The sequence below is a fragment of the Rhinolophus hipposideros genome, assembly GCF_964194185.1.
Source record: "Rhinolophus hipposideros genome assembly, chromosome: 13".
In the NCBI taxonomy this organism is placed as follows: domain Eukaryota; kingdom Metazoa; phylum Chordata; class Mammalia; order Chiroptera; family Rhinolophidae; genus Rhinolophus; species Rhinolophus hipposideros.
Genome location: NC_138059.1, coordinates 35,925,605 through 36,069,783, shown reverse-complemented (window position 1 = coordinate 36,069,783; position 144,179 = coordinate 35,925,605). Strand labels below are relative to the sequence as shown.

At 38.7% G+C, this 144,179-nt stretch overlaps 3 protein-coding genes across 5 annotated transcripts; 1 reads left to right on the top strand and 2 right to left on the bottom strand.

Annotated features, from left to right (window-relative positions):
- Positions 1–32,129: 32,129 nt before the first annotated feature.
- On the bottom strand, positions 32,130–37,111 carry UQCRB (ubiquinol-cytochrome c reductase binding protein). Its single transcript, XM_081070951.1, has 4 exons — positions 36,991–37,111; positions 34,750–34,821; positions 33,460–33,626; positions 32,130–32,339 (listed from the first exon to the last, which is right to left on the bottom strand). The coding sequence occupies exons 1-4, from the start codon at positions 37,007–37,009 to the stop codon at positions 32,262–32,264; spliced, it is 336 nt and encodes a 111-aa protein (XP_080927077.1). The 5' UTR covers positions 37,010–37,111; the 3' UTR covers positions 32,130–32,261.
- Positions 37,112–40,397: 3,286 nt separating this feature from the next.
- Positions 40,398–65,269, bottom strand: MTERF3 (mitochondrial transcription termination factor 3). 2 transcript variants are annotated; one of them, XM_081071147.1, is made up of 8 exons: positions 65,130–65,269; positions 54,486–54,837; positions 53,091–53,243; positions 49,988–50,177; positions 46,105–46,252; positions 45,666–45,737; positions 44,318–44,479; positions 40,398–40,680 (listed from the first exon to the last, which is right to left on the bottom strand). In XM_081071147.1, the coding sequence occupies exons 2-8, from the start codon at positions 54,820–54,822 to the stop codon at positions 40,486–40,488; spliced, it is 1,257 nt and encodes a 418-aa protein (XP_080927273.1). In that variant the 5' UTR covers positions 54,823–54,837; positions 65,130–65,269; the 3' UTR covers positions 40,398–40,485. The 2 variants fall into 2 exon arrangements, with proteins under 2 accessions (XP_080927273.1, XP_080927274.1); XM_081071148.1 differs by lacking the exon at positions 40,398–40,680 and adding an exon at positions 42,522–43,431 and having other exon boundaries at positions 44,246–44,479.
- A 260-nt stretch (positions 65,270–65,529) lies between these two features.
- On the top strand, positions 65,530–136,937 carry PTDSS1 (phosphatidylserine synthase 1). 2 transcript variants are annotated; one of them, XM_081071145.1, is made up of 13 exons: positions 65,530–65,847; positions 80,085–80,176; positions 89,697–89,741; positions 92,588–92,712; positions 97,662–97,820; positions 100,943–101,094; positions 104,104–104,245; positions 106,190–106,302; positions 109,252–109,317; positions 123,293–123,392; positions 131,277–131,345; positions 132,075–132,144; positions 134,070–136,937. In XM_081071145.1, exons 1-13 carry the CDS (start codon positions 65,669–65,671, stop codon positions 134,177–134,179), a joined length of 1,422 nt encoding a protein of 473 aa, XP_080927271.1. In that variant the 5' UTR covers positions 65,530–65,668; the 3' UTR covers positions 134,180–136,937. The 2 variants fall into 2 exon arrangements, with proteins under 2 accessions (XP_080927271.1, XP_080927272.1); XM_081071146.1 differs by having other exon boundaries at positions 65,534–65,847; positions 132,075–132,135; positions 134,070–135,145.
- The last annotated feature ends 7,242 nt before the right edge of the window (positions 136,938–144,179 follow it).

Below are 144,179 nucleotides of genomic sequence, written 5' to 3'. Positions count from 1 at the left end.
TACCCACCCAGAGCTCACCCCGCCCCCACCTGCCTGGTGCTAGAAGACAAACTGTAGCAATGTCAGTTCAAAAGAACAGGATATTTGCTGTTCTGAGAACTGTGGACCACAGGCACAGATTTGCAGCCCAACTAGTTCCGGCAAAGGGGAGGGAGCTGTGGGCGCAGGACCAGCTGTGGTGGTGGTTCCCGCCATTGCTCTGGGCCACCTCTCACAATTCACCCGCCCCTGGCCCCATCTATGTGGCGGATCCCTGCAGTAGTAAAGAGAACTGCTGAAACATACAGACTCTGAATCGGATGCAGAAAGATTTTTGGAAATTCAAAAGCTCTCCGCACCCCCACAGGGAGGTGGCGCCCTATTACCCAAGTGAACTGTTAACAGAAGAGAGGTCCGTCTCCCAGGAAATCCCCCCATTGTGTGAGAAGCTAGAATAATGCAGAGAAAACATAGCACTACTGTGTCAGAGAGAAAAAAAAGGCTGCAGTTGGAGAGAAAATAAAACATTCTACCAACAACTATTGGAAAACAAAAGAAAGACCTCTTCCTATCAACCTGTTGCAGAAGCCACTCATGTAGATATCTAGGAAGAGAAATAATAAATCAATAATTGCCATGAATAACCAAGGCAACAAGACAGCTCACAAAAAAAGTGAAAAGTCTCCAAAAAAGGAACTTAAAGATATGGAAATATGTGACTTAAATGATAGAGAATTCAAGATTGCAGTTCTGAAAAAACTCAATAAGATGCAAGAAAACACAGAAAGGCAGTTTAATGAACTCAGAAATGCAATCAAAGAACAACATGAGCATTTTACGAAAGAGATTGAAATTTTAAAAAAGAACCAAATGTAATTTCTGGAGATTAAGAACTCAATAGAAGAAATTAAGAATGAAATAACAAGCTTAGGTAGTAGAGTTGACCAGATGGAGAAAAAAATCAGTGACATCGAAGATAGAAACCTGGAAATTACACAGATGGAAGAAGAAAGAGACTTGAGACTTAAAAGAAATGAAAGAACTCTACAAACTTTCTAACTCTATCAGAAAGAGCAATATAAGAATAATGGGCATACCAGAAGGAGAAGAAAAAGAGAAGGGAACAGAGAATATATTCAAAAAAATTGTTAATGAGAACTTCCCAAATTTGTGGACAGAACTGGATCCTCCAATCTAAGAAGAAAATAGAACACCTAATTACCTGAATCCCAACAGGCCTTCTCCAAGGCACATTGTATTGAAGCTGTCTAAAATTAACACCAAAGAAAGAATCCTCAAGGAAGCCAGGGAAAAGAACACGGTAACCTACAAAGGAAAGCCCATTAGATTATCATCAGATTTTTCAGCAGAAACTCTATAAGCCAGGAGGGAGTGGAACCGAATATTCAAACTATTGAAAGAGAGAAATCATGAGCAAAGAATAATATATCCAGCAAAGATATCCTTTAGATACGAAGGAGGAATAAATACCTTTCCAGACATACAGAAGCTGAGGGAATTTTCTAATATACGACCTGAACTACAAGAAATACTAAAGGAGGCTATTCGACCACCATCAACAGGGACAATTTGTGGCAACCAAAACATAAAAAGGCGGAGAATGAAGGCCTGAACCGGAATATGGGAATGGAGAAAGTAAGTGTGCTGAAGAAAATGGAACACTCTAAATATCAAACTTTCTTTTACATAATCTTAAACGTAACCACTCAAATAAACCAGAACTGAAATATGTACTGTAATAAAAGAAGAAACAGAGGGAAACATCATAGAATACTACACAGAAATAATAGACAACAACAAAAAGGCAAAGAAACAATGGAGACACAGCCTTACCAGAAAACTAAAGACAGAATGACAGGAAATCCTCACGTATCAATAATCACCCTAAATGCAAATGGACTGAACTCACCAATAAAAAGGCACAGAGTGGCAGATTGGATAAAAAAACTGAACCCAACCATATGATGTCTCCGAGAGACACATCTCAGCTACAAGGACAAGCATAGACTCAAAGTGAAAGGGTGGAAATTGACACTCCAAGCAAATGGTACCCAGAGAAAATCGGGTGTAGCCATAATGATTTCCGATGAAACAGACTTCAGGGTGAAAAAGATAACAAGAGACAAAGATGGACATTTCATAATGGTAAAAGGGACTATACAACAAGAAGACATAACAGTCATCAATATTTATGCCCCCAATCAGGGAGCACAGAAAAATACCAAGCAACTACTAACAGAACTAAAGGGAGAAATTGACCAAAACACAATTATACTAGGGGACTTAAATACATCATTGACAGCTATGGATACGTCATCCAAACAGAAAATAAATAACGAAATAGCGGCCCTAAATGACACATTAGATTAAATGGACATCATTGACATATTTAGAGCACTTCATCCTAAAACATCAGATTATACATTCTTTTCGAGTGTACATGGAACATTCTCAAGAATAGACCATATATTGAGATATAAAAGCAGCGTCAGCAAATTTAAGAAGATTGAAATCATACCAAGCATATTCTCTGATCACAAGGCTTTGAAATTGGATATCAACTGCGAAAAGAAAGCAAAAAGAAACACAAATACATGGAGAATAAACAACATACTTTTAAAGAACGACTGGGTCAAAGAAGAAACTAGAGGAGAAATCAAAAGATACAAAGAAACAAATGACAATGAAAATACATCCTACCAAAATTTTTGGGATGCCGCGAAAGCAGTTTTAAGATGGAAATTTATATCATTACAGGCCTATCTCAAGAAACAAGAAAAATCCCAAATAAATAACCTCATGTTACACCTTAAAGAACTAGAAAAAGAAGAACAAGTGAAACCCAAGGTCAGCAGAAGAAAGCAAATAACAAAAATCAGAGCAGAGCTCAATGAAATAGAGAACAAAAAGACAATAGAAAAAATTAATGTGACAAAGAGCTGGCTCTTTGAAACAATTAATAAAATCGAGAAACCCTTGGCTAGACTCACTAAGATAAAAAGAGGGAAGACACTAATTAACAAAATCAGAAATGAAAATGGGGAAGTTATCATGGACACCACAGAAATACAAGGGATCATGCAAGAATCCTATAAAGGAGTATATGCCACCAAATTCAATAACCTAGAAGAAATGGACAAGTTCTTAGAAACATATAGCCTTCCAAGGCTGAACCATGAAGAACTGGAAAATCTAAACAGACAGATCACCTGTAAATAAATTGAATCAGTCATCCGAAACCTTCCCAAAAGCAAAAGTACAGGACCAGATGGCTTCACTAGTGAATTCTACCAAACCTTCAAACAGGATCTAATACCAATCCTGCTCACTCTTCCAGAAAATTGAAGAAGAGACAGTACTCCCTAATTCATTTTATGAGGCCAACATTACCCTGATACCAAAACCTGGTAAGGACAACACACAAAAAAGAAAACTACAGACCTATATCTCTGATGAATACTGATGCAAAAATCTTAAACAAAATTTAGCAAAACGAATACAACAATGCATTAAAAAGATTATTCATCACGACCAAGTGGGGTTCATCCCTGTGGCTCAAGAATGGTTCAACATCCACAATTCCATCAATGTGATACATGACAGAAACAAAATAAAGGACAAAAATCATATGATTATATCAATTGATGCAGAAAAAGCATTTGACAAGATACAACATCCGTTTATGATTAAGACACTTAATTAATAGGTATAGAAGGAAAATACCTTAACCTAATAAAGGCCATCTATGACAAGCCCTCTGCTAATCTCATAATTAATGGTGAAAAACTGAAGCCCTTTGCTCTATGTTCAGGAACACAACAGGGCTGTCCCCTATCACCTCTGCTTTTCAACATAGTGTTGGAAGTCCTTCCTAGAGCAATCAGGCAACAGAAAGAAATAAAAGGCATCCAAATTGGGAATGAAAGTTAAAATATCACTCTTTGCAGACCTCATGATGCTATATATAGAAAACACAAAAGACTCCACCAAAAAGCTGTTAGAAACAATCAACGAATACAGTAAAGTTGCTGGCTGCAAAATCAACGTACAAAAGTCCATTGCATTCCTATATAGTAACAATGAAATCTCAGAAAAAGAAACACAAAAAACAATTCCCTTTAAAATTGCAGCCAAAAGAATAAAATACCTAGGAATAAACTTAACCAAGGATGTGAAGGATATATATGCTGAAAACTATAAGACATTTTTGAAAGAAATTGAAGATGACACAAAGAAATGGAAAGACATTACATGCTCATGGATTGAAAGAATCAGCGTAGTTAAAATGGCCATATTATCCAAAGCTATATACAGATTTAATGCCATCTCCATCAAAATCACAATGGCATTTTTTATTTTATTTTATGTTATTTTATTTTATTTTATTTTATTTTATTTTTTATTTATTAGTTTCAGGTGTACAAGACAAGGTAATACTTAGACGTTCATCATTTATATCCCTCACACTGTGAATCCCCCTCCCCCCATCCACTATCCCTCCGACCTCACACTGAACCATCACATTATATATATAAAATTATAGTTGGCATTCATTAATGTTTAGCTTCTGGTGTACAATGCACAATGGCATTTTTTAAAGAAATAGAACAAAAAATAATCAGATATGTTTGGAACCACAAAAGTCCCCGAATAGCCAAAGCAATCTTAAGAAACAAGAACAATACTGGAGGTATCACATTCCCTGACTTTAGCTTGTACTACAGGGCTACAATAATCAAAACAGCATGGTATTGTAAGAAAAACAGACACGTAGAGCAATGGAATAGAAGTGAGAACCCAGAAATACAACCACATAAATATGAAGAGATAATATTTGACAAAGAAGCTAAAAACATACAATGGAGGAATGACAGCCTCTTCAATAAATGGTGCTGGGAGAATTGGATAGCCAAGTGAAAAGAATGAAACTGGACTGCTATCTGTCACCACGTACCAAAATTAATTAAAAATGGATCAAAGACTTAAGCATAAGTCCTGACAGAGTACACTGCATAGAAGAAAACATAGGTACTAAACTTATGGACCTTGGGTTAAAGAGCATTTTATGAATTTGACTCCAAGGGCAATGGAAGTAAAAGCTAAAATAAACAAATGGGATTATATGAAACTTAAAAGTTTCTGCACAGCAAAAGAAACCATCGAGAAAATAAAGAGGCAACTGAATGGGAGAAGATTTTTGCAAACAGTGCCTCCGATAAGGGTCTAATATCCAAAATATACAAGGAACTCATGACACTTAACAACAAAAATACAAACAACCCAATTGAAAAATGGTCAGAGGACTTGAAGAGACATTTCTCCAAAGAGGACTTACAAATCTCAAATAGACATATGAAAAAATGCTCAACATCACTCATCATCAGAGAAATGCAAATAAAAACCACAATGATATATCACCTCACCCCAGTCAGAATGGCTATCATCAACAAGACAAATAGTAACAAGTGTTGGAGAGGCTGTGGAGAAAAAGGAACCCTCATACACTGTTGGTGGGAATGCAGACTGGTGCAACCACTATGGAAGGCAGTGTGGAGGTTCCTCAAAAAATTACAAATAGAATTACCATATGACCCAGCAATCCCTCTCCTGAGTATCTACTCAAAGAATTTGAAATCCTTTATACATAAAGACATGTGTGTTCCAATATTCATTGCAGCTTTGTTTACGGTGGCCAAGACAAGGAAACAACCAAAATGTTCTTTGATAGATGAATGGATAAAGAAGTTGTGGTATATATACACAATGGAATACTATTCGGCGTTAAGGAAAGATGATATAGGAACATTTGTGACAACATGGATGGATCTTGAGAGTATAATGCTAAGTGAAATGTCAGACAGAAAAAGCAGAGAACCCTATGATTTCACTGATATGTGGTATATAAACCAAAACAACAAAAGAACAAGACAAACAAATGAGAAACAAAAACTCACAGAAACAGACAATAGTTTAGTGGTTACCAGAGGGTAAGGGGGGTGGGGGGAGGGCCTTGAGTGTAAGGGGGATCAAATATATGGTGATGGAAGAAGAACTGACTCTGGGTGGTGAACACACAATGGTATTTATAGATGATGTAATACAGAATTGTACACCTGAAATTATGTAATTTCCTTAATAATTGTCACTTCAATAAATTAAAAAGAAAAGAGGGAGGCAGGAGGGTCAAAGAAAAGAGAAGGCCATGTGCTGATAGCAGCAGAGATTGGAGTGATGCTGGCAGCTTCTAGAAGCTGGAAGAGTAAAGGAACAGATTCTACTGTAGAGCCTTCAGAAGGAACTAGCTGTGAGGAATTTAGCTCAGGAGACTTATTACAGATTGCTGACCTCTAGATGTGTAAGACAATACATATGTGTTGGTTTAAGCTAAGTATGTGGTGATTTGTTACAGCAGCAATAGGAAGCTAATATACCTTTCATTGATTCCACGATATTCTCCCAATACAAATGTCTGGTAATTTAGCCACAGTCTATTTCTGTTGCTTATCAGCAACTGAATGTCACCCACCTCCAGCCCTCACTCCGGTGTTCGTTGGGTCCTATCCTCCATGTTTCTGCATCATCTCCTGCTTTTCATGAAGAAGCCCTGCTTACCCCGGGTTGTGATTCTACTTACTGGAATCTCCTCCAACTGCAAACTCAACAAGGACAACGAATGAATGTGACTCATTTCTGGACCCTAGTACCTAGCACAATCTATAAATAAATAGTAGTTGAAAAGACAAATAAAATCTTATTTGTACACAAATGTGCAAACAAGGTAGAAATACCTTAAGAAATTAAAGAAAGTCCTTTTGAATAGATGGAGAAACATTCATATTATTCTCCTTTTCTGTAGACAATAAAATTTTTTGAAAATAGTATACTTATCTATCTAAAAGAAAAATTATGTTTTGATTTATGACAGGATTTTTAAAAGCTGACTGTTATGTAAATATAAAATATTAAACACACAATATGTTAGCTAAATCACTTGGACATAACTGAAAGCAGAGCAAATGTAATCAATTTATGATTTTATTAAAACCTAAGGGGAAATGAAATGTCCGTTTCAGTAATGCTGGGTGTGTCTGTGTTTCTCACACTTCACTATTATTGTGGGACACTCCAGTGGTTGGTTGCAAAATCTTGATGGTCTGCTAAACCTGGCTTTATCCAGGCTGGTGTGGGACACGCATCTGAGACTCTGGCTTTTAAGAGATCTCTCCCTTCCATGGCAGGGATTTTTAAAAGATTTTCTCCCCTCCCCACAAACCATGTTCTCTGTCTAAATTCTTTAAGCCTTTGGACTCTGTCCTACAAAAATGCGAAAGCACAAGTGCACAAGGATTTTTCACTGCAGCTCTATTTGTTCTAGCGTTCCATTGGAAGCAACCCAAATGTCAATCAACAGGAAAGTGGTTGAGTAAATTATGAGACATCCATAGTCTAGAGGGTTATGCTTTCCTTAAAAAGAATGAGAAAGTTTTATACATAGTACTCCCTTTAAAAATCATAGTTCATTGCTCTGCTTAAAACCCTCCAGGTCTTCCAGTTGCATTTATGTAAAACCCAAACCCCTTCCTCTGGCCCTCCACCTTGTGTGGGAGGGTTGTGGGGTGGGGGTGGGGGTGTTGTGTCTGCTTTTCTGATCCCAGGGTTTGAACTCTCCCCATCTCCATTAAAAACAAGTGTCTAATCGTACCCATCTTAGAGAATATTTTTTAAGGAATAACAAGACCACGAATGGCATTTGTGAACACTAGGTAAATAGTATTAGCTACTGTTAATTAACAAATGATTGGTTGAAGCAGTAAGTGCTTCAGAAATTCAAAGAAAATGGATATGTCAAGTGTCTGGGTATCAGCAAGACCTTCTCTGAATAGGTAGGATTTTAGTTTTGTCTTAAAATAAAGCTAGAACTTGGGCAAGTGGAGAAAATGATGAGGTTGCTAGTGACACCACAAGAGATAGGGAAGAGGAGGGACAGATGTTGGATGTAAAATTTTGCAGTGTGTTTGGAGAAGAGGGAGTTAAATAGGAGGAAAGAGCTTGCCCAGAAAGATAACACAGCAGTATGTCAGGATGGGTGAACTTTCTGTTTTCTGTCATACAGCATCTTTTTGGCACTGGCATTTCCCTGAATTAAATTGAGTAGAGAGTAAGTCTCTGATTGGAAGCAGATTCATCAGATGAAAAGGCAGAGAGGTGGGGAGGTAGGAGATGGGCTTTGGAAGCCCATTCTCTTTAACAGGAATTAATGTGGTCTCTTGAAGGCTGACTCTGGGCCATGAGTTGGCCAATCTCAAAGAATAAAGCTTGTAAGGTTTCCTGGGGACAGACTACAAATCAGTTCCACATGGCATCACCTGGTGCTCCTATGGCAAAACACAACTACTCTTGGGGGGATCTCGCTCTGTCTGTGTGAGTCAGGATCCTGGTAGGACACAATCAGGTAACTGAGAAATGTCCAATGAAGGGACTCTTAACAAAGGGCAGGCAGGGTTAAGAGGAACCTACAGGGATGCAAGTGGGGAGAGAGAGCTGTAGGAATGCTGAGAGGGACTGCCTAACAGAAAAGTGGCTGTCTGCAGAGGAACACAGTCACTGCCAACCCATGGTCCAGCAGGGGTGGGATGGGAAATAAATACCACTGTCTCTCTCTTCTTGTCTGCCCTCTCCTGAAAGTGACTTTCCATTGGCCAAACCCAAGCCAGAAACCAGAAGGCAAGGCTATTTATTGATTCAGTTCATAGAGTGTCCAGAGGTGCAGAGCAGGGTGAACTGTAGAGAGTGGTTCTGGAATATCCAGCACAACGAACAATCTTACAGAATGACAAGCCCAAAGAAGGAGCTGATTAGCAGCCTGCACCCCCCTTAAGAGATCCCCCTTCGTGGATCCCCTGCATGCTTCCCTCTCTACCCTGACCCCCACCCCCTGCACAAGTCATTGATCATCCAGCCTTGCCAATGGGACCTTCTAGTATCTCTCAAAAATATGCTCTGCTCACACCATATACCTAAAGTCTATAGGGAATAAAGATTTATAGTTTTATTTCTTATAGCTAAAAGTACTGAATGAAAACCTTGCTGGATATTTATATAACCTTGGAGTAAAGGGAGAACTTCTCAAAGCATGCCCTTAAATGTAAAACCACAGTGGAGAAGACTGATAGATTGTACTACATAAAAATTGAAAACTTCCATTTGACAAAAACCACCATGAACAAAGCTGAAAATAACCAAAAAATAACCAAAACAAATTTCAAACTATGAAATAAGAAAATATAATTTCAGCAACTGTAAGTAAAAGGAGTACCGTCCAAATATATAAAGGTCTCAAATAGATAAGAAATGACCCAAATTTGGCATGGTGGACACTAAGAAAAAAACTAAAAAATGAACAAAAAGCTATGAAAAAAAAATAGATGCATGGGCAAAGGACATGAACACGATTGATTAGGAGGGAAAACAACTTGATAACAGCATATAGAAAAATGTTTAACTACTCAATCCAAAAAATGCAAATTTAAACAAGAAACACTCCAACCAAATTAAAAAAGATTCTTTTTTAAAATTTTTTAAAAATTTATTGGGGTGATAATTGTTAGTAAAATTACATAGATTTCAGGTGTAGAATTCTGTATTACATCATCTATATATCTTGTGTGTTCACCACCCAGAGTCAGTTCTCCTTCCATCACCATATATTTGATCCCCCTTACCCTCATCTCCCACCCTCCACCCCACTTACCCTCTGGTAACCACTAAACTATTGTCTGTGTTATGAGTTTTTGTTTCTCATTTGTTTGTCTTGTTCTTTTGTTGTTTTTGGTTTATATACCACATATCTGTGAAATCATATGGTTTTCTGCTTTTTCTGTCTGACTTATTTCGCTTAGCATCATACTCACAAGATCCATCCATGTTGTGACAAATGTTCCTATATCATCTTTTCTTACCTCTGAATAGTAGTCCATTGTGTATATACATACCACAACTTCTTTGTCCATTCATCTATCGAAGGACGTTTTAGTGTTTCCATGTCTTGGCTACCGTAAAAAAAGCTGCACTGAACATTGGCGCACACGTATCTTTACGGATAAATGTTTTCAGATTTTTTGGGTAGATACCCAGGAGAGGAATTGCTGGGTCATATGGTAATTCTATTCGTAATTTTTTGAGGAACCTCCACACTGCATTCCATAGCGGCTGCACCAGTCTGCATTCCCACCAACAGTGTATGAGGGTTCCTTTTTCTCCACAACCTCTCCAATGTTTTTTATTATTTGTCTTGTTGATGAAAGCCATTCTGACTAAGGTGAGGTGATAACTCATTGTGGTTTTTATTGCATTCCCCTGATGATTAGTGATATTGAGCATTTTTTCATAAGTCTATTTGCCATTTGTATGTCCTCTTTGGAGAAATGTCTCTTCAGGTCCTCTGCCCATTTTTCAATTGGGTTGTTTGTTTTTTTGTTGTTGAGTTGCATGAGTTCCTTGTATATTTTGGATATTAGCCTTTTATCGGAGGCAGTGTTTGCAAAAATCTTCTCCCATTCAGTTCGTCGCCTCTTTATTTTGTCGATGGTTTCTTTTGCTGTGCAGAAGTTTTTAAGTTTCATATAGTCCCATTCGTTTATTTTAGCTTTTATTGCCCTTGCCTTTGCAGTCAAATTCATAAAATGCTCTTTGAACTCTATGTCCATAAGTTTAGTACCTGTGTTTTATTCTATGCAGTTTACTGTGTCATGTCTTATGCTTAAGTCTTTGATCCATTTTGAATTAATCTTGGTACATGGTGACAAATAGCAGTCCAGTTTCATTCTTTTGCACGTGGATATCCAATTTTCCCAGCACCACTTATTGAAGAGGCTATCTTTCCTCCATTGTATGTTTTTAGCTTCTTTGTCAAAAATTATCTGTCCATATTTATGTGGTTTTATTTCTGGGTTCTCAATTCTATTCCATTGCTCTGTGTGTCTGTTTTTCTGACAATACCATGCTGTTTTGATTATTGTAGCCCTGTAGCACAAGCTAAAGTCAGGGAGTGTGATACCTCCAGCATTGTTCTTGTTTCTTAAGATTGTTTTGGCTATTCGGGGTCTTTTGAGGTTCCAAACAAATCTGATGATTTTTTTGGTCTACTTCTTCAAAAACCTCCATTGTGATTTTGATGTGATTGCATTAAACTGTATATTGCTTTGGGTAATATGGCCATTTTAACTATGTTGATTCTTCCAATCCATGAGCACGGAATGTCTTTCCGTTTCTTTGTGTCTTCTTCAATTTCTTTTAAAAACGTCTTATCGTTTTCAGCATATAGTTCTTTCACATCTTTGGTTAAGTTTATTCCTAGGTATTTTATTCTTTTTGCTGCAATTACAAAAGGAATCGGTCTTGTATTTCTTTTTCTGAGATTTCATTGTTAGTATATAGGAATGCAAAGGACTTTTGTATGTTGATTTTGTAGCAGGCAACTTTACTGTATTCGTTGGTTGTTTCTAATAGGTTTTTGATGAAGGCTTTAGGGTTTTCTATATGTAGCATCATATCATCTGCAAAGAGTGACAATTTAACTTCTTCCTTCCTAATTTGGATGCCTTTTATTTCTTTCTCTTGCCTGATGGCTCTGGCAAGGACTTCCAACACTATGTTGAAAAGCAGAGTTGATAGGGGACAGCCCTGTCACGTTCCTGAACGTAGAGCAAAGAGCATCAGTTTTTCACCATTGATCATGAGATTAGCGGAGGGTTTGTCGTATATGGTCTTTATTATGTTAAGGTATTTTCCTTCTATACCTATTTTATTAAGTGTTTTAAACATAAATTGATGTTGTATCTTGTCAAATGCTTTTTCTGCATCAATTGATATAATCATATGATTTTTGTCCTTTATTCTGTTTATGTGATGTATCACATTGATAGATTTGCGGATGTTGAACCATTCTTGTGCCCCAGGGATGAACCCCACTTGGTCATGATGAATAATCCTTTTAATGCATTGTTGTATTCGATTTGCTAGAATTTTTTTTAGGATTTTCGCGTCTGTATTCATCAGAAATATTGGTCTGAATTTTTCTTTTTGTGTGTTCTCCTTACCAGGTTTCTGTATTAGGGTAATGTTGGCCTCATAAAATGAGGTAGGGAGTACTGTCTCTTATTCAATTTTTTGGAAGAGTTTGTGCAGAATTGGTATTAGATCCTGTTTGAAGGTTTGGTAGAATTCACTAGTGAAGACATCTGATCCCGGACTTTTGCTTTTGGGAAGGTTTTGGATGACTGATTCAATTTTGTTACTGGTGATCGGTCTGTTTAGATTTTCCAGTTCTTCATGGTTCAACCTAGGAAGGCTATATGTTTCTAAGAACTTGTCCATTTCTTTAGGTTATTGAATTTGGTGGCATATAGTCCTTTATAGTATTCATGGATGATCCTTTGTATTACTGTGGTGTCTGTGAAAACTTCCCCTATTTCATTTCTGATTTTGTTAATAAGTGTCTTCTCTCTTTTTATTTTAGTGAGTCTAGACAAGTGCTTGTCAGTTTTCTTAATCTTTCCATATAACCAGCTCTTTGTCACATTAATTTTTTCTATTGTCTTTTTGTTCTCTATTTCATTTAGTTCTGCTCTGATTTTTGTTATTTGCTTTCTTCTGCTGACCTTGGGTTTCACTTGTTCTTCTTTTTCTAGTTCTTTAAGGTGTAACATGAGGTTATTTATTTGGGATTTTTCTTGTTTCTTGAGATAGGCCTGTAATGATATAAATTTCCATCTTAAAACTGCTTTCGCGGCATCCCAAAAATTTTGGTAGGATGTATTTTCATTGTCATTTGTTTCTATGTATCTTTTGAGCTCTCCTCTAATTTCTTCTTTGACCCAGTCGTTCTTTAAAAGTATGTTGTTTAATCTCCATGTATTTGTGTTTTTTCCTGCTTTCTTTTTGCAGTTGATATCCATTTTCAAAGCTTTGTGATCAGAGAATATGCTTGGTATGATTTCAATCTTCTTAAATTTGCTGAGGCTGATTTTATGTCCCAATATATGGTCTATCCTTGAGAATGTTCCATGTACACTAGAAAAGAATGTATAGTCTGATGTTTTAGGATGAAGTGCTCTATATATGTCAATTATGTCCATTTCATGTAATGTGTCATTTAGGCCTGCTATTTCGTTATTTATCTTCTGTTTGGATGATCTATCCATAGCTGTCAATGATGTATTTAAGTCCCCTAGTATAATTGTGTTTTGGTCAATTTCTCCCTTTAGTTCTGTTAGTAGTTGCTTGGTATATTTCAGTCCTCCCTGATTGGGGGCATAAATATTGATAACTGTTATGCCTTCTTGTTGGATAGTCCACTTTACCATTATGAAATGTCCATCTTTGTCTCTTGTTATCTTTTTCACCCTGAAGTCTGTTTCATCGGAAATCATTATGGCTACACCTGATTTTCTCTGGGTACCATTTGCTTGGAGTGTCAATTTCCACCCTCTCACTTTGAGTCTATGCTTGTCTTGTGGCTAAGATGTGTCTCTCGGAGTCAGCATATGGTTGGGTTCAGTTTTTTGATCCAATCTGCTACTCTGTGCCTTTTTATTGGTGAGTTCAGTCCATTTACATTTAGGGTGATTATTGATATGAAAGGTTTTCTTGTCATTCTATCTTTAGTTTTCTGGTAAGTCTGTGTCTCCATTGTTTCTTTGCCTTTTTGTTGTTGTCTATTATTTCTGTGTGGTGGTATTCTATGATGTTTCCCTATGTTTCTTCTTTTATTACAGCATCTATTTCAGTTCTGGATGATTTTTGAGTGGTTACCCTTAAGTTTATGTAAAGGAAAGTTTGATATTTAGAATATTCCATTTTCTTCAGCATGCTTACTTTCTCCATTCCCATATTACGGTTCAGGCCTTTACTCTCCGCCTTTTTATGTTTTGGTTGCCACAAATTGTCCCTGTTGATGGTGGTCCAATAGCCTCCTTTAGTATTTGTTATAGTGCAAGTCGTGTGTTAGAAAATTCCCTCATCTTCTGTGTGCCCTGAAAGGTCTCTATTCCTCCTTCATATTTAAAGGATATCTTTGCTGGATATATTATTCTTGGCTCATAATTTCTCTTTCAATAGTTTGAATATTTGGTTCCACTCCCTCCTCGCTTGTAGGGTTTCTGCTGAAAAATCTGATGATAATCTAATGGGCTTTCCTTTGTAAATTACCGTCTTCTTTTCCCTGGCTGCCTTGAGGATTCTTTCTTTGTCATTGATTTTGGACAGCTTCAATACAATGTGCCTTGGTGAAGGCCTGTTGGGATTGAGGTAATTAGGTGTTCTCTTTGCTTCTTGGATTCCAGGATCCAGTTCTTGCCACAAGTTTGGGAAGTTCTCATCGACGATTTGTTTGAATATATTCTCTGTTCCCTTCCCTCTTTCTTCTCCTTCTGGTATGCCCATTATTCTCATATTGCTCTTTCTGATGGAGTCAGAAAATTTTGTAGATTTCTTTCATTTCTTTTAAGTCTCAAGTCTCTTTCTTCTTCCATCCATGCCATTTCCGGGTTTCTATCTTTGATGGCACTGATTCTTTCCTCCATCTGGTCAACTCTACTACCTAAGCTGCTTATTTCATTCTTAATTTCTTTTATTGAGTTCTTAATCTCCAGAAATTCTATTTGGTTCTTTTTAAAAATTTCTATGGCTTTTGTAAAATGCTCATGTTGTTCTTTGGTTGTGTTTCTGAGTTCATTATACTTCCTTTCTGTGTTTTCTTGCATCTCGTTGTGTTTTTTTCAGAACTGCAATCTTGAATTCTCTGTCATTTAAGTCACATATTTCCATAACTTTAGGTTTCTTTTCTGGAGACTTTTCACTTTCTTTCTGAGTGGTTTGTTGCCTTGGTTATTCATGGCAATTACTGATTTATTATTTCTCTTCCTAGACATCTACAGGAGTGGCTTCTGCAACAGGTTGATAGGAAGAGGTCTTTCTTTTGTTTTCCAATACTTGTTGTCAGAATGTTTTATTTTCTCTCCGACTGCAGCCTTTTTTTTTTCTCTCTGACTCCGTAGTGCTATGTTTTCTTTGCAGTATTCCAGCTTCTCTCACAATGGGGCGATTTCCTAGGAGACGTGCCTCTCCTCTGTTAACAGTTCACCTGGGTCATAGGGCGCCACGTCCCTGTGGGGTTGCGGAGAGCTTTTGAAGTTCCAAAGTTCTTCCTGCACCAGTTTCAGAGCCTGTATATTTCAGCATTTCTGTTTACTCCTGCAGGGACCCGCCCAGATAAGTGGGGCCAGGGGCAAGGTGAGTTGTGAGAGGTGGCCCAGAGCAATGGCGGCGACCACCACCACAGCTGGTTCTGCTTCCACAGCTCCCTCTCCTTTGTCGGAACTAGTTGGGCTGCGAATCTGTGTCTGCAGTCCACAGTTCTCAGAACAGCAAATACCCTGTCCTTTTGATCTGACACTGCTACTGTTCCACTTCTGGCACCAGGCAGGTGGGGAGGGGTGAGCTGTGGGAGGGTAGGGAGGGGGTTGCTAGTCTCAGTGACTAAGGCTTCCATTCTTCTTGGCAGTGAGGTCTTCAACCACCATCTTGAGACTCCTTCCCTCAGTCTTTTTTTTGAGATCTCTGCCATGAGCGTTGGGTTCAGACATGTTATATGCCGTCCCCTCAGCCCTGTCGGCCATAAGTGGAGCCCTAGCAGTCCGAGGTGTTCCTTCTCCTGCAGCTGTAGTTCCGGGATGCAGCGAGCTCGGAGCACTGAGCTAGTTCTGCGTCCTGCACCCCAGCTGCTCCATCTTCGCACTTCACCCCTTCTCCCCCGCTTGTGCGATTCACCCACGTTTAGGTGAATTCAGCAGTGGACCTCTTCATCTTGCCTGTCTGCTGTGCAGGGAGTCCCTTGTGGAGGTATAGTTGTTTGATTAGTTGTAAATTCCAGGGGTGATTTACAGAGGCTCACTTCATGCTGCCATTTTGATGACGTCTCCAGAAAGATTTTTCTTAATGGGAGCCCTCAGTGCAGGCAGGGGTGCAAGGAAAAGGCCCTCATGAATTGCTTAGAGCATAAATTACTACAAAAGTTTAAAAAGCAAATTGTCTGTTGATAAATTTAAAAATTCATCCCCCTTAACCCAAATTGAAAATTCTGGGAATTTCACTTCCCAGAATTTACCCAAACACTTTCCTACTCACAAAGTCCAAACATCTCAATATGGCATATACCTTCCAAGTTTCATCTCCCACATGACATATGCCACTCCATCAATTTGAAACTGCTTGTTCTTCCCTAGGCATAAACCTGCACTTCCGTGCCTCTGAGTGTTTCCTGTTTATTTTCCTCTTCTTGTAAAGGTCTCCACCAGCTTTTTGGTTTGGATGACTTGCTTACTCTTGGGGAATCAGCTAATTTGTCAGAGGGTCTTCTCTGATCACTCTCCAAGTTGAGTTAGTTTCCCTTCTCCAAGTTTCCATAACACCTGGTGTATATTTTGTATAGATAATTTACACATTTATTTGCATATCTATATCTATCTATCTATCTATCTATCTATCTATCTATCTATCTATATATATATATATATATATATATATATATATATATGTCTCCACCACCTTGGTTTCTCTCTTTATATTCCCCATAGTATGGTTTTCAGCTAGGGAGCAATTCTGTCCCCCAAGGGACATTTGGAATGTCTGCTGACATTTTTTGTTTGTTACAACTTGGAAGAAAGCAGGGATGCTGCTACGGATCTTACCTTACAGGAAAGTCCCCACAACAAAAAATTTGTCAGCCTCAAATGTCAATAGTGCCAATGTTGAGAAATCCTGTCCTACACCTACCTTCCACCTAGCAAGGCACATAAAATGCACACATACACACACACACACACATAAACTATAAGTAAGGGTAAAATGATTTTAACTATAATTTCTTCTTCCATATAATGGGTGTAATATCTATGGCGAAATTTTGCAGGGAAGATTAAAAGAGACAACATATGAGCAATGTCTGGTACAAAGCTGATACTGTGTCAATATTAGTTCATCCTAACAGTAAAGTGCAGAAATTAAATTACAGACCCCAGAATGTTTTGGTGTTGAAATGAATCTTAAGGACTTTGTTGTCAAACCCCTTTATTTTATAGCTGAGGAGCCCCAATCTATATAAATGCTAACGATTTCTAAATCATTGGTATCATATGAGTTTCCAGTTTAATGGCAAACCACATTTAAAAAGCATGCTTAAGAAAGGAATTATAAACTGACTCTTGTAAAATAAACAATTAATCTTTGGGGAGTTTGGCTTGTAAATACAATTTTCATATGTATGTATAAAATTTTCTTTAAAATAGTTAGAATACTAACAGAACAATGATTCAGTTGAATAATATTACCAGCAGTTTCACAGAGATTTATTTAAATATTATATTTTTGGCATTTATACTACAATAGGCAAATGTATTAAAATACAAAGTTAAACAAATAATACATTATTTCAACTATAGGAGAGATACAGTCAGAATCCAGAATAACTTAAATAGTTTGTCATAATACATAAGCCCCTCAAATATTAACAGCCTTTCTAGAATCTATCCTAAAAATTAACTACCTTGTAATGATTCAGTTTGTCTTGCCGGCTCAACTGCTAATCCATACAATGGAATTCCTTAGCAAAATATAATTCAGAGGCACCATCCAATCTGAGATCTCAAATTATAACATGTTATGGCTTTTAATATGAACACCAGTATAATCAGAATTTAAACAAATTATGGCAAATAAAACATTTATATTTTAACATCTATAGATTTTATTAGGTGTTCCTTATATAGTCATCTGGTATGTTTAAAGAGTGAGCAATCAAATAAAAGGAAATATGGTCATAACTGAAGTAATAAAATCCTGAAACTAAATAACATCTCATAATTCATTGCACAGCGTATATTAGATTTCATTACATCAGTATATAGCTTAGTAGTAAATTTTCCTGATGGCCATAAACCTCAAAGGTGTTGTCATCCTGAAAAATGAAGGGGAGGGAGTTGGTGTGGCTACAGAATGGATAAATCTTTAATAGAGCCTTGTGGTGTACCTTTAAATTGTAAAGTTGTAGTTCGTTGCCACCTAGTGGCAGAATTTTGTACCTTATTCTAATAAAAGGACTTTTCCCTTATATTTCCTAGTTATGTCTCATTCACTCTTTAAATATATTCATCTCTGATACTGTACTTCCTAATATTTATGTCACCCAAATAGTTAAACCCCATTCATTTGCACTTCAACCACCAGGCTGTCAAGTATTTGTTTAGTATAGTTTTTATATTCATCTAGCTTTTAAATTCTAAATACTTTGGTTTTTAAATTCTAGCTTTTAAATTCTAAATACTTTGGTTATTTTCAAAGTCACACTTAGTCTGTTAAGAAACACCATCCTGTTTATGAATGGCTATAGAAACTTTGGGCTTTGGCCTAGTTTTTATTCTTATTACTGAATCTTTTAGGAAGTCAGAACAATACTTATTGTGCGCCAGGAACTGTTGTTCTAAGGGCTTAATGTATAATGTAGGCAGTTAATATTCAAAACAATCCTATAGATTCTTTCATTAGCTTCATTTTAGGGCTGAGGAAACTGAGGCAGAGAAGTTAAACCATATTTCTAGAGTTACCCAATAAGTAAGCGGATTCAGATCTGGGCAGTCTAACCTAGAAGTGACTCTGAATCACTCCATCATTCTGTCTACAGGATGATGAGCCAAATGGGTTATATGAATATATCACCAATCAGCAATGTATGAGATTCAAATTTATTTGAAAAGTTCTAAGAAAAGAAACTGAAACACTGGGTAGTGCTTGGTTATCTGAAAATTTATGTTACCGAGTTAAGTCTAATGGGGAGGCATATTGACACACAAATATTTACTAATCAATTGACCCTTATACATGTAGTCCCTCATTAAAATGTCCCTTAACATTAGCGTCTACCAACATTACTTATCAGTTTCTTTGTGATTTGCAATACTGCTACAACAATAAAATTAAAACTAATTGCCAGTCAAATCATGTATCTTACAAAATACTAAACATATTAAAGAACTGCTTTCATCATGACCAAAACCTTCATCAAATGACGATCTAGGCAACTTGGACCAGACAAAAACAAAAAATGACATGAACGATTTCAGAATAGGTGTTTCAGAAAACAATCTGAATATCAGAGAAGGGAGGCTCTTAGGAAATTTAATGAAGCTTTCTAACATTTTAGCAAAATTTTAAGACAGTATGTCCATGTGGTCAAAGTCAAACATAAATGTGTGTCAACATCACATCTTATTTTGTGAAAAACTACCTATACACAAAATGTGCACACATACTTTTATTGTTTTTGAAATTTTAACTATAACACAAAACTTGTTTTTCACACTCTGTTGTTTTGTTCAATCCCAGACATTCCCACCACACACACCAGTGGCTTATGAAACACTGTGTAAGCTGCAAGTTCCACACAGTTCCTTCCCCACTCACTGTGGTTCCATGCTCTTTCTTCTAACAAACATTTTATAATTCAGGTGTTGTGAATGATGTCATTACCTAATGGTCCTAATTTATATGTTAAAAAATTAGCCTATAGCCTTAAAACTTTTAACTATTATTAGTATCCAAATCTTACAATACACTTTGTAATAATCATTTCCAAAGTGGAACAGTCACTGGGATATGGGAGAAAGTATAATTTGTCTTTATATTTTTCCCTATTTTTCTAATGTCTATTTTGTTTTGTTTTGTAATACACAGGAGCACATATATGTGATTTATACAGACCCATATTGGGGTTGTATACATAATTTTCAAAATATGCAAACAATTATGTTTGGAGAGCAGTAGTTGAAGAGAGCTGTTTCCCGATCCTACCAAACTAGGGGGTGAATCCTCTCTCCTTTCATTAACTTTTGAAGTCTGAGAGCCAGTCTGTTTGCTTCAGATAAAATGAAGTCACTAGTGCTTGTTTCTTGCTCCATTCTATCCCGACAAGTTAGGACGTGATGGGGCTTCTAAGTATCTCCCTAATCTACAAAGGCAATATAAAGGTGACTATTCTACTTGGAAGAATGACATACCTTCTGTAAATTAAGAAGTTATCTAATCAGTGAAGAAAACTGATTAAAGTGGCTTCTCTAAGCATCAGTAGGCAGTTAAATACTATCTGAAAAATATCTTACAAGTTTGGAAAGAACTGAACAGATAAGTGAATTCAGTAGTTATTTATGAATAAAATTTAGGACTCACTTCTGGTGAAGATGGCAGAGTAAGTAAATGCTCTGCTCGCAACCTCCCACAACCACATCAAAATTACAACTATAGAACAACCACTCCTGAGAATTACTTGGAGACTAGGTGAACAGAACTCCTATAACTCAGGATATAAAGAAGCCACACTGAAACTGAAAAGAGGGGCAAACTTGAAATGGGCTGGTCTCACACCCACGTGTGGCAGTTAAGAATCTGGAGGGATATCTTGGCTGTGGAGTTCCCCCCTGAGGAGAGGTCCCAGACCCACATTGGGCTCCCCATTACAAACCACCGGTGCCGGTAAGAGGAGTCTCTACATCTGGCTGTGAAAATCAGCAAGGAGTCTGTTCAAGTGAGGGCAGCTGGAATCCCAGGCTTTCCTCTTAAAGGGCCCACCTATGGACTTACTCACTGATGGACTCACTTGCGATGGACTTAGTTGCTCTGAACTCCAGCACTGAGGCGGCAGCTGGAAAAGCATCAGGGACACATGGGAGACACTGAATTGTCTGGCTTCAGGGCAAGGCTGAGAGGGGCAGTTCAGGCCAGGAGAGAAGTGCTGGCTCAAGGTGCATGCTGGCACCAAACCTGAGTTTCTATCAAACAGGCTAACACTGCTTGCCTCATCCTTGTTATTCCGAGAACCAGCCCCCCAACTTGCACAGGCCCAAACCTACTTCAGAAATTGTACCTCAGAAGCGGTTGGCTTTAGCCCACGCTGCAGACTTACTTAAAAATCTCTGAAAGGTCCACAAATCCCAAACAAACAGCAGTGTGCCCCGTAGCTATTGCTAAGTGCCTCACAGAACAGCACTAGTGGCAGCTAGCCTCAGTCGGCAGCACAGCCTTTCCCAGGTGCCTGCAAACCCAATACAGGTAGCTACCAACCACAGATTATTTGGTAGATCTCACCAGGTGGCCCAGCACACAGCACAGGCACAGGTGAATTTGGCCTGTATGAGAGCCCCTCCCAAGAGGCCGCAGAAGCAACACACCCAGTGGCTGGTTTCAGACCACACCAGAGCACTATCCTATTAGCTACACTGAAATGGGGGACTTATCAGGCACCAGAGCCACACAACAAATCCAACTCTGTGAGGTCAGCCCCCATACAATAGCTTGTCCACAGTAGTCACGGCCAGTCTTTACACCCAGTCACCCTGAGGGTCAATCCCATCCATTGACATGCCAACAGCAATCAAGGGTCATCTACAACAAAAGGGCACACACGCAGATTAGATGGAGAAGATGAATCAGCAATTTGGAAGACAAGGTAGCAGAAAACACCCAATTAGAACAGCAAAAAGAAAAAAAAAAAATTGGGATAGTTTAAGGGACATCTGGGACAACATCAAACGTAACAACATTCACATTATAGGGGTACCAGGAGAGAGCAAGGGATTGAAAACCTATTTGAAAAAATAATGACGGAAAACTTCCCTAACCTGGCAAAGGAAATAGACACACAAGGAAGTGTAGAGTCCAGGAAGCGCAGAGAGTCCCAAACAAGATGAGTCCAAACAGGTGCACATAAAGACACGTCATAATTAAAATGGCAAAGGTTATAGACAGAGAGAATCTTAAAAGCAGCACGAGAAAGGCAGTTACTTACCTACAGGGGAGCTCCCATAAGACTGTCAACTCATTGCTCAACAGAAACTTTGCAGGCCAGAAGGGAATGGTACAAAATATTCTAAATGATGAAAAGCAAGGACCTATGACCAAGATTACTCCACACAGCAAGGCAATCATTTAAAATCGAAGGACAGAGAAAGAGCTTCCCAGACAAGAAAGAGCTGAAGGAGTTCATCACCACCAAACCAGTAATACAAGTTAAAGTGATTTCTTTAAGAAAAAAAATTAATAAATAAAAAATATGAATAACATGGTGAATAACTACATATCTGTCAATAATCACTTTACATGTTAAGGGATGATATGCACTAATCAAAAGACACAGGGTGGCTGAATGATAAGACAAGATGCATACATATGTAGCGTACAAGAGATCCACTTCAGATCAAGACACACACAGACTGAAAATAAAGGGATGGAAAAAAGGTATTTTATGCATATAGAAATGAAAAAAAAAAGCTGAAGTAGCAATACTTACATCAGACAAAACAGTTTAAAACAAAGGCTATAATAAAAAGACAAAGGACATTACATAATGGTAAAAGAATCAATCCAACAAGGATATAAACCTTGTAAACATTTACACACCCAATGCAGGAGCACCTAAATATATAAAGCAAATATTGATGAACATAAAAGGAAAGATCAACAAGAATAAAATCATAGTAGGGGACTTTACCATCCCATTAACATCAATGGATAGATATTCCAGACAGAAAATCAACAAGGTAACAGCAGCTTTAAATGACACATTAGGTTAGATAGATTTAATTAATATTTTTAGAACATTTCATCCCAAAGCGAGATATACATTCCTTTCAAGCACACAGGGAATATTTTTCAGCAGAGACCACATTAGGCCACAAAACAAGTCTCAATAAATGTAAAAAGACTGAAATCATACCAAGCATCTTTTCTGATCACAATGGTATAAAACTAAAAATCACTTATGAGAAGAAAATTGAAAAACAAATGCACACAAGGAGGATAAATAACATGCTACTAAACAATGAGTGGGTTAACAACCAGATCAAAGAAGTCAAAAGATACCTTGAGAAAAATGATAATGAAAACACAAGGACCCAAAGTCTATGGGACACAGCCAAAGCAGTTCTAAAACAGAAATTCATAGCAATACAGGTCTACCTCAAGAAATGAGAAAAGTCTCAAACAATCTAACTTATACTTAAAGGAACTAGAAAAAGAGCAAAGCCCAATGTGAGGAGAAGGAAAGAAATAATAAAGATCAGAACAGAAATAAATGAGAGTCTAAGAAAACAATACAAAAGATCAATGAAACCAAGAGCTGGTTCTTTAAAAAGCTCAACAAAATTGATAAATATTTAACCAGACTCATCAAAAAAGAGAAAGAATCCAAATAAAATCAGAAATGAAAGAGAATTAACAATGAATACAAAAATACAAAGGATTACAAGAAAATACTATAAATGTATGCCAACATATTGGAAAACCTGGAATAAATGGATAAATTCCAAGAAACATACAATCTTCCGAGATTGTATCAAAGAGAAACAGAAAACTTGAACAGACTGATTTGATTACTAACAAAATCGAATCAGTAATCAAAATACTCCCAATAAAAGTTCTGGACCAGATGGCGTCACAGGTGAATTTTACCAATAATTCAAAGAAGAATAAACACATATCCTTCTCAAACTATTCCAAAAAACTGAAAAGCAGGGAAGGCTCCCAAGCTCTGTTTATATGGCCAGCATTACCCATTCCAAAGTGAAAGACATTACAAAAAAGAGAAAATTGACAGACGTTATCAAAATGGCGACATGAGGTGAGCCTCTGTAAATTTCCCCTGGAATTTGCAAATAATCGAACAACTATAAGTCCACAAAGGACACCTGGCACAGCAGACAGGCAAGACCAAGAGGCCCACTACTGAATTCACCAAAAGGTGGGAGAATTGCGCGAGCTGGGAAGGAGGGAAAGGAGAATTGCGGAGATGGTGCCGCGTGGTCGAAGGACGCAGACCTAGCTCAGTGCTCCGAGCTCGCTGTATACCGAAACTACCGGAGCTGTGGGAGAGGGAAGAACTATGACTGCTAGGGCACCATTTATGGCCCACAGGGCTGAGGGGAACACATATAACACGGCTCAGCCCAACACTCATGGCAGAGACCTCGGAGAAAAGACTGAGGGAAGAAGACAGAAATCAATGGCTTAAGCCCTCACTGCCAGGCAGAGAACAGAAGCCTTAGGCACTGAGATTAGCTGTCCCCTACCTACCTACCCAGAGCTCGCCCCGCCCCCACCCTTCCGATGCTAGAAGCAGAAGAGTAGCAGTGTAAGATTACAAGAACAGAATACTTGCTGTTCTGAGAACTGTAAACCACAGACACAGATTCACAGCCCAACTAGTTCCGGAAAAAGGGAGGGAGCTGTGGAAGCAGGACGGACTGTGGTGGTGGTAGCTGCCATTGCTCTGGGCTACCTCTCACAACTCACCCCATACCTGGCCCCACCTATCTGGGCAGATCCCTGCAGGAGTAAACAGAAATGCTGAAGAATACAGGCTCTGAATCTGGTGCAGGAAGAGCTTTGGAACTTCAAAAGCTCTCCGCATACCCACACGGACACTGTGCGCTGTGACCCAGGCGAACTATTAACAGAGGAAAAGCCTGTCTCCCAGGGAATCCCCCCATTCTGTGAGAAACTGGAAGAGTGCAGAGAAAACACAGCACTACCGTGTGAGAAAGAAAAAAAGGCTGCAGTCAGAGAGAAAATAAAACATTCTACCAACTAGTACTGGAAAACAAAAGAAAGACCTCTTCTTATCAACCTGTTACAGAAGCCACTCCTGTAGATGTCTAGGAAGAGAAATAATAAATCAGTAATTGCCATGAATTATCAAGGCAACAAGATAACTCAGAAAGAAAGTGAAAAGTCTCCAGAAAAGGAACTTAAAGATATTGAAACATGTGACTTAAATGACAGAGAATTCAAGATTGCAGTTCTGAAAAAAACTCAACGTTCTTGCAACTAATCGAGATACAAGAAAACACAGAGAGGCAGTTTAATGAACTCGGAAACAATCAAAGAACAACATGAACATTTTACTAAAGAGATTGAAATTAAAAAAAAAACCCACAAATAGACAATTTGTGACAACCAAAACATTAAAAGGGGGAGAGTAAAGGCCCGAAACAGAATATGTGAATGGAGAAAGTAACTGTGCTGAAGAAAATGGAATACTTTAAATATCAAACTTTCTTTTACATAAACTTAAGGGTAACCACTCGAAAAAAATCCAGAACTGAAATATATACTGTAATAAAAGAAGAAACAGAGGGAAATATCATAGAATACCAACACACAGAAATAATAGACAACAACACAAAGGCAAAGAAACAATGGAGACACAGCCTTACTAGAAAACTAAAGATACGGAGGGGGAAAAATGGCAGTGTGAGGTAAGCCTCTGTAGTGCTCCCCTGGAATTTTACAACGTCTGTAGCGCTCCCCTGGAATTTACAACGAATCGAACAACAATAACTCCACATAGGACTCCATGCACAGCAGCAGACAGGCAAGACAAAGAGGCACACTACTGAATTCACCTCCAGGTGGGTGAATCGCGCTAGCGATGAAAAGAGGGAGAGGAGAAGTGCGGACACAAAGCTGCGTGGGCGCAGGACACAGACATAGCTCAGTGCTCGTGCTCACTGCATCCGGAACTATCGCAGCTGCAGCTGCGGGAGAGGGAAAGACGTGGACTGCTAGGGCTCCGCTTACGGCACACGGGGTTGAGGGGGCAGCATACAAAACGGCTGAACCTAATGCGAGCTCACTCACTCACGGCAGATCTCAAAGCAAAGGCTGAGGATAGAGGGCTGAAATCGGTGGTTTAAGCCCTCAATGCCAAACGGAGAACTGAAGCCTTAGGCACAAAGACTAGCCGCCCCTCTCTACCCTCCCAGAGCTCGCCCCGCCCCCACCTGCACGGTGCTAGAAGCGATAAAGTAGCAGTGTCAGATCAAAGGACAGAATATTTGCTGCTCTGAGAACTGTTGACCACAGACACAGATTCGCAGCTCAACTAGTTCTGGCAAAGGGGAGGGAGCTGTGGAAGCAGGACTGGCTGTGGTGGTGGTTGCCACCATTGCTCTGGGCCACCTGTCACAACTCACCCCGCCCCTGGCCCCACCTATCTGGGCGGATCCCTGCAGGAGTAAACAGAACTGTTGAAACATATGGGCTCTGAATCTGGTGCAGAAAGAGCTTTGGAACTTCAAAAGCCCTTCGCATACCTATCAACCTGTTGCAGAAGCCACTCCTGTAGATGTCTAGGAAGAGAAATAGTAAATTAGTGATTGCCATGAATAACCAAGGCAACAAGATAGCTCAGAAAGAAAGTGAAAAGTCTCCAGAAAAGAAACTTAGAGATATGGAAATATGTGATTTAAATGACAGAGAATTCAAGTTTGCAATTCTGAAAAAACTGAACGAGATGCAAGAAAACACAGAAAGGCAGTTTAATGAACTAAGAAACACAATCAAAGAACACCATGAGCATTTTACAAAAGAGATTAAAATTTTGAAAAAGAACCAAATAGAATTTCTGGAGATTAAGAACTCAATAGAAGAAATTAACAATAAAATATCCAGCCTAGGTAGTAGAGTTGACCAGATGGAGGAAAGAATCAGTGACATCGAAGATAGGAACCTGGAATTTACACAGATGGAAGAAGAAAGAGACTTGAGACTTAAAAGAAATGAAAGAACTCTACAAGAACTATCTGACTCCATCAGAAAGAGCAATATAAGAATAATGGGCATACCAGAAGGAGAAGAAAGAGGGACGGGAACAGAGAATATATTCAAACAAATCGTCGATGAGAACTTCCCAAACTTGTGGCAAGAACTGGATCCTGGAATCCAAGAAGCAAATAGAACACCTAATTACCTCAATCCCAACAGGCCTTCACCAAGACACATTGTATTGAAGCTGTCTAAAATCAATGACAAAGAAAGAATCCTCAAGGCAGCCAGGGAAAAGAAGACGGTAATTTACAAAGGAAAGCCCATTAGATTATCATCAGATTTTTCAGCAGAAAATCTACAAGCTAGGAGGGAATGGAACCAAATATTCAAACTATTGAAAGAGAGAAATTATGAGCCAAGAATAATATATCCAGCAGAGATCTCCTTTAGATATGACGGAGGAATAAAGACCTTTCCAGACATCCAGAAGCTGAGGGAATTTTCTGATACACGACCTGCACTACAAGAAATACTAAAGGAGGCTATTAGACCACCATCAACAGGGACAACTTGTGGCAACCGAGACATAAAAAGGGGGAGCGTAACGGCCTGAACTGGAATATGGGAATAGAGAAAGTAAGCGTACTGAAGAAACTGGAATACTCTAAATATCAAACTTTCTTTTACATAAAGTTAAGGGTAACCACTCAAAAATCATTCAGAACTGAAATATATACTGTAATAAAAGAAGAAACATAGGGAAACATCATAGAATACCACCACACAGAAATAATAGACAACAACAAAAAGGCAAAGAAACAATGGAGACACAGACTTACCAGAAAACTAACGATAGAATGACAGGAAATCCTCACATATCAATAATCACCCTAAATGTAAATGGACTGAACTCACCAACAAAGAGACACAGAGTAGCAGATTGGATCAAAAAACTAAACCCAACCATATGCTGACTCCGAGAGACACATCTCAGCCACAAGGACAAGCATAGACTCAAAGTGAGAGGGTGGAAATTGACACTCCAAGCAAATGGTACCCAGAGAAAATCAGGTGTAGCCATAATGATTTCCGATGAAACAGACTTCAGGGTGAAAAAGATAACAAGAGACAAAGATGGACATTTCATAATGGTAAAGGGGACTATCCAACAAGAAGGCATAACAGTTATCAATATTTATGCCCCCAATCAGGGAGGACCGAAATATACCAAGCAACTACTAACAGAACTAAAGGGAGAAATTGACCAAAACACAATTATACTAGGGGACTTAAATACATCATTGACAGCTATGGATAGATCATCCAAACAGAAGATAAATAACGAAATAGCAGCCCTAAATGACACATAAGATGAATTGGACATAATTGACATATATAGAGCACTTCATCCTAAAACATCAGACTATACATTCTTTTCTAGTGTACATGGAACATTCTCAAGGATAGACCATATATTGGGACATAAAATCAGCCTCAGCAAATTTAAGAAGATTGAAATCATACCAAGCATATTCTCTGATCACAAAGCTTTGAAAATGGATATCAACTGCAAAAAGAAAGCAGGAAAAAACACAAATACATGGAGATTAAACAACATACTTTTAAAGAACGACTGGGTCAAAGAAGAAATTAGAGGAGAGCTCAAAAGATACATAGAAACAAATGACAATGAAAATACATCCTACCAAAATTTTTGGGATGCCGCGAAAGCAGTTTTAAGATGGAAATTTATATCATTACAGGCCTATCTCAAGAAACAAGAAAAATCCCAAATAAATAACCTCATGTTACACCTTAAAGAACTAGAAAAAGAAGAATAAGCGAAACCCAGGGTCAGCAGAAGAAAGGAAATAACAAAAATCAGAGCAGAACTAAGTGAAATAGAGAACAAAAAGACAATAGAAAAAAATTAATGTGACAAAGAGCTGGTTCTTTGAAAAGATTAACAAAACTGACAAACCCTTGGCTAGACTCACTAAGATAAAAAGAGAGAAGACACTAAATAACAAAATCAGAAATGAAAAAGGGGAACTTATCAGGGACACCACAGAAATACAAAGGATTATCCAAGAATACTATGAAGGACTATATGCCACCAAATTTAATAACTTAGAAGAAATGGACAAGTTCTTAGAAACATAGCCTTCCAAGGCTGAATTATGAAGAACTGGAAAATCTAAACAGACCGATCACCAGTAACGAAATTGAATCAGTCATCCAAAACCTTCCGAAAATCAAAAGTCCTGGACCAGATGACTTCAGCAGTGAATGCTACCAAACCTTCAAAGAGGATCTAATACCAATCCTGCTCAAACTCTTCCAAAAAAGTGAAGAAGAGTCAGTACTCCCTAACTCATTTTATGAGGCCAACATTACCCTGATACCAAAACCTGGTAAGGACAACACAAAAAAAGAAAACTACAGACCAATATTTCTGAAGAATACAGATGCAAAAATCCTAAACAAAATTCTAGCAAATCGAATACAACAATGCATTAAAAAGATTATTCATCACGACCAAGTGGGGTTCATCCCGGGGCACAAGGATGGTTCAACATTCGCAAATCCATCAATGTGATACATCACATAAACAAAATAAAAGACAAAAATCATATGATTCTATCAATTGATGCAGAAAAAGCATTTGATAAGATACAACATCCATTTATGATTAAAACACTTACTAAAATTGGTATAGAAGGAAAATACCTCAACATAATAAAGGCCATATACGACAAGCCCTCAGCTAATCTCATAATTAATGGTGAAAAGCTGAAGCCCTTTGCTCTACGTTCAGGAACATGACAAGGTTGTCCCCTATCACCTCTGCTTTTCAACATAGTGTTGGAAGTCCTCGCCAGAGCTAACAGGCAAGAGAAAGAAATAAAAGGTATCCAAATTGGGAATGAAGAAGTTAAACTGTCACTCTTTGCAGATGACATGATGCTATATATAGAAAACCCTAAAGACTCCACCAAAAAGCTATTAGAAACAATCAATGAATACAGTCAAGTTGCTGGCTACAAAATCAACGTACAAAAGTCCATTGCTTTCCTATATACGAACAATGAAATCTCAGAAAAAGAGATAGAAAAAACAATTCCTTTTGCAATTGCAGCAAAAAGAATAAAATACCTAGGAATAAACTTAACCAAGGATGGGAAGGATTTATATGCTGAAAACTAATAAGACCTTTTTGAAAGAAATTGAAGAAGACACAAAGACATGGAAAGACATTCCATTCGCATGGATTGGAAGAATCAACATAGTTAAAATGGCCATATTACCCAAAGCAATATACAGATTTAATGCAATCCCTATCAAAATCCCAATGGCATTTTTCAAAGAATGGCATTTTTTAAAGACCAAAATATCATCAGATTTGTTCGGAACCACAAAAGACCCCGAAGAGCCAAAGCAATCCTAAGAAACAAGAACAACACTAAAGGTATCACACTCCCTGACTTTAGCTTGTACTACAGGGCTACAATAATGAAAACAGCATGGTATTGGCAGAAAAACAGACACATAGACCAATGGAATAGAACTGAAAACCTACAAATAAAACCACATAAATGTGGACAGAAATTTTTGACAAAGAAGCAAAAAAAAAAATGCAATGGAGAAAAGACAGCCTCTTCAATAAATTGTGCTGGCAGAATTGGATAGCCATGTGCAAAAGAATGAAACTGGACTGCTATCTGTCACCATGTACCAAAATTAATTCAAAATGGATCAAAGATTTAGGCATAACACCTGAAACAATAAACTGCATAGAAAAAAGCAGAGGTACTAAACTTATGGATCTTGCGTTCAAAGAGCATTGTATGAATTTGACTCCAAAGGCAGGGAAGTAAAAGTAAAATAAACGAATGGGAGTATGTGAAACTTAAAAGCTTCTGCACAGGAAAAGAAACCATCGACAAAATAAAGAGACAACCAACTGAATGGGAGATTTTTGCAAACAGTGCCTCCGATAAAGGTCTAATATCCAAAGTATACAAGGAACTCATACAACTCAACAACAAAAAAACAACCCAATTGAAAATGGGCAGAGGACCTGAAGAGACATTTCTCCAAAAGGACATATAAATGGCAAACAGACATATGAAAAAATGCTCAACATCACTAATCATCAGAGAAATGCAAATAAAAACCACAATGAGATATCACTTCACCCCAGTCAGAATGGCTATCATCAACAAGACAAATAACAAGTGTTGGAGAGGCTGTGGAGAAAAAGGAACCCTCATACACTGTTGGTGGGAATGGAGACTGGTGCAGCCGCTATCAAAGGCAGTGTGGAGGTTCCTCAAAAAATTACGAATAGAATTACCATATGACCCAGCTATCCCTCTCTTGGGTATCTACCCAAAAAATCTGAAAACATTTATCCATAAAGACACGTGTGCTCCAATGTTCATTGTAGCTTTTGATACAACTAAAATATCTTTCGATAGATGGATAAAGAAGTTGTGGTATATATACATAATTGAATACTATTCAGCAATAAGAAAATATGATATAAGACCATTGGTGACAACATGGATGGATCTTGAGAGTATAATGCTAAGCTAAATAAGCCAGACAGAAAAAGTAGAGAACCGTATGATTTCACTGATATGTGGTATATAAACCAAAAACAACAAAAGAACAGGACAAACAAATGAGAACCAAAAACTTAGACACATACAATAATTTAATGATTACCAGAGGGTAAGGGGGTATGGGGGAGGGAGATGAGGGTAAGGGGGGTCAAATACATGGTGATGGAAGGAGAACTGACTCTGGGTGGTGAACACCCAATGGGATTTATAGATGATGGAATACAGAATTGTAAACCTGAAATCTATGTAATTTTACTAACAAATGTCACCCCAATAAACCTAAAAAAAAAAAAAAAGGTTTTCCAACTACTCCAAAAACAAAAATAAAGAGAAAATTATAGTCAATACCCTGGTGAATGCAGGTGCAAAAACCCTAAAAAATATCAGCAAATGGAATTCAGAAATACATTAAAAAGATCAGATACCATGATCATGTGGGATTTATTGCTGGGAGGAAGGTTGGTTCAGTATCTACAAATCAATTAATGGGATACATCACATAAACAAAGTAAAAGAGAAAAATAGTATGATCGTGTCAAGATGCAGAAAAAGCATTTGACAAAATCCAGCATCCATTTATGATAAAACCTGTCAGCACAGTGGGAAAAGAGGGAACATACCTCAATATAATAAATGTTGAGTACAGCGTAAGGAATATAGTCAACAATATTGTAATAACTATATATGGTGTCAGGTGGGTACTAGACTTATGGGGAAATCACTTAAGTTATATGAATGTCTAACCACTACGCTGTACACCTGAAAGTAATATAACATTGAATGTCAACTGTAATTTAAAAATGAAAAAGAAAATTAGAAAAGAATAAGGTTTAGAATTAAAAAACTCCAACAAAAATTATAATAGACATTTATTTAAAGTAATGCATTTGCAGCCCATGTAATTCTAAATTGTACATTTCAGAGTTACACAACATCATAAAAATACTTTGAGGATAGCTGCATCCAAACATTTCCATTACATGATTATTTCTTTGCCCATTCTTCTCTCTCTTTTCTTTCCCGAATAACCTCTTTCAGATAGGGTTCAAGGTAGAATTTATCCTAAAGAACGAATAAAAGGAAAATATCACATGCCACCATCATATACTGATATATCTTACATACTCAATAGGTCTTAAACATCAGAAATGCATCAAAACTAATTTCCAGGGCTGGCCTGGTGGCTCAGGTGGTTGGAGTGCCATGCTCCTAACGCCGAGGTCGCTGGTTCGATTCCCTCATGGGCCAGTGAACTGTGCCCTTTACAGCTAAGATTGTGAACAACAGCTCTCCCTGGCGCTGAGCTGACATGAGCATCCGGAGGTTGGCATGAGCTGCTGTGAGTTGTTGCAGACTGCTGTGTGCTGCCGTGTGCTGCCATGAGTGGCCGGTGGCCAGCGTGAGTGGGCAGCAGCCATGGTGAGCAGCCAGCAGCCAGTGAGAGCTGCCGTGAGCTGCTGTGAGCTGCCGACTGACTACAGACGACCGACTGCCTCAGCCGGGGGAAGCGCAAGGCTCATAATGCCAGCATGGGCCAGGGATCTGTGTCCTACACAACTAGACTGAGAAACAACGGCTTGAATTGGAGTGAGGCAGGGAGGCGAAAGAAAGGGGGAAAAATATTTAATTTCTAACTTAAGAAAAAATATTCTCAAGCAAAGAACTATCTGCCTTTCTAAAATGTAAAAACCCATAAATTGGTTGCTTTGATAGGTTATTATGAGAGGAAAGTCTGACAGAAAAAGAGAGTCTACAAGCTTTTGCCTAGTTTCAATGCAGTTCAAGGGGCAGGGTTTGCTTCACAGAATCCTTCCTGGGAGCTAGAGGGCCACTTAATGCGCTGATTACATGAACACCACCATTTTTTCACCTGAACAGGAAGCAGAGTGTAGAGGGAGAACAACAATAGCCTGGGAGGCAGAAGACCCAGATTCTAGTCCCTGGATCTCTATATTAGAGACTTGTTTAGTAATTTTGGAACAGTCTCTTCACCTTTAAATCTCAATGTGTCTGTCTCTAAATTGGAAGTGGCATTTGCTGTATTAACCTCACCATATTAATGTAAGAATATTATTTGCTGCAGCTTTACGAACTCTAAAGTGCCACACAAACGAATGTCTTTCTGTTTGTAATACTCAATCCTTAATAGCCAACATTATTAGATACAAAGAATCTGTTCTACCTCCTCATATTTTGTCCACTGCTCTTTAGGCAAGATCTGCTGCCTCATGGTAAGGTCCAATGCTCTCTTGATTCGAAACACCCTGTCATTATACAAGTTCTCAGGAAGCCTTCTTATTGCTTCTTTTACATCTTCATCCACATGTATTGTGTCATCGCGCATTAACCCTGTGATAGAAAACCAGAGAGTTTGGGGTGGCCAGATGGCTCAGTTGGTTAGAGCAAGAAATCTTCACAACAAGGTTGCTGGTTCAATTCCCACATTGGATAGTGGGCTGCGCCCCCTGCAACTAAAGATTGAAAACGGTGACTGGACTTGAAGCTAAGCTGCGCCCTCCACAACTAGACTGAAGGACAACGACTTGACTTGGAGCTGATGAGCCCTGGCAGAACACACTGTTCCTCAACACTCCCCAATAAAATAAAATAAGAGAAAATAAAAACAAAATACAAGAGACTTGTACCAAGTATGTATCTCAAAAATCAGGAATTAAAAAAAAAATAAGTAAAATACCTTTATGATTTATAAATTTAAGATGGGTGAATATCAAAAGTTAGGTATGATGAAATTCAATGTATTTCATACATAATAATGTGTTACTTTAATAGATTCTTTCTAAAATGGTACTGTGGAAACAATGTATGAGCTTTTTAAAGTCCACTGCCACAAAATTCACTTTATCTAAAACAATTTTTAAAATATTTAAAATGTTTACCTTGTTTTTAAACACACATCAATAAACCACATCTCTACTGTCTTATACTTCAAATCTGAAATCAAGGTATTAAAGAAACTTAAAATAATATTGTACTAAGGAACCAGTAACATTTAATGATGCTTCCATCAAGCTTCAGTAACAAAAAATAAAATTCATGGCAAATTATAAAGTTCTAAAAAAGTTCAGGCATCAGATGACTGTAAAGATGTCAGACAATTTAAATATTTGAAAAAATCTCTACTTTCAAAGTTCATATAACCTAAATTTTAAAATACTAAGTGGAGGAGTTGGGAGAGGGAGTATATAATAAGAATCATGTCCAGTTATCATATTTCAAGAACATAAATTATTTCTATCTCAAACATTTGAGAAGATAGCATCCCTCTTCTCAAAATAATAAAAAGAAAATGGCTGTGATTTAACATAACAATTAAAATGTGACCGAATTTTAAAATCTTCTAAAGTACACAAGTACAATTAGTTAAAGTTACTTTTATAGACACAATAACTCTTGCAAAAGCACTATTCTCAGAAAAAGCAAAAAGAAAAACCAGAAGAAAGGAGATACTCACCCAGTTTATTGAACCCTGCGGCATTGTAATACCATTTTCGAATACCCTCTAGCCACCGGCTTGATGCTGCAACTGATATTGTCACACTGTTAGTTGCTACAATTCACTTATATTTAAAATGAAAACATTGATAGGCAAGTAACCACTACTCTTATAGTTACTCTGTTAGAGAATGCAAACATAGGACGGAATTTCCTTTGAAAAGCATATACTCTATATATTGTAGATAAAAATTTCTTACTTTATCTATGAGCAAAAGTGACTGCACATAAAAACTTGGGTAAGTCATGGAAAAAAAGAGTAAACTGAAACATCTAATGGACAGGTACAATTATTGCCACTCAAGCCTCTCAAATTCAAGCATGCCATCCTTTTATGACCCCCACCACTAACAAATTAAAGGGGTAGAGTTGGGGAAAGGAACTTGGAACTTCTCCATCATTCATTGTTTCAGAAGTAGATTACAGGAAATAGTGTAAACTTTTCTTTTCAAGGGAGTAGAGCTGTATGAAAATAAAATTTCAGGAAAAGGATTTCAGGATAGGCTGGCGGGTCTAAAAGACCCTCACCCTCCAAAATTTTTATTCTGCATTACCTGTTTTACACTTGGCTATAATCTGTATATGTTATTTCTGGGAGGATTTTGATGCCATTGGTTAGTCATTTAACATTAATATGAAATAGCAAAAGAACTCTATTTCCCTCCTCCCAAGCAGCAAACTTTCCACCAGGGGAATACATATTTGAAAATGGATGAGAAGAAATAGGTAATGTTAAAATTCTTTAGAGCATAGGACTGAACCTGATAGGGTAGCCCAGTAGTTGCTACAGCATAATGACTAATTTTTAAAGGAGAGATGTATTACAGAAGGGGAGGTAGACCAAGTTTAAAATTTCCTTTAAATTTTTGTCTAGGAATAGCCCCTTACAGAGGAAAGAAAAAGCAAACAGTTCCCCTCACCCCTACTCCTTAGTACATCACAGATTACAAGACTTTGATAAATATCCTCTGAAATTAAGCACCACATATAATATTGCTTCTAGCAAAACAAGTATCAAAATACCCGAGTCTACAAACATACTTGTAGATGGCAAATTAATTGTAAATATATTTACCAATGATGATAATAATATTCACTGAATACTTATTTTATGCCAAGCACTATCCTATTTGCTTTGCTCACATTAGCTCGGTTTACTTACAGCACACCTGTCCTTGCGGCGGGGAACAAGGCTTACAGAGGTCATCCCAGCCAAGATCAAAGTCAGCTAGTGATAGAGAATTGAGACCAGGCCTACCTAGTTCCAAACACTGCATAGAGGCAGAGTGCCTTCAATATTTGTAAAGTTAATTAAATAATGAATTCTTAAGAGTCTCCCCCACCCCAAAAAGTCCAATGTCATTTAAGTTAATGAATTTTTCTGGCAATCTGCTGTTTCTTAATAGCTTCACAATTGCTAGGGGCAGAGAGAAAGGGTTTAAAAAGCTACTCCAATTTATACCGACAGAGGGCAGAGATTGGCAAAAAAGAGGGGGGTAAAATTCTATTTGATGCTCACGTTCTGTTTGAAATATTCCAGCAATTTCTGCATTCTATTCAATAATATCTGTTCTAGTGCCTACAAAAAAATACAAATTTCTCCAAGTCTACAAATCAATCTGACGTTCCAGATAAGGTTAACTTGAAGATCTGCTGTAACCCTTGCTCAGCTACCCCTAATTCCCAGTTTGAGAAGCGCCTAGGGATGGAATGAAGTTTCCAATCCTATATTCGCCGGTTACTTTGCCTCCTCATCAGCGTAAAAGGTAAACTAATATCCCCCTCGTCGAGCTGGCAGAATTTATCGCGTTAATGCACATGACAGCGCTCGGCTCACAGTAAGCACCCAGTTCGTTTTTGCTGAAAGTCATCCACCAATTACGTATCTCCTTGTGCCCTTGAACTCTTTCTAAGGCCGAGCGGAAGGACTGCCGGACACAGGCAGCTGGAACGCCAGGGCTGTCGGAGCCACCACCCGCACGTTTACCAACAGTAGGTCCACATCCCAACCCCTAGGCGAGCCTGGCGTGGGGAGAGCAAGGGGGAGCGGGAAAGGGGTCCTTTAGGCTGGACCGAAACCACCGCCTTCCGTTACGCCGCAAAGCTGGGCAAAGAGGGAGCAGAGGAAGAGAACCAAGTAGCTGCGAAAATAAAAGGTTGAGCGCAGCACTGCCCACCAAATAGGACATCAGTTACTTACCAGCAGGCCTGCTCGCCATTTTGGCCCGTGAACGAAGCGTTGCTTACCGGGTAAGTCCTTGAGGGCGCTCTGGACCCAGTGCGCAGGCGCCTCAGGTCGCCTGCGCAGGCGCAGTTCTGACGGCCGACGTTCGGCACCTGTCTTGCTTGTCTCGCCTGAGTTCTATCAACGGAGTAGGCTGGGCATTTTGCGCGCCCGGTTCCAAGAAGCATTCCCATCATGTGACGTGATGGGAAAAACCTTAGGCAAGGAATTAGGAAACCGGGACTATATCCTGGGTTCTGTTACTGACGAGCTGTGAGAGCTTGGGCAGTATTAATTGCACCCTTGTGCCAAACAACGCGCTAAGCATTTTATGGGCATATTAAATTTAATTCTCAAATTTAATTCTAATTCTTAAGTGCTATGATTATCCTCCTTGGAGAGAGGAAGAAACTGAGACTCAGAAAGGTTGGGTAAATTGTCCAAGGACGCACAGCTAGGAAGGACCCAGGTTCCTCTTCCAGAATCTGAGAATTCAGATAAAACTTTGGGACTCCTTAATTCTAAGGCCATAGGCTACACTACTAATCCAAGATATACTAACCCTCTCTGGCCTTCCGTTTCTCCAGCTGAAGATCTACTTCCAGCCATTTTAGTGGAAGGTTAAAGGTCAGTTCAGGAAAAAAAAATATTAAATCTAAGACACATAGAAAAATGTGCAAGCAACTAACGTAACAGCAAGTACAGTTTTAAGGTCTCAGTTCCAACATGTTAAGTCTAAGGTGTAAAAAACTAGGGACAGAAAACAAGAGACTAAGTCTGACTGATGCTCATTCAGTTACTGGTGAACTTCTACCATCATTACTGTCTTGGTCAGCTCAGGCTTCCATAACAAAATACCACAGATTGGGTATCTTAAAAAACACAGATTTATTTTCTCAGTTCTGGAGGCTGGAGGCCCAAGATCAAGGTACCAGCATTGTCAGTTTCAGGTGAGGGCTCCTTCCCGGTGGGTTCTAGAAGGCTGCCTTCTCACTGTGTCCTCACATGGCAGGGAAAGAGCAAGTTGTTTCGTGTTTCTTCTCATAAAGGCACTAATCCCATCATGAGGGCCCCACCATTATGACCTTATCTGAACCTAATTATCTCCCAAGGGCCCCATCTCCAAATGCTATCACTTTGGGGATTAGAGTTTCAATTTAGAAATTTTTTTTTTTTTGGGGGGGACACAATTCAGTCCATAGTAACTACCCACCAATATCTTTTGTTTACTTTGATCTTAAGCTGAGAGCTTACATCTCACTGTAAGTTCAAAAGGTTGGATTTAATGGTCTTAGTCACATCCCAGTTCTAAAATTCTGTTGCCTTCTTCCTTTCTCCTTCTCTGTGCTGCCATAATATCCCACATTAGTTCTGGATGCGTAACTAAATGAATGCATACATTAATAATGAATGGTTGCTCCCAGACTACACTAAAGTCTGAAAAACGTGAAGAAATGCAATACATGTGTATGTTGGCATATTGCCTTCTGAGAAGTATTCAGTAAACTCTCTTCCTCCTTACCCCTTAAGTTTCAGCTTACTGGTTATAGGGAGAAGGTGCAATAGAACGAAGAGCTTGTCAAAGGATCAGATACCCAAGACTCACAAAATCCAGCTCCTATTTGTATTGAGCCTAGAGAACCTGGATGTTTGCTGGTAGTCATTAGTGTTGATTCAAAAATGATTTTTAGTTTCCCTCCTGACACATGGTAGGATTGCACTTCTATGTCCCCTTAAAGCTAGGCATGGCCATGTGACGCTTTGGCCAAGAAAAATGTGTTTTTTAAGACCAATTCTCCACATTCCTCTCCCTTCCATAGACTGATTAAACCCAATATAATGGCGGCTCCATCAACCTCTATCACTAAAGATGTGAAGCAGCGTTTTTGGTCCCTAGTTGGCCATGTATGAGATGAAAACTTGTGTGGTTTTAAATCATTTGGTGTTTTAGGACTATTCGGTACGGCAGCACAGCTTAGCCTGTTCTGACTAACATAAGTAGGTTGTTAATAAAAGCAACATGAGGTTCTGAGCTATAGTAAGACCAGGCAGGATGGTTCCACGCTTTGTCTCCCAGCTGTACCTTCTTCCTTCCTGTTTATTGATCTCATCCAGTAGAGAACTCCATGAAGGCACATATCTATGCCACACTCTCCACGGTATTCTAGGAACTATCTTGGATTTTCCAGCCTCAAATGTATGTTCCCTCAAATGTATGTTGAGTGAATGAGTAAAATCTGTAACAGGAAGGCCTTCACCAATTATAGTTTCTCATGAGGTTTCAGAACATCTAGCACACAACAAAATACTGGTGCACAACAAAGTACCCCTAAAGTTAGTAGTTTAAAACACTTTATTTCTCCCAGTTCTGAATTCAGCTGGGTAGTTCTGCTCCATATGGTATCTGCTGAGGCTGAAAATCCAAGATAGCCTCTTCACTCACATGTCTGGTGTTCAGCTGGCATTGCTGGCAAAGCTGAGATTTGGCCAGGAATCTGCTTCCACCTTATTTCTCCAGTAGAGACACTAGACCTCTTCACAAGAGGATAAGACCCAATGTGCAAGTGCTTATAAAGAAGAGGTTTGATAATGTCCCATAGACTGAATCGCATTGAGCCAGAGTTTCCTCCTTGTAGGAAGGAAACTACACAAAAGTACAAATACCAGGTGTTGGTTCCTTAGGGGCCACCAGTGTTATCATTTTACTAAATCTTGAGATCCTAAGGCAGATAACAGACATCATGATGCTTCATTTTCCAAATAATCAGACACAGAGTTTAAATCATTTGCCTAGGATTACATAGCTAATCAGCAAATAGGAAAAAAACTATCAGTTCATGCTATAAATCTTTGTGCACAGGCAGTTAAGTCAAAGGTTTTTTTTGGTTTTTCACTATGTCTCATTGCCCTCTACTTACCTTCAAATTACTTTCCTCCGTATCCTTTCCCTTTCCTGATTCTCAGTAGCCACCTGTGGGTAATTTTGAAATTTGTGCTTGGGAAGACAACAGTACGATAATCTAAAACTGCATGTGTTTTGTAGCATTATCTAAGTGAGTAGTAGATGTTACATAAATAATATAGTATGCTCCAGAAACTCATTTAACATTTCAAAGAAAATAAAGCTATCTTGTGATGAAACCACTTTAAAAGACCTGTGAATAGAAGAAGATCCTCTACTTTCTTATCTTCACTAGAATGACAATGGGCCAGCCTATATTAAACCAACTCCTTCTCTAAGCTTCCTATATTTTTAGCTATCTCCTTCCCCCAAAAGAAAGGAAATGGTTGAGTTACAGAAGAATTAAGTCACTAGGAACTTTTAAGACCTACAAGAAGTGTACCCAAATTTACAATACCAAGAAATTGTTTCCAATAACAATTGAGGTTTCAGGCATTTATTTTAAAGTATATTAATTTATTCATATATATATATATTTCACATTATTACATTTTAACATTCATCAAAAACTAAAGAGTTTTTAAGAATTTTTCAAAGTCCTGTACTGAGGCTTTGGCAATCTCTTCACAAAATACTTCATCAGGCATTGATACCAGTTTGTCCAAAGAAATGTAGTTAGGTTTTGCTGGATCATACTGTGCTCTTCCTAAATAAGTCAGAAACATATGTCTTTCTTTGACTTTAAACAACCGTGTATTAAATACCTAGAAAAGAAAAAAAGTTTTTAAAAAAACATTGTGCCCTTCATTTTTATAGAAGAACTATTAAAATGTTTATCTGGCTAAAAATTTTTACAGGCTAACACATATTGATCACATGCTCAGTAAATATGCGAACTGTCCAGGGTTTAAACCCTATAGCTTCCAGTAAGAAATTATGATTAAAAAGGGATTCAAACCTCACAAACAGAACAATTATAAAATAATAAAGGGCTACACGGTAGGCAAAGAACATTGACTCATCCAGAGACAGGGCAGAAGTTGTTAAAAAAGCAAATCCTCAGGTTCAACCCCAAACCCTTTGAGAGTGGGGCTCAAAAGTCCTCCAAGTGACTCTGATACCTGCCAAGCTTGGGAAACAAGGTTAGAGATCAAGGTCTATGGCATCAAAAAACATGTAAAATTTCATAATCTGTGAAGCTTCCCTATTTTTTTTTTCTTCCAATTCCTGCTGCTCTCTGACGAGTATAAAAATGAAATGAACTTGGCATCTAGGGGAGCAACTAGAATGTCTTACTTGCCTCAGGGTTAAAACTCCTAAAGAAGAGAGCAGTGGCAACTTTAAAAAGAAATCAGAAGCAGCCTAAGTCCCTATAGCCAGCTGCAAGAAGGAAGGGAGACTTGGAGATCTGGCCATACTTGAAAGAGAGCGCTAAGCTGAAGAGACATCTGTGATGCCCTGATGAGAACCAAATGAACCACATTCAGTATTATGTCTCAGGTTCTTTTCTTGGCTATACTTCACGTACACTGAGAACACTTCACATGGCACATAACCTCTGGGAGCCTTTCCTTATATTCAAGTGGAAACAAAATAATAATAGATCACTTGGGAAGACATATGCAAAACAATTGTTGAAAGCTGAAGTACAGTGACCAAAAAAAAATTATGATGTGCAAAGTCAACATGGGATTGGCTTGCTTTTGGAACAAAACATCTTTTTCTCTCTGCAAAAACAAATTACATGCTGTTGTGCATTTATTTTGGTAACTAAATTCCTATTACTGCATTGTTACTGCTCATAAAGACGTAGGAAGCTTCTAAATGTATTTCTTTGATTCTTGGCTTACAAAATTATCATACAACATACAGACAAGACCACAAATAACTCTGAAGCTCCTAAACTATTAATTATAAATTTCCTAAATATAAAGACACTAAAGCATTTACATAGTTTATGACCAGATATTATGTTCAAGGTTATTATCTTATTAGAGATTTGTGTGATCTTTCCAGTCCAAAAGCCACAGTTCAGGATTGGGTTTTTCTTTTTCTTTTGTTTTTTTTTATTGTTAACCACCAGGAGTCACTATGCCACAGTTAGAAAAATTTCATCCTGTTAATGATCCATTAAATTATCAGGGATTAAAACAACACCACCAACAACAACAACAAAAACACCCTAAAATCCCCACCCTGGGAATTGCTCGTCTTAATGTGGACTCCAACTCTGCCTTCAGAGAAACCAACAGTAGGAGAGGAGAAACAAGGTTTTAGGGGATACTGACTATAACTTCTTTCCTTATGTACTAATTTCCTTATGTCATTATCCTAACTGCTTTTGTTATCCTTTACGTTCCATGATTGCTGCTTTGAAATGGCTAAATTAGCTATACCTATTAAGTTATAATTGTTTCTCATTTTTAATTAATTATAAAATGTACGAGTATGTGCCAACAAAAACTTATTTGCATGAGAAAATTACTTTCACACCAACTTTTAAAGTACCAGCCAAAAATTTAGTCTATTATCAGTTTCCTAACAACCCTACTGTCAGTTAATGTATTTTTCCATTACTAAGGTTTTTTTTTTTTTTTTTTTTTTTCATCTCCCAGCAATACAACCCAGATCCTAGGATTCTGCGAGTCCCAATATGAAAGCCACAGTTCTATAATGGGGCTTCCCAGAACCTAGATTTTGAGGTGCCTAAAATCTGTGTTTTTAAATGAGTGATTTTAATACATCTGGTCAAGTTTATAGTTTCCTCTATTTACAAAGTTTCTGTCCATCTTTGATACCCCACTCAATCTACTGACAACTCAAATGTTACTTCTTAGAATGGCAGCAAATCATAGTTAAGAGCAAATGTTTTTAAACTCAACTGTCAGATTTCTGATCCCATTGCTGCCCCTTTTTACCTGGGTAACCCTAGACAAGTTACTGAATCTCTTTATGGTTACTTTATTCATTTGTAAAATAGGGATAATAGTACTTACCTCTCAGATGGCTGTTGTGAGACTTAAATGAATTAAAGTAAGTAAAGCAGTACAAACAGTGCTGGCAGACAGTAAGCAAGCACTCAATAGCTGTTATTATTTCTATGATTTTCCAAAATCTCCTGAATTAAATTAATAATTTTATCAGACATGTGGTTAAGACTCTAACTTCATGTAAATTACATTTTGTTTAAAACCCATCTTCCACATTAGATTACAAATTCCACAAGAATACAAACCATATCTGATTGATTTTTGTATCTCCTTATCAGGTTCTCTTATCATGCTTTACTATAACTGAATTATCTACCAAACCGAAAAAAAACCAATTGCCATTGCTTTTTAGTTGAAGATTACTTGTTTTACAATTGTTCCATAAGCCAAATTTGCACCATTGCAGGCTTCTAACACTTTTTATAATGAATACATATGCATTTGATGGAACAGAAATATTCTCCATTAAGGGCCCATTCATAGTTAAGTATGATGGGTAAATAAACATTGCTATTTGTGAGGGAACTGGACCAAATGCAGTCTAATTCTGAGAGTTATATTAAAGTCATATTTCTTTTGCCCATCTTTATATCAAGAAAACATGTCACAAATGGAGAAGGATCACTTTAATGAAATTCAATCTTCCAATGAATACTTATTCTATTCACATGGCAAATAGGAAAGAAGGATGATTTTGATGAAATCCAATCACTAATTTGTTCAACAAGTATTTACCTACTGCCTACTAACTGCCAGGTATAGTTGTAGGCACTGGGAATTCAGCAGGATATATCAATCAGACAAGATCTCTGCTTTAAAAGAGTTAACATGCTTGAAAACAGGCAGATAATATCACTCCTTAAGTAAAGAACAAGAAAGTCTGATTAGCTTAGAAAATAAAATTATGGCTTTGGCATGATGGCAAACTGGAACTGTTTTATGCTTAGGTAGGAGATCATTTCAATATGGCGTGTTAACTAATGGACTTAGGTAGTGAATAAAAAGCACATGTAGCACTGAAAGGACCTTTAAGGGAAGTGATCTACTTCAAATTTAAATGGAGAAAAAACCAAGAGAAAATAGATTAGATTACAATAGGCATAACAAGGAACAAACAGGTAAACAGGAAAATAGATTCATCACTATTTCTCTTCTGGAGATGGACATGTTTGCCTAGAAGTCATACACTTCTCACGAACGATCCCTCCCTCTACTCTATTTGCTACATGTGTTTTTGATAAAAAGGGGCAAAAGAAGTATGACCTTCACACAACTCTCAGGACTGGATTGTACTTGGTCCAGTTCCTTCACAAATAGCAAAGCATTTTCACAAGTGAACAGCACAAGGCACCCAGACAGCAGCTTCAGATGGAGCAAGGACGGTTCTTACATAGAGCTGTGCACCCGTTACCTGTGGGAACCTGGTAATGACGTGGTGGGGAATGCTCATCACATTGTGCACATAATCGAAAGTCTCCGTAAGTTTTCTTTTATTTATAGTTAACATCTTTGGGATTTTGGTAATCATATGTTGAATTTCATTACGTTTAAAACCTAGTTCAAGATGATACACCTAAAAGAAAGTAGAGTAATTATAAGTCATAAATACAAATAGTTATTTTGGTACTATACCAGAGGACACATTGATTCTTTTAAAATTGAAAATAAGCACATTAAAATCTGAAGACACCTATGCCAATGTCCTTAATGATCGCAGCTTCCTGCTTTTGGGGTAACCTGAATTTCAAACCCTCTCTTGAGCATGAGCTACTCACAGCATGGCAATCATCAAGAGGACACCAAAAGGAGCTATCATAATTATGAGATGGAATGATGGTGGGTATGGGAGGTCTGGTAAGGTTGTCTGTATGGGCGCTACACCACACAGACCAGCAGTAGGGTTTTCAAAGTGCTTTTTGAGCCTCTGCTCCCAGGTACATTTAAATGTGTTATCTAACAAATTAGATGTCAAAATTCCAGACAGAGATGAAACTAAACACCTAAACGTGAGTTAGGCCCTCTATGTGCAGTCATAGCAGCCTATGCTCCCCCACCAATCCCCTGTTTTTATCACTCTGCACGCTATCCCCCACTGGACTGTAAGCTCCACAAGAGAAGCAACTCTCTCCCTGGCATAGTGTGTAGGCAGGTGCTCAACAAATATTTCTACAACTGAATATGAAACACTTTAAGCACCTCAGAAAATAGGCTTTCGATAATAATTTCAATTACTACTGCAGCTCTGTATATTAACTAGTCTGCTGCCTTTGGCTCTATGCTCTTCTCTGGAGAAAAAACAGTAAAGAGCGTCTGGTATGTTCTGTGATAGACCAGCGCTGGTAGTCGACACAGATGTTATATAAGGATAGCCACTGCTCTCTTCACAGAAGTCTTCTGAATCCAGCCTCTGAAATTCATCTCCCACCTGGGGGACACAGACACAGACTCTCATACTGGGCAATGGAAGTAGTTTCCAGGTACCACCCAGATACCTAGTCTACTCTAGGATTACAGGCATCAATGTCTACAAGGTGCTTTACTTATATAACACCTCGTCAACATGTGAAAATATTATTAACTAAAACAAATTGCTTCCTAGATGTTTATTATATAATTTCCTATTTTCATCTTTTTTAGAAATAACTTCATTTATAATATAGTTTTCTTTATTATAGCACAACAGCAAAATTTATCCTCTTCAGAGGACTTAAACATTCGAAGAAAGAAGCTGATTTCTCAAAAGTTTAAAGTCATCCTACCTTCATATTTTCCTTCACAGGCTCCAGACTTCCCGTTAGTAGCCTTGGGAGACGAACTACCAGATCCCTAATCTGTAGTTACAAAACAATCTATCATTACTATGTATGCATAGCCAATTATTTTGGAAAACCAAAGCATTACTAGAACTAAAAAACTATAAATTTTTAAATGACCCAATCAGGGAAGTGCTGGTAACCCCAGAAATACATAAACTTAATTCTGGTTGAGGAAAAAAGCCAAATACTAAAAAAAAGAACTTAAGGAACAAATTTGATGGAATATTATAGAATAACACATCTATGTTTAACCTAGCAGGCGAATTCATTTTTGTACAGAAAAAACCAGGCATTTATAGAAGGCGTCTGTTACAAACATGAGTTTTGACAGTTACTAAATGCAGCTGACATGGAAATATAGAAATGCTCCCTCTTTCTTTACCTTCTTCACACTAAGTTCAAGTTCTTTCTGAAAAAATCCCAATCTGTTATCCAGTCTTTCCACTGAAAAATTCAGCAAAAATGGTGCATTTCTGACCATCTGTGTAATATCTGCTTTATTGAAATTTTTTGACTGTAGATAAGCCACTCTAGGAAAACAAACAAAAATACATGTACATTATTATACTAGTGTCATGCTACTTTCCAAAATACTGTTTTGAAAAAGGCACACACACACACACACACACACACACACACACACACACACACACACAGAGGGGGTAAAAAAACAACCCATTCTATAATAATGGCTCAAATATGGTTAAAATAAGCATCCATCCAACTCTAGAATTGTTACCATTTATACTTGAAAACAAAATAATTCTGAAATCCACTAACAGATTCCCTTTTCAGTTAATCTGACTTATTTTGTTACTTGGTAGGAAAAAAAAAAATAGATTTAAGAATTTTTTTTTTTTGGCCAAAAACAGAAAAAACACAAATTAAGAAAACAGATTCAGAATTCTTTTTACAAAGAAAGACAAGTGTGAGAGGAAATTTTTTATTTTTGTATCTCAGAGACATTGAAAGAAAATATTTTATTTTAGTACATTTACTAAATACGTACTTTCATAACTAATTTTTACTGCAGTCTGTCAATATATATTTTGTTAACAACTGAGAAATTTCCTGCTAAGTTTCTGGAAACCAAAATAAGATAGTGAAATATATAAAGTCTGACTATAAAATAACATTATTGATTTTTAAAAATCTATAAATATAGTAAAAGTCAGTTTTATTAAATGCCTAAAATGTACCAGGATATTATCTTGTTTAACTCTCACCACAAAAACAAAAAAACCCGTGATCCAGATAAAATTTCCACATTACATTTGAAAAAACATAAATCCAGAAGTTAAATAACTTGTAAGACCACCAGCTAATTAATGACAAAGCTGAGATTTCAACTAAGTGATATGCCTATCTTTAATGCCTATGATATTTCTATACCATGTATCAGAACTTATAGTTTATATTCAAATGACTATTAGTTCTTTATAGTTGTCCCTTAAAGGCCAAAAGAGAAAAGATTGATAAATTTAATCATATAAAAATTTAAAATGCAAGGCAAGAAAACGCTATCAACAAAGCCAGAGACAAGTGACAATCTGGGCAAAATATTTACGACATGTCACGGAGAGAAAACTAATTTTCTTAATATTGAAAAGAATGCTTACAAAAAAAAGAAGAAAAGAGACATGAAAAATGCTCTAAATATTTGATGCTCCAAACATCATTTCCAAAACCAGGCATTATTTTTATCTGTAAAATGAACTGAAATCATAAAGTTTGATAATACTGTATTAGTGAGGATAATAGGGAAACTGCCAACTGTAAACTGTTGGCAGGAGTGTAAACTGGAAAACAACCTGTATGAGGGATAATTTGTCAATATCTATTAAAATTACAAATGGATATATCCTTTGACCTAGTAATTTCTAGAAATCTGTCCTACAAATATACACCAATAAGTATGAAATGAGGTATATACAAGGAGAGTCACTGCAGCCTTGCTGTAATAGTAAAGACTACAAACAACTACCATGTTTACCAATAAGGGACTACACAGATCCACAGGGGGAAAAAAAAGGAAGTGACAATAAATAGTTAAGGTAAGAAAGTGGGGTGCAGAATATTATGTATAAATGCTAGCAGTTGTATGTATGTGTGTTCATGTGCATGTGTGTACATAGATATATGTGTACACACATGCTTATGTATTCATATGGTAGAACATTCTTAGCAGGTTGAACAAAACCTTGATAATACCAGCTGTCACCATAGATGGGTCTTGGAAGGACAATGAGGGATAGAAGCAAGTTGGTGGAAAGGAGGATTACTTTATTGTGTGTGGGGGGCAACAAGGACTGGTATCTGATTAAAACAGCAAAACTGCTGTCTACATTATAATAATTTTTCAAATAAAACATTAACATATAAAGCCCAACCCCCAAAAATATTAATGCAGATTATTCATTTGAAAATTCTTACAAAAAAATCAAATAATGTTTTTATACATTTAAATTTTTTTCATTGAAAAGAAAACAAGTATATCAAATCAGTGCTATTATACAAATTATAGAACATACTAAGAATGTTGTACATAAACCAGAGCCAGAGCTAAGTTCAATTAGAGCTTGTTTTTCATTGTATACCCTTTTGAGTACATTGGGTAAACTACCTATTAAAAAATTCAAAGTAATTAAAAAAATGTTCCACAGCTTAGTTTAATAGCCAGGTTTAGGAACTATTAGACTACTATCTATATGAGAATATTCTTTTGTTGTTAGGAGCATGTGTGATCTTGGGCAAATAACTTAATTCCTTTTAAGCTTACGTTTCCTTCACAGAATTAAAAGTACAGAGACAGTATTGTATAGTAACTATGACTCTGGAGTTATACTAACTGGGTTTGAATGCCAGGCCTGCCACTTACACTAGCTATGTAATCTTAGGCAAATTATTTAACCTCTGTGCCTCTCCTGTAAAATGGGGATATTAATAATAGTGGTGCAGTAGGAAGCCTCTGTAATGGCCCCCAATGATTCCCCCCTCCTGGTATACATGCTTCCTTGGAATAAATGTTGGGCAGGAAGAGCAAGTTGGTTTTTGAATGGGAGGGAATTAGTGTTCGAGGCAGCCAGGAGGAACAGATCTGGATATGTCAGATTGACTTTCCTAGAATCACTTTCTCTCCCCTGTATTGTAATAGACTCTATATTACACCAGACTGTAAGTCCCATGAAGGGAGAGAGTATGACTATCTTACATGGCTCAAGTCTAGCTCAGTGCCTTGCAGGCATCATAAAGACTCAATATAAGGAATGCGATGATTTTTCCTAACTCGGAAAAAAGGCCATTAGACTGATGATTCAAGGAACTGCAAAGCTCTCTGAAATACAGTAAGGCTCGACATCAGTGTGAGAATAATCTGGCGGAGAAGACTAGAGGAAGACCTGCCAGGAAACTGCTGCAGTAATCTTGATGTGAAATGATGGGGCCCTGAGGGAAAGTATTCAAAGTGAAGATTAAGAGAAATGCATTGACTGACTTGAGAAATATAAAAAGGTAAAATTGATTTGGTGATTTATTAGATGTGAATGCTAAAAGAAGAAAGTCGAAGTTAACACCAGTAATTCTGATGAGGGTAACAGGGTGACAGTACTCTCATTCAGTGAAGCTGGGAATACAGGAAAGAACTGATTTAGGTGAGAGGTGAGGGTGATGATGAATTCAAAACTGGAACTTACAGACAGGGACACAGTTTTGTTCCCAATGCCTAACAGCATTCCTATGTCACAGATCAACACTATCTCACTGAAGTGATATCACAGATTCAATAAATTTTTAAATGTTGAATGAAGCATTAAGATGTTTATAGAAGTGGTATTTAAAGAAAACAAGGAACTAAAATAACTTATGGAAATGATTAAGCAAATTTTGCAATAATCTGCCAAGAGAATGTCAAATGTCTACCATCAAAAACCAGCCAGTAAAAAACATTAGAAGTTTAGTCTTTCGTAACTTTAAGGGATACTTTCAGATAATCCAGTCATTTGTTAATGGATTAAAAAAAATCATATTCCTATTTCTGAAAAGAAAGTCAGAAAGACATTTTCATGTTTTTGTTTTCACATAAAAATAATGGGTTACTATAAATAAAAAAGTATATTTTAGATACTTAATTTTGATCAAAGAAGGTCCAAACAAAACAATAACATTCATGTTCAGATCCTTGTGCAGCTGAGACTTAAAAAAAAATAACACATACATTTCCTTTATAATCACTTCTTGTTATGTGAGGATCATTCTAAAAACCCTACCTGGTCTTAAGGTTTTCAAGGTCTTCAGAGAAAATAGCATAATTTTTAGTAAGGAATGGTCCCAGTTGGTTATCCTCTATACCCAGATCTTGAAGAAATAGGAGTATTTGCTTAATGTCTTTTTCAAAATCCATTCTCAGAAGGCAGTTGGCTGCATCTGGATGTTTTTCTATCTTGGACAAGTCCACTCCTATAATAAATTACAAACACTGTTTAAAGATAACTGTTTAACTTAGTTATTAAACGTCATACATAAAAGTGCACAAAGGAGAACTAATAGGCATAGAAACATCTAAATGTTTTTAAACAAAATTGGTTGCATAAGTAAAAATAAATTAAAATGAAAATACAGCATTTATTTCAAAGCAATCTATAGAGGAAAACAGCACATTTGGCTAAATTTCCACCTAAAACAAATTCACTAAGTTATATTGACCTAGGATCATCATGTTTATCTATGGTTTCTCGAATATTGTTTGAAGGAAGCTTATGAGCCCTAGTGAGCTCCATAGTAACTAGTTAATTGGTAATTCTGTAGGGTAACAAACATAAACTGTTACTTTCTTTGAAGGTTTTTTTTTTTAAATCATTTCCTTTGTTATAAGCATTATTTTAAAATATGCTTATGATCCCCTCCACAGGGGGAGTAAAAATGACCCTATGCCTTACTCATCATTGTAATCTCCAGGTCTTTAGCACAGAGACAAGTACCTTGAAGGAATTCAAGAAATGTCTATGTGAGACCAGGTGAACATACACAGCCCTCAAGTACACCACAAAGCAGAAAGTATACAATCTTTAACCTTCACATATTCTTATAAACGTAGGTAATCTAAGTAAATGAGGGCCAGGAGAGAAAAAATAAGAAGGGGGGAAAATCCAAGCTGTTATTTTAAAGCATTCTTTGGTTATGAATATAATTAGAAGTCAGCATTAATTAGGCAGAGAATCAAAGTAACCTGTAATTCAAAATTCTCATTAAAACTGAGCACTTTACGCTCTCATTTTCCCTTTTATTTGATTAAAAAAAAACACGAATAGGAAAGGCCTATTCCTTATCTTTAGAGTAAATATTTGAAGATAATGTTAAACCTTAAGTTTACACTCAAATTGCATATTCTTTAATATATTTCTTCAGCTTGAAAATAATCCTCAAACTGATTTTTAGATGCAAGTTTACTACATGTTACTACAAGTTACTACAAAAATGAATACTACATGATTCTAACTTCTAGGTGACCACAGTCTAAGTTGACTTTACCCCATCAGTTCAGTAACTGCGAAGTCTTAAATACAAAAGCAATGAAATAAAAACATGCTTTTTAAATGGTATTCATAATTAGAAAAATAAATTATAATTCCATATTAGATCCAAATATAATTCTAAATTCAAATTTCTTATATTAAATAGGTATTGTTATAAGATGGTCACAAACAGAAAACATCACATACACAAACACACATACACACGGTATGAAAACTAGAAACAGATCCAGGATGAAGTAAAAATCTGGCATACAATAATAATGGCATTTCAAATCCATTGGGGAAAAGGACTATTCATTAAAACATAACAGGACCACCACCTATACAAACACTTGAAAAAAATTAAGAATTCCTTTTATATCTGATACGAAAATTAATTTTAGATAGATATGAATTTAAATGTGTGCTAACTAAAACTACTAGAAGAAAACACAGAATTTAAAAAATAATATTATGTTTGACAACATAAAAGTATTAAAGCTAAGTACACCTTTCTGATTGATCTATATTTGCAAAGAAAAAGATCCGGAAAGCTACTCAACAAATTGGTAATGATGGTTACCCTTGCAAAGTGGAACTGAAGATGCAGAGAGGGTAAGAGTTTTTTCTTTTGTAATATTTGTATTTTTAACAACTAGATGTAATTCTTTTATAATTTAAAAATAAAATAGAAAAATAAACAAAAATTTTGAATGGATAAATAAATTAGAAACTAATTCCAAAAATCTGGAATAAATGGGGGAGGTTATGCTTTAAAAACAACATGAAGGGTTCAGAGTTCAAATATGACTACATAGTACAGCTTACAAGTGTGCTGAAGTGTCTTGCTCAGCATGAGCTGTCATACCCTGACTGCTGAAACAGAAATCCCGAAAAGCTGCTTTTAACAGCAATAGGAGAGCAGAATCTCATCAGGAGGGCACACTGCTGTGAGCACAAATCACTTGGGCTTACTCACAATTTCATTAACTTGAAAAAATAGTCACTGAATTCCTACTACGGAATTCAGCCACTTCTAGTAGGCTCTGCAGATATTAAAAAAAATGAATACTACATGATTCTAACTTCTAGGTGACCACAGTCTAAGTTGGCTTTGGCTTTACCTCATCACTTCAGTAGCTGCAAACAGTACTGCTGTATTCAGTTAGGGTTACACATACATGCATACCATGTTTCCAATAAGACCTAGCTGGACAATCAGCTCTAATGAGTCTTTTGGAGCAAAAATTAGTAAGACACAGTCTTATTTTACGATAAGACTCAGTCTTACTATAGACCCAGACTGGGTCTTGTAGTAAAATAAGACTGAGTCTTATATAATACCGGTCTTATATTAATTTTTGCTCCAAAAGTTGCATTAGAGCTGATTGTCCAGCTAGGTATTATTTTCGGGGAAACAGGGTACTTCCTGGAGAGCAGTGAGCAATATTTATAGTCATAATGTAATCACTGACTAATGATTTATCTAAAACTTGTTAATATAAACATATTGGGAGAATTGAAGAGAATCAGGGAAAAGTATATGTGTATATACAAGAGATCAACTGATGTCTAAAACTGATGAACCAATCAAGAGCACTATAAATAACTACAAAAACATTTAGAGGTTAAATACAAATAGAAAGAGCTATGTAAAAGTTCAGTAGATACCTCTAGGGAATGGGATGCAAGGTCAGGAAGGATGTAGCGGAGTAGTTTTTCATTAGAAGCCTTCACATTAGTTGATTTCTGTTAATGTGTATGTACTACTTTGATAAAGATTAAAAATGCTAATTTAAACAAAGTAAAGAGAGAAATGAATAGCATACTCAAGTACTTATAGGTTGCCCAGACTTACCTAGAAGCACTAACTTCTGCAGAGTCTCAGAATGATCCACATAGTCTCGAAGTGTGAATGAAACTGGGGGCAATGGGAGAGCTGCAATAATCTGAACAGCTTCCTCCTCGGAAATTGGCTGCAATGGAGACAGTGGAGGCACAATGTCCAGTCCTTTGAAGCCAGCCACATAGAAAGAGAGAAGCAAGATAGTTCTCCAATTTGTATACTTAAAGCTATTTCTACAAAGACAACCTCTTCCCTACTTTGCTTCTTTCTTGGGATCATTTCAGGATTAAACATCTAAGAAGTCCAAATATTTTCTACCTTGAGGAAAGGTTAAGACTATTTAGAGAGATCAACTACTCTTTCTACAAGGTAAGAAATTTCTTGGTTCATTTCTATTCCATAAGGAGGAATAGAAATGTCCCTTTCCTTTATTTTTAATCAACAGTTAAGAATTTTATAGACTGACCTTCATTTTGAGAAAGAGATAGAGTCTACCATAGTTTAACTTGGTCAAAAGTAGAACATCTTCTACCAGCCTGAATTGCATGGATAAAAAAGTCATCACATCCTGAAAGGTTTTCATTTTGATCTAATCCCCTTTTCTCCAAGTTATTCTCAAATATGTATGTCTTTAAAAGAACTTCTATGTGATTGTATTTCTACTACCTGCAATCCTTTGCTAAGTGACTCCCTCTAGTACAGCCTTGATTCTGAGGTTTTGTTTTGTCTTAAATCAAACATAGTATGGAAAATACTGGAAACTGTAACATACCTTAAGAAATTGGGACTGTGACTTTTTGTTCAAATTTTTTGCTTCTAATAACAACACTTTCTCATTTCTTACAGCCAGCCTCTCCACCTAGCCTCCTACCCCCACCCCAGCTTCCTTTTATATTCTACTTAATCTAATATTATCTCATTTTCAGTGAAATATTCCTAGAATAGAAAGCAGAGGAGGGAAGAAGACTGAGTAAAAAGTGACATGAAGGAAATTTTTGGGGTGATGTAACTGTTCTATTTGTTGACTGTGGTGGTTGCTACACAACTAAATGCATAAGTCAAAATTCATAGAACTGTACACCCAAAAATGATGAATTTTTCTTGATATAAATTACACCCTAATACATCTACTTATCACCAAATATTTTTTTTGGGAATCTAAATAATAAAGTATTTAGAAAGAAAATGCTGTACTTATAGCTATAAAATAATTTTATACATATTAATATACAAATTTTTCTTCTTAGTAAAATAAGTATATAATAGAAGTAAATAAGTAGAATTGCCATTGTTACTTTTCTTGCCTGGTACAAAATAAGACTTGAAATGGGCTAGTAATGTAAACAGGTAGCTTGTTCAAACTACCAAAGTGAGGCAAAAGAGACATTTCTGTAAGTTCAGAATTACCTTCTAGAGACAGCTCAGAATCAAAGTTGGGTATCTTTTGTGTCTTCAGTGACTGTTCATTCAAGGAAGGAAGCATAGTGTTTTGGGTAGAATTAATCTCTTGCCTAATTGAGAGGGTAGACTGGGAACTATTATTCCAAATGGAGGAGGTCCTGTAAGTCTTAAATCCCCACTGGAGAAAGAAATTATCAGAGAACATCCGAGGCTGAGCAGAAAATTCATGAAATAATGTTTTTCCAGGTCTCGGAAAACAATTTCTGAGTTGTGTAGAAGTAATGAATCTATTCAGTTTAGTTGAATTGAACCACCTGGGTATCCACTGGGTCAAAAGGGCCATTTTTCTTAAAGTAGCCTACAAAGGAAACATAACCATTAAAAAAAAGAGAGAAACTTATTTATTCACATGTGTAAACCAAAAGACAGGAACTTCTAAACTGGAAAAATAAAGACATGCTTTATAATTTAAAAACAAAAAGCAAAATCACTGGTGTGAGAAAAACATTTAAAACAAAAATCTGTAAATGTTCAAATTATACTTGAACCCAATAATCTTTATTAATTTAATAATTTAAAGAAAATAAAGTAATACAATTATATTCTTCAAATTTGATTTGAAGGACGTTTAAGAAACAGATTGCTTACAATGGCACTCCCATAAGACTATAAACTGATTTCTCAACAGAAACTGCAGGCCAGATGGGATTGGCATGAAATATTCAAAGTGACAAAAAGCAAGGATGTACAACCAAGATTACTTTACCCAGCAAAGCTATCATTTAGAATCAAAGAACAGATAAAGAGCTTCCCAGACAAGAAAAAGCGAAGAAGTTCATCACCACCAAACCAGTGTTACAAGAAATGTTAAAGGGACTTCTTTAGGAAGAAAGAGGAAAAACGTGAATAATAAAATAGCAATAATTATGTACCTATCAACAATCACTTCAAATGTTAATGGCTAAAATGCTCCAATCAAAAGATATAGGTAGCTGAATGGATAAGAAAACAAGACTTATAGATATGCTGTCTACCAAAGGCCCACTTTAGATCCAAAGACACACACAAACTGAAAGTAAAGGAATAGAAAGATTATTTCATGCAATGGAAACAAAAAAAAAGCTGGGGAAGGAATAGTTATATCAGACAAAATAGACTTTAAAACAAAGGCTGTAATAAGAGAAAAAGGACATCATAATGATAAAGGGATCAATCCAACAAAAGGATATAACCCTTGTAAACATTTATGCACCCAAGATAACAGCACCTAAATACTTAAAGCAAATGTTTACCAACATAAGGGGGGAGACTGATAGTAATACAGTCATAGTAAGGGACTTTAACACCTCATTGAAATTAATGAATAGATCTTCCAGACAGAAAATCAACAAGGAAACAGTGGCCTTAAACAACACATTAGAACAGATGGATTTAATTGATATTTTTAGAGCATTTCACCCCAAAGCAGCAGAATACAGTGGTACCTCGGTTTTCAAACATAATCCATTCAGGAAGACCATTTGAATTCTGAAATGTTCAAAAACTGAGGCATAGTTTCCCCATAGAAAGTAATGCAAAATGGATTAATCCATTCCAGACCTTCAAAATCAACCCTTAAAACAGCAAAGTTAGCATGAATTTTACTATCTAATGATACCATAGATCCATAAAATTTACAGCGTTCATAAACCAAAATGTTCGTCAATGGAGACGTTAGAAAGCCGAGGTACCACTGTATACATTCCTTTCAAGTGCATATGGAACGTTTTCTAAGACAGACCAAATGTTAGGCCACAAAACAAGTCTCAATAAATTTAAGAACACTGATATCATATCAAGTATTGTCTCAGACCACAATAGTATGAAAGTAGAAATCAATTACAAGAAAAAAAAACAACTGAAAAACACATGGAAGATAACATGCTCCTAAACAATGAATGAGTTAACAATGAGATCAAGGAAGAAATAAAAATATACCTTGAGACAAATGAAAACAAAAACAGATGACCCCAAATCGATGGGACACAGCACAAGCAGTCCTAAGAGGAAAATTCACAGCAAACAGGCCCATCTCTAGAAACAAGAAAAATCTCAAACAGTCTAAACTTACACCTAAAGGAACTAGAAAAAGAAGAGCAAAGCCCAGAGTAGGAGAAAAAAAATAATAAATATCAGAGTGGATATAAAAGAAACAGAGTCTGAAAAACAATACAAAATATTAGAAACTAAAAGCTGGATCTTTGAAAAGATAAAACCACTAAACCTTTAACCAGACTCAAGACAAAAAGAAAGGACCAAAATAAATAAAATCAGAAATGAAAGAGAAATAACAACTGACAACACAGAAATACAAAGGATTACAAGACAATATTACAAAACAATTATATGCCAACAAATTGAACAATCTGAAAGAAATGGATAAACTCCTAGACACAAACAATATTCCAAAACTGAATCAAGAAGAAACAGAAATTCTGAAAGACCAATTACTACTAACGAAATCAAATCAGTATCAAAAAACTCCCAACAAACAAAAGTCCTGGACCAGATGACTTCACAGGTGAATTTTATCAAACATTCAAAGAACTTATCCAAAAAATTCAAGAGAAGGGAAGGCTACCAACCTCAATTTATGAGGCCACCATGAGCCTGATTCCAAAGCAACACAAAGACATTACAACAAAAGAAGATTATAGGCCTATGCTCCTGATGAACGCAAAATTCCTCAACAAAATATTAGCAAACCAAATTCAGCAATACATTCAAAAAATCATAAACCACGATCAAGTGGGATTTATTCCTGGGAGCAAGGTTCGTTCAATATCTGCCAGTGAATTAACCACATAAACAAAATGAAGGATAAAAATCATATAACCATATCAATAGATGCAGAAAAAGTGTTTGACAAAATCCACAGCAACCATTTATAATAAAAACTCTCAGCAAAGTGGAAACAATAGGGAACTTCTGAAATATAACAAAGGCCATAACGACAAACCCACAGCTATCATACTCAATGAGCAAAAGCTAAAAGCATTCTCCTTAAGATCAGGAACAAGACAAGATGCCAACTTTCACCACTTTGATTCAACACAGTGTTGGAAGTTCTAACCACAGCAATCAGACCAAAAAAAAAAAAAAAGAAAGAAAGAAAAAATTTTACAAAAAGAAAAAAGAAATAAAAAGCATCTAATTTGGAAATGAAAAAGTAAAACTGTCATTATTTGCAGATGACATGATACTGTATATAGAGAATCTGAAAGATTCCACCAAAAATCTATTGGAACTGAGAAAAATATTCAGTAACGTAGCAGGACACAAAACTAATATTCAGAAATCAGTTGCATATTTATACAACAAAAACAAATTATCAGAAAGAGAAATTAAGAAAACAATCCCATTTATAATTGCATAAAAGAAATAAAATACCTACCATGTTTCCCCAAAAATAAGACCGGGTCTTACATTATTTTTTACTCCAAAAGATGCATTAGGGCTTATGTTCAGGGGATGTCATCCCGAAAAATCATGCTAGGGTTTGTTTTCCGGTTAGGTCTTATTTTGGGGGAAACATGGTAGTAATAAATTTAACCAAAAAGGTAAAAACGTCACACTTGCAAAATTATAAGACTTTGGGAAAAAAACTGAAGAAAATATAAATAAATTGATGCATATACTATGCTCATGGATAGGAAGAATTAACATCTTAAAATGTCCATACTACTTAAAGCAATCTATAATTTAATGCAATCTCTATCAAAACACAAATGGTATTTTTCACATAACTAGAATAAATAATCTTAAAATTTATACAGGACCACAAAAGACCCTAAATAGCCACTGCAATCTTGAGCAATAAGAACAGAGTTGGAGGTATCATGCCACCTGACATCAAACTATCTCACAAGGCCATGTAATCAAAACAGCATGACACAAGCACAAAAACAGACACATAGATCAATGGAACATAATAGAGAGCCCACAAATAAACCCACACGTACATGGTCATTTAATCTATGACACAGGAGGCAAGAATATGCACTGTGGTAAAGACAGTCTATTCAATAAATGGCATTGCAAAAACTGCACAGATACATGCAAAAATAAATAAATCTAATCTTCTTACACCATATAAAAGAATAAACTCAAAACAGAGAAAAGACTTAAATGTAAAAAACGAAACCATAAAACTCTTGGAAGAAACACAGGTAGTAAACTCTCTGACATTGTTCTTAGTGATACTTTTTTTCTGATATATCTCCTCCAGCAAGGGAAACAAAGGAAAAAATAAACAAATGGGACCACATCAAACTAGAAAGTTCTTCACAGCAAAGAAAACCACCAAAAACCAGAAAAGACAGCATACTAAATGGGAAAAGATATTCACCAATGATACATATGATAAGTGGTGAATATCCAAAATTTATAAAGAACTCATGCAACTGAACATCAAGAAAAAAATCCAATTAAAAAATGGGCAGAGGACCTGAATAGACATTTCTCCAAAGGAGACATATAGATGGCCAATAGACATATGAAAAGTTGCTCAACATCATGTCACTAATCATCAGACGAATACAAATTAAAGCTACAAGGAGATACCACCTCACACCTGTCAGAATGGCTATCATCAATAAATCAACAAACAACAAGAGTTGGCAAAGATGTGGAGAAAAGGGTACCCTCATGCATTGTTAGTGGGATTGCAAATTGGTTCCGCCACTACAGAGAACAGTATGCAGGTTCCTCAAAAATTTTTAAATGGAGCTGCCTTATGAGTAGCAGGAAAGGTAGCAATTCCACTTCTGGGTATTTACGTGAAGAAATCCAAAACATTAATTTGAAAAGATATATGCATCTCTATGTCCACTGCAGCATTATTTACAATAGCCAAGATATGGAAGCAACCTAAATGCCCATCAACAGATGAATGAATAAAGATGTGGTACACATGTACAATGGAATATTACTCGGCCATAAAAAATAATGAAATTTTACCATTTGTGACAACATGGATGGGCCTGGAAGGTATTATTCTAAGTGAAATAAATCAAAGAAAGAAATACAAATACCATATGATCTCATTTACATATGGATTCTAAACAAAATAAAACAGAAATAGACTCATAGATACAGAGAACAAACTGATGGTTGCCAGGTGGGAGGGGATTTGGGGAGCTGGGTGAAAAAGGTGACGGGATTAAGAACTACAAACTGATAGTTATGAAACCGTCAAGGGAAGGTAAAATAAAGCATAGGAAATATTGTCAATAATATTAAAATAACTATGTATGGTGCCAGGTGGGTAGGGAATAATGGGGGGGATGAAATCACTTCATAAATTATATAAATGTCTAACCAGTAAGCTGTACTCCTGTAACTAATACAACATAATACTGAATGTCAACTGTAATTGAAAATAATTTAAAAGATACAGACTGATGATCAAAACAACACTGAGTTATTCAAATATATTTTATGTATATACAGTTGAACCTTGAACAACACAGGAGTTAAGGGTGCGAGATCCCCTCTCTCCCTCAGTCGAAAATCTTCATATAACTTTTGACTTCCCAAAAACGTAACTATTGTCGATTAGAAGCCTTACTGATAACATAGTTGATAAACAAAAATTTAGTATTGATATATTAGTATTGATATGTATTATATACTATATTCTTACAATAAAGTAACCTAGAAAAAAGAAAATTCATAAGAAAGAAAAAATACATTTACGGTACTGTACTGTATCAGTACCACAAGTTTACATCGTTTGTTTACAAGATGCATTGTCTATGTCAGCACCAACATCAATACTGTCTTACATGATATAAAACACTGTAGACGTCATATGTATTACTAATGCTAGACATAAAAAATAAAAAGATAACAGGAAAAAGATTCATATTTATTAACAGGTATAAAAGTTCATGTATTGATCATGAAGAAGCATCAATATAATTGTTTTATGGTAGCCAAGCATATACACCAATTAACAAATCGTTATAAAATTTTTATGACATACAGTATGACAGTCATATTCATAATAGTGTTGGAAACATTGTTACATTTTAAAAAAACCACTTACCTGTGATAATAGGCCGATAGGCAGTTTCTCCAATTATGGGGGAAGGGGAGGGGGAGGGGGAGGGGGAGGGGGAGAGGGAGAGGAACAGGCACATTGAATGGTAATATAGCTCTTTGAAAGCAAAGTTATAAAACAGTAAGAAAACTAACACATTATTAATTTTGTATTAAATATCACTCTCCATGTGGCTATGTCAGGATAGGATATCCAATTCCATAAAAGCCTTGCACATGATTATACATGATGAATACTAAGGCGATGATAAAACAAAAATGTCTCATACAATTCTTGCTGAAGTTATTAGATTTTCACAGGAAGACAGACACATACACAACAGATAAGTTCATTAACTGTATGGCATGATGATTATTTACTGTTCATTAAGTGGAAATAGATTATCATAAAGGTCTTCATCCTTGTTGTCTTCACGTTGAGTAGGTTGAGGAGGAGGAAGAAGAGGGGCTGGTCTTGGTGTCCCCGGGGTTGGCAGAGGTGGAGAAGGTGGAAGGGGAGGCCAGAAAAGCAGACACACTCAGTGTAACTTTACGGAAATACATTGTAATTTTTAACTTTTTTGCTATTTCATTTCTGTAAAAATGTTTCTATGGAGTACCAATCCTTCCACTGATTGTTTTAGTTTCAGTGCCTGTGTCATAGAAAGGTCCATGTCGCAAAAAAAGTCAAAAGCAGTCTTGAATAATCGGAACCCTTCTGCCAGATTGTCTATTGTTAGTTTGTTTTCTGGCTCTGCTTCTTTTGTGTCTTCTTCATTGTCTGGCACTGGTTCGGAAGCACTCATCTCCATCAAGTCATCTTCATTCCTCTGGTGTGGTGTCTATTAGCTCTTGAATTTCTCCAAGATCTTGAAATCCCCTTATCCCTTCTGTTCCTTATTAATAAATGGCCTTTGTGTCATTCTTTCCCCCCCAGAATAGGGCACTTTCACCTGCATTAAAACCTGTGTAGGCAGATATCCTTTCTCCCCAATTATTTTCTTAATGACATTTGGGAACTTGTGTACTGCCTCTTGGTCAGCAGATGCTGCTTCTCCTGTTATCCGTAACATTTTTTAAGCCAGACCTCTTCCTAAAATTATCAAATCTTTTTGCTGGCATTAAATTCTCCAGCTTTAGATCTTTCACCTTCCTTCTGTTTTAAGTTGTCATATGATGCTTTTTCTTGAATCATATTAGTTGATAGGTATGCCTTTCTTAAACAATCCTGCACCCATGTAAACGCTGCATTTTCAATACAAAATAAAAAGGTAGTTTGCAAAAAGTGAAGTTTTTGTACCTGCTGCGATGGCTTCACAAATTTCCTTTTCTGCTTGCAATTGTCCTTATGCTGGATTCATTTATCTTCAAATGCCGAGCAACCGCAGCTGCTGATCTGATACTATGGCACATATTGAGCAATTCAGCGTTTTCTTGTAATGTCATGATTTTCCTCTGCTTCTTGGGAGCACTTCCAGTATCACTAATGGCACTTCATATGGGTTTCATGGTGTTATTAAAGGTTTATGGTATTGCACTAAACACAATAAAAAATACCCGAGAACTGCCAAGAGATCACTTTTTACTACGATATGAATTTATTGGAGAGATGAACTACCCATGTGGAGACGATCAGTGTCACATGTTTTAAGTGGATACTTGCAACACTTGAGCTCATCATAAAGCAACAGGAGGTGGCTATGAAATTTTTACAGTAGTAATTTGTACTATAGTTCATTTCATGCAGTTATGATTTAATACCACACCTTTACATTTGTTTACATTTCTCTTGACTGTGACTACGAATGGCACTATGTGCGCTCTATAAGTATATTTGTGTGCACAAGTTTTGATAAATTTCAACTTTTTATAATAGATTTGTGTATATATCATGGTAGTAAGTGATAAAATAGACAAGTGTCTACATATATTTTATGCTTTCATGACATAGCTAAAATTTTTCCCAAATTTTTAAAATATTTTTAGGCTATGTGGTGGTTAGCTTCCAAGTTTCTTCATATCATCACAAATCTCCAAAATTTTTTTCAATACATTTATTGAAAAAAAATCCATGTATAAATGGACCTGCACAGTTCAAACCCGTGTTGTCGAAGGGTCAATTGTACAGTCATTACAAAATCAAAAACAAGAAAAAATCTACTTTGTCTTAAATGAATCAACAAAATATTATCATCGTGATCTAGTAGGTTGTTTCTTGCTTCATCCTCAGGGCTAAATAATGTTGATTATTTCACAGTTAAAGCTGTTACTCAAAATGGCATTGAACAAAATGAGTTTTATCAAATTGTTTGTAGGAAAAAGGAAAACGAAAAGCCTTCAAAAAAAGTCATAGCAAAGGTGAAGGGATTAGGAAACAGTTGGTAACCACAAGATGGCCTCAGGGTTTTTGAAAATTAACTTGGGGGAACATAATCAATAATGTTGTAAAGATTTTGTTGGGTATCCGATGGACACGTGTCCCATTTGGGAGACCACCTCAGGAATACTGTAGATGCCTGATCATGGCACTGTACACCAGAAGCTAAACAATAATGAATGCCAACTATAATTTTATATATATAATGTGATGGCTCGGTGCGAGGTCAGAGGGATAGTGGATGGGGGAGGGAGGTTCACAGTGTGAGGGATATAAATGATGAATGTCTAAGTATTACCTTGTCCTGTACACCTGAAACTAAGAAATTAAAAAAAAAAAGTCATAGCAAAATGATGTGAGAGAATACATAAGCAATCAGCAATGGGTGCATGTATATTTTTTATGGAAAAGCAGTTGCTTTTAAGACGATTTTCATTAGGAAAGGCTGTCACTACTTTAAACTCTAGAAATACGAAGGAATTTTACATTTAGCCAGCTTAATTAGAAAGGTTAATTTGATGCATATAATTTCACTTTAAATAAGATAATACATAAAAAACAAAACCCAGAGTCTAGCATATTAAAAATGTTCCACAAATGTTAGCTGTTATTACTATTGATTACACAAGCAAATATCAGTGAATTGCATGTAACTTTTTACTGTTTTTCTACATACTGGAATTCAGCTTATTTATGCTCTGAATTAGACCAAATACTTGAGAGTCTAATCTTCTCTTGGAGATCTGTACAGTTGATCCCTGCACAATTTGGGAGTTTGGGGCATCCATCACCGTGCAGTGGAATATCTGCACATAACTTAAGCCCACCCTTCACATACAGATTCTTGAATCGAAAATATGTAGAGAAGTCTCCTAAAAGGGATTTAAAAAAGTGAAAGTCGTACTGACATTCTGAAATGGTTTTAGAAAGCAAAGAACTATTCACAATAGTCTGAGATAGGTGATTTTTATTAATTCTTGGTAGGAAATGAACCTCCAAACCTGTCAAGTTTTTTCTCAAACATAAAATATTCATTCTTTGCACAGCAAAGTCATAAAGGCACTAAGCTGGAAGCCAGAAGACCTCAGTTATGCTACCTTAACAAGACTAAGCTTCTTGTGGTGGTCTAGCACAATGTATCGCCCATGAAGGGGGTGTTCAATAATCATTCTTTAAAAAACAAAATTTTAAAGGTTACAGGTACAATAAGATAATTCTTAAAATCCCTATTAGTTGTAAAATGTTTTCACTTCTAAGGTTGTGTAAGAATTTCGTCTTACTTCAAAGCAAATTCCTGAAATCCCAAATTCACTCAGAAGCCTTTCCAGCCTCAAATTAATACTCCTCCCACATAAGGCAGATTAACTTTTGAATTCTATCCAGATTCATCAAAATACCTTTATGTATACAGTTAATATTTATCCTTCTGTTTTTTATTTACAAGCGCACTACCTTATTTACATCATTTTATTGCTGTGTATACCTCTTAATAATTAACTGTTAGTTCACGAGAGCAGGACTGGGTATTATCTCTGGTCCACCCTCCCAGTGATTCTCCATTAGCCTTGCACTGCTCCACTGTCTGTTGGACAGAAATATTAATACATCAACTGCAATTACGGTTAACTCATTTGCCTACACAGCGAATAGGACATTTGCATATGTGTATAAAATACTACTTAGCGATAAGTCTTATAACACGACTCTTTCATCAGGAATATTAAAGAAAACAAAGCCTTAAAGAATTCTTTAGTCCATTAAAATATCAAGTACTAATTCTCAACTATGTGCCTTAACAATACGCTAGGAATAGGAATAGGCACTGAAATACTGTTTTTCGAAGATTCAATGTCTACCTCTTACTAAATGAAATCAGGAGATGAAAGGCTGCTGGAAGACGGCTTCATAACTAATAAGGGCTTCTCGTCTCCTATTGCTCCACGCCCTCCCTAGGCCATTGTATTAATAACCAGACCGTTTTAGTTCCCCATACCGAACTTTCGTAGGAAGCCAGACGCTGGGCTTCCGTGTCCTCCGCAAAGCGCGCCAATAAGAAAGGTTTTCGTCTCATCATCCAGGGGTAAAAACAAAACAAATCACCCTCGACTGCCCCGCGAAGACCTAAAGGCCATGAGAGGCCCTGGAATGCAGACTGGGCAGCGCCCCTCGCTCTCCAGCAGCTTTCCCTTTACCTGTGGTGAGGCCTAGGTTTCGTAGCTTCTTTTGCGATGGCCGCCAGGCTGCCAGGCCGCGCTTACCCGCCAGCGAAGCCGCACCTCCGCTCAACCTACTGCCAGGTCTGCGCGCCGGCGCTGCCTAGCCCTCGTGGGCTGCGGCCTGAGTGGGCGAGACCATCTGAGAGACTGCGCGGGGGGAGAGCGGTCGGCACGCGGGGGAAAACGCGAGCTAGCGGCCACAGCTTTCCTTCTTCCACTAGCCACTTCTTTTAGTGCTGGTCCACTGGGAATCTAAAAACATCAGGAATCCACAGAGATGCCTCTTTCAAAACGCCAATTATGGCACGGCCGGCGGCGTCTCCCGCCGGAGGCCGCGTTGGCGGCGACGCGACCCCGCCCTCCCGCTCCTGTCTTTCCCTTGGTTCTCAGCCTGTGCTCCGCTCCAGACGCGGCCCTGCTGTTCGGCCGCCTACCCACCGCGGCTCGGCACCTCCGGGGTCCCAGCCTCCAAGGGCCGGGGCCGCCGCCGCCGCCGCAGGACGGGGAGGCGGGCCATGGCGTCCTGCGTGGGGAGCCGGACCCTGAGCAAAGATGATGTAAACTACAAGATGCATTTCCGGATGATCAACGAGCAGCAAGTGGAGGACATCACCATCGACTTCTTCTACCGGCCGCACACCATCACCCTGCTCAGCTTCACCATCGTCAGCCTCATGTACTTTGCCTTCACCAGGTGAAGCGGGACCGCCGTGCGGGCGGGGGATGGGGAGGAAGGGGACGCCCTTGGGTAAGGGAAGGGGCGGGCGGGAGGCCCTGCGGGGAGCGTTCCCCGGTGTGGCTCCGGGTGAGGAAGCGGGCTGGCTGCTCCTCGCGTACTCTAGCAGACCCCCCGCCCCCCACTCACGCAGCTTCTCCGCGGTCCGGGGTCTCGCAGCACACCCAACTTCTCTGCAGCTTCGTTGGATCGGCGTTCGCTCCTACCCTCCCGCCCCCACCCTACCTCTGTCTATACCACCTCTCCCATACAGCTGCTCAGACCACGTCAGGAACACTCCTGGGGCATCTAGCATGATTCCCTCCTATCACACTCAGCATCGCTCCCCACACACATCACGACACCAGCCGCTTGCTCTCCAGTCCCGCTTTCTACCCAGCACACCGCATGAATCATCTCGTATGCACCGCTTTCAGCACATATCATTCACTACACATTGAAAACACCCCAGTCCACGGCGTCTCCACTCACCATACCCAGGTCAATAACACAACCCAAACTCGTTCCTGTAGAACAACTCCAGTTTTCAGCACTATCCGCCATACAAAAAAGCACATGTGAAGTGAGGTGCACTACAGACTTTCCCGTGCAGCACCCCTACATTCACTGCACACAAATCATGTAGCATATCCCTTCCCTCAGCCTCAAACACGACCATCTATACCACAATACAAACTGCCGCTGTAGACACACACATCATGGTGGACCTTTCCCCTTCTAGCACAACTGTACCCATCACCTCTTGTATACATTGCTAAACAGACACCAGCCCATCACACAACACAGTGCACAGTCTGCCCTGCTAATCAGCTAATATACTTGCTGAAATGAGATCTTGTCAAGCAATTATAACAATACCTGGTGCATAGTGAACACTATGGAATTGTTAAAACACGTAAACCTAACACTATGTAGCACAATTCTCTTATTCCCCTGAAAACACACATGTGTGCACAAATACATACACACTCTAATATACACCTGTGCACAGGAGCTACCCAGCCCAACTCTTGACACCCACATCTTGTAGCTGTGCCTCACTGAACAAGTGGCTCCTCAACCCCAGCCCAGGGAACTTAATTCACCCCTGGTTCATAACTACACACACCATGGGTCCTACTTACAATGATTTCTATTTTCTGAATGAACCTTAGTAAAGAAAGGCATGCCTACCACACCATTATGGCTTAAACAACCCACCCAGAGAAGTGTGTTTTTTGAGTCACATGGTTGGTTTCAAAACTGTCTGTGTGTTCTTGGTTATTTAACCTTTCTCTAAACCTCAGGATTCTGTTCTGTAAAATGGGGATAAAATACATACTTAACCTCATAACAGCATTATGAAGAATATGTTATGAATATGTTAAGAACCTCATAACAGCATTATGAAGAACCTCATAACAGCATTAACTGAATATGTGTGAATGCACTTGGCAGAGTACCTGGTACATGATGCACAATTAATATCAGTTACTTCTAGTATTTTTATCAGTTACTAGTATAATATCTAGTATAACATCAGTTACTCCTAGTATTTTTGTGCAGCAATCAGTGGTTCTCAGTCCAGGTCAGCAGAATATGTACAGGGGTATATTCAGTGGTCACAAGCTTTGGGGGAACTACTGGTATTTAGTGGGTGAGGGTTAAGAATGCTAAATGTATTATAAAGCATGGGACAGCATTGTACAAAAAGAATGAATTGTCCTCTACACATGCATGTATGTGTACATACACATGTGTACACATATGCACAAGTGCCAGTGGTGCCTCCCTTGGGAATCATTGCAATTTTTCAGATTTTCATAAAACTAATAATATCTTCCCATTACACTTGTTCTTCATCTCCATAATTCATTTGATTCTTGGTTCTTATTTCTTAAGTGTTGATCTACTCACATATATCTATTTACCTAAGGGTATAAAGCATATGTTACAATTACATACTCAATGATTGAGGGATACTGCTACTATTGTAAAGTCTTTTGCTAATCTCTGCTGTGGGATAAGACCAGACCTTTCCAGTGTCCAAGCAAGAACACATTTCTAGCTTTGGAGAGAAATCAGTTTTGTCTCAAATTATGGTTACCCTCAAATACTTTATCCTATCCTCTGATTTTACCATTTAGTAGCTGTGTGGCCACTTATTTTTGCTAAGCTTCAGTTTTCTTATCTGTATGTAGTATGAAAATGCCTAGCAAAACCACACATGGCTATCTGTCATGAGAGTTCAGTTCATTTTTTATAGATAATCTGTGTTTAGCTAATTGCATGACAAATAGTAAGTGCTCAATAAGTGCTGTTGTTATCATTACATCATTTCATTGTATGTTAATACCTTCTAAATTATATTTGTTGTTGAGTGAGGACGTAGTATCCTCCATAGTTGAGAAAACGGATAAAGGCATTGGAAAAATGCATATTGCTTTGCTTGGATAACATACATTCCTGTTTCATATTAACTTCAGTTTAACTTCATCTCATGTGCTGGTTGGCAGTTATGGAATTAGTGCAGGAGTTTCTTTGGAAATTAGAAAAGTAATTATGGTATTTTACTTTAAATAATGAGAAACAAGAATGAACAGTTTGTTTCAACCTTTTATCTTTAATATTATTCTAGACCCTTTCAGAATAGATCTTTCTTCCTCTTTTCTAACATAGGAAGTCATTCTTCTGGAATTTCCCTTTTACAGCGTATTCTGCCAAAGCAGTTGATAAATTGCAGCAATGAAAATGTAAGAAATGAATATGAGTTTTAACAGCTTTTCAAAAGTAATAGAAAAGGCATAATTTGAATCTCAAACAATGACCTTTTCCAAAAATGATAATAATTTTATTTTTTCCACTAATCTTATAAAGAGACAGAAATCATACATTGAAGAACTAATTAATATTAAGTTTCACCTTCTGTAAAATCATAAGCACATTTAATACAGTTACTACTTACTATATCTTACTCATTTTTTTGTAATGATTTGTGACCTTTTAAAGTGGAACATTACAGTGATAGCTCTATCTTCCTCCATAAAGATTGAAAGTAGCGATTTCTTAAATGAAAATTATCCATTCTGTGCTCTTTTGTAATGATTATTTCTAGTACCTGAAACTTACTTTGTAACAGGATTTTAGTTGCATGACTGTTAACTGCAATTCTTTCATTAAACTTTAAAAATATGTCTTGAAGTTTGTTTTGCAAAGACTAGTAGTCTAAGAGAATAGGAGATAGAATACTTTTGGGGTATCATATTACCAGTGTATGAACAACAGTACTTGTGTTATGTCACATGCTCCAGAGGCACAGCAAGAATTTAGGATTGTGAAGGATAAGATACCTCACAGGAGTCTGAGACAAGTTTGGATTTGTCAGGTGGTTCTTTTGTTTAATAGCAACTAGGCCTACTTACTGTTAAATCATAACAATTAAATCTCCTGTCCCTATTGCTGTCATTAACAATAAATCCAGATGCTGTCAAATCATTCTCCCCAAGATTTGGAAAAACTCACTTTGCCACCTTTTAGAATAAAAACTTTAACGAATTAAATGCTTTGGCATATATTTTGTAAGTTTGTTCAGCCAGAGTGGGTCAAGGAGAATCTTTGTCTTTAGCTCAGAGTGTAGTAATTACTGAGGTGCATCATATGTGCTCTGCTTTCAGAGGTTGGTAAACCTGGAAATGTTGAATGGCCTTAGTTTTAAAACCTCAAGCTTTAGATTTGAGATGCCAAAATCTACTAAATCACTTCCATAATGGATATCTGCCAGCCTTCCCTGTTCTTTCCCTTTTAGATCCTATAGGTCCCATTAGAAAACATCTCTGATACTGCTGATTCAGTTTTCTTGGTCCTTTTTCCTTTATATACGTCATGTTCTTTCTCTCCCAGTAACAGAAGGCCTGGATGTCCTTGTTCCCTGACACTAGCTACATTACGTGATGGTCCATAGAGGCTGTATACTGGGATTAAACAAACCTCTGAGGTGAACAGAGCACATTGTGTTAGGTGGCACCCTCTAAAGAGGTCCAGTTAACAGTGATCTTAACATTTCTCTTCCCTACTTCCTGTTTGAATCATATTTTTTATTGGATTTAAATAAGCATCTTTTTTTAATCCCTTTTTATACTCATTTCTGGTGTTTTATGTCCTAATAAGATTATAAATTTATTGAAGGAGAAAACGTGTTATATATTGCTTTTCGGTCTTCTGTAGTAAATAGGCACCTGAGTAACTTAAAATATTTATTTGGTTTAGATGATGCCTTACCTCAGAAAGATTACATGCCTAGCAACTGGTCTTTAGCATTTTAGGTATAGTTCTGTTACCAAGTGTAATACAATTATGACATAATCACTGTAGCCTCAGATTTCTGTAGGGAAATTTGAATTTTTCATTCTTGACAAATCCAGAAGCTAGGGTCGACCAGTCAGACAGGACTGCTTCCTCAGCATCTGGTTAAATTCATTTCAGCACTTTAATAAGTCATGTTCCATCCAGCCCAGGTCCCCACCATCCTGGAGTTCATCTAGTTTTCTTCACCAGGTCTAACTGGGCCTTGTAGCTTTCAGAGCTGTTTTCCTCTTCCCCTGCCCAAGCCTTAGCTTAGCAAACACCCAACCCCTTAGCATAACGCTCTACCAGCCTCAACTTCATCTCCCTTCAATCCATTCTCCACAGGGAGGCCTTCATGACCTTTTAAAGACAAAAATATGATCCTATCTGTCCCCTGTTTACAGTTTTTTGTTGAATTCCTGTCACCTGTAGAAGTGCTAGCTGGACCCTAATGTTAGACTAGGTCGGCTTCCAGTCCCTACCTGTACGCAAGCACATGCAGCAAGCCCAGACAGTTCACCAGCCCCTCACCCAGTGCCTGGCCAGCAGCTCACTCTCTGAATGGAGACACCTCCCTGCACTGCTTGCTTAATCCACCTGGATGGTCCCCTTTCCAGACACCTCTTTTTTATATACCTCATAATCCACCTGGATGGTCCCCTTTCCAGACACCTCTTTTTTATATACCTCCAGACACCTTTTATTATTATATCTCTCATACTGTAATATATGTTTCTATACCAGTTTCTTGAGGCCAAATATCTTAATCTTCCCAGGATACACACCCAATAAATGCTGAGTGAATTAAATACAAGAAATAGAGTTATCCAATAAGAACTTTAAAAAATATAATTCTTCTCCTTTAGTTAATTTCTCAGCTGTAATTCTTGAGAAGGATCATAACTTTGTATAAAATAAAATGAAAGTTGTCTTCAAAATTAATACCAAAGCTAATTAACATCGGTCTACGTTGTAACCTGGGACTAAGTTTTCCATTAGAAGAGAGGATTCTTAAATAGTGACTAGCCTCATAAACATGACCTTACCTTTGTGTCTCAGTTTCAAGGACTCATAGTATTATTTTTTTAATGGGGATGTTTGTGTTCCAATAAAAACTTATTTGCAAAAACAGGCTGTATGCAGTTTTGACCTGCCTGCAGGCCATACTTTGCCAATTAATTTAGAGAAATAAAATCACAGAAAATACCAATTTTTCTTGTCTGTGTCTGGTACTAAATATTCTAAACATGAGCCTATAATGTCTATAAACTAAAATTATCTCAGTTCAAATCTTGGACAAAAAAATGAAACAAACGTTTTAAAAAAATGCACAAATAGTAAAACAAAACAAGAACTTGGTATCTGAACAGATAGATATCAAATAGAAATCACTCTGAGAAATCAAAGTAAATGTCATACAGTTAAATAATGTCATTACAAGAAATAAGCAAAATACATTATTCTATTCTAAACAAAGTTGTTTAGAAGAGTCCCACAACTAGATGTCATAGTCAGATTTCTCAGGTTTACAGAAAATGGAGCAGAAAAAAAATCTGTAATCATATAATCAGGGAAAAATATCAAGTTACAGAAGTAAACAAAATTAAGTTAATGTTCAAAGTTTTCTACATTTTGTCATAAGATTGAAAAACTATTTACAATGTTTTATGGAAACAAGTTTATCAATAGATTAAAAAACATAAGGCCAGTTTATAATTTTTGTAAGACAATACTGTGTATCTAAAATTATGGGATGGGATTTCTGGTCAGGATGGCAGAGTAAGTAAAGCTATACTTATTTCTTCCCTCAACCACATTAAAATTACAACTAAACCACATCACTGAGAATTGCCTGAAGTGTAGCTGAACAGAAGTGCTATAACTAAGGAAATACAGAAGAAGCCATGTCAAGACTGGTAGGAGGGGCAGAGATGTGAAACAGGCTGGTCCCACACCTGCATGTGGCAGTTAAAAATCAGGAGGGGTACCCCATGAGGAGTGAAGGGTTCCAGCCCAGAGTCCAAATTCTGGGAAGAGAAGGCCTCATAACTTCTGGCAGTGAAAACCAGCGGAAATTGTGGCTGAGTGAGACGGAGAGTGGCTGGAGTCCCAGGCATTCCTCTTAAAGGGCCTGTGCCTGGACCTATTAATTGACGGACTCACTCGCTCTGAGCTCCAGTGCTAGGGCAGCAGCTTGAAAGGTGCTTGGGACATGTTAGGAGGAACTGAATTGTCTGGCTGCAGGGCAAGGGCTGGAGGAACAGCTTTCTCAAGGACTTATATTAAAGGTAAGGGAACGAAAAGAAGGGAGAGAGAGAGAGGGAAAATCAGCTTAGCAGTCTTAGGAGTCAGGATAAACGTTGGACTTTCTTGTCTGCCCAACCCAGGGATACAGCCTGATCTAAAGATTGTAAGTGAGTGAATGGAGTTTGCTGTGGTTTCCTGAAGTCTCCTCACCCCACTGCCTATAGTCAGACATTAAACTGACACAGAATCTGAGTCTAAAACTTTTTCTGAGTGCAACCTTTTTTTTTAATTCTTTTTTTTTTTTTTAACTCAGGACTTTCCTTATATTTTCCTGCTGTTAGGACAGTCTCTCTTCCCTGGGTAGTTCCCTGTACTGGTTGAAACAGTGTTTGGACAGAAGGAGTTGTGGTATTTGAATATTTGATTGGTCACTGAGCATCAGGACAGGAAAATCACTATCAGTGGACCCTGTGGGCTCAGGCTATGATTCATCCTCATGTTACCTGAGTCACGGGGCCAATTAACCATAGCATCTCACGTTTTCTGGCACCCCACTATGTTGAGTATGCCTGCTGTGTACCAAGCATTGTGCTAGGCTTGGTGTGAGATGGGACCTCTGCTTTCTGGAGCTTAAATTATGATTTTGTTGTAATTTGTCCATTCATATTTTCACTGTATGTCATCAGGGATACCCAGCATGCTTCTGGAGCATCTCCTAAATTTAGCAGTGAGGAAAAAAGGAGCTTGCTTCCCTAAAGTGTCTGTTTGTATCATATTGGTCAGTGTAGCAGTCTTGACCTAGAGTCAGCATTCCAGAAGCCCTGGCTCCTACTTCCACTCTGCCTGGATCTGTGTTGTGTATAACTATGGGCAAGACAAAGCAAGAGCCTCATTTTCGAAATTCTTCAAGTAAAGATAATACCTCCCTCCCCGACCCACCCAAACTGTAGAACAGTTAAATAAACTGGCAGTTGGGGAAGTTCTTTGAAAAGTTCAGAACATCAGAGACTGAGACAGTTGTTAGGAACTGTAGTAGACCTAGGACTTGAGAAGTCAGGGAGCTGTCACAGTGTTACAACTGAAAGCTTGAAGTCCTTTTGATTTGTTGCTGACTTAGTTGAGCGAGAATTCTGAGGTCAGGAAAAATCGAGATGGGATCAGGTAGTCCTGACTGCAAGTTCTTCCCTGGAAAGTGGGAACCTGATTACCCCCTCGAAAAGCCTTATGAACAGTAACATCCCCATGAACAGGGCCAGTCATATTGTGAACAATCGAGTAGTGCTTTTCTGAGGGTTATCAGGTTAATTAGAGATAGTTCCAACAAATACAAAAGAAAACTTTTCTCCTGGGCTAAAAGTATACTAAGATAATAATTTAGTTTTATGTTTCATTGCTCCTTTTCATTCTGATTCTCAAGAATAAGGATCGTGTCTGTTCATCTCTGTCTTTGCCCCCAGAATAGTACCTACCCCAACGACAGGTGTTAGCTAAATAAGATGAGTGGACATACATGAAAAGCATTCAAACATAGTGAATAATAACTGACACTGCCTCTGTGCTAGGCTCTGTTCTAAGTACTTTACATGTGCTGGGTTATTTTTTTCGCACAACAACCCTGTGAGGTGAAATTATTATTATCCTTGATGTACTAGGGAGGGAACTAGGGCACAGAGAGGTTGCGTAATCTGCCCAAGGTCACACAGGCTGATGAATGTTGAAGCCAGAATTCTGGCACAGACAGTCTGGCCCCAAGTCTGTACTTCTGGTCACGGACCAAAAAATACTTGGTGTTTGGAGCCAGGCCCCTTAGGTAAAATACAGATAATGATCATTTCTCCCTTTCAGGGTGTTATAAAGATTAAGAGAGCTAACGTGCAAAGCAGCTGGCGTTCCGAGTGAGGCACTGATATGGTGGATATCCAGAACTATTTATTACCCCTAATTTGGGGTTTCTGGAGTCACTGGTATGGTCCTGTGCCCTTTGCAGCCAAGTCGCTTTTCATGATTAACTATGGAAAGTTTCTATATACCTCAGTGTATGGTTATGTCTCTGGATTACTGGGAGTTTAGAGAGGATAAACTCAAACCAGGCATTAGAGAATGGCCATGTGTGGTCAAGTTGTCAGGAGGTTGGAGGGGCAGGTTGGGTGGCCTCATCAGTCATGCATTCAGTTCTTTCTATGTACCACGATAAGGGATTGTGGCCACACAGTCTCCATTCAAGAAGCTCAGTGTGAAGCTGGGGCTACTAGTCTGATGTGACTCAAATTTCTTTTAAGCTCAGCCAGCTGCTCTCCAATCTTTGATCACAGATGTTGATCTATCTGTTCTGTGTATTTTCAGTTTATCTAATAACTTCTCTGTCCATCTTTGATACTTTTTTTCTTACTAGACAAAATATAAAACTTCCAAATTTCAGACTGACTGCTGTTTTATTCAGGTTGCTTAGTTCGTTTTCTTTGTTTCTCCTGAAAATAGCCATCAATTTGATTCTCTCTAATAAAATTGCTCAACATTTACAAAATTGCCATTTCATTGGGTTTATATCCATATTTATTACTGAATCTTAAGTTCTTTTAAATTTAATGTTGATATGTATTTTCAAGCATTTTTGACTAGTAGATCATTTTAAATAGAGGATGATTTACCATAGCTATTTATTTAAAATTAATTAACTTTTTTGAAAAGAATAATGTATCCACATTACTTGAAATGCAAGATATACCAAAGGGTATGTTGTGAAAGGTCTCCCTTCTGCTCTTTTCTCCTCTTGAGAAAACCTGCATCACTGTTTCTTGGGTAGGTTTCGAGAGATATTATTTGCAGCTGTAAGATTTCCCGGAGACATTATTTGCAGCTGTAAGCTCAAGTTACAAGTTATATACACACATTAATCAAATAGTATGGTGACTGTTTAAATAAAAAATTATTACAGTAAAAGACACATTGCCATTAATCCCCTCAAAATACTCTCCCTTGTTTCGAAAACACTTATCCCATCGTTCTTGCTACTTTCTGAAGCAGTTCTGGAAGTCCTCTTTAATTGCGCTGATATGGCTGCCTCCATGTCCTGAATCATTTTGACTTTGGGAAAGAGCAAGAAGTTCCAGAAGTCGCCAGATCCGGTGAATAAGATGGATGAGGACGCCCCATAATGTTTTTATTTGACAGAAATTGCTGTACCAGAAGCGATGTTTGACACGAAGCGTTGTCATGATGGAGGATGACTTATGGCACACTTTAAAACATACCTTCTCTCAGCAATAGCTCAAACCCGACTGACTGCACCGAACAAGTTGAAACCTGTCACACACTGTTACTAAGGTTTGATGCGCCGCTTCCTGTATTGAAGATCCCTGCCTTTCCATTGGATGGCACTTGGCAGCAGCATTCACCATATTTTGTGATCACAACGGAAAGGCTGTGTCACACATTGCTTCTGGTATACAGCAATTTCTGTCAAATAAAAACATTACACTGTGTCCTCATCCACTTTATTCACTGGGTCTGACACCTGCGACTTCTGGCTCTTCCCCAAAGTCAAAATGGGGGCAGCCATGACAGCACAACTAAAGACACTCAGGAAAGAGGACTTCCAGAATTGCTTCAGAAAGTGGCAAGAAGGATGGGATAAGTCTGTTTGAAGTGAGGTTGGGGGGTATTTTGAGGGGGATCAATGGCAATGTGTCTTTTACTGTAATAATTGTTTTTTAAATTTAAACATTCATTGTATTTGTTGATCACACCTCATACATGCCCCCTTTTTTGCGCAAACAGCTGTTTACTATCCCCACTGTTCTGTAACTTGCTTTCTTTACTTCAGGATATCTCTTAAATTGTTCTTCTCAGTTAATTCATAAAAGCTGCTTTTTTTCATGGCTCCCTAGTATTTCATTATGAGATGGGGTAATTATTTATTTGGTCCCCTTTTGGTGGACATTCAGCTTGTTTATAATCTTGGGCTAATATGTGTAATGTACCAGTGAACAAGCTTGTACATACGTCATTTTAGCACAACTGAGGGTATGTCTGTGGGATAAATTCCCATACATGGAATTGTGGAGCCACAGGGTATATGCAATTGTAAATTTAATATGTTGCCAATGGCCCTCCATGAAAGTGGTTTAAATTTATACTACCACTAGCAATGTGTGAGTGCCTGTTTACCTTTTTCTTCGTATCCTTACCAGCTCAGTCATTCAATTCTTACTTTGTCCATAAGGTAGATAAAAAATGGTCCCTTAGTGTTAATTTTTCCATCTCTTACCATGAGCTAGGTTGAGCATCTTTTCACTTGTTTGAGAGCCGTTGGATTTCCCACTCTGAACTGTGTCTTCATATCCTTTGCCCATTTTTCTATTTGTTTTTCTTTGACCATTTGTTGTTCTTTCTGTTAATTGATTGGGGGGTGCTTTGTGTGTTAGGGAAATTAACACTTTGCCTTGACCTGAGTTGCAAGTAATTTTTCCAAGTTTATCACTTTTTCTTTACTGATTTCTTTGCTGTGCAAATTTATTCATTTTTTTCCTTTATGACTTCTGAGTTTTGTGTCATACTTTAAAAAAGTCTTCCCTACTCTGAGAATGGTGTGTTTTGGTTTTGGTTTTTTATTCTCCCATTGTTTCTTCTAGAAATGGTTTTTTGTTTTGTTTTTTTTACTTTTATTTTCTGAATCATCCAGAATATATTTTGGTATAGAGTATGAGTTATGGAATCAATCTTCTTTTTCCAGGCAACAGTTGCTCATTTCAGACTTGCTTTTACTTTGTACCGTACAAATTGTGTGCCCTGTCAAACTCTCTTGATACTATCCCTGTGCATCTAACATGAGCCACATTGATTTAGCATGACATAATTTTTTCAGGAGGCAGCTTGGCATGAAGAGCATCATCTTCAGCGCCTGTCAGACCTGACTTTGAATGCTGACTTTTCAACTTCTTACCTACACAACCTTGGGCAAGTTATATAACCTTTCTGCGCATTTGTTACCACAATTGTAAAATTTGGTTGATAATACCCCATTTTGTAAATGGGTTATGACAATTAGAGATAGTGTTTATAAACTGCCTGTTTCAGTGCCTGGTACACAGTAGATACTTGATAAAGAAGAGCTATTATTATTATCATCATCATTACCAATATCAGTAGTGTGATGTTGGTCTGAATGAGGACATTGTGTCCTACCACTCTCTGTGTCTAGCCATTCTTCAGTAGAAGCTGTTGTTCCTTGAAATTGGATTTGGGGATTCCCTGCCTAAGCCAAAGGGCATCACAAGTACCCTAGTAAATATTTGGCTGGTATTTTTATCAGGCTGGCATTCTTAGGGCCATGTTCATAACTTCTGGGCAAGTTGTTAATGTAATTGTTAATTTGTTAGTGTCCATTAAAATAAGATTGTACTTCACTGCAAGAGGATGGCTGACTCTGTAGTTTGGTTTTGTAATCATATCTGTATAAAGTTAACAGTCAAGCATTGTTTGTCCAGGATCAGTCTTAGTGCTGTTTGGCAATATGAAGATCTAAGAAACATTTATGACCTGTATGATCTCTTATTTTAGTGCCTTATGTTCAATCCTGTCATAAGTCTGGAAATTATTTAATTGGATGCAGAAAATTAGTCTAAACAGAAGTTGATGTCTAATTTCTGTTTTTAAAACAATATCCCAGGATCTAGTCCTTAGTTATGTAATTCATTATTTTTTCATTCCATACCTCTTCATGTATTCTGAGACTCTAAAATGTTTATCTATGGTAACTTGGTTTTCTAACATTTTTTTAAACATCTTTCTTTTCCTTTAGTAATGATTAACCTTAATTTGATATTTGTCTTTTGAAAGTTCCTTCCTCAGGTAAACTCATCTTTTTGTATTCATTTTTAAATTTATTGTTACTAGTCTCATCTCTAAAATATTTCCTTCCATTCTGTTTCATCTCTTATTTTCTGTCTACACATCCTACATTTTTTTTAAATATGAAAATACCATTTTTATATAATTCCCAGTAGACAGAACAGAATACAAAATTGTTTACATAGTACTATCAAAAAACACTTAGTCCCACCACAGAAAGGCAACCATTTTTAACTTTTGGTGTATTTCCTTTTCTCTATACATCCTACATATTTTTAAAGTAAAACGCTGAACTTCTCTCTCCCAAGTGTCTCAGTACTTATCAATTTAGAAAATCTTACTGTTATATTTCTGTTTTCCCTCCTTTGTTTGCTTCTGTTGAGCCCAAATATGTTACTAGATTCTTCTCCCCCTCCTCTTCCTTCTTCTCCACCTCTTTTTCCTCCTCCTCCTCTTCCTTGTCCTCTTCCTCCTCCTCCTTCTCCCTCTCCTTCTTCTTCTGTTTATGTAAACTGTCAAAACCTAATTTTTCTCCATCATCAACATTAAGAAATTTTCCATTTGGGAAATTTTATTTGGTTTTAAACAATAAATTTTCTCCCTAGTCAATAATTAGTCCACAAATCTACTTAGGGCCTACTATGTGCCAGGCTGCAAGGATATAGTGAATAATTCCCTGCCTTCAGAAGTTTATATTCTATAGGGAAGACAGACAACATATAAACCAACAAATGGAATCTTTTCAGTTACTGGAGTTATAGAGGAGATGAATACAGTAATAAATTAGAAATGACCAGGAATGACAGAAAGGAAGCTCATCTCTTTTCTTTACAATTCTGCCTTCTGGTCTAATTTTAAATCTTATATTTTGTTTTCTATTAACATGCTTTTTTTTGTTTTTTTTTGTTTTTTTTTTTTACTGGTACTTTCTTTTTACTACACGTTCCCTCTCTTTTTTTTTTTTTTTTTTTTTTTAAGATTTTATTGGGGAAGGGGAACAGGACTTTATTGGGGAACAGTGTGTACTTCCAAGACTTATTTTCCAAGTCAGGTTGTTGTCCTTTCAATCTTAGTTGTGAAGGGTGCGGTTCAGCTTCAAGTTGTTGTCCTTTCAGTCTTAGTTGTGGAGGGTGCAGCTCAGCTCCAGGTCCAGTTGCCGTTGTTAGTTTCAGGGGGCACAACCCACCATCCCTTGCGGGAGTTGAACCCGCAACCTTGTGGTTGAGAGCCCACTGGCCCATGTGGGAATCGAACCGGCAGCCTTTGGAGTTAGGAGCATGGAGCTCTAACCTCCTGAGCCACCGGGCGGTTCTCTTCCCCTCTTTTTATTAATCCCTTAGATAGCGAACTACCAACTTTTAAGAATTTATTATATAATTTCATTGCACTATGGCCTTCCTTATAATCTTATGATTCCTGAAAAATTTCTTTGCCACAGTCTGCATCATAAAGGTCATCTTTACTTATTCTTGAAACTAAAAGGCATTTCTCCAAAATAACCTTACCTTTTCACATTCTGGTATATTTTTTAAAAAAAGAACAGTGATTCTCAAATGTTTTTTCTGACTAGAATGTGTGTTGCTGTGTAAAGTTGATAATTGCCTTGTAAGAACTGCACTTTATTATGAGATTGTATTATTTCAGGAAATTATAATGAATAGTATGTGGGTAATGACTTTGCTCAGCAGAATAAATTACCATAGCAATCCCCTAGTTTTTATAACATATAACATAGATTTGAAAATGAATACTCAATATTCTTTTTCTGTTTTCAGGGATGACTCAGTCCCAGAAGACAACATCTGGAGGGGTATCCTCTCTGTTATTTTCTTCTTTCTTATCATCAGTGTATTGGCTTTCCCCAATGGTAAGTGATGTGCTACTTTATCACATTTCTCCTGTGCATTATGCCCTTTTGGTATTTTTGAGATGCATGTCATCTGGAAGATGAAAGTAAAAGGTGGAATAAAAAAATAATCAGAGTTTAGTGTGGTGGTTAGGGGAATAAGCTCTTGAAGCAGACCATCCATTCAGCTACTTCCTAGCTCTGTTGTCTCTTTAAGAGTGCTTCAGTTTCTTTCTATAAAATAGAGATAACAGGTAGGGACTGTTAAGGGTTAACTCAGTACATGTTAAATTCTCTGAATAATACCTGACAAATTACAAGCTCTCAATGAATGTCAGTTGCTATTTTTGTTATTATTAGCTGAGTTGTAAATACTCAAGTATTAGTTACTCCATTTTGCTAAGGATGGGGATTAGTGCTATAATGAGTATTACTTAATAATTTATTGTCATAGTGATGTTTTTTATCACAGTAAACTTTGCTTATTATACATTTGGGGTATGAGTTTTTATCAGCAGGTAAAAAAAGACAATTATTACTATGAATTTTACCCCCCATTATGATTATAGAGTGAAGCAAAAACTTCGTTTAAAAAATTAGTTTGGTATTCTGCCATTCATCCTTTCATCTCAGTTGTCCCTTACCAATTGCTTTAATTTTTCTTATTCCCCTTCAGTACCTTCTCCCTAGAATAGTCTTATTCTCTGTAACCATTTCTAAATGCTCATTTTTTTGTATCCTGTTTCTTTTACACTTGTGATATTTTGAAATTGTCTCAGTCTTTCTTATGAGTTATGCTCCGTAGTCCCCAATCAAGTTTTAAATATGATATTTTAAGATGTGTTTATTCTCTATCTTCCTATTTATTCAGTAGACTACAATGTGTAATATACAAAGCTCATTATGAATGTTACTGATTGCTACCTGGAAATATACCATGATAATAAGTTCTAGTACCAATTCCAATGTGTGTGTGTGTTGGGGAGTGGGTGGTGGGGTTCTTCCCATACACAAGCAATGCTCTGACCACAGCTGGGTGTCCTACAATTCAATTCAGTTCTAACACTGTCTACCCAGAGACATCAGATCCCACAGTTTAGTCCCAGAAGTCTGTCCCCATTCTACTCCAAAGGCCAATTGCAAGTCTAGGTTTTACCTGCACTTACTTATATGATTGAATGGCTATAAATCAGAGGTTCCCATGACCCCCTACTTGGGTTCCATTAATTTGCTAGATAGGCTCACAAGACTCAGGAAACCAGTTTATTCACTAAATTACCCTACCAATTTGTTACAAAGGCTATTCATCAACAGCCAGATGAAGAAATACAAAGTATGTGGAAAGGGTAAGGAGCTTCCATGTCCTCCCTAGGAGCACTGCTTTCCCGGCATTTACACAGTTTAGCAACCCAGAAGCTCTGCAAACCCCATCCTTTTGGGGTTAATGAAGGCTTTATCACATAGGCAATACTGATTAAGTCATCAGCCATTGGTGACTGAAGTCAATCTGCAGCCCCTCTCCCCTCTCCAAGGCCTGGGAATGGGACTGAAATTTCCAACCCGCTAATCACATGGTTGGCTCCACTGGCAACCAGTCCCCATACTTAGGTGCTTTCTTGTAGTCACCTCATTAACATAACAAAACACTTTATTGGTCTCATCACTTAGGAAATTCCGGGAGTTTTAGGAGCTCTGTGTCAGATACAGGGAAAAAGACCCTGTTCCAAATACATATTTCTTATTATAAATCACAGTATTAGTGGAATTTTGTGCTATATTTTTGCTGATCTTTCTGTAGCACTATTTGTTTTTTTATGATAGCATATTCCAACCAGTAAAACCAAGCCTGAACGCTTAAGAGAATGAATTGTTGTAGATAGCCAAGTTATTGGGGAGCCGCGTTTAACTCTCCAACCACTCAAGCTTTTAGATTAAAAAAAATTTTTTTTTCTGTGAAAACCTTTCAAGATATGGAAATCTGCTGTCCTAGTCAGTACAGGCTGCTCTAACAGAATATTATAGACTGGGTGACTTAATGGAAGATTCATCCTGAAGCAAAATTCCTCTCCTGGAGTGAACCTGTGAAACCAGACAAGTTATGTGTTTCCAGAGCGAAATAGTGGGACGGGCACAGGATAGAATGTGGTTTGGAACACATTCTTGTGCCGAAAGGAAGAAATAGGAAAGGAAGGAGGAAGGGGTGATGGGTCACATGCAAGTCTATGTGCGCATGCTCTCATTTACCACTCATCTGAAGGCAGAACATGCCCCAAACAAGGTTTCAGACAGACATGGAAAAGGACCATAGCAATTCAATATTCTCTGTAAGAAGGATTAGGATGTTAGGAAAGGGAGTGCTGAGAGGGAGTCTCTTGAAGCCTTGTGTACATAGCAAACACATTGGGTCTACCTTGTTTTCTAAAGATCCATTTATTTACATTTTACGTTAAGATTAGTTTTCCACTTTAAAGAATGTTATTGAATATTTTTAAGTTTGGCGTGGCTTTGGGAATTGCCATAGAAATGATGGGGGAATTGGCTGGACCACTAGGAAATGGTGTTTCTGAGCTGTGTGCTTGTCCTCTCCCAGAGCCAGCATTCAGACTTCAGGCCAGTAGTCCAGGAGCCATGATGCTGGATGACTGCTTCTCTGAGTGGAATACACATGCCTCTACTTGCTCCAGTCTTGTCTCCTTACTGTGTTTCCCCGAAAATAACACCTAGCCGGATAATCAGCTCTTATTTTAATATAATATAAGATTGGGTGTAATATAATATAATTATCAGGTCTTATATTAATTTTTGCTCCAAAAGATGCATTAGAGCTGATTGTCTGGCTAGGTCTTATTTTACGGGAAACATGGTATTTTCTGTTCTCCCCCACCCTTGGCACATATTCTCAAATTAAGTAATGAAAATGAATCAGAGAAACAGAGCCCAACATTTGTTTTCTCCTTGAAAGGCACTTTTTGGGGAAGTATCTGCAGTGGATAGCATTCCCAGAATGGTTCTGTTTTGGCAACTTCAAAGGAATTTATCCTTGACCTAGTAAAGGCTGCCATGCATGCTTGAGTATAGGCCTAAGTTGATTGTATCCATATGTCTCATGTGTATGAGTTTATATACGCTGCGTGGTAGAATTGCTTAACTCCTACAGGAGGGGGTCCTATTATTCTTTTTGTACAGTCTAAATAACAAAGAAAGCTCTTGATTTTCTCCATAGGGTTTTATAATAGGATGCTTTTGGCGACAAGCAATAGGAAACCCATTTCAAAATGGCTTAAAGAATAAAGAAAAGTTTACTTTTGTACATTATTAAGAAGTTTCCGAGATAGATAGTTCCAGGGTTGGCCATCTACTCAGTATCTCAGTGACATGAAGACCCCAGTTCTTTACCTCTTTTTGATCCACCGTCTTTAGCATGTTGATCCTAACCTGTGCTTTGCTTCCCTAATGATCCTCAGGTCACTGTTACAGTGCTGGACATATAGTCCTGAACAATGCCAGCAGAAGGACAGATCATTTCTTTCTGTGTATTTTTTTAAGCATGAAGAAACCTTTCTTAGAAACCCTCCAGCAGACTAGCCCTCTGTTCTCTTTGTCTAACATTGGGCCACATGCCTCTCTCCAACCAGAACCCAGGACAGGAATTTATAGTGTCTAGAGGAATAGGCACATAGTAGATTGTTAGTATGTCTAATGGACTGAATAAAAGAACAGGATTACCTCCATTGGCTTAGAATTTACCCCTGAGTTTTATGGGATAGGACTGGACACTCAACAAAATTTCCTTTGCCAAGCGTAGGTTTAAGAGGTCCTTTCTTCAGTCCTATAAATAGACATGGGGGGAGAGACCGAGATGAGACTGGGTAAGGAAAGGGTCTGACAACCACTTCATACTTCTCTTCTGTCATTGTCTCTTCTCCCATTCTCTTTTGGTCCCCTTGACATTCTTTTTTTTTTAATACTACTTCCATCTCATTATAGCAACTGACGTTCAAGTGTATCACTGTATCCCTGGAGTGAAATTTAGAAACCTATTTCAGTCTCCAGTTGGCTTTGAGATTTCTTTCAACAGGTGACCTTCTAGTGTACTTTTCTGGCTTCTGAAGGCTTCCTTGAACTGTTCCTCCTCCTCCCAGCCCACCTCACCCAAACTTTCTCTGTACCCCCAGTGCCTGGCCCACAGTGGCCTCTCAATAAGTATATGTTAATTAAGTAATGAATCTGTCAGCAAAAGAGTTCACAGAATTAGTCCTCTCTTTTGCTTCACTTACCTGCAAGAGAAACACCGTTCAGAACTTTACAGTATTTTGAGGAGAGCTAACTAGTGGTTACTTCTTGATTTTCCTGATATTTATCCTTCTTTGTCCTTTGGGCTCATTTTGCTTCTCTGAGCTAAAGATGGTGCTAATTACATTTTTTTGAGGTTTGAAGGTGATTTGGAAGGTTCGCTGTCTTCTAAATTTTGTTGTTGTTTGAATCTTGAGATTATTATGCTAAGTGAAATAAGTCACACAGAAAAAGTTGAGAACCACATGATTTCACTGATAAGTGGAATATAAAACTAAAGCAACAAAGGAATAAGAAAACAAATAGAAACAAAAACTCAGACAATAGTTTAGTGGTTACCAGAGGATAAGTGAGGAGGGGAGTGGTAGATGAGGGTTAACGGGGTTAAATACTAATATATGGTGATGGAAGGAGAACTGACTGGGTGGTGAACACACAATGTGATATATAGATGATTGTACAGAATTGTACACTTGAAACCTAATTTTTTGTAATTTTACTTACCATTATCACCCCAATAAGTCTTAATTAAAAAATAAAATAAAATAAAATTTTTAAAAAAGTTCTCGTCTCCCCTCATTCTCTGTCTCCTGTTCCACTACTTTTTGTTGTTTTTTTTTTAAATTATTTCTTATGTTTCAAATTTGCTTATTTGAAATAATTTTACCTTTTCTAGGTTTTTTTTCTAGAGACATTTAAACTTTTAAAATAAAATCAAATATTTTTGTCAATTATACCTCAGTAAAGTGAAAAAATAAGGGAAGAAGCAAACTAAGAGGGCCTGAGGACACAAATGTAACTTCTAACTCTTGTTAAAAGAATTGTACCTCCCTAAGGTTGGGTCCCTTAAACTTTGTTATTCATAGGTATAACTGTTGCTGGCAAGTCAAGCAATGACCTTATTTCCAATTTCTGAGGTAGTTTTTTCAATGCTAACTAGCTCTTATGACAAAGACATTTGATTTCTATTTCTTTTGAAATTAAACTTGCTCTTAATATCTGATTAAAATTATGTACTCTAGATGTAGGGACTGATGAAGAAGGTAAAACATGCAGTTTTTAAATGTGCCTAGTAAGAAAACACAATCCAAAACAAAATCAGCACTCATTTCTTCACCATGACTCTAAGAAGCCTTCTGCATTTCTCTGCATGATCAAGGAGAAGAGTCCCTGAACTAGACATCCAGACTCTTCCTGACAGCTTTTATCAGATTAGAAATAAAGTATAGATAATAAACATAACCTGAGATGGAGCACTTCAGAGGAAGAGAAGGAATCCTCCCTTTACTGGAACACTTGTAAACAGTTAGTTGGGAGTAAGATGTGTGGTAAAGCAAATGTTCAGGAAGGCTATCGGTCGTGCGAATATGCCTGGGTAGACGCCTGCTGAGGAAAGCATGGCTTTAAAACAGGTGACTTGATTGGAGTAGTCAAGTGCGGGTGATCTAGTGAGCATAAATATCAAGGTTCGTTAAAGAAAAAGACCAGCCTCATCCTAGGTTTTTAAAAAAGTATAATAATACTTTTAGCAGAATTACTCTCTTTGATGGTAAAGATGGTCCGCTTAATCAGTAATGCTATTAGAATGCACTTCTAAGAAGTGGGCAGATTTGATGACTCAAATGAAACCTGCATTTGGGTTTTTGAAGTTCACTCCTGAAAGGGTCACCTTACATTCCAGGGCTTTACCTTACCTTTTGTGAGTAAAAGACGTAGATGATTCCCACCTACCTAGTTCAGGGCAGAGACCTTGGTACTCCTCTGTCCTCTTCTGAAACCCACCACATCAGATTTCTGAATTCTTTTTCAAATCCAATGCATTTCAATTTGCAAAGCTGAAAGGACATTTTTAAATCTTGTATTTTTTGAGAAACATTGTGATATGATATGATGTGTAAGTGGGAAATCTAAAGAAAAGAGGAAAGAATTCATTTAGGGATAAGTCAAGATAAGGCTTAAAAAAAAAAAAAGAAAACCAAACAGCACTGCAGTGAGATGAAAATTCTCTTTTCAGGTTCTGGAACAATGTGTGCCTGTCACAGGGCATCACTGGGTGACAGAGAAAGACCCTTGGCTGAAGCAGTTTTATGCTAGGTTAAGAAGAGCTGTAAGGCCCCCTACCCCCAAATTCCTCAACCATCCTATCCTCTAAATTACTCTGGAACGTACTACTTAGGGTCAGATAAGCAAGGGCTGGGTCTGTTTTCAACAGGCTTCACTTAAAGTAATTGCAGGTGGAAGAGGCCTTTCTACTGGTTGCTATGAGGGATCTTCCATCAGTTCCCTGTCTTTTCCTTGTCCTTCCAGTTTTTTCCTGAACTTATTATCAATTCCAGGTTACAGCAACTCAGTACCACTCACCAGCTTTTTTCTCTCCCTGCTCCCCTGGCCCTGACACGGTCGTAGCTCAGACCCTCTGCTCCCCCTCTTGAGCTGGCCCAGGCCTGACAGAGTTGATGGGAAAGTACATATGCGCTCTCAGACTGGAATGGAGTCCTGTGAGCTATGAGACTGGGCAAACCCCTTGAGGCTCAGTGTCCTTCTCTGTAAATGGGGATGATGGTACCACCATCACCACCCAGCTGTCAGGAAAACTAAGAGATAATGTGTGGGGTGACTCAGCCCCCAGCCTAGTACACAGTTTGTGCTTAGGAAAGTACTGCTGACTATTATAAATTAATATGATTGCTCTTGAGAATAACATTACTTATATGATTTTTAAGTGTTGTTTGGTCATGGAATTTTATTGCAAAGCAAATAATAGGTCATAAAATTTTAGAGTCAGACCTTGTAAGACAAAACCATTGAGAAAGCTGGGGTCCCATGTTAGGTCTGAAAGGTTAATTCAGTGGTACGGATGAAGTAATATTTTCAAGCCAGACAGCCATCATAGTACAAAAGTCATTTATTCATGATGACAAGTCAAGAGACGTCAACCAAAAATCAGTGAAGAAAAGTATCAGGAACATAAAATTACTTAAAAGACAGCATTTTTAGCCATCAGTTTTCTAATAACTTTTGAAGCAAGTTAACTGCATTATGTTACCTAAAAGAGGATTCTAGTTTCTATGCTTCACTGTGCTTTTCTGAGAAAGGAGCTGTGGGGACAGAGCTCCAGACAGCAGTTTCCAGGCTCTTGGCCTCATATGGAAAGGTGCTGGCTCAGGTAGTAGATGGTCCTCAGCTGTGACTAGTTGGCCATCTGCTGTTACCTGTTAGCCATTTGTCACTGATATAACTGCCGTGGCCAAGCTAGCAAAGTGTGTGGCGTGGTGGTGTGGCGTGGCGGAGTGTAGATTATGGATTGCAGAGAGGCGGATTGCAGCTAGCAAGTGGGCTAGCAAGTGGGCGGATTGCAGCTAGCAAGTTGGTTGGCAGAGACAAGTGGACGACGGGTTGCGGATCATATTGCTCCTGCCTCCTGTGTCTCCAACCCAGCCGCCAGCGAGAATATAATAATGGTATGAGTCCCCTATCTGTGGCTCCGTGGGTGTTCCTTTTTGGCCTCGCCATGTCCTGCATTCTTATGTGGGGAGCGGGACCAGAGACCCACATGACACCCTACGTGACAGAGCAGATGATTAAATAGATCACAGGTATTCCTTGCTGTCTGAGCCCTTGCTATCAGAACCCAGATAATGAACAGATTTGGATAAACTTTTAAATAAATCCCTCTCTTGCCATTTAAAACTCAGACACCAAATTAATTTAGATAAAGCAGTCTTTCAGGATCCTAACCTACCTTCTGAACTCTTACCGTCTAAAACTCAGGAATGAATAGAATTGGATGACGGGGATACTTGTAACTGATTTTCCTGATATGAACTTGATTCATCAAAAGAAAGCTGCTAAAATATGGTTCAATGTAGTCTTTGTAAGAAGAGATAGATTTTAGAGTGAGTTTTAGGTTGAAAATTACAATGTAATATTTGCTTCAGACAGGATTCCAGGTTGTAAGCAACAGAAACTAACTCTGCTGATTAAAAAGCCTATTATAGGATATTGGATGGCTCCAGGAGGAATCATAGAAGGCTAGGAAACTAGGTCTCAGGCAAGCTTCTAGAAACTTCCATGTCACTCAGACTGGCCTAATGAGGAAACCCCAGTGAGCACAGTCTGTCCCACTGTCACTTCTTCAGCAAATTCTAATGGAACTGCTACTGCCACAATCACCAGTACCACCTTCACCCGTGTGAGCAGCGCCACTTCCCCCACTACTGTCCCTGCTGGGCAGGGCCCGAGAGAAAAGGAGAGAGGAAAGAAAAGTTGTACATATTGGCCTTTACTATCACCAGCTCCGGAGGTTAAGTCTGACATGTGTACAACTAAAGAACTGAGCTCTGGTTATAAAGAAGGCTGGGCAGCAAGCTGTGGCATCTCCCCTGGAGATATGGGATCCATAATGCTGGAAATTCTCCAAGTGTAGGAAGGCCGTCTCAAAAGTGTGGGCAGCCCCAGATGGGTCAGATGCCCATGGCAGTGTTCAACCGTTGCAAGTTGTAACCTTCAGTTGGTGATAAATCAATGTGGCAGATTAAGGCCCAGCTTGCTTGGTTTCTTCTACTTTTTTTTTTTTTAAATGAAATAAGATAAAAAATAAAATCTATCGGTGTATCACTTACAGTAAAAGTTAATTGTGTGGAATCTGCATCTGTGTAGAGGAACTTGTTTGCCAGGTATAAGGTATTTTGTTACCACAGTTCATGATCAAAAGCTACTGCACTAGCATGTTCAAGTGCTCAAAGGGTTTGTTTTCAGTCTCACTCCCACCTCACTGATTTTCAAAGCACAGTAGTTCTCTCTTTTTCATTTTCAGAGTCAGAGTCCGCCAATCCACCCCTCTCCCACCACAAGTACACACAATGTCCAGAACCTCTTTCCCAGAGCTCCTGGGTAGCAGGGAGATTTCACTTGTTAAGTACAATATGTATTACATACACTTAAAGGCTAGCCTGGTAACCTACTCACTGTTATAACATTGTTTCCATGGGAAATAATGATCTGAGTCTAAAGAAAAAATTAAAAAACAAACAAAAAACCTTTTGTGGAGATTGATGCCTGTTATGACTTTGGCTGTGGTTGTTACAATGTGGATAAAACATTTCAACCTAGACTTTGACTTCAAAATATCTATGTAGAAAAAGAATTTTAACAGTGGAGAGCTTTTTATTATTTATGGAGACCGGCAATATATTCTTGTCTCTGTTTGAAATCATTTTGTTCTAACCTTATAATGTTCTCTCCACAGGTCCGTTTACTCGACCTCATCCAGCCTTATGGCGAATGGTTTTTGGTGAGTTACCCATTAGATTTGAAAATATATTCTACTTTAAAAAAATCTTTTTCTGTATATCATCGAAACAGTTTTATTTACCACTCTACAGTAAAACTTTATAGCTTTTTATTTCTTGGTGTTCCTAATGTAAATTTTTTATTAAAATCTTTGCCACAAAACTGGTGATAACAAAAATTCTAATACATTTTTGTTTAGAGTTTTGTTTGGAGTGTTTCAACTCCACTTAACCCCTTTCTTATGCTGTTGTCTCTTAATATATACAGGATTTGACATGGGGAATACATAAGGCTTGGTTTTCTTCATGCATCTTCGTGTTTCTCTTTGCTAGTGCAAGCTCAAGTGCATCCTATGAGCACATTGGTCTCCTCAGCACCAGTAGGATTGAAAACCCAGCAATCTCCTCAGTTATGAATGAGAAAGAACTTGGAAAAGGGAGAAGTCTTTAGACAAAGAGCCCTGATTTGAACTAAGGTTTAGTGATAAGCATCTAATATAAATATTGGATGTCTCATTTTCATTTGATTTCTAGTCCAAATAGTCAAATCACCTGAATGGATTTTAAAATAGATCCTCAAAACTGTAGCTGTTGGTTTCATCTTGCCTAAATAAGATATCAAATAAATTATTTTAACTTATGAAAATGTAATCTTACCCAAAAGGACCCTAAAGATGGACATTTTTGCTCAAGATTGCTTGTTTTTCTTTCAATATTCAGAGATCATAAGTAAATTTCTTTGAATTTAGTGGTCAGTCTTCATCATTTGCTCAGTAGGTGTTCACTGAGTACCTCTGTGTGGCAGGCTGCTCTGGCCCTGAGGCTGCACAAGAGGGCCAAACAGCCCAGGAGTGACACTTCCAGGCTGGAGGGGCTCCAAGGAGGGGAGACAACTATAGCAAACAAACTTAAACAAATCAATAATCAAAAATATCAGCTGTTGCTTAAATGTTAGGACATTTATTAAAACCGTATGAGGTGATAGTGACTGGATAGCTGCTTTTGCGTGACAGGAGGCTTGAAGGCAGGATGCTTAATCGGAAACTTGCATGCAAAGAAGAATCTAAGCATGCAAAAATGGGAGGTGGGAGGCAAGGCCAAGGAACTGCTACGAAAATGGTCCCCAGCTAGATAAAGCTTCATGTGTTCCAGACCATTGTGGCCAGGGCATTGCAGTTCCCTGGGGAATAGTGAGAGAGTGGTCAGAGTTGGGTGTAGATGGAAGCCTACGGGCTTGTGGGCCAGTAAAGATTGTAGATATGAACAGTGGAAAGTCATGGGAGGATTTTTTGCAGAGAAGTTACATGATTCATTTACACTTTTAAAAAGATAATCCTGGTTGCATCATACTTACATCTTAATATTGAACTTAATAGTATTGCTGATTGAAGTTAAAAGTTATTTTCAGCTAGTTGACTACATCTGAGTTTTTTCTATTTCAAGTGGTCCATTATAGGTAATGAGCAGTTTTATTTTTTACCTGAGATCTTTTTGGGATTATGGAGCCCTTTGATAATTTGATAACTATAGACTCACACACACACATGCATGTTCTCACACACAATTCTGCATATTATATCTGGGCTTCACAGACATTGAAGTCCAACCATGAACTCCAGTTTAAGAACCTTGCTCCACAGATACTTTTTTTCTGTCATAAAGTAATTATTTTGAAAGGACTATAATAAAAAAGTATAGTGGGGAGCATTTGAGGTGAAAATTTGTAAAAATAGCTGGTACGTAAGGACAAACCTGAGGAGAACTACATACCTACATGCCTAAAAACGTGCTCCCTGTTCCCTGGGATGCATGATTTGGTGGGCCATGCTACTCTCAAACCCCTGTTTCCAGCTCTCCAGGGACCAGGAGCTCCCTGTTGGAAGGTCTGGCACGGGCGGCCATTAACAGGGGATTCCATTCCAGCCACGGGTATTCTCTCCTCTGGAGTGGCTCTTTGCAGATTAGCGCTGAGCCAAATTTGGATGGGGTGCTGTGATCCAAGGTCATTTGTATCACAGTATCTAGATGTCTTACATTAACATTTTCATTCAGCAGGTTCGACAGAAAGAAATGACAAAGCCACTGGTGATTGGTTTTTAAACCTTTCTAAAATATATTAACAGGCTTTTGCCTTCTTAAAATAGATTAACTTTATTTTTAAATGACCTGGGATGATTAGGATACCAATTATGATATGATGTGATAGTAACATAATGCCCGCAAGGGCTAATATCAAGTGTTAAGATGTGGATGAGTGGCCCTGGGCCACCTCTCGCACTTCACGCTGGTCACTACTGAAGTGTCCCCCAGACTATGCTGTCCACACTCAGCCTTGCCCACCTCCATCCACCCTCCACACAGCAACCAGAATCAGCTTTGTAAAATGTTACCTAGATCATCTTATTTCCCTATTTAAAACCCATCAAGTGCTCCTTGTTTTATCTGACTCTTACTTCAGTGTCACTTTACTGCCTTCCCCTTTCTGCCATCACCCCAGCCACATGCCAGCTTCCAGATATTTCTCTTTCCAGGGACTTACCTACATACCTTTCTCTGCCTGAATGTTGCATCCACCCGTCCACCCCCACCCACGCACCCTCTGTCTGCCCGTCCTTCAGATCTCAGCTTAAGCATCATTTTCTCATCAACTATCACTGACCCTCTCAATCTGAATTAGGACTGAGTATCAGACTCTCATCAAAGGGAATATAAGATTGTAATGGGAGTCTCAACACGCTTTGTTACAAATCAGTTGTCTGCTTTGGCCATAAGTGATTTGAGTCTAATGTGTTTTGTGTGTCTGACACCTGGATCTTTCTCAATGTGAGGTTGTTTCTGCTTCCCTCAGGACTCAGTGTGCTCTACTTCCTGTTCCTGGTTTTCCTCCTCTTCCTGAACTTCGAGCAGGTGAAATCCCTAATGTACTGGCTAGATCCGAATCTTCGTTATGCCACGAGGGAAGCAGATATCATGGTATGTACTTGTCGGTGGTCTCAGAGAAATTGGTGGGCTCTTGGTTGTAGGAGGAAGTTGGTTGTACGTTCTAAATTGTTCTTTTGCCGTAATTCTTGTGTAGATATATAAAAACCAAGTCTCGGCAGGTTGATGAGGTACGTGATATAGTCAGGGAACTGAAATCCTCACTTGGAGCTAAGGGGGATGGTAAGAAGAGTGGACATTATCGTCAGATGGCCTTGGGTATGAATTGTGCCTCTGTCACTTGTTAGCTGTAGGATTTTAGGCAACGCAGTTTTTAGCCTGTTCTCTTTTTAATAAAGTGAAATAATATTTATTTTGGGAGTTTACTGTGAATGAAATGAAGTAACATTATCTACGAAGCCGAGCATGATGACTTGCACACACCAAGTTTTCAGTGATGGTGGCGGCAGCTGCTTCATCATTGTCACCCTCAGCACCTCTGTTTCCCACTCTGGCCCTGATGCCATGATCCTTCCTACCTGCTTACATGAAGGGCCAGTTGTAATGATTTAGTCCACTGCACTCATTATTTTTATTAAACCACAGAAAATAACTTTATTCTTATCTAAAACTACTGACTATTTTATACTATAATGCTGTTCCTCCCCCCTTGCCCTCCCCTTGCCCCCGCTTTTTTAATGCCTAACATTTGGTACAGATTGAAGAAAAAGCTAGTGATGCTCAGAAAAGGAGAACACACTTTTGGGCCATAAACAGGCCCTTGTTCAACAAACAAGAAACAATGGGAAGGGACTTAATAAAAGGTCTGAGAAATAATCCTTCCACCGTATTTGAGATTGGTCAGACTCTTGGAATGGTGTTTCTAGAATTTTTTCTTTAACTTTTATAAAAGACATACTATAGCCAAAAATAAAAATGCCAAAAATTACTTTAAAATCTCAGGGAGAAAAGTCTGTTGGGGTTTCTTACTCTAAGGAAGAGGCTGGCACAGGGTGACTTACAGCTTCTAATGATGACAGTAACAATTATGACTGTTATGGTGAAGACGATAGCAGTGACTGATTGTGGGTTGTCAATTCTGCCAGGTGCTATGCTGGGCTTTATATTGAGTTTGTATAAGCTTCTCACATGCATGCCCGACATTAATATCCCCATCTTACCCATGAGGAAAGAAGCTAAAAAGGATGAGTATTTCACTCAGAGCACAGGCTGGTAGGATCCCTTTGTCTCTGAAACCCGTACTTTCCCTTTGGACTGGTCTTCAAGTATATAGTTCATGTATATAGTTATAATTCTAAGTGCTTTGGCATTCACAGAAGTCTGTGAAATAGAGATTAGGAGAAGGATACCTCAGATAAGATATTTTCCCTCACAATTTTCTTGGGCTTTTGAATAAACTGACTTGTATGTGGATTTCCAGGTGAGTCTCTGTTGATCCCATTCTCACAGCAAGGTGGGGGGGTTAAATCTAATAATGCTTTTGACATCTAGCTTCCTTAGGAATTTGACATCACAAGGACATTCGTTTGTCACAATGACAGCCCCAAAAGACCTGAAACCAGCTTTTGAAATCTAGTTTTCAAGTATTGGCAAATTCTTTCTCGCTAAAAAATAGAAGCATGAGCCTGTTTTCAGCTTTTAGGCTTCCAGCTGGTGCTAGAAAACCTCAGTCTGTATCTCTAATATCTAATCACTTTCTACTACTTTATAGTAATCTCTCACAGTTCTAAGGACTGTGATGGCTCTAGAGAAACACCTTCCCTTTGATAGAATTGTGGTAAGGAGAAAGATCTTCATGCAAGACAGAGAGTCTATAGTTCCCTGGTTCCCAGGATCATCTGCTCTCCTCACTTCCTCAGTGCTGCTACCTACTCCTAATCTTGATAGGCTCGAGTCCTTGCCGGGTACCGCACGTTGAAATTTAGATTCCCTTTTCCCTTACAATTACATTAATAAAATAGGATTTGGGGGGGGGGTCATTGAAACCTTAGTAGAGGCAGTTTTGTGTGTGTGTCTGTATAATTGTCTGGAAAGTTTCCTACTTTTCTAAATATTAATCCTACTCAAAAATATGTGTTCTAAGCTTCAGACAAGCTTTGAAAGCACATCTCATTTGTAAACTGGGTTGTCTGAAGCAGCAGTCTTCCATTTAATAAATAAGCTTTTCCTGTGTGGTAGATACCATGCTGGTGGTAGTGGGGAAAAGTGTAGGAACGCTCCCTGTCCTCTTGTAGCGTAGAGCCTCCAAGAAACAAATGGAGCAAATATTAATAATTGTTGGCTCCTTTTCTTATATTCAAGGTAACTTCAACACTTTCAAAAAATTTTATCAACACATTACCTAATCATATTTCATTATTACCCCTCACATCTTGGATTATTTTCCAACAGTTCTCAGATATTATATCTAAGATATAGGGACTTCTTTTTTCCTTCAATATAACTGCAGTGTCATTTTCAATTGTTTATCAGTTAACAGTATGCAGTGTTCAAATTTCCCCAATCACCTCATAAAGGTTTTTTCACAGTTGGTTTGTTCAAAATAGGATCCAGACAAGGTCCACACATTGCATTAGCTACAGTTCTGAAATCTCTTTTTATCTATAGTCCCGCCTCACCTCTTTTTACCTTGAAGTTCATTTGTCAAAGAAACCATACTGTTTATTCTATAGAGTTTCTCACGTCTGGATTTTGCAACTTGCATTTGCAGGGTATCATCTAACATATTTCCGTGTGCCCCATATTTCCTGGAAACTGGATGTTAGATGTAGAAGCTGATTCCAGATTCCAGTTAGTTCTATGTTCTATGGTGGGACTACTCCATAGGTGGTGTTATGTGTCACACTAGGAGGCACATGCTGTCTGGTTGTCTCTCTTTTCATAACATTAAGATTGATCATTGGGGGTCAGGAAGTCAACATTAATTTTAAGATGTGCCATGAATTATAGGTATGGCTTTTGGGAGGGGGAAAAAAAGAAACCTTATATTAAATGCACCAAACATTGTAATATATTGGAATTTTCATCCCAATTCTTTAACTATTCCAGTGTGTAAAGAATGTGTCATAGAACCAAGAAAGCATGATGTGTGCAGGACAATAAAGGGAAAGAAATGGGTGCTGTTAGAACTTACAAAAGGGACCTAATCTAGTCTGGGAAGTCAGGGTAGGCTTCCATGAAGATCTGATGTTTAAGCTGATAACTGAAAAGTGAATGGGAGTTGGCCAACCAAAGTGAGGGTAGAGGGTTGGGGCCATTATTCAGGAAGGGAGTATAGCCAGTGAGGAGGCCCTTACTTGGGGGAACTGAGATCAGTCAAGAGCTAAAGGAGAGTAAAAATCAAGAAGCAGAGGAGGGCAGTTTCTGAGGCTGGCGAGATTCAGATAAGGAATTTGGATGTTATTCTAAATGTAATTAAAGGCCGTAAAAGACCATGGAAAGTTGGTATTTAGGGCGTCAATTAATAATACCCCCATCACCAGTCGAGTTTGGAAACAAAAAAAGTGCAGCATATTGGCTTGATTTCTTCCTGGAAAAAGCACAGTGGAGCAGATAGCTTTAGACTTGGGCCATGTGGCCTTGCTAATAAAATCCCCTTTTCCCCTGAATTAGTCAGGCTTCTCCTCCCCATCCTCCTGGACAACCACAAGCTTTTCCTCAAAAGGAGGGAGCAGGTGAGAACTCTCTGTGGCATGTGTAGGCAAATAATGTCCAAAGACTTTGGAGTTCATATGTTCTTCTTCCACGGTTACCAACTGTGAGAGAGTGGGGCAGGAGGCCTAGAGCGTGTAGTATGGAGATCCTTCTACACTGAGAAGGATGCCATACCCAGCTCCCGGCACACACACACACACACACACACACACACACACACACACACTCACACACACTCAAAATGATCTGATTCATAATCTGAGAAATCATTTTGTTCATAGAGAATCAATTACAGGAAGCAAAGGTGAATACAGAGACCAGTTAAAAATCTCTATAGTCTTACCCTGGACGTGGGTACTCAGGTACTTATTAGAACATCATCTGTACTTTTTTGAATACCTGAAATATTTCATAATTTTCAAAACTATCGTGGACATCTAAGCAAGGAATAATAGTGTTGGTGAGATGGAGAAAAGAAATGCTTGGGGAGGTAAAATGAATAGGACTTGGTATTGGGCTAAGTGTTGGGCAGTGGGGGTGAGGATGGAGCCATGGAGATCAGCCCTCAGACCAGTTGGGAGGTAGGCAGAGTTTTCTGTTACCTCCATTAAGTAATGTTGATTTTAAATTGCTTAAGGATATATTAAAAACAAAAAGATATTAAAAATGGAACCAAAATTCTTAAAAGTTCTGTAATTTTTTAATATTTGAATTATTTAATATCTGATACATTTTGGAGTTGGGGTCATTCTGTTTTTTCTAGTTTCTGAAGTTGACTGCTTCAGCTTTTTTAGTATAAGCATTTAAGGCTTTACACTTCCCTCTAAGCTCTGTTTAACTGCATCCCATCATTTTTGATAATACGGTATTTTTATTATCATTTAATACCGAATATATTTTAAGTTTCTATTATGATTTCTTCCTTAATCCATGATATTTAGAGATGTGTTTTTAAATTTCCTAACTTGTTGGGATTCGATTTATTCCTTTTTTTATTGGCATTTTATTATGTTTTTGTTACTGGCCTTAGCATAGCTACCTTATGGTCGGGTGACATAGCTTCCTTAGGATGTGTTAAGCCTTTGTAAAATTATTTTGTTTCTCATTTTAACCCAGGTTTTGCAATTCAAAGCAAAACAGTTCTAATTTATAAGTTCTAACACTTGTCCATTTTTCCTCAAGAATCTTCAGTTATTAAAATTGTTTTATTGGGCAGGACGACATATGTCAGTCGTCAAGGTCATATCAGTTCCCATTTATTATCAGAATCCTGGAAGCAAGTTGATTTTTAGAGTATCATTAATTATTTTCCTTTTTACTTTAAACAGGAGTATGCTGTGAACTGCCATGTTATCACCTGGGAGAGGATTATCAGTCATTTTGATATATTTGCGTTTGGACATTTCTGGGGCTGGGCCATGAAGGCCTTGTTGATCCGTAGTTATGGTCTCTGCTGGACCATCAGTATTACATGGGAGCTAACTGAGGTAAGAAGTAGGGATGGGCCACTATCTAGACCCTGCAGTGTGGATAGTCTATATTGTAGGAAGAAGGAAGTCTGTTAGTTAACAGTCAAGTCCATTCTCCAGCCCCGGTGTTACAAAACTGTTTTTAAACCACCCCTTAGGAATATTTTATAGCTTTCTGAGAAAAAAAGTAACTCCTTGTTAAAATCTGCTTCTATCTCACAAATCTTAAAGAGAAAAAAGTGAAATAAAGCTAAAGAATGAAGTTGAAATCACAAGTGAGACAAATAAAGGGTACGTAATGAGATCTGCTTAAAAGTAAATACGTAGTTTACCCACTAACTAGTTTCCAGTTTGAGATAAAAAGGATTGTGGTGTTTAGGAATTATAGAGGCATCCATGATACTTTGTAACTAAAAAATGGATTCTCCATATAGCTCTAATATCTCAGTAATTGAAAGTATTCTCATTTAATGAATGAAAGAGATATATTCTTGAAAAACTGTTAGCAAAATGAAATTTGGGAACTAATTCATTTATTGTTGAGTTATTCTTATTCATTCCCAAGGAACAAAATTTGGCTATGTGCACAGTATGTTTCTCAGTAGCAGTCATTATCCTGACCCCAACTTAGAGAAGCATGCCACTTAGATATAGCTTTTATTAATGTGCCTCTCATGGCCCTGGAGTCTAGAATTATAAGTTCAGGATGTCAGCAGGTTTGGTTCCCTTTGAGAGCTGTGAGGGAGAATCTACACCAGTCTTTTCTCTTAGCTTCTCATGGTTTGCTGGTCATCTTTGGTGTTTCTTGGTTTATGGCTCATCACCCAATCTGTGCTTTCCTCTTCACATGGCATTCTCCCTGTGTGCATTCACATGGCGTTCCATTTATAATGCCACCAGTCATATTGGATTAGTTCTTGTCCTAATAATAACTATTTAGTGTTTGTCCATTACTCTTAAGACAAAATCCAAACTTGTTACCCAGCCTACAAGGCTTGATGTTAATTGGCCCTGGCCCACCTCTCCATCCTCCTCGAGACCCCTCTCCACCATGCTCTCCGTGTTCTTGCCATCTTTGCTTTCTTTGTTTCAAAGACTGTGTACTTTCCTCCCACAGAGCCCTCCTCCAAGCTGTTACCTCTCTTCCCTACTCTCTCCACTAGCTATGCTCCATGTTGGTACACCAGAAATAGAGCTCCTGGACCTTCTCCTTTGAGATGCTCAGCACATTTTAGATCAGGGATGTCCAAACTTTTTCAGCGTTTTTTACCAAGGGCCATATGCAGTAAAATACACAAACAGCCGGGCCACTCACTCGAGGTGAAGTACGTATTGCCTCACCTGGTTTATTTAAGTAAACTAAATATATTTTTGGAATTTGCTGCGGGCCAATTAAAAATGGATTATGGGCCGCAGTTGGCCCGTGGGCCGCAGTTTGGAACCCCCGTTTTAGATACTTGATAAGTGCTTCTTTTCTGCTAAACATTATGCATTGAGAGGGCAGGGCCCATATCTGCATAGTCCCAGATGCTCTGCCTACAGCATGCAGATAATTCCCAAATCCCTCGTGAAGGAATGAATGTTACTACTACCTCCAGGTCCTCCTACTCAGGTCTCTCAGGGACCCATCTCATCCTTAGAATCTGGTACTTTCTAGGAAAGCCCCTTAGGCGGAAGTATGTCCACCACAGCCCATTCCCCTGTATCGCTTCATTTCAGCAAATATGTGTCATCAACTCTTGCTGAAGTTTCTTTCTTCCCTAAGGGCAAGAGTTAATACTCCATCTCATAGCTGGGAACTTGGGACTGTATCTCATGGGAAGTAACTGGCCCTCCTGGGGTCAGAACACAGCCGCAAACCATCACATACAGTAGCTGTTTTGCATCTTCTGGTCAGCAGGCATGTTAAGAAGGCAAACTCCTCATATTTGTAATGTTTTACAGTCTACCAAAGCCTTTCATGAATAGTTTCATGGTGTAGTGTTCATTATATTACTTCAGCCATTTGTAATTACGGGTTGCCTCTCTCCAGAGAACTCCCAGACGATGTCTCTGTAATTGCAGACCTTAAAATGAGCCTTCCCACAACAGAGCGTTCTGCTCTGTACACAGCTGATAGGCCCTTTGTTTTGAACAAAAGGATTTCCACAATAGACTTCAGTGCCACCTTTGATCTTACTGTTCCCCTTTCTGGAATGTCTTCATCTCTGTCTCTCAAAACCACTCATTTCTGTCCTCAATGATGCCACTCCAATATGTCTTCCTTCCAGAAGCCTTTTCCAATTGCCATCTGTCAGAATGAATCTGTCTTGTCCCCACCGTGTTCCATTTAGGTCACCATTGTAATAGTTGCCACAGCCTACCTTATTTGGTGGTTCTGGATAACATTCTGACTCTTGCCTTGGAGATCAAGAATCTTGACTTCCTTTTTGTCTCACCACCTAGTAGCACATCACAGGAGCTTAATAAAAGATTATTATTATTGTGAATTGGTTAGTGTGAAATTTCCTATTAAGCTATCAGTTTCCTACATCATGTCATCAAGACCTAACCTTTCTACTTTGATAGCTTACTCACTTTTTTACCCAAATATCTTTGGAATATTTCTATAATGCACAGCTTGAATATAAAGCTGATAACTGTGAGTATTATGCTCATGCTTTGTTGGCAGATATGAAAACTTTTCTCCTTTTCCCTTCCTGGGTCCTTGTCATGTTGTCATTAGCCAATGTAATTCATCAGTAGAATTTTTTAGAGGGACCTTCATTTCTTTAAAGCCCTACGTCAGAAGAAGAGCTGTTTGAATTAGTACTGTTTGCAAACCATCCACAATATGAAAAACAAGAACCAGAATACAGACCATGTTTTTTTTTTTTTAATACATTAGTAAAACCTAGTATGTCAACAACATTTCCTAAAACAATATACAGAGGGTGTCCAAAAAAATGTATACACATTTTAAGAAAGGAAAAAAACTGTATTAAAATTGTGATACCCAATATATACCGATAACAAAAGATGAAAATAAGCCATTTATATATGTATTTTTGGCACCCCCTGGTATTATTAAAGGGAAATTTATCTTTTCATGTGGTATCCCAATTTTCCTTTTTACAACCATCATCTGTTGTGTTTCTCAGCTTTTCTTCATGCATCTTCTGCCCAATTTTGCTGAGTGCTGGTGGGATCAGGTCATTCTGGACATCCTGTTGTGCAACGGCGGCGGCATCTGGTTGGGCATGGTCGTTTGCCAGTTTTTAGAGATGAGGACTTACCACTGGGCAAGCTTCAAGTGAGTTGTCTTCTTTCTGGACATCAGTTACAGTTTTTCACACTGTATATTTAACTATTGTAGTAGCATGCAACGTTAGTACAGGCTTTGATGATGAAGAATAAATTATACATTAGTAATTGAAACTCATAAATGATTGTAAACCTAATTTCAGGCATTCATTCAAAAAATGCTAAATCATTACTATTTTCTCAAATCCATCCCCTCCTTTTTGTTCTTATGCCTCACCTGCAATCAAGATTAATTAGTCCCCTGTACCCAGATAACCCCTCAAAGCCTCACACCGTTGCTTGACTGATCTTTTTAGGAATGTCCGATTCTTCATGTCATTTCCCCATGATCGCTACTCATGGTCTTCAGGACAAAGTGTACATCTGTGGTCCCTTTCTCCACACTCTCCTGAGCCCGTGTACATATTCTTTTACTGAGTTTGACCTGTCTTCCCATGGGCCAGGCTGGCTGGTCCTTTTCTTTCCTGACTCGGGTCACTTGTTAACTCTTCAGGTAGTCGTCTCTGATTTTATAACCTAGCTGCATGTTCCTCCTCTGCTTCTGTGGAGGACAGTGCACACTTCCATCGTTCTTTATCCTGCCTTTCTGAACTTGTACCTCACTTTGACTGTGGCAGGAACCCTGCCATTGATAAAGAGGAAAAGAACAACGGTAATGATAATGAAAGTAGTAGTTGTTTTTATTGTGTTTAAATCTTTGCTATGTATATAACAAAGTATGAGCATTTCCCAACATTTAAATATTCTTCTAAAACATGATTTTGAAGGGTTTCATTGTGTCCCAACCTATGGACAAATGATAATGTATTTAACTAATTCCCTAATTTTACAGCAAGTTAGTTGTTTCATAGTTTTCATATTTATAATGAAGTCTAGAGTGAACATTCTTGAACATCTATCTTTGTGTGCATCTCTTTGTGTGCATCTTTGTGTGATTTAAAAAAAAATAAGTTCTTAGAAGTACAATATGCCAATTTATATTCTCACATGTATACACCAACGTATATATGTGTTCATTTCACTATTGCTTTGAATTTTATTTTTAAACCTTTGCCAGTTTTATTACACATGAAATTGTGTGATATTTGTGTGAAATTGTGTGAATTTCATTTCTATTTCTATTGAATTCTTTTGTTAGTAATTTTTTTAGATTAAGGATATTTACATTTTGTCCTAAATATGACTTTATTTTTCATTTTGTCATCTTCTAATTTTGTTTGTGGTAGGTTTGCCATTTAAACTTTAAAAGCTTTAAATTTTTTTGTTTAGGTAAATGTTAACTGTATTTTCTTCTAGTTCTTAAATGGTTTAGTCTTTTTATTGTAAGTAACTTATTGAATTGATCTCAAATTTATTTTGGAATATGATGTAAACGGGAGATTTGTGTTTTTGCAGTTGATTAACCAGTTTTCCTCATCCATTTTATTAATAATTCTTTCTTTGGCTAGTCACTTGAAAGCATGCTTTTAAATATATTTAAGGCAGTATAAAATGTAAAAAAAAAAATTGTAGCTGTGCTGGATATTACTCCAAGCAAGCTCTATAAACAGTATCTCATTTGAGCTATATATCAATCCTAGAGTCGACACTATTCTCTTCATTGTAGGGATGAGGATACTGAGACTTAGGTTTAGTAATTTGCCTAAGGGCACACAGCTAGCAAGCAGTTAAGTCTGAATTTGCATCAGACTGTCTGGCTCCTTGAACACTGCCATAATGCTTCCCTACTTTCATATATTTATGTTTCAAATTTGACTTGAGAGTCATTTTGTCAGGTTACCAAGACATAAACTAAACTAATAAACAGAAAATTCCATTGGTGTTTTTTTTAAGTTACATTAAATGTACAAACAAATATAGTTTAACTTAAGTTGAATCAACCTCTTCATTCTATTAAAATATTCCAATTCTCGATCGTGCTGTATTACTCTGTTTATTCCCATCTTTCTCTACCTCTTTCCATGAAGTTTTGCCATTTTTAAAAATACAGGTCCTTTTTAGTTCTTGTTTATTTTGGGGTAGTCTGTATTTTTTGTTGCTTTTGCTTTTCTGCTTCAAATCTACTTGCTGTGAGATTTTCTCACTATGTACTTGTTGATGGGAAGGTGAGTGAATGAAGGAACGAACCTGGTTTCCTTTCTTTCCCCTCTCCTCCCCACAAAAAGAATAAAAGGCCTGGCTTGTTTATACTTGTGCCTTCAGCACTTAGCACAGTATCTGAGACATAAAGTTCCTTGATGTAAGTCTTTGTTGAATTAAAGAGTCTTTTCGGTTATTAAATGCTGTTTACCTTGGATTTCGGCTCTCCTGGACTAGTGATGGCTGGAATGCACACCCAGCTCTGAGTCTTGCAAAGTGAGCCTGCACCAGCCAGTTGTTCTCTCTGAGCCTAAATATTCTCCTTTGTAATTTGTGGGCTGTTTGTGTCTGTCGTGAGAGTATGAGATTTTTTTAATTGAGTCATTTCTAGGATTAAAACTGAGAAAGGTTAAAAATCACTGTTCATCAATCCAAGCTGCTCACTCTTCTGAGGAAGAAACAGGGTGAAGAAATGATGCGGGAGACCTCAAGAGTGTGTATTCTGTATTTTACTAAAATGCTCTGACCTGGGAGGCGAACAGTGAGTGGGAATCGGATCCTCACTGGCACCCTTCATCTTCCTGGCCTGGTTCCAGACGGTTTTCTGTAATGCCTCTCAGCTTTTTTTGTCACGAGTTTGCAAATTAAGGCCTCTCCTGGCTCTGCAGTGACCTGACGTCTGTGCTGTGCCTGTCATCCCTGAAATTCCCCAACGAGTAGGCTGCTTTCAGTGCTTCACCTGTGAATAGAGACCATTGTTGGAGAGATGGTTCAAATAGAAAGGAATCTTTTTGTTGGGAGTATTGGTTGTAAAATAGTCAATGCACAGGTTTTGTTTTGTTTTGTTTCTTTTTTGTATATATTTTTTCCCCCTTCCTTATCGCTTTGGATTTTCACTGCAGCTGTTCTCTTCTTACAGGGACATCCACACCACCACCGGGAAAATCAAAAGAGCTGTGCTCCAGTTCACTCCTGCTAGTTGGACCTACGTTCGATGGTTTGACCCCAAATCCTCATTTCAGAGAGTGGCTGGAATATACCTTTTCATGATCATCTGGCAGGTAATTTTTTAGATATCCAGAACTAGGAAAAGTCTAAAAACCACGCGGGAATTTAGAGGTAATGCTAGTTCACATTGTTTACCAGCTAGATGCTTCAGAAGAGCTAATGTTCTGTAGCTGACATACGGGATAATTAAGCAGAGTGATGTTATTACGCCTAAAGTCTTGCTTCATCATGAAGGCATTTTAAAAGATGGATCTTTGAATTACAAATAAGAAATAGATTAAAATTCCCTGAAAAAGTTCATGTCAGCATCCTTTACCCAGTGAGTTGGGCATTGGATTGCTTTTTAGAATAATCATTTTCATGACCAAAGGAACAAATGCAAGGCTATTTTTATGTTACAAATTCAATGTTTTATTTTTAAAATTGTGCCTCAGCTATTTCACTTTGGGTAATTTGTAAAGAACTAAATAAAGAAGCCCTCTGCTACCTGTGGGAATTGGTGCCCCGGAGGACATGGGTCCTGCAGAGTGGTGTCTGCAGTGGAGAGAAGCTCTTGTCATAAGCAGACCATTGCATGATTGAGGTACTTCAGAGAGTGAAGGTCTTGGAAAAGAATTATCAAACATCTCTGTTTTCCAGAGACAGTCCTTTTTAATTGATCCTCCTTGCCCAGGCTAATTGTTTCACAACTTTGGAAGATTAGCTGAGGGAAACCAGCTTTTTCACCTGATGAGTCTTTCAGAATCACGAGAAATTATAATTTGAACACATATGCACAAAATACTCCCAACATAAGGAAAAAAATCAGTATGTGTCACTTTCAGAAAAGACAGTCCTTGTCCACACATGGCGAATAATAATGCCCATCTCAAAAAATGGAGTTTTTGGATATAGAAGTGTATGTAAGTAATTAGTCACCATGGTTTGGGGAAGTCAGTATGTATAAAAATGGGAGTGTAAATGGACTGAGATTAAGTTTTACCTTATCAGGGCAATGTCAGGGAAGGTATAGGTTTTCTTCTGTTACAAGAACTGAAAAGGATTTTGGATTTTTTTCAGGAAAGATAGCAGTGTGCTCCTAGAATGGAAGCATTCCACAGGGTACACCTTCCCTGAGTGCGAGCATTGTGCTATGAATCGGCTTTCCATGTGTGGTGTTAATTAGTGGACCATTTTTTATTCTATATCCTTGAAATCAGTGCTATGGGAAGAAACACATGTTTTATGTCACTGAAATGAACCTACTGGTCCATATGATATATTCTTAAAGTAGTAGTAACCTTTCCTAGTCTCTGCCTGTTGCTTAATCTGGAGGGGCAATGTAGGCTTCAGGCTCTGTGCATTGAGCTTGTCCCTGCTGAAGTCTCTTTTGTGCTGCTAAGGACTCTTCTGTGAGATGTACTTGGATGCTAAGCTCAGGGGAGATACCCACTACCCCGAGGTGCAACTTGGACCAGCCCTTCGCACCCACTTCTAAGAGCTGCCTTTGGTTGAGGATCTGCTGGGTCCCAGGCATCCAGGCTTGTGCTGAACTAGTCAACAGTCACCCTCAGTGACATAACTCAAGCTTCTTTTGGTTATTAAAGATTTACTTTTCTGTAGTTGCAATTCTTTTAGACCTGGCTTGATTTCTGTAAGGCTGCAGAAAGTTTTCCATGGTACATGCTTCCCATGGTACAGGTTTTCATGATTTCTGCAGTTTTTATAGCATGTCTTTCCCAACTATCCCAGCAGATCACACACATGACCCAAGTGACAATTATGCAAACCAGGAAACATGACAACAGCTGGTGCCTTTCCCACCACCCCCGTACCTCCTCCTGGACCCCCGATTATTTGGTGCCCATATTGTACCGGCTTTTACCAAGTTTAAACAGCAGCCGTTGGAAGATCCAATGTATTTTCTAAAAATGCCTTGAACATACCAATTATTTTTAGTTGTGGAATATCCATTTAAGGGAATATATGATTATGACTAATGCCTCCTTCTTTTTCAGCTGACTGAGTTGAATACCTTCTTCCTGAAACATATCTTTGTGTTCCAAGCCAGTCATCCATTAAGTTGGTGTAGAATTCTCTTTATTGGTGGCATCACGGCTCCCACAGTGAGGTAATTCTATATAAGTTTGACTATCTTTTGAGCATGTTAGCCTGCTTTGTATCCTCCTGTTTAGCATAAGGGAAGTCACATACACCAGCAGGTTTTCCATTAAAATATCATTCTAAAGAATTATATATCCATACAATGAAGAAAATGTCTATCTCTGAGACCTCAGTAACATGAAGTGAACAATCAACACCCTTTACAATCTTTGCTGCTGTTCTTTTCCCCCCCGTAGCATCCTATTAAAAAATAAATGAGCAGCAGTGATGCTGAAGTTTTTTTTAATGAGAGCATTAAAAACTACAAATCTTTTTATGGTGGATCAGAAGTCATAAATGATACTATTTTTAGAATGAGACTTTATTACCTTTTTTGGAGCCAATTAAATCAATTTCCTTTAAAAAATGTTCTTCCTGTAGTCCACCAAGACAACTGAAATAAGCTTGAATTTTCATGCTATTATTCCCCTGGATTCTTATAGTGTCATAGAGATGAGGCATTATCCACTCCAGATTGTCTCTTCACATTGACTGATCCCAGTGAACCTCAAAGCAAAACATTGTCATTTTTTTCATTTTTTTTCTATTTAGAGCTGGCATTGATCAGTAGAAGCACCAAAAATCTCTGCATAGCTGATACAAATACAAACTAAGCGGTTAAAATGGTTAGCTTTCAGAAGCTCTAGGGTAACTTAATTTATAATTTTTAATGTGCTTGTAGACTACACAAGCAGAGGCCTTACTTGACAAGGAGAATAGTATTTTCCTTGGTCAAACATACTTTTTATCCCCATCCAGCACCTCTTCTTGTTCTCATCCATTATTACAATTATATTTGTAATATAAGATTTGGGGATGTATGGAGAGAGAAAGAGAGAGAGAGAGAGAGAGAGAGAGAGAGAGAGAGAGAGAGGATTAGATAGATAGATAGATGATAGATAGACAGATAAATGATTAGATAGATAGATGATAGATAGATAGATAGATGATTAGATAGATAGATGATTAGATAGATAGATACATAGATAGATATACAGATAATCTCTTTACATATAACCCCAAATACTGGATTGAGAAAACCAAAAAAAGACACAGTGGGTCTTGTGGAGTTAGGTCCAAAATTCCATTTCTTCTTTTTGCATGTATTTTGAACCAAACAGGAAAGTAACAGTTGGTAAGCCAGCAGCCCTTGAAGTAGTTATCTTATAAATGCTGTTTTTCTTTGGTAGATTAGAGCCTCCCTCCCCTATTTAAAATTTAACTTAATTTGAGGCCCACAGTTATTTTCAGGAACAGTCAGTTTCTTCATAAAGTTAGTAGCAACCAGTAAGTCAATAAGTGGGGAAAGAAATCTCTTATAAAACAGTAACAAATCACATCTGATTTATCACGAAATTTCAATGTTAAACATTTCAAAACAACCAGAGACTGAAAATCCAAAGTTTTGACTTTTGAGAGCTCTTCAAAATTTTTGCAAAATGCTATGAATTTCCTCACGATTCTTTTCTGTGTAAAAAAGATTAGCTACTTTCTGTGTTCTTACACCACTTGAGGCAGTTCCTATGTAAGGAGATGCTTTAACAAGCTTCTTGGGAAAATGGAAATGCTCTAATGAGTTTTATCACATCCATTCCAGTTAGCAAACAGCAGGCCCTAAAGGAGAAAAAGCTCATAGGCTTCAGGATAAATCATTCACAGCACGTCTCCATTTTCTTTATCTTTGGTTAGACTTCACACGACTCTGCTTTGAGAAAATATATCCGTGAACATTCTTTTAATCTGATAATATAAAGTACAGCATAAGGGAATGGAAACATCAGAGGGTAAAGTAGCTGAATTGGTAAAAGCAAAGTAGGTAATGAAAATGTGAAGTTAGAGGAAAACCTGAATTCTTTATAGATAGACTTCTTCACTGGGGTCTTTGAGATGAGGAGGTGACCATTCATGGATGATCTTTAGGTATGTGAATCTCTTGAAGATTAATGCAAAGTTTTGTGTGCATGTTTTATATGCCTTTGTCATAGCTTTCATCAAATCCTCAAATCCCCAAAAAGACGATGAGCTCCTGGTTTAGATGCTACTTCTAAAGGGATGGGTTGAGTTTCTGGGTAGTCATGAGACTTTAAGCCTTCGCTATCCTATATGGCTGCCACTCACCATGTGGCTGTGAGCACTGGAAATGTGGTGAATCCACATTGAAATGTGCTATAAGATAAAATATTCACCAGATTTAAAAGATTTAGTACAAAAACAATATAAAATGCTTCTTTATAATGTTTTTAATATATTGGGATAAATAACATTATGAAAATGAATTTTATCTGTTCCTTTCTACTTTTTTAACATGGCTACTGGACAATTTTAAATTGCATTTGTGACTACATATTCCTTTTGGGTGGGTGATCTTCTAAGCCTTTCAACTCCATGTCATTGCCTCTTTTTTTCCTATCTTGTCAGTAACATTCAAAGTCATTGGCATTCATTGACAGTGAGGTGCTGACGGGCTCCTCTTCCAGTTTCTGAGAGCCAAAACTGTGTATCTTTGTTGCCTGGTTACAATCAGCAACCTTTGTCCTGGAGAGAGAGAGACAGTTAATGACAGTGCAGATGACCCTCGAATTCACCTCTAGAGAGGGAGACTGAAGTACCAAGTTGGGGTTACATTGGCACGAGGCTTTGGGAGCCTGTCCCTAAATCAAGACCACCTTTGCTAATAATCTGGCTCTTTAAACCATGTTCCTCTCTCTACAACCCAGCCTGAACTCCTAACTTATCACAGGAATGTTTCAGCAGGCACCAGCTTCTTAGTCCCTTGACTAGCACTAGACCAGGCAGCTCGAGTATGTGAAAGAAGGCAGGACATTTTTTTATACTCACTCTGTGACAGTAATTGAATTCTGTATTGATTTATTGGTCTTACAGAAGCTCTCAGTGAATTCCACCTTTGTCCTTTCAGACAATACTACGCTTACCTCACCGACACACAATGCAAACGCGTGGGAACACAGTGCTGGGTATTTGGGTGAGTAATCTATTATTGTGGAGTTTAAGAAACACTTAAGCCTCTAAATTTCTTTGGTTGTTTCTTGACCCTGCATTAAGTGCCTTTCAGTATAATTGTCCTATGAAGGCTATCTGGTGTTTTGATATGTCTTTCATTTTTAACATCACCTTTTCTGATTTAAGTCTATTTAAGTTTAGAATAGTTAATTGACAAATTATAGAGAGTACAGAAACTGTTTTTTCTAAAAAACAATAGACCCTGTTATATGAAATAAAAATTAGATACAAAACGGATTGTTCAAATTTCCTCTGAATTAGTTTGGGATATCATCTTGTGATGGGCTTACCCACACTTCATGTTACTTTCACATCAAAAAGAACCTGCAAAACAGCTACTTGCTGTATACCAAGGTATAATTTTTTTGTTCCAAAGAGAACTAATACATAGCCACATGGTCACAATTTATTGTGTTGTTATGGATACAAATGTTGTATCCGAATTTACTATTAAGTGATGAAAGAAACCATAGGTTATCTGATTTATATCCCCTCATGTGGAATATGAGACAGTCTTCAGTATGTCAGGTAAGTGGTTCTGCTTAAATACTATCAACAATTCACCATGCCATTTAGCAACCAAAGTTCCAGAGATGACTACAAATCCGCACACGAAGTTTAATGCCTTACATAGTTTAGATTCAAGATCTAATCTAGGTTCTAAATTGAATGTGATGGTGTATAGAAAATTTGATGAAAACTTGTAGTAGGGAATAAATTACTACTTTTAACAGAGTTTTAAACATTTTTTTCCACTTAAAAAGTTGGAATAACATTTTTTTCCAATTAAAAAGTAATACATGTACATTGATAAACAGTTCAAGAAGAAACTAAAGGTCATCCAAAACGACAGTCATTTAGAAATAATTGCTATTAACATTGCAGTGTCATTCCCTTCAAACATTGCTCGCGTTCTCTCTCTCTCTCTCTCTCTCTCTCTCTCTCTCTTTCTCTCTCTCTCTCTCTCTTTCTCTCTGTGTGTGTGTGTCCAGCTCCCATTCCAGATTTTGAGGGATCACTCAAGTTAGATTTAGGCAAGTCCACTTTTGCCTAAAGACAAAGGGCCATTGTCATTTGTGTCTCATAAATTCTGTGATATAAACTGATTTTCTTACCTAAAATGATTTCAGCTTAAAGGGTGATAAGATGGATTAGATTTCTGTTTAGTGATCTAGCAGGAGAAAGAATTTGCACATCTGCAAGATTTCTACTATATTGAGCAAAGGCCGTGTGAAGGCACAATTGTGGAGTCATAGAGGGAGGCAGGTGGGGACTTTCTTCTTGTCTTTCCTTATTGTCTTTTCCAAGGAGGCAGTGATCTTTCCTGAATTTGAACTCTTTACCACTTACCTGTTCCTTCCACTTGCATATTTCTCTTCATATTTAAAAATCCTTGGCAAGGTCTTATTCTACTGTGGAGTGGATATATTCTCCACAGAACTATCTGTCTACCTGTTGTGGAAAAGGAGATGTGGATCAGAGAGAGGTAGTGTTACAGTAAAGTTTGTTTTTAATAGAGCAGTCAAAAAATATCCCTTAGAGGGAGAAGTGGCGAAGATAAACTAGGCCAGAGTGGCAGAAAATGCTGCTACAGAAAGTTGCGCCTTGTTGAAAAGTGATAAAGGGAAATGCAGAGGAGAAATCATTTGGCTAATTCAGTATGTTTTATTGAGAATTGAGAATTCCAAATCTGGTGATGTCAAGATTAATGAATCTTGAGAACGAGTGGGCCATGATGAAAAAGAACAGATTCCTCTCCATAAATCACATACAGCAGGTCCACCTGGCTGCGTGAACCAGGGCTGCCTGTGCACAGTTGGTGAAGGGGACGCAGGAGGCCTGAGTCTCTGGTCTCTCATCTCTGAGTGTTTGCCCCTCGGAGCCCACCATCTCCCCTCTTCTGCCCCATCCTTCCCCCACCTCCTTGTTGCCCTTATTTTGTCTTTTTCCATCTCCTATCAAAACAGCAAACTTTTAAATGTCTAATTTTCTTTAATAGCTAGTAACTGATTTACAGCTTTTTTCACTAATTCTGGAGTAATTCAGGCTTTTGCAAGGTGTGGAGATGTGGGAGTACAGAGCAGGAGCGGTCTATCTAGTGACATTTGAGTTTTGCCTTTGGGGAGCTTGCCGGGGGTAGATGGGGGAGAAGGTTAAGCAAGACCTCCTGAGGCGTCTTTCCCACAGTTCTACATCTTTTTCTCCCAAAGAGGGAAGTTTTCTTTTCTGTAAATGTTATACCCTCAAAAAGTTTGTATTAATTACTCACTGATGTAACTAAATACAGACTTAACAATATGGTCCCCTACAGTTGTGCCAGAGATCTGAGCTTTTAAGCCTTTTATACTTAAACGTGCTGTGCCCAGCACAGATAGGACTCTGTCCAGCTAGGGAATGAGGACCCACCAGGGAGAAGGCAGTAGTGTAAAGAAGTAGGCTTCTCCTCTCTGTAGAAAGTCACATCCCATTACTTTAGCTCTGTGGGAGTATGAGGGCCAAACCGATAGGAACAGATCCCCCTGGTATGTTCTTTATATTGTCTTTATCTTCGTCATTCTCCCCACTCCATCCTTGTTATAATTGAGCTTCTGTGCCTGAATTAGCATGGTTTATAAAGAAAAGCTGTTTGATTACTTGGCCCTGGAAGGAAGGCATCCAAGCTTTGGCTTTAGTGTGAGCGAGTGGCTTTCCTCCTTCCTGAAAGTTCCTGGGTTGGTCTTTCAGGGTTTGGGTAAGTATGGACTGTGCTTGGGCGCCACCTCGCTGTCAGAACTGCCCTTCATCCCGTGAGTTTCCTGGCTTCCTGTCATCCCAACCCAACTCGTGCTTCATCACAATGCGTTTGGAGTCTCTGCTGCTCTAACTTGTTCTCTCCCAGCGCAGTTCCAAACCAGCAGGTCCTCTTTCCATCCTCACCTTCCCCTGTCTTCCCCACAGTATATGCCATCTCACAATTGTTCTCTTCCTCCTGCAGCAGCTGCCCTGGTTTTCCTCCTACTCTTCTGTTTCTTCTGGGTTTCCTTTGTTGCCTTCCCATTCCACCCCTTTCTCCCGTCCACAATGTCTTATAATTGTTTTTCTTCTTCCAGGCTCTTTTTTTTTTTTTTTTTTTTTTTTAAGGATAAACACAGCCATGTAGCACAGGGTCCTTCCAGGAGGAGGAGAGTCGGAGGTGTCATCCAACTCTTGACCCTTCTCAGCACTACCTGGTTACCATCTTCCCGTTGACCTTTGTTTCATAGCCTCTCGGCCTGCCCTCGCCTGCCCTCCATCGGTACACATCTCTGTTTCAGGCCCTCAGTACCCACACTGCTAGGATAGCTTTATAGCCAGTTTTCTTTTCCTAGCACCTTCCCCTTCACCCCGTCCTCCTCTGTCAGGATTGTTCCTTGTTATCCTGCCTCTCCCTGCTCCTGTGCTCAGAAACAGCTCCCTGACAGCCCTAAACCCCTGGCAGTCACTGTTTTTAGCAGCTGAATCCATTTCCTCAAATGACATCTTGCCCCCAAACCTATTAATAATATATACATCAAAACAAGTGATCAGAACTGCACTGGGTATCTCACCCATGACACTTTTGCCCTCTTCTCACCCTCCCCACCCTGCTCAAGGGGTTCTTGGGAAGTCAGAAATTTCCAGGAGCACAGTTGAAAGTTTTTCTTATCTGGTAAGCACAGTTCAGCTGTCACTTCCTCCAAAAAGGCATTTCTGCTTACCCTAATCAGAATTGGACTCACTTCGGAAGACTTTCTGGCTACCTGTGTGATGGCATAATAGTTGTGTCATTTTATACACGTCTCATTTCCACTGTTGGAGGGTCATCTCCTGGCTGGCCAAAGAGTGGCTCATCCACGCCCAGAGCTGTCCCATCTTGTGCAGCTATGGGGCAGTGTTTGTGCAATGCATGCTGGCTGTGGCATCCTCATAATCCAACAGCAGGTTTTGTTGGCAAACTGAAATCTTCCTCTGCTTGTACACCAATTTACACACACTGAGCCTAAGCTTCTGTGCCCCCAATTTCTATAATAACCCTGTTTACATTCTTGTTCTACTCACCAAGGAACTCCTTACTCTGGGCTCTACATGAACATCTTTATTTCTACCCTGTCTCTGAAGAGCAGGCTCCAAAGTGGGGGAGCTGAGAGTTTGTGTCAGCAGACCAGCCTCACCACCAGGCAGAAGTACCTCAGGTAGCTCAAAAGTTAATTTGCCTTCTAACCTTGGTAATTCAAGATAAGAATGGCCACAGGCATCAAAGGGAATAGCAGCCCTGACTGAATTCCATCGAACCACAATTTGGCCATCTCCTCAGCCTGGTAAAGATCAGAGATTTAAATTTGCACTGAGTTTAGGTACAGGGAACTCCGCCCCCCACTACTACCCCTCCCCAACCAGGCTTAACAGCTCTCAGTTAACAGCTTCATACAAGTTCCCACCATGCCCAAGCCTTGACCTCAGCCCTATAAACTAGCAGGCATGTGAGTCTTATACAAAAGTAATAGGAACCTTCTATAAGGACATTATTTATAGGACTCCTCTGGGAGCAATGGATGGTGGTTAGAGTCCATGCGATTGCTGGGTTTACTGCCTCCCAGTTTATACCGCTTCTTGTGTTTCCACAGCTACTTCCCTGGTCCTCTCCCTGCATTAGAAGCTTCTACTTCTGCTCTTGCCTCCTCACCGTCAGTTCTCAGTTCAGCCGCCTGCACCATCATATTAAAATGTAAATTAAATCATATTAAACCCTCTGCTCTAAACCCTCCAGAGGCTCCTGGCTCCCTCAGAAGAAAAGCCAAGCCCTAGGGTGGCCCTTAAGATCCATGTTACTCTGTGACTCAACTCTGCCCCATCCGCTCACTCCAGGCCCCCCATATCAACCCTGCCCCGCGAGTCTTTGCTCAACATTTGCCTCACTTGAGAGGCTATGCGTGGACAATGGCTTAGCTAACATTCCTCAGCATGTAAGAGCAAAGTATATCCTAAAGTTGCTGGCTGAAAAGCTCTGGTCTTCAGAACAAACTTCAGGTCATTATGAAATCAGCTGGGTGGGTCCTGACCAACATTTCCTTAAAATGGAATAGAATAGAAAAATGTCACAATGAGGAGACAAATTATTTTGTGAAACTTTTGTTTCAGTTTGTGTGTGTGTGTGTGTACGTGTGTGTGTGTGTGTACTGGGTCACAATAAAAAATATGTTTCATGCCATGTGTCTCAGATCACTGAAGTTTCAGAAACAGTGCTAGTCTACTGGTCACCGTGCTTTTTGAAAGGTGACTCAATCGGCTTGACTATCCAAAATCTCTCATAGTAAATTACTCTAGGTGTTCTGTCTGTTTTAAGGGCAGATAGGCACATTTATTTCCTGGGCTCAACATTTTTTGTTGTAGTTCTTCAAGAAGTCCCAGCCAAAGGGATATATTTTTATATCCACTCACAGGCACCCTTCTCCTCACTATACAGCCTGGAAATAACCAAAGAGTAGCTGCCATCTAGTGTTGGCTCACAGTCTGGACTTCAGGATCACAGTGCAACTCAGACATACGCATATAAGCCTCCTGTGTACCCCAGCAAAAACAATGCTTTCTCACATGTGCCATGCTTTGCTTGGGGGAGGGGGAAGGAGGTCTTTACAAATTTAGGCCAACCACTCCTAAGCCATTTGTGATTGGGGCTAGGGGAAAAGACAGCCCCAAACTCTCTAACGATACGTTAAGGAGGTTTCCTGCTTTGCTGAAGTGGTTCTGTTTCGGGCGTCCAGTTGTTTAAAGCTATCCACACATTTGATGATGGTAGTGACCTTTGATTTGCCAGTGGGTGGAGGGATCTAGAGCCTACTGGGCCCCTTCTTGCCTTTTTAGATATTATCTGTGCCCCCTATCCCTGATTATCCAGATTCCATCTCAAGCAAGGAACACTAAAATGGACTTGTCTGTAATCAATATGTATTCTTCAGTAGTCTTTGGGATCACATGACTAGGTAGTTGTGTCACCGTCTCCTCATCCATTCTTTTCTTATTCTAAACCTAACAAAGGTCTGATTTTTACATTCATAAATGAAAATGTAGAACACAAGAGTAATTTTTTTCTTCGATGTTTTAATTAAAGGATAAACGACGAAGGTTTTGTGTTATTGTTTTTAAGATTTTTGTATTTAGCAAAATTGCTTACAGATCAAGAGAAGATAAAGGGTTTATATTGTCAGCAAGCATGGGAATACTGAAATTCTTAGAAGGCTGAGAAGAGATGTGACTGCTGCCTTCAAGTTATTGAAAGATTCACTTGGCAATCTCAAACTCACCCTGTTCAACTGCAGAGGGCAGACTTATGGCCCATGGGTAGAAGGAGGCAGTTACCAGCCTGAGACAAGGACAAACTTCCCAACAGCTAAAGAGATTGAATGGCAGAATAAGCTGCCTACAAAGGTAGTAGGTTTCCGGTCACTGAGAAGGTTCCAATAGGTGGTGACTGTCTACCCTGGTGGTAATAGACATTGAGTTAGATGATACCAGGTGCCTCTAGCTATTAAAATGCATAAGCTGAGGTTTTGGTCTTGGAGGAAGCAAGAAGCAAAAAATAGTATTTTGGGGGAGGGGCAGAAGGATGAATAGGCAGAGCACAGAGGATTTTTAGAGCAGTGAATCTGCTCTGTATAATTCTATAATGGTGGATGCATGTCATTATACATTTGTTCAAACCCATTGAATGAACAAACCGAAGAGTGACCCCTAATGTAAATTATGGACTTCGGGTGATAATGATGTGTCAATATAGTTTCATTAATTGTATGTAACAAATGTACCACTCTGATAGAGATGTTCATAGAGGGGAGGCTATGCAGGGGGTATAAGGTAAATCTCTAACTTGCGCTCATTTTGCTGTGAACCTAAAACTCCTCTAAAAATAGTTTTTAAAAAGAGGAAACAGTAAAATAAACTTTTTATTAATAGGTACATACACACACAAACACACGTGTGCTCATATATGTACAGTTGACTCTTGAACAACACAGGGGTTAGGGACAACAACCCTCTTACCCCATGCAATCGAAAATCCACATATAACTTCTTTTTAATTATTGTGGTGACAATTGTTAGTAAAATTATAAAGATTTCAGGTGTACAATTCTGTATTACATCATCTATAAATCGCACTATGTGTTTACCACCCAGAGTCACTTCTCTTTCCATCACCATATATTTGATCCCTCTTACCCTCATCTCCCATCGCCCACCCACCTTACCCTCTGGTAACCACTAAACTATTGTCTGTGTCTATGATTTTTGTTTCTCATTTGTTTGTCTTGTTCTTTTGTTGTTTTTAGTTTATATACCACATATCAGTGAAATCATATGGTTCTCTGCTTTTTCTGTCTGACTTATTTCACTTAGCATCATACTCTAAAGATGCATCCATGTTGACAAAAATGTTCCTATATTATCTTTTCTTACCACCGAATAGTATTCCATTGTGTATATATACCACAACTTCTTTATCCATTCATCTATCAAAGGACATTTTGGTTGTTTCCATGTCTTGGCCACGGTAAACAAAGCTGCAATGAACATTGGAGCACACGTGTCTTTATGGATAAATGTTTTCAGATTTTTTGGGGTAGATACCCAGGAGAGGGATTGCTGGGTCATATGGTAATTCTATTCTTAATTTTTTAAGGAACCTCCACACTGCCTTCCATAGCGGCTGCACCAATATGCATTCCCACCAACAGTGTATAAGGGTTCCTTTTTCTCCACAGCCTCTCCAACACAAGTTACTATTTGTCTTGTTAATGATAGTCATTCTCACTGGGGTGAGGTGATATCTCATTGTGGTTTTTATTTGCATTCCTCTGATGATTAGTGATGTTGAGCATTTTTTCATATGTCTATTTGCCATTTGTATGTCCTCTTTGGAGAAATGTCTCTTCAGGTCCTCTGCCCATTTTTCAATTGGGTTGTTTGTTTTTTGTTGTTGAATTGCATGAGTTCCTTGTATATTTTGGATATTAGCCCCTTATGAGAGGCACTGTTTGCAAAACTCTTCTCCCATTCAGGTGGTTGCCTCTATTTTGTCGATGGTTTCTTTTGCTGTGCAGAAGCTTTTAAGTTTCATTTAGTCCCATTCGTTTATTTTAGCTTTACTTCCATTGCCTTTGGAGTCAAATTCATAAAACGCTCTTTGAACCCAAGGTCCATAAGTTTAGTACCTATGTTTTCTTCTATGCAGTTTATTGTGTCAGGTCTTATGCTTAAGCCTTTGATCCATTTTGAATTTTGGTACATGGTGACAGATAGCAGTCCAGTTTCATTCTTTTGCACGTGGTTTTCCAGTTCTCCCAGCACCATTTATTGAAGAGGCTCTTTTCTCCATTGTATGTTTTTTGCTTCTTTGTCAAAGATTGTCTGTCCATATTTATGTGGTCTTATTTCTGGGTTCTCAATTCTATTCCATTGGTCTCTGTGTCTGTTTTTCTGCCAATACCATGCTGTTTTGATTATTGAAGCACTGTAGTACAAGCTAAAGTCAGGGAGTGTGATACCTCCAGCACTGTTCTTTTTTCTTAAGATTGTTTTGGCTATTCGGGGTCTTTTGTGGTTCCAAACAAATCTGATGATTATTTGTTCTATTTCTTTTAAAAATGCCATTGGGATTTTAGTGGGGATTTCATTAAATCTGTATATTGCTTTGGGTAATATGGCCATTTTAACTATGTTGATTCTTCCAATTCATGAGCATGGAATGTCTTTCCATTTTTTTGTGTTTTCTTCAATTTCTTTCAAAAGTGTACATAGTTTTCAGCATATAGGTTTTTCACATCCTGGGTTAAGTTTATTCCTAGGTATTTTATTTTTTTGCTGCAATTGCAAAAGGAATTTTTTTTTTTTTGTATTTCTTTTTCTGAGATTTCATTGTTAGTATATAGTAATGCAATGGACTTTTATACGTTGATTTTGTAGCCGACAAATTTACTGTATTCGTTGATTGTTTCTAATAGCTTTTTGGTGGAGTCTTTAGGGTTTTCTATATATAGCATCATGTCATCTGCAAAGAGTGACAATTTAACTTCTTCATTCCCAATTTGGATGCCTTTTATTTCTTTCTCTTGCCTGATGGCTCTTGCAAGGACTTCCAACACTATGTTGAAAAGCAGAGGTGATAGGGGACAGCCCTGTTGTGTTCCTGAACGTAGAGCAAAGGGCTTCAGTTTTTCACCATTAATTATGAGATTAGTTGAGGGTTGTCATATATGGCTTTTATAATGTTAAGGTATTTTTCTTCTATACCTATTTTATTAAGTGTTTTAATCATAAATGGATGTTGTATTTTGTCAAATGCTTTTTCTCCATAAATGATATAATCATATGATTTTTGTCCTTTATTTTGTTTATGTGTTGTATCACATTGATGGATTTGTGGATGTTGAACCATCCTTGTGCCCTGGGGATGAACGCCACTTGGTCGTGATGAATAATCTTTTTAATGCATTGTTGTATGTGATTTGCTAGAATTTTGTTTAGGATTTTTGCATCTGTATTCATCAGAGATATAGGTCTGTAGTTTTCTTTTTTTGTGTTGTCCTTACCAGGTTTTGGTATCAGGGTAATGTTGGCCTCATAAAATGAGTTAGGGAGTACTGGATTTTCTTCACTTTTTTGGAAGAGTTTGAGCAGGATTGGTATTAGATCTTCTTTAAAGGTTTGGTAGAATTCACTAGTGAAGCCACCTGGTCCAGGACATTTGCTTTTGGGAAGGTTTTGGATGACTGATTCAATTTCGTTACTGGTGATTGGTCTGTTGAGATTTTCCAGTTCTTCATGGTTTGGCCTAGGAAGGCTATAATGTTTGTAAGAATTTGTCCATTTCTTCTAGGTTATTGATTTTGGTGGCATATAGTCCTTCGTAGTATTCTTGGGTGATCCTTTGTATTTCTGTGGTGCCCGTGATAATTTCCCCTTTTTCATTTCTGATTTCGTTAATTAGTGTCTTCTCTCTTTTTCTCTTTGTGAGTCTAGCCCAGGGTTTGTCGATTTTGTTTATCTTTTCAAAGAACCAGCTCTTTGTCACATTAATTTTTTCTATTGTCTTTTTGTTCTCTATTTCATTTAGTTTTGTTCTGATTTTTGTTATTTCCTTTCTTCTGCTGACCTTGCGTTTCATTTGTTCTTCTTATTCTAGTTCTATAATAAGGTGTAACGTGCGGTTATTTATTTGGGATTTTTCTTGTTTCTGGAGATAGGCCTGTAATGATGTAAATTTCCCTCTTAAATCTGCTTTTGGTACATCCCAAAAATTTTGGTAGGGTGGATTTTCATTGTCATTTTTTCTATGTATCTTTTGATCTCTCTTCTAATTTCTTCTTTGACCTGGTGGTTCTTTAAAAGTATGTTGTTTAATCTTCATCTATTTTTGTTTTTCCCTGCTTTCTTTTTACAGTTGATAACCAATTTCAAAGCCTTGTGATCATAGAATATGCTTGGTATGATTTCAATCTTCTTAAATTTGCTAAGGCTGATTTTATGTCCCAATATATGGTCTATCCTTGAGACTGTTCCATGTACACTAGAAAAAAATGTATAGTCTGATGTTTTAGGATGAAATGCTCTATATATGTCAATCATATCCATTTCATCTAACGTGTAACTTAGGGCTGCTATTTCATTATTTAGTTTCTGTTTGGATGATCTATCCATAGCTGTCAATGATGTATTTAAGTTCCCTAGTATAATTGTGTTTTGGTCAATTTCTCCCTTTAGTTGTGTTAGTAGTTGCTTGGTATATTTTGGTGCTCCCTGATTGGGGTCATAAATATTGATGACTGTTGTCTTCTTGTTCTCTAGTCCCCTTTACCATTATGAAATGTCCATCTTTGTCTCTTGTTACCTTTTTTCCCTGAAGTCCGTTTCATCTGATATCAGTAAGGCTATATCTAATTTTCCTGGATAACATTTGCTTGGAGTGTCAATTTCCACCCTTTCACTTTGAGTCTATGCTTGTCCTTGTATCTGAGATGTGTCTCTTGGAGACAGCCATATGCTGTCATATGCTGCCATATGCCATATGTTGGGTTTAGTTTTTTGATCCAATCTGCTACTCTGTGCATTCTTATTGGTAAGTTCAGTCCATTTACATTTAGGGTGATTATTGATATGTTTGGATTTCCTGTCATTCTATCTTTAGTTTTCTGGTAAGGCTGTGTCTCCATTATTTCTTTGCCTGTCTGTTGTTGTCCATTATTTCTTTGTGGTGGTATTTTATGACGTTTCCCTCTGTTTCTTCTTTTATTACAGTACAAATTTTAGTTCTGGACTTTTTTGAGTGGTTACCCTTAAGTTTATGTAAAAGAAAGCGTGATATTTAGAGTATTCCATTTTCTTCAGCACGCTTACTTTCTCCATTCCCATATTTCGATTCAGGCCTTTACTCTCCCGCTTTTTAGGGTTGGTTGCCACAAATTGTCCCTGTTGAAGGTGGTCCAATAGCCTCCTTTAGTATTTCTTGTAGTGCAGGTTGTGTATTAGAAAATTCCATCAGCTTCTGTATGTCTGGAAAGATCTTTATTCCTCCTTCATCTCTAAAGGATATTTTTGCTCGGTACATTATTCTTAGCTCATAAGTTCTCTCTTTCAATAGTTTGAATATTTGGTTCCCTTCCCTTCTGGCTTGGAGAGTTTCTGCTGAAAAATCTGATGATAATCTAATGGGCTTTTCTTTGTAGGTTACCGTCTTCTTTTCCCTGGCTGCCTTGAGGATTCTTTTTTTGTGATTGATTTTAGACAGCTTCAATACAATGTGCCTTGGAGAAGGCCTGTTGGGATTGAGGTAATTAGGTGTTCTATTTGCTTCTTGGATTCGAGGATCCAGTTCTGTCCACAAATTTGGGAAGTTCTCATCGACTATTTTTTGAATATACTCTCTGTTCCCTTCTCTCTTTCTTCCCATTGTGGTATGCCCATTATTCTTATGTTGCTCTTTCTGGTGGAGTCAGAAAGTTCTTGTAAAGTTCTTTCATTTCTTTTAAGTCTCAAGTCTCTTTCTTCTTCCATCCGTGTCATTTGCAGGTTTCTATCTTCGATGTTATTGATTCTTCCTCCATCTCGTCAACTCTACTATGTAAGCTGGCTATTTCATTCTTAATTTCTGCTATTGAGTTCTCAATCTCCAGAAATGCCATTTGGTTCTTTTTTAAAATTTCAATCATTTTGGTAAAATGTTCATGTTGTTCTTGGATTGTGTTTCTGAGTTCATTAAACTGCCTGCCTGTGTTTTCTTGCATCTCATTGATTTTTTTCAGAACTGCTATTTTGAATTCTCTGTCCTGTAAGTCACATATTTCCATATCTTTAAGTTCATTTTCTGGAGACTTTTCATTTTCTTTCTTAGCTTCTTTGCTGCCTTGGTTATTCATGACAATTACTGATTTATTATTTCTCTTCGTAGACATCTGCAGGAGTAGGTTCTGCAACAGGTTGATAGGAAGAGGTCTTTTTTCTGTTTTCCAGTACTTGTTGATAGAGTGTTTTATTTTCTCTCCGACTTCAGCCTTTTTTTTCTCTCTCACACTGTAGTGTTATGTTTTCTCTGCACTATCCCAGCTTCTCACCTAGTGGGGCAATTCCTTGGAAGGCGGGCTTCTCCTCTGTTTACAGTTCGCCTAGGTCATAGGGCGCCACATCCGTGTGGGGATGCGGAGAGCTTTTGAAGTTCCAGAGCTCTTCCTGCACCGGATTCAGAGCATTTGTGTTTCCGCAGTTCTGTTTACTCCTGCAGAGATCCACCCAGATAGGTGGGGACAGGGGTGGGGTGGTTGTGAGAGGTGGCCCAGAGCAATGGCGGCGACCACCACCACAGCCATTCTTGCTACCAAAGCTCCCTCCCCTTTTCTGAGCTAGTTAGGTTGCGAATCCGTGTCTGCGGTCCACAGTTCTCAGAACTACAAATATTCTGTTCTTGTGATCTGACACTGCTACTGTTCCGCTTCTAGCACTGGGCAGTTGGGGGCGGGGCGAACTCTGGGAGGGTAGGTAGGGGGCAGCTAGTCTCCGTGCCTAAGGCTTTCGTTCTCTGTGGCAGTGAGGGTTAAACCACCTTTTTCAGACTTCTTCCCTCAGTATTTGCTCTGTGGTCTCTGCCGTTGTGTTCAGATGTGTTATATACTGTCCCCTCAGTCCTGTGGGCCTTAAGCGGAGCCCTAGCAGTCCGAGTTCTTCCCTCTCCCTCTGCTGTGGTAGCTCCGGGATGCAGGGGGCTCGGAGCACTGAACTAGGTCCGCATCCTGCTCCCACGCGGCTCTGGCTCTACGCTTCTCCCTTTCCTCCTCCCCTGCTCGTGCAATTTGCCCACCTTTAGGTGAATTCAATAGTGAGCCTCTTCATCTTGCCTCTGCTGTGCAGGGTGTCTTTTGTGGAGTTATAGTTGTTCCATTAGTTGTAAATTCCAGGGAAGGTTTACAAAGGCTCACCTCACGCCGCCATTTTGATGACGTCTTCACATAAAACTTTTGACTGCCCCAAAAGTTAACTACTAATAGCCTACTATTGACTGGAAACATTACCGATAACATAAACATTTGAGTAACATATTTTCTATGGTATATGTATTGTATACTATATTCTTACTCTAAAGGAAACTAAAGAAGAGAAATGTTATTACAAATATCATAGGAAGAGAAAATACATTCACAGTATTTATTGAAAAAATTTGTGTATAAGTGGACTCTCACATATCAAACCCCCGCAGTTCCAGGGTCAACTGTATATTATGTTTGAAGAAAGTGCAGTTGTGCTAGAACAATGTCATTTTCTGGGGCATCTGTTACCAGTGTTTGGGGCAGAAATATTATAATCAGTTTAACTTTTTGATTGAATATTGCATATTTCTGTTAATGTATATGCTCTGATAAGATAAATTAGTATTTAACTTCTTGTTCTTTGTCAACTAGGGTCATTGGTTTCCTGGAAGCTATTGTTTGCATAAAATTTGGACAAGATCTCTTCTCTAAGACCCAAATACTCTATGTTGTGCTTTGGCTTCTTTGTGTGGTAAGTCATTACTTTTTCACCCAAAGGGTTGACTAAATTCCCCATCGTTTTTAAAAAAAAACAACGAAAAACAAAACAGTTCTTGTGCACCAAGGTTCATTAGAAATTCATAGACAGGACATTCTATTTGAAATAACCTGAGATTGGTCACTACTCTGAAGTTGAAGAATAAACACATAGGACCACGTGGCATCCAGAATGGGTCAGAGGTGCACCATACACACATTTATTTCACTTAACAGGAATTCATCTGCTCATGCGAAGAATTTCAGGCTTGCCATGAAGTGAAAAGGACAATTACTGTTCCCTGTAACATACATGTAAGATACAGTAGTATGAGCGTTTATGTACAAAATGGCAGACTATAGTTTATAGGCCACATAAGATGTTTTTGAAGGTAATCAGACTGTGCAGTTTCTGCCCTGCCAGCCAACTTTCTAGGCCAAGTCTGGGTAGGGTGCGCTTCCTTTCTGAAGGTCAGAGCCCTGGAGTCTCCAGCTCTGTTATCCTGGGACTTTTCCCTCACCTTTAACGTGAAGTAAGATCTTACCTAGCTTACACAGTCTGTGACTACCCTTATTTAATTGTTTTATTATTTTGGAGAAAAGTCTTATTTTACATTTAAGCTTAGGATTCTTTAATTACTTGGTCCAGAAAATTAATTTATAATTACAGAAACCTTTAAACATATTTGAAACTACATAGGGTAGGTGACCCCTCATGTCCCTATTACCCAGTTTCAACAATTACCAACTCATAGCCAGTCTTGTTTTCTTATATTTCCTACTCACTGTCTTTACCCCAAATTGTTTTGAAGCAAATGTACCTGTAATATTTCGGGATATAGCTCTAAAAGAAGACAAGAATGTTTTTGTTTTTTTTAAATGCAACCACCATACTATTATCATACCTGAAAAAGAATTGACAAAATTCCTTAATATTATTAAATATCTAATCAGTGTTCAAATTACTAACATTTTCTTAAATGTTGTATTTTTTAACAGTTTACTTAAATCAATACCCACTTTTTGCAATTGTTGGCATGCCTTTTAAGTCTATTTTAATCTATACTATCCTGTCTCTAGCTTTCTCTCCTTCACAATTTATTTGTTGAAGAAATCAGCTCTTTTGTCCTGTAGATTTTCCCACAGTCTGGATTTTACTGATTTCATCCTTTACTGTAATTTAACAGATTTCTTTGTCCTCTGTATTTTCTGTAAATTGGTAGCTGCATCTAGAGACTTAATCAGATTCAGGTCTATTTTTTTTTTTTTTTGGCAAGATTAACCTTTGTATTTTTAAAGTGTTTTTTATTGCTTTTCACAATGCCTATTTTTAGAGTTATTGTTAGGAACTCTAACTGTACCAGGGCACCTTGAGCCTTTTCTGCCCTGTTTTATCTTGAACAGTAAAAGGGAATAATGATTTCCTTTGTACTTAAACTCCAGCGTTAATGCTCAAATGTATTTTTTTTTTCTTTTTTTTTGGCCTGGTGAGACTAGACGTAAGGGTTGGTTAGGGGAGTATGTCAGATGTGTCTGGAGATTTTAACCAACTGCTTCTCACATTGCTATCTGGCATGTGCCCCTTAGGTATGTGAACTGTAGTTTTAACTACTGCCTCAGCTGGTGCCAGAGGGGACACTGAGAGGTGGAGGCAGGCGGGACTACTGGGACATGGGCAGGTGCCCTTCTCACAACAACCCATAGCAGGCTCCCAACCATCTGTGCACAGCTTCCATCTGGGGCATCAGTGGCCAGAGCAGTCTTCTCAAGGCCATGTCAAAGAAGCCCTCTCTTGTCATTCCACCTGCAGGAACACAGCCAGTCTCTCTTTAAGTTTTAAATACTTTCTGTTTTACTTATTTGACACTTAGCATACGCCTTCTTATGTTGGTGATTTTTGATTTGCCTTTATATCTGTGTGATTATAACCTCACTAAGGACATGAACCACATCTTGTCCTCCCATCAAGCTCTCCTTCAGTCACCATGGTCCTTTGTACATGTGGTATTCCTTCACACAACATTTTCTGAGTGCTCTTCAAATTTACACCTGATACTGTACCCCCCACATATAGATGATGGTGATGATAAGATTTATTAATACTTACGATGTGCTAGACACTGTTCTAAGCCCTTCTCGTGAATTGCACATTTAATCTTTACACTTTGCAGGGAGGTACTTTATTAGCCTTCTTTCATCGATGAATAAATAAAGGCGCAGAGAGGTTCACTAACTTGCCCCCTGTTACAAAAAGAGTTAAGTGGCAGAGGCAGGGTTCAAACCCAAATAGTATGGCTAGAGAGCTCCTCCTCCCCTTCCAAGGGTGCCCCCTCCAAGGGTCTCCACATCTAGGTAGGAATTATACATGCAAAAGAATGATATTAATATGTGGTAAGGATTAAGGATGCGTCCATAGAACTGAAGGAGTACTGGAGAGAGCACCAGATGAGATGGGGAATTGGTGAGGGCTTCCTGGAGGTAATGAGTGAAGAGGACTTTGAATGGTCACAGTGATGGCTCTCTCATCCGTCAGGTGCCCCAGCTAAAAACCTGGGAGGCTGTTTACTGTCTTCTGTCACTCTTCAACTCAGCGGATCCTTAGGTTTTAGTCATTCGAACATTTAGCCCGCTCCACCCTCGTCTCCATTCTCACTGCCTTTGCAGCTGTCTAGACACCTATTTTCTCTCCATCTTGCCCTTCAGATCCACTTTCTACACTGCTACCAAAACGATCTTCCAGGATTCAGATCCGAATCTCTTTTCCCTTAGAATCATTCCCTCATTGTTCGCTTGAGAGAGCCCAATAATACAATATTTTTCCTCACTGAAGTTCCAAGTAATTAAGACATAGGCAGGGTGGAAGGTGCTTTTGGAGATAAGAATAGCGTCTTTATTACTGAGAATCCACATTGTTCAATATCAGCTTTAGATGCATGGCAATGAGAGGCATCTGAATAGTGAACCCCAGAATTTGACACACTCTCCAGCCCCAGGAAGCAGTCCTTCCCACATTGTTCTGGTGGCCTAACACCTGGACAGAAAGACAGGAAATGCCCAGCTTCCTTCTCGGATTCACCAGTCAGATAGCTCCTCCCCAGGGAAGGAGAGAGAGGTGGGGAGAAGCTGGAGTATTATACCAGGAAAGCTCCTCCCTGTAGAAAGAAATACCAAGAAGGATCCCCACCACAAAACCTACCAGCTGAAATAGGAAAGCTTGCGTGTGTGGTTAGGTCCACCATTATCTGGATCATTCATCATACCCATTCATGTGTATTCTACTCAGCTACCTCAGATTCCTTAGTTACCTCAACAAGTCATCCTTCCAGACTTATCTTGCCGTCACCCATGATGCGTCTTTTACCTGATCTGAATGCTTTCTCCTCTTCCTCTAACTAGTGAATCTTATGCCAAGACCAGACTTAAATTCATGCCCTCTATGACCTGCAAGGCAGACTAGAGACCAGTAGCACTTGGTACATATTTCTTTGAGTTCTAATTTGAGTGTAATGTAATTTGCAGTGTTTATATCTGTCTCCTCAACATTACATTCTTGTTCACAAAGAATAAGTTTTCATTGTCTTTTTGTCCCCACTGACTATAGCACAGTACCTGATACATAGGAAACACCTCACAAACACATGGAGAATAAATGAATGAATTTGAAAGACAGAGACCAGGAGATGTACAGGCAGGGGAAGGAACACACATGTGCAAAGACATGAAGCTGTGCCAGTGCCTAACGTTCTCGGGAAGATGGCTCCATGTTTGGGGAGCGAAAGTGAGGAGAGCGAGTTGGAGGTGGAGAGGACAGGGGACATCTGTAGTTAGCACTGTAGTTAGCAAGATCCCAAGATTTTTCAGTGGGAAACACTGTGGGTAGGGGGAGAGTCTAGAGGGATTGGAGGAAGAGTTCAGTCTGAGGGTGTTGTAGTGACAAATAACTGAAGCTAAACCAAGGTAGTGGCCTTAAAGATGCAGAGAAAAGGCTGGATTTGAGAGGTCAGTTCCACAGGACGCCATCCCCTGTGAGAGCTTGGAAGGGACTTGAGCATGACTCCAGGGTGTCTAGTTTGTGTCTTGGAATGGCTATCGGAGATGGTAACAGAATGGTGGATATAAGAAGCCCCATGAAAGTAGATGAATTTGGTTTGAGGCATTGAGGTTTGAGGGACCCTTAGAACTTACAGATGAAGATGTCCTGTATCATTGGAAATTCTAGTCTGTCCAGTAACACTGGATAGACTCAGTTGGCGGTGGAGATGAAAGATTTGGGGCCATGGGTGTGTCAAGCATTGCTAGAGCCATTGGATTAGTCTGGGGACAGGGTTGGGAAGAGAAGCTGGTTGAGGATGGAATTCTGCATAGCAGCCACTTAGAGGCCAGGCCAGTCTGAAAACCAGCTCCTGGAGAGCAGGGTTTTGACGACAAGCAGAATTCCCCAATTGGTGTACCAATGATGAGTGCCATGGAGGGGGACCTGGCCCGAAATGAGGCCATTGGCTGGGATAAAGAGGGGTCCCCGCTGCCTTGCACATTTACCAGTTGAAGAAGAAGAATACAAACAAGGTGCCAGTGCTTTTTCACATTTGTGGTCTTCATTAAAGATGAAGATTGACCTCAAATTCAGGAGTGAAGCAGATGTCATTCAGTAAGGGAATGTTAAGCTACACCATGCCTCCCACAACACTCAGAGACAAATCCCCTAATTATTCTCCTGGTTCAGTAAAAGAACATATCTGGAACTTGAGATAATTTCGGAAGTAAAGATCCGCATGATAGTTAATAAGCTTCTCCAACAGCAGTTGTCTGATCAGACTTGGTAAATTTGAATTCTCATTATGATGTGGGAGCCAAGCCAGTTTTACCCGCTCATTGCCGACACCCATGCTTGTGTACTGCCTTGGTTCTCATCCCACATGTTTTCTTTCACTTTCCCTTTTTCATCCCTTTCGTTAAACACAATCTGTACAATTGCTATTTTAAATCCAGGCCTTGACATTTTAAATGGGTACTTGCCTAAATTTCCACAGGTGTGATTACAAACCCCAATTACAAGTTTTTGTCTCCTGGGACAAGTATGAAATGGATCTTTTGTACCCAGGTGAAGTAGTAGATTTGGCAGCCACAGCAGGCCCTTTGAGTGGTGGCTGTGATGATAAGCTTACCACCTGCTGGTGTCGGTCTGACCCCTGGGACCCTGCAGAGCTGTCTGCCTGGCTGCCCTGGCCTGCCCTCCCAGGGGTGGGGCTGGGAAAGAAAGAGGAAGAGCCCCATTCACCTGCCCTGTGGTGGGCAGAATTCACTATGACAGCTATCCCGGCCCTCACTGCTCCATGGTCTATTGGAGTGACCACTCTGGCCAGCCTACCCACCCCCACTGCACAGCCACTGACTGGCCTAAGGAGGTAGAACCCGTCCTCCCCAACATCCCCGTCCTGTGAAACCTAGGATGGCCTGTTTTGCTCTTTGTAAAGGACCTAACATATATATATATATATATATATAGGCTAACACACTGCAAATTCTAATGTATCCCATTTTTTCCATGCCATGAAAATGGTACATTTAGTGGGTAGTGTATGTTAGAAATCTGAGCATGTACCAGAGTATGGTAAAGGTTAGAAGTAGTTTTCATTTTATAATTTTAATATATTCATTGCCTAATTTTTTGATGGGGGTGTGTGTGAGCTTCTTTTTCTTTAAATTTTAAAGCTATTCTGACTTCATTGGTCAGAATAGCAGCATGGTGGAGAGAGAACATGAAACACAGAGGCTCACTAGTTCATTTTATAGTAAGTCCATATAGAAGAAGGCCAGCGGGAGCACTCGGACTCTTCTTTTTTGACACTTAAGACGATGCTATGCCCCAGCCGACACTTAGTTAATGTCGTTGACCTAAAGGAATTTGGCCAGAGCTAGACTACCAGCCATGTGCTGAGAATTCCCAGCCCTGTCTTCCCTTCAGCCACGGTGCCCCCCTGCAGACTGGGGGCCGTGCAGAGCAGATGAGCCTACTGGCTGTTCCTGTGATGCTTTTCTTTCTTCGGGACTGGATGAGTGGATAGATGAATGGATAGAGATGTGAAGATATATAGACATAAAGTCAATATTTATCTCGATAGCCATCCCTAAACCTTGTATGCAGGGACATCCAAAGACCTGTGTTCTGGTTCCAGTTTTGCCACATACTAGCTGTGTGTCCTTGACAGGGCCATTTTCATTCCTGTGAAATGGTGGGAGTTGAAATTAATGATCTCTGTGGTGATCTGTTTAGATCTAAAGTTATGATTCTTAGAAAGAATGAGAATTATTTCCTCGAGAAGATAAGGTTCCACTGTGATTTCACACTTCTTCCCACAGTGGAGGCAAGGTGATAGATCCTCAACAGGAAATACAGTGGAAGAGGTGGAGGTTAGCGAGGATGGTGTTGTGTAAGAAGCTTCCTAAAGCAAAGCATTCTGAAGAAATTCAGTCATTTTGTTTTGGATGAGTCACCTACAGTCAGGAAGGTAAGGCCTAGCTGAAGGACCTTGCCGAGAGTTATCTGTCCTCACTACTGTCACACGCTCTCCCTCCCTTCTTTACTAGTCAGTGTGGGCATCCAGGAACTTTTCCCCTGACACGTTTTTAGACTTTGGGTTCTTCTAGAGCAGGGGTGTGGGTGTCCAAACTTTTTTCAATGTTTTTTACCAAGGGCCATATGCGGTAAAATACCCAAACAGCCGGGCCACTCACTCGAGGTGAAGTACATATTGCCTCACCTGGTTTATTTAAGTAAACTAAATATATTTTTGGAATTTGCTGCGGGCCAGTTAACAATGGATCGTGGACCGCAGTTGGCCTGCAGGCTGCAGTTTTGACACCCCTGTTCTAGAGGCTGTTCTTCCCTCAAATTAGAGTGTAATTTAGGGCAGGGGTGTTCAAACTGCGGCCCATGGGCCAACTGCGGCCCGTGATCCATTGTCAATTGGCCCAAAGCAAATTCCAAAAATATATTTAGTTTACTTAAATAAACCAGGTGAGGCAATATGTACTTCACCTCGAGTGAGTGGCCCGGCTGTTTGTGTATTTTACCGCATATGGCCCTTGGTGAAAACTATTGAAAAAAGTTTGGACACCCCTGATTTAGGGTGTAATGCAGGGCAGGTAGGAATGGTAGGGGGGAAGTAGAGGTTATCCCTGCCTCTGGGTTCCCATGGATCACGTCCTTCTCATTTTACTCAGGGACTTACATAGCATTTTTATTTTCTCTTTATTTTCTTATCTACTTAAACAAGAAAAACAAAAGCAACCAGAACTGGGGTCAGGGTGGGGTTCACTGAGACTGAAAAGCAGTAAAATAGTGCAAAACCAGGGGCAGTAGTGTCCTGCTGTGTTCTGCCACTGACACAGTGGGTATTTGTCTTGAATGCCCTCTAGCCTCACTGACTCAGACTGAATGAATCTGCTTTTTCATTCAGAAATCCTCTTCCTCACAGAAGCTGACAAACTGTCCTTATAACTCTCCCCAGTGATGGGGGAAGAGGATGGGCCACGAAACCAGAACCACAGTAGACAATCCTCTTGAGCAGAATCTCCAGAACCATTCAGAAAATGCATCCCACTTGTCCCACTTCTAACCATGATCTTGCATTCTGATAGAGTCACAAGTAGTAACTGCGGTCTCATCAACTCTTGTCAAAAGTTTTGGGGATGTTCCCCTCACTCCTAGCCTGGGGTTCATCTCCACCACATCCAGCCATTTTTTAACTGGTGTCCTAGGACAGATAGCAGAAATGCATCGAGCCATCTCGTGTGAATTCCCATTGAGACCCTGAAGTTCTGCAAAATGGAATTTGTGCAACGTCATTTATAAAATGTGCTTGTTTTTCTCTTCCAGGCTTTCACCACCTTCCTGTGTCTGTACGGCATGGTGTGGTACGCAGAGCACTATGGTCATCGAGAAAAGGTACAAGAGGGAAGGCAGAGATGGCCTTTGTTTAAAGTAACCCTTCCAGCTTGGAGCTTTAACCGAGAGCATGTTTGCATGAGAATATGGTGTGGCCGGTTCATGAGAGTGGGCTTCAGTCTTGCCATGTAGAAACTTCACCAGTTTAGAATTCATTCCCTATCCATGGATGTCCATGCTTATGACTGCCCTGTTCAGTAGGTCACTATATTTATCCTCTTTTTTTAAGAGGTTTAAAACATAATTATTTATTTGAAACAAAACTTGTGGGGAGAGCCCTGGACCAGTTTTTGGAAGGCTGAGTCTTATTCCTGGCCCTTCCACTTTGTGCAGACCTTTTCCTATGCCCCATCCGGCCTGGGGCCCCAATTAAAAAATGCCTTCCCTGACCACTTCGTGGTAGATATGAGTATTAAAGTAGAGAATAGATGTGTATAGGCTTAAAACGCTACAGCAGTCTTGTCCACTGTAATTTTTTAAGTAAAAAGAACAGCTTTCGTCCTTAAAATCAATGCCTTGAGTCTAAGGATCTAAAGTGCTTTCTAGATTTATCATCTGGGAGATAGCCTTGGTTTTATAGCTGAGAAACATGAGTACCGGGAGGTTCTGTTACTTGGTGGTGGTGATCCCCAGACTGGGAAGGGCAGGACAGAGCATCTCCCTTGTTTGCCTGCTACCCCTCCTGGGGCGTACTTGAAATTCTGTTTCTAAGCCTGCCTCTCTCCCTAGACCTACTCAGAATGTGAAGACGGCGCCTACAGTCCAGATATCTCCTGGCCTCACAGGAAAGGTACAAAAGGTATCTCTCTCTTATTTATTGTTTAAAACTTTACTGGGTCCTCTCCCTTCTGAGGCCCAGTCAGGAGATTTAAAATCAATATTTCTCCTCTGTATCTTGATAAATGTATGTTCTAAAGGGTCTCAAACCTACTCATCACGTGACTCCTGTTATTATTAAGAAACATGCAAAGTGCTTGCAGAATCTGCCCAAAGAAACTTTCTTCATAAGTAGAGGCACCATGTAGTTCTGCCATTTCTGAGACAGGAAGATGTAAGGAGGCCCACATGTCTCAAGCACCCTGATGGGAGTGTTCTCTCTCTCTTGGCTTTTATCATGAGTGAAAGGGGTTAGGAAGAATTGTGTACCAGGATGAAAAGCCTTTCAAAGAGGTGGATTGATTTAATCACATTTATTCACCAGCGTAAGGGATTTCAATCCCTCTCTCCAACGGAGGAGCATTTTAGAAAGATTTGGGGCCACCTGTTTTTTTTTAAAGAATTAGGCACATGGAATAACAACACTGAGAAGGCTCCACTGGACAGCAATTTCTTGCCTATTCTTAATGAGCTGATTGGAAGGCTTGACTAAAGGGAGAGAATTATGAATGCTAGAGACCATGAATTTTAGCTCACAGGATTGCTCAGAAGAACAGTGGGCCTAGGGAGAGGAAAACATTACTGTCGTAATTGCTCTTCTGAATTTTTTTGGGGTCAAGCTTCTTAGAGCTCTACCTGGGAAAATACTAGTGTACACTCTGCTGAGTTGCCATTCACACCTTTTTTAGATGGTTTCTCCTGAGTCAAGGAGTATATCAACAATCTGTTTTGGAATGCTGATAGAAGTGGGCAGAGGGGTTCCCCAGAGCTCCCTGATTCGCAACCATCCCCTTACATATCAGTCCTTGATGTTTCTGGGCACTTCTCCATTGAAAAGACTAAAAGAAGTAAGCAGTGTAGAGATATATTTCAATGAAAGGTAGATACACGAGTAAAAAGAACAAAAAAGAAAGAAAAAAATCTTTAGAGTGGTAAAAGAATCTCTTGGTGGAATAAGCCAAATGCCACTTATATTGGAGACCAAAACTCTGAGAACTTTTTTTAGTGGCTATCTTGGGTAGAAATTTCCTCTGGAACTGGGGCTGGATCTGAGCCCTGGGGCAAACAAAGTCTTGGCTTGACTGCTAGGCCAGGGGTTGGCCATGTACTTAAGAGCAGAGATAACCCAAGCTTTCCACACCTCTACCTGAAATGCCCACCCATCCCCCAGCTCCCCTGACCCCACCCTCCACCTGGCTGATGCCTACTGATTGCTCAGCTGATGCAGAAGTCTTTTTCTGAGTTCCCAGACAAATAATATAGTGTGACAAATGATGTTGTCCCTGTAGACTGAATATCTTGAAGGCATGTGGCATCTTCAGTGTGTGCTCCAACGCTCTCATGAACAGCCAGGACCTGATTTGTAAAAGTGACCTCCAGATCAAATCATGGAGGGCATGTGATAGCTTTAATTTTGTAAAGTCAGGAATCTTCCAATTCAGGGATTTGGAAACGGGTATGTAGCAGGTCAAGGTTGGAACAGGAAATGCATTCTTTGGTTGACACCCATGTGCTTTACGTTTTAATTGCCCCTCCTTTGTGCTTTGATTTCATTTGTACACTAACTTTGGTTCCCATCACCATGACCATGATGCACCCTACACAGTATGAATATAAAAATTCTTCAGGACCCCCACAGACTGTGTGGAGCCATTAACTTGCATACCCAGGCACTGGCTGTTTGTCTTAATTTATTAACGAGGTCACTAGATGGCGCACGAGTATCAGTGGAAGAGCCTACACTTTGCGGGCAGGCCTAGGGAGGCTGGGCAGGGAGATCTACAAATCTGAGTGAGCCTGGGAACCCCTCAGCCCATGGTGATTGTGTGTTCTGATTCCGTTGTCCAGGTTCTGAGGACAACCCATCCAAGCATCCAGGCAACAACGAAAGCCATTCTTCCAGAAGAAGAAATCGACATTCCAAGTCAAAAGTCACCAATGGAGTTGGAAAGAAATGAAAGACCTGGTTAATCAAAGATGTTCCAGAGAGTGCCTAGAACTGAGAGGGAAATGGAATCATTTGGACCTACCTGCTAGAAGTTTAAAACATACAGTGCAAACAGGAAGAGGAGAGGGGACTTTGGGGGTGTCATTATTTGAGGGTGTAAGTCTTGTTTCCCACAGACACGGCCACATCAGGCAGACTACTGCCTGGGGTTCTTCACCAATGTGGGGTCTGTTCTAAAGTCAGCACTTGGCATGCGGTCACCAGTAACAGTACAGTGTGTTCAAAGGAAAAGGTAGCTATTTACTCACAGTTGCCAAGAGCAGCTTTGTGCTTGTGTGTGTTGTGGGTACCTGTTAAACATCTCCATTTGGACAGGGCATTAACCGTATAGTTAATGTACTGTTCACCAGATCTGTTTTTTATGATTTTGCCTTTCCATTTAATTGGTTTATGTTTAGGCTGCTTTTCTGTCTTTTATTTCATTGTTGTTATTTGTTTTTAAGTTAGGGTGCTTAAAAGCCTTCAAAAACCCTTTCTTCTAGAAAAACAAAGGGGAGAGCTTTTGTGTTACTGATTAGCAAACCTCACACCCTTTTTAGGACCTTAAACTACATAGCAGATGTAAACCAGTCTGAGGAAAGGTTAGCTACCCACATAGGATCCTGGGCTTCAGATCAGAACCGTTTTTTGTACCATTCCGAATGTCACTGTCCAGGCTTATCCACACACAGTGCACAGACGTGAACCTGCTCGAGAGGCAGTGCACACCGCGGCTTTTCCTCCAGCCAGGTGCCTTTTACATTTTGTGTTCCTTCCATGATGTGTTGCTGACATCGTCTTTTAATCCCATGTGAGGTGCTGGTGAGTATTACCTTTCATCCATGCCATGCTCTAGAATGTTTACTTGATAGTTTTATCACTTTTGATGGCTCCCTGTTTTAAATAAAACAATTCACATTAAAGCCCATCAAAGATCTGTCTGTAAAATGCTCATTTCTCTACATCCTACTGATATTTTCCACTGCTGGTAAGTAATCACTGTACTTTTCAAGTGACTTTAGGGTGGTACTGTGAGTGAATGTGTATGTGTTTTATATAGTGAAAAGAAAAAAAAATGTGTATTTCAGAGTTCTTAGCAATACATATGTCCTGTTTCCTAACCTTCCCAAGTGATCAATAGGAAATGAACAAGACAGTCATCTTTTTTTTTTTTTTTAAGTATGGTAATGGTTACATCAACCTAGTTGGATTCTTTCCTCCAACAAGTGGCTGGTACCCATCTGATTGGCTTATAGATATAAACTTACTGAAAGCAATCCTTTTGCTCGCTCATTTCACAGAACACAAAAGTTTTGATGTTTTTTTCTCCCTTTAAGGAAATCATTAACCATACAAATGTCATGTTTTTCTTTTTCTACAAAAGAATTCCAGGGTGAAGGGGTTAAATAAATCATACAAGCCAGGGTCACATCCTGTGTACTGGGTCTCTGGCAGTCACTTGGCTGAGAGCCTCACAGACTTGCTCCAGCAGCTGACTTGCTAGTGTGTTGTTGCTAGCGCCATCTAGAAGGATCTGCAATCGTCAGCTAGCACAGTGACTAAGGGAGCAGACTGAGGGGCCACAGTTCTGAGCTTTCACATGCTCTGTGTGCAAGCAGCAGCCCCATCCTTCCTTCTCATGGAAGCACTGGAGAGAGGCAAAGTGGTGCTTGTTTCATAAACCCACTGTACTTTTATAACCCATCAAAGAGGCCTTTTGAAAACATAGGCACAGTGTAAACATTGTTAATTTGAAAGTAGGTGAGTTTGGTTTGTTTCTCCCTGCATTTTGCTTTTGTGAGTACTGAGTGCTTGTGTATCTCCTATACATGTCTGCCTCAACTCATTCTTCATGCCTGGGCCACATCTGTGAGTGTTTCCAAGTTCATTTTCTGGGAGAGTTGGGTCTACCACTTTAAAACCACTCTGAGTAATAGCTTGGTCTAACTGATGAAGCACGGTCCCTTTCTCCCAGGCCAGCGGAGAGGGAGGCACCTGTTTAGCATGTGGTGACTGACTTTCCTGTGCCAGACAGAAAAAGCAAAGTGCACATGAGACTATTTTTCTTCTGTGGCTTTGTATGAAATGGCCAGGAAAGTTCTCAGATACTTTCCATGCCCCTTTTTTGGAGTTTAGACTTTCTTTTTTCCTTTTAGTAAGAACTCTTGACTACGGTGGTTACAAAACCAGCACTTTCCATGACTGGCCAGACCCATAGCTGCCATTCCTCCTAGAAACTATACTGCTGAGTTCGGCTTACTTTTCCCACCCATTTCTATGGAAATGGACCTCATTTTGATAGAAATAGAATGAATGCATATTTCAGATTCCTCATTTAACACTGGAAATTGCTCATTTGCAAATTATCTCACATCCATCATTCATTACAAACTGCCCTCTTAAAAGACACCATTATTTTGGAGGTAATACATGAAGAATGATTTATGTATTTTTCTCCTTAAGTAGCATTATAGTGAGATACTTTCCCCTTTTTGTCATTCTTGGTCTTTCTATGGTCTCTCCCTGCTTTCTGTGTCTGTTTTCAGCATTTGTAAAAGCCTTGCCCAAAATGTTCCCACAGCAATGCTGGGACATTTCATTGACCCATGAAGCATTTTGATGATACAAGACATCTTGTAAATGCCAGTTTTATTCTCACTAGGACAGCTTCTATGGTGAGCTCATGAGTAAAGTACTCATCCAGGAGAAATTAAATAAAATTATTTACCAAACGCATCGGGTTCGGACCTATTGGTCTTCCCCCCGAAGCTACTGCATGGCGTCTCTTAAGTGACACTTCTTGTCAAGGCTCAGACTTTGTGTTGGACCCTGTTGTTTTGTTTGTAGTAGTGCACTTGGTCAGGCCCTTACAGGAAAGGTTGGTCACAGAAAGGGAGGCCAGGCACAGGGTAGAAAAGAAAAAATCAGATTATTGGAAACCAGACAGGTGAGCACTTCAAAAACGGGATTTAACTTGTATGCTCTTTAAATTCTGCTCAATGACTGCTGCAAAATTCCTGGTCCCACCATGGTGTTCACCAGGTAGGCTTCGTGTATTGCTTTGTTATGAAAACAAGTGATCCCTCAGGTATGCTATTGGAATCTTCATTTCTTGTTTATATAATTTTTTGTTTATATGATGTGTATTTCTTGTTTATATGATTGAAATCAAGATGTAAGGAGAGCCAAAACTTCTCTTTATCAGTATTTCATTTGCACATCCATCTATTTCCTTCGTGTGTGTGCATCGCAAGGGTTAGATGTGAGATTTGATTCTTTGCAGGGGTCAGGATTAGGAATACAGGGATCAGGATTAGTAATGGCTAAGACAGATACACAGCACGGTCTTGTTGCCAGCCCATAATAATTAAATTATTATGTTTCCCTTCACATTTTAATCTAAACCTGATGCTACAACTATTACAGGTGAAGGTTGCAGAATTTTTTTTTAAACATATATTGTGACAAAGGACTTTTTTTTTTTTAAGTTTTCTTTTTATTTATTTTTTTATTTTTATTTTTGTATTGGGGAAAGGGAACAGGACTTTATTGGAGAACTGTGTACTACTTCCAGGACTTTTTTCCAAGTCAAGTTGTTGTCCTTTCAATCTTAGTTGTGGAGGGTGCAGCTCAGCTCCAGGTCCAGTTGTCATTGCTAGTTGCAGGGGGTGCATCCCACCATCCCTTGCGGGGCTCGAGGAATCGAACCGGAACCTTGTGGTTGAGAGCCCACTGGCCCATGTGGGAATCGAACCAGCATCCTTCGGAGTCAGGAGCATGGAGCTCCAACCGCCTGAGCCATCGGGGCCGGCCCCAGAAATTTTTTAATTGAACGTTCATAATATCTTTGATGCAGTAAGTACTTACGACTTTTTTATTTTGCTATCTTCCATGAATTTAAAGGAATTATTTATCGATGTTTACCAAAGAAGGGGAAAAATAGTTGGACATGAATTTTTTTTTATTTTGTGGGAATGCTGTATTGTAAAAATCTTCTTTGTCTCTTAGGTTTACTAAAGACTGTCTTTAATCCATTTCAGAAATTCATCTGTGACGTTCCCTACCCTGACATTCCCTTTCTTGCCTCTGTTGGGTGGATTTTGAAGCTGTCTATCCTATGAGAAGATGTTTGTTGTCACAGTCTAACACTGTCAAAGATTTTCTACAGGTCCAGGTAGCTCCAAGTCCTCACAGATGTAGTTTATACATTTTGATGCTCAGTTTAAAACTGGTCTCTTTACAGCATACCTGGCTGGCTGGAGGGGTGGGTGACAGGCAAGCTTCCTGCTCGCAGTGCCAGTGAAAGGGACTCCTAACCCCTCAGTCCTCTTGGAGTAGGGAGTAGGGAGACTGGTGTTGGCAAATCTATCTCCTTCTTATAAACCCAGTGAGGACAGGAACATCATTCAGAAAATAAATTTGCCTGAAAGTTTTGCTTTCACAGCTCATGCAACCAACTACCCAACCTCCTTAGCCATTCTGGGCTCATGCTTGAACTTTATATGCCCCAGGTAGTAATTATTTTATATTTGTTATTGGAGTGCTTTGAAAACATCACACTCTGAGGGCCTGCAAATTGTGGACATGATAATGCCCAGTGATGGCAGGAAGGTTTTCTTAGAGCTGCCTTGCCACCTGCCCCTCCACATAGTCTTCCCAGGGCCTCAGATACCAATGTTCTACATAGGGTGTGGCCCCTCTGGATGCTGAATAAAAGGGACTCGTAGCTCTACAAACCAGAGGAAATGAGGTTTGTTTGCCTTTAAAAAATAGAAAAAATTTGGAACTAAAAAGCCAAAATACTGCATTTTCTTGTCTAACGTATACGCACAATAGCCTTAATTATGGTGTTGAATTGCAGGCAGGGTTTATGTAACGATCTATACTGGAAAACCTGGATGATAAACCTAACTATTCCCATTCCCCTGACAAAGAGCTATTTTGTCTCATTCCTTTCAATCTGACTGTATACATCGTGGAGTTATTAGGTACTGTATTTTATAGGTGCAACCTGGGAAAGTTTTAAGAAACGTCTCTAGCTTTCAAAATGTTTAAAATCCTCTGCCTTCTCAGAGTGGATGAAATCCAGACCAGGAGCATGGGGATGAGTTCATGAGGGACACTGCTAACAAATCTTCCAGACAACGCCTTTAGAAGCACTGGGAACCTTCGAAAGAGCTCTGGTTGGGGCTCTTGGAACCCCACTCCCTCCCGAGTCTTCCTAGTGGCTACATTAGCACTCAGCTGACTTTGCTACAGAGATTTCCAGAGTGGCATTTCCATTTCCAGGGGAAAGGGCATCCCTGACCCCATCTCCGCACCATGTATTCAGCACCAAATGTGTGTTCTTAAATCATGTGATTTGCTGTGTTATCCCCATTGTCCGCATGTCTTGAGACTTAGGGAGAGTTAAGTACTTGAACAAGAGAACACAGCCATTAGGGGATGTCAGATCAACCCAGAGCCTAATGCTCTCTCCAACATTCCAGGCTCCTTGTTTTGATTCTTGTGCATGTCTTATGCCCCTTTACTAAACCAGTGCCTCCACTAACCCACCCCTACCTCACCCCCGGCCCAGCATCAGCAAATGGATGGTGAGAGTCCTTGGGGAGCTCTTGTTTTGTGTCCCCTCAGGATGGAGAGTCAGTATGACTTAGGTCCAGGTGTTCACTCTGTTGGGATGGTGAAACCTCCAAGCAACTTTCCAGATGTTGACCCAGGGTATGATTTTGGCTGGTTGCTTGGTGTAAGGAATAACTGGTGTCAGCCTTTGGTGTCTCATGCTTCCTTAAAGCAGGGTCTCATCCTTCCATTTGGGTTTTTTTCCTGATGTTTTGATGCATGTTGGAAACCATTGGAAAGGCAATTCCTGTTGCCTGTAACAGCTCCCTCTGCCCTCAGGAATCTGATTTACGATCTGGTGAGGCCATAAATGTCTGCTCTTCACTTCTGAAAAATAACAAAGTATGGGAAAGAATGTAAATTATAAATCCTGAATTCCTATGTTCAGCAATAATGTAATGGCCTGGGTTGTTGGTTTTTAAATGTGGTGTGCATATGGCTTTAATTTCTAAGGATCTGGGTTTCCCTGCCCCACACCATATTTCTAGGGAAAACAGATAACAGAGAAATGTCCCGCTGAGTGCAGTGTTTTTTCAAAATGAGAAGTAGCATTTTTTCTGATGACTCACTGGCCAAATAGTTTGAAATGCCACTCTTCACAGAAAGGAATGGGATAGTAGGTGACTGTGACATCTCTACACTTGTCAGCCTGCTAAACTGGTGTTACACTGCTCCAAACCAACCCCTGGTGTTCTTACTTAGCAAGCACCCCACCCCCATCCTCCATCCTGGCAATTTTAACTTTCGATGAGGAGATTTTCCTGTAAGATTTTTGAAATTCTCTTCCTGTTCCTCTTATCAGTCAAAGTTCTGCTTACTAACTGGGAACAGACTTACTGCTGCCGAAAGTGGTAAGGACAGCCACAAAGTCGTCGTGAAGACCAAAGAGTAGCATGGGTTTGAATTTTCATTCCAGTGGCGTGTCAGCTCCAGGCTTACATTTCACAAGCTTGGCAGAATCAGCTCTGTGCTCTGCTGAGGTGGGAGGGAGCCTCTGGTCACCACGGAATTCCTGCTGCCTTCATCGACCACAGAAGCCGCTGCCTGAGAGTGCTGTGCTGGTCTTCAGCATTTTTCCCCTAAAACCCAACCTTGTTGCAGTTCAAACTGATGGGTGAAAGCTGAAAAAACACCCAGAGTTTCAAAGTTCCCAAGCTACTGTTGAAAGAGCCTGTGTCTGCTAGAGCATCTACTAAAGTCGATAGGATTGTGTTTTCCTTTGTGTGTTCAGTGTACACTGACAGAGCAGTGTGCATGAGAATATGCTTAAAATCACAAATGTGTCCACCCACAGCAATATATAATCTCACAAACACCTATTCACTCCTGTACTCACCCTTCATGTCTTCCTGTGGTTTTCTTTGGACCACATTGGATTCACAAAATGCCAGCCTCCCCTCTAATGTGGGACTAACCAGACCACACATAGGGCACAGAGGAGAGGGCTATGGTTCTCAAAAATGTCCGAGTATACAAAATGTATACATTTTGGCCACCTGAATAACCTCAGCTGCAGGTACATACAATATTGTGTCTCTGCCAGAAGTTTCTGTGTATACATATCTAAATAATTACAACAGAAGAAAAGATAAGTTCAAAAGTGATGGCCATAGAAAATGTATTGTGTCAGAGTGATGGTTAATTTTATGGGCTCAAGGATGCCTAGACAGCTCATAAAAAGTTTCTGGGTATTGTCTGTGAGGGTGTCTCAGGAAGAGATTAGCATTTGAATTGGTAAACTAAAGCCCAGATGACCCTCACCCATGATATGTGGTGGGCATCATCCAATCCATTGAGGGCCTGGATAGAACAAAAAGGTAGAAGAAGAGCAAATTTGTTCTCTCTGCTTGAGCTGAGACATCCACCTTCCCCTTAAACTTCAGACATCGTTGCTCCTAGTTCTCGGGCTTTCAAACTCAGATCAGGACTTACACACTGTGCCCCCCATACGCCTGCCCTCAATTCTCAGGCCTTTGGACTCAGACTGAATTACACCATCAGCTTTCCTGGTTCTCCATCTTGCAGACAGTAGATTGTGAGCCTTCTTGACCTCTGTAACTACTTGAGCCAATCCCTATAACAAATCTCATATGTGTAATATATATACAGAGGGTGCCAAAGAAATGTATACACATGACTTGTATTCATCTTTTGTTATCCGTGTACACTGAATATTACAATTTTAATAGTTTTTTTTTCCTTTCTTAAAATGTGTATACATTTTATGGCACCCTCTGTATATTTGTATACAGTTGACCCTTGAATAACACAGGTTTGAACTATGCAGGTCCACTTATACATGGATTTTTTTCCAATAAATATGTAAATATATTTTGCTTATAATTTTAATAACATTTTCTTTTCTCTATCTTACTTTGTTGTAAGAATACAGTGTATAATACATACAACATACAAAGTATGTGTTAATCAACTGTCTGTTGTTGATAAGGATTCCCAGTCAACAATAGGCTATTAATAATTAAGTTTTTGGGGAGTCAAAAGTTACATGTGGACTTTTGACTGTGTGAGGGTCAATGCACCCCTAGCCCCTGAATTTTATTTGTATATCTATCTAGATATATAGAGATCTGCTATTGGATCTATTTCTCTGGAGAATCTTGACTAATATAGCCAGCCTTTTACTTGTACTGAGGTTTATAAGTTAAACCTATAAAGGGAAATGACAAAATCAGAGTTCTTGGGAAGTGAATACTCCAAAATGAGATAGTGGCATGTAAATTGATTTGTATTATAATTGGTTTTTGAGATAACATTGCTGTGTTCAGCAGAAGTACCTTTGAAGTTTGGAACAATGGTATAAATACAACTTCCCATAGGCTGCTGCAGAGGTGGCCAGCGTCACGAAATCTACCCCAAATGAGTATTAATAAAGCTGAACCAAGGACAAAAACAAAAGTCTGCATCATATGCTGGACACACTGCCTCTACCTTTCTCACTTGTTTTATTCCAACCCTTGGTTTTTAAAAAATTATTGCAATTAGTTGCATCTTGTTTAAGAAAATCTTTTAATATCCAGCTGCTTAGACTGAAAGAAGGACAAAGAATATTCAGGTAAACTAACATTTAGGCTAATAATGTGCCAGACACTGTACTTGGTGCTTTTGACAGATTATCCGATTTATTCCTCAAAAGATCTTCATTGGTGTTGCCCCCACATTACAGGTGGGGAAATGAGAAGTTTGAAAAACTTTGACTCAGGTCATCTGATTCCAGAATGCAATGCAATTTTGATTTATCCGACTGAGAGGCAGTAGCATGAGAACTCTGGCTTGAGTGCCAGACTTCTCCAGTTCAGATCTTGTCCCTAGCTCTTCCAAGCTCTATGACTTTGTGCAAGTTATTTCATTTCTGTTCTTCAGTTCCCTCCTTGATAAAATGTTGCTAAGAAGATTTAATAAACTCATTCTTGAAAAAGCATATGGAACAGTATCCAGCCTGTCATAAGTGCTCAATAAATATGCACTATTGTCATTATTATGCTGACTGCCCCTTGAGAGGCAGGGGATCATTAGTGGTTGATTGAAATTAACTAGGCAGGAGCTAGTGAGGACCTGAACTAGGACCGCCTCAGGATGGACAGGTGGGGACAGATTGGAGAGGCTGTGCAGAGAGAAGCAGTGGGGAGGGATGCCCAGGAGAGAGGAGTGCAGGATCAAGTACATGCTTCTTGGCATCTCAGGTATCAGCATGGTCCGACCAGCAACAGCTCTTGCTCTTCCCCTGCACCCCCTCTCTCCCATGCCCCCCACTTATACTTAGCACTATGGAGGCCCTGGCTGTTCCCCGCAACCCACCAAGTACACCACATTTCAGGCTCCTCAGCATTTTTTACATGCCTGGAGCATGTACCCCTGGCATTCTGCGTGGTGAGCTTCAGTCATCCTGCAACTCTCAGCTCAAACGTTCTATGCTCTGTGAAAGTCCCCGATCCCTGGCACACATGGGCATGATGTAATCATCTCTTCTGTAGCAATTACATCTTGTGTCTCCTCGAGTTGGCCCAGGCTCCTCAAAGTGTTCATCCTCCATACCTAGCCCACAGCAGGTGCTCAGCAAATGCTCTTTGAATGAGTATATAAGATATTTTGTCCTGTTTTAACATTGCAACGGTTTTAGACACAATATGTGCAAGGCAATTTCTCTGAAATGGTAGCTCTAGCTACATTTATTATGTTTTTATGTTCATAAGAAACCATCAAACTATCTTCCAAAGTGTACCATTTTTTATTCCTGTAATGAATGAGTAATGAATGAGAATTCCTGTTGCCCCACATCCTCACCAGCACTTGGTGTGGTCAGTGTTCTGGATTTTGGCCATTCTAATAGG

Bases quoted from the DNA above. Each gene is read 5' to 3' on its own strand.
- UQCRB (XM_081070951.1), bottom strand. The intron at 33,627-34,749 runs GTGAGTATCTCC...TTTCTATCACAG, and splicing joins CGCAGGGTTCAATAAACTGG to GGTTAATGCGCGATGACACA. The intron at 32,340-33,459 runs GTAGAACAGATT...TTCGTTCTTTAG, and splicing joins AGTGGACAAAATATGAGGAG to GATAAATTCTACCTTGAACC.
- MTERF3 (XM_081071147.1), bottom strand. From the start codon at position 54,822: ATGGCCCTTTTGACCCAGTGGATACCCAGGTGGTTCAATTCAACTAAA. The intron at 45,738-46,104 runs GTAAAGAAAGAG...TTGTAACTACAG, and splicing joins TTGAACTTAGTGTGAAGAAG to ATTAGGGATCTGGTAGTTCG. The intron at 44,480-45,665 runs GTAGGATGACTT...ACTTTCTTTTAG, and splicing joins CTGTGAAGGAAAATATGAAG to GTGTATCATCTTGAACTAGG.
- PTDSS1 (XM_081071145.1), top strand. From the start codon at position 65,669: ATGGCGTCCTGCGTGGGGAGCCGGACCCTGAGCAAAGATGATGTAAAC. The intron at 89,742-92,587 runs GTGAGTTACCCA...TGCTTCCCTCAG, and splicing joins CTTATGGCGAATGGTTTTTG to GACTCAGTGTGCTCTACTTC. The intron at 92,713-97,661 runs GTATGTACTTGT...TACTTTAAACAG, and splicing joins CGAGGGAAGCAGATATCATG to GAGTATGCTGTGAACTGCCA.